Source organism: Astyanax mexicanus, chromosome 13 (genome assembly GCF_023375975.1).
Source record: "Astyanax mexicanus isolate ESR-SI-001 chromosome 13, AstMex3_surface, whole genome shotgun sequence".
In the NCBI taxonomy this organism is placed as follows: Eukaryota; Metazoa; Chordata; class Actinopteri; order Characiformes; family Acestrorhamphidae; genus Astyanax; species Astyanax mexicanus.
Genome location: NC_064420.1, coordinates 25,490,471 through 25,623,872, shown reverse-complemented (window position 1 = coordinate 25,623,872; position 133,402 = coordinate 25,490,471). Strand labels below are relative to the sequence as shown.

Genomic DNA, 133,402 nt, shown 5'->3' with positions numbered 1-133,402 from the left:
CAAGTAACAAAAAATTTAAAACATAGATTTTAAATACACACTTATTTCAGGGGTGCTGTTTTTATTTAAACATATCACATATACAAAATAAAACTAAACATCAAATATATCACTTTAAATGTTTTGGAAATCTATTATGAAAACGTTTATGTAAGTACAGCAATAAAACCATGAACAATTGTCTCTCATGTCTTCTCTAATCATCAAAAATATCTATTTAAAATCTTTTTTAAAAATATCTATTTGAAAAATAGGTCATTTTTAGGTCATATGTAGGTCATTAAATGCAGCTTATTATTATTACAATATAATGGGTCATATGATAGGATTATTACTGTCTAGTCAATATTACACCTGAATGTTATGTCAATTTAGAGACTCTATAACTCTATTAATATTCATAAGATTTGGCCTCACATTGTGTACCAATGTTCATATTTAGACTAAAATTTGATTAATATGATGCAGTCCAATAACTACTTTGTAATTAGTATTAAAAGTGCATTGTTTCATGTTTATTAGTTGTTTTAAAAATGCACTTTAATATTGTTTGAGAATATCAACATGTAAAGAATATAGTGACACATTCTGGCCTTCAGGGGGTGATAGAGTGCTGATGCTGAAACAACAGTTTCCTAAAAATAGTCCTTTTACAATCTTCTAAAGTGTACAGAAAATGCCACACTTAGCTCTAATGTAAACATCTGCCCTGGGATTTTTATAATTGGGGTTGTAGTAAAGATTATGAAGAATGCAATACTTATGTAACATAATCAAAGGTGGAAAAAGTACCTTTCCTTTGCTAAAATTCTACTCAAGTAAAAGTAAAAGTACCCATCTAAAATCATATAATAATTTGGACATTTCAGGCAGTATGTGTTCAGACAACCCCATAAAACATTTTCAAGAACAAGTGGCATACGTTTCTATGATCCATTTTTTTTTACTGTTAAAAAGCTATGGTCATATAGGTGACTATAAACTGTATTTTTACAGTTTTACAGGTCATTGTTATATTTTTACTTGCAATTGATATGCTTTAACTGATATTTACATGTTTTTTTTTTAATTCAAGTTGATTGTTTAATGATAAAAATATTTACCACAACATGCATTCTTAGGTTTGATGTGGAAGTTTTGAAAGCTGACAAATCTGTCCGGCGGGGCACATTTTGCATTGCATGAGGACGTTATTGCCTCGTTATTCCGCCGGCATATGCGCCGGCACATCCGTTTTTTTTCCCCAGCATTTTATTTTTTACTCAGTAACGGGGAGTTTTCAAATGTAGCAAAGTAGATTACATGTGTCAAAATGTACTTGAGTAAAAGTAAAATTACCTATTTTAAAAAATACTTCAAAAATTACGAATTACTCATAAAATCTACTCAATTACAGTAATTTGAGTAAATGTAATTCATTACTTTCCACCTCTGAACATAATACATAAAGATTCCTGCACCTAACATCTGGGTTTACACATAGGGCACATTGCCTTCCTCTACTCTTCTACTGACTAATTTTTAACTACACAAAACTATTAACCTCTTCTGCCGTTTATGATCTGATCAGCAACATTTAACCCAAACCTATGACCCAACACCTAACTTTTAGAGTGTTCTTGTCCTTGATCCTGCATATACGGATTTCAGGTCAGAAAGCTCTGTCTGAGGGATGTGCTTCGTCTATCTTTTCTATCTTTGTACTGTTCCCAAACCAGACTGTGATGGTCTCTGTGAGAATGCTTTCTATGGAGTGTAGAAGTGTAGAGGTTCTGCAGCAGTTCGGAAGACAATCTGAAATTCCTTAAGGATCCTTTGTAAAAGAAAAGTGCATTTAAGTATACACACATTCTTAAATACATACTAAATGTACTATTTTGGTTATGTATTTATATTTAAATACAACATAAAATCATTAGATTGTGCTTGTGAGTGATTTTTTTTTCTGCAAACTTTAAGAATGTGTTTTTTTTTAAACATCATAATACACTTGTAGTATAATCTAAATGTATTACTTTGCGTATTGATGCACATATCGTGTACACCCTAATGCTACCGGGAAAAAAAACTACACTAAAGTGCATTTTAAGCAGTATTTCATGCCAAGAGACCTGTAAAGCTAAGCTAAGTAAACAAAACCCATTCTTTAAAAAAAATATTCTTCTGGAAGATTCTCTCTTCTCTTCTCGCTTAAGTTTATTTACAGTAGCTTAGATTTCCAGATTTCCATTAAGGCTAGCCGAGGTTACATTGCTGCTTGTTTTAACACGGTAAACACGCAGACTACAGTCCTTTATACTCACCTCTGAAAGGTGAAAGGTCTAGCGCTTAGTGCGGTTAGCGGCTAATGCTAATAACGCTTCAGTCTATAGTCTTAGTGCAGGAAATTTAATTGAAACTCCTGTATAAAGCTGTACTTCAGCGAAGTGGCTCCTTACATACTGACTGGTAAAATTTGATACATAAGGCGTACTGGATTACAAGACGCACTGGCCATTTTTGGGAAAATTAAGGATTTTAAGAGAGCCTTATAGTTAGGATTTTTTTATTTTTTTATCAAAACATTTAATTTAAAGCATATTGCTGAAAAACACATGTTATGGACATACAAAGAGAGTATATTAAATTGAAAATGTACTTTTTGTATTCATTACCTAATTTGAACTGACAAGGTGGTACTTTAGTTTTTTTCTGCTTCTAGCTGCAGTCAATTTTGTCTTGCTAATGCCAGAAAGGAAAGTATTATCCTGACTCCAGCTTCATTTCCTCCAGGTAGGCTCTCACCTTGTTGTTAGAGATCGGGCCAGAAAAGCAAGTTTATCCTTCAGCCAAAGGAATATGACCATAATAGATTGAGGCCAGAGACTGTAAAAAAAAGATGGACGCTGTGTCGCCGTTCCCATTCATTCAGTGAAAATGAAGCCAAAATCTTCTGCCATGTTGGCGATCCTGATACCTGAGTCTGCGCAGTAGAGACCAGAGGAGGAAGAAAGACTGTGAAGAGACAGCCTACTCATTTAAATAACCCCGCCTCTAAGGGCTGCCTCATGGTCACAGACTGCAGAGCGGGGCGGAGCGGAGCTGACGGTCTGTTATTGGTCCCGCCCATAAGCAGCCCTTTTACAATAACCACACCTTTTTTCAATAGAGCTAAATAACGTTTTTTAAAACCGAATGTGGGGATATAAAAATTTGACAATATAAGCAGAGGTTACACTAGCTGTTGCAATTAAATAATGTAGGTAGAATTACAGTATATTAGACAAAAAAACGTGATTGAAAGTTGTCTGTTTTGCCATTGAAACCTATGGGGATGGGTGGGGTTACACAGCTTTCTGAGATTAGATTGCCTTCTCTTTAATGGACTCTTTGGTGCCATGGACAACAATTGTATGGTGCTTTGACTGGCCCTCCAAAAAATCTGTCTTATCTAAAAGTGTGATTATGCTTTTGCAGGCTGTGTCCAAAATCTACTCTGACTTCATCGCTGTTTTTAGACCAAGTTTTTATAAACTTGAAAGAATCATAAATTTGAAAGATCATCAATCCTTCTGTTTAAAGAATGAACTATGATCTGTACACAAGCTCTGAGCCTGTTTTCCTCTTATTCAAGCAAAGTCAGGTAGGAATCTTTCTGCTGGTCCAGTAATTTAGGCACTGGAGTCATTGTGACATATTCACATTTATTGTTAGAAGCTTTAGAAGGCATGTTTTGGTGCTCAGCCTATAGTAGCTCCTCTTGTCTAAACTAGAAACAAAAAAGAGAAGTTATTCGCAGGATTTCTTAGATTATCATTAGATTGAAGAAGTGGAACTGTAGCAGAGGTCCCCTGCAGCCAATAGAGATCAACAGAGCTAATATACCATATAGTCATTCTTAGCTGAATAGTTCAGACCTAGCACTGACACTGACAGACTAATCTGTCTGATACACTTCCCTTCCCAGTGTATCTCTCCGTGCACCCTGGGGACACAGGCTGGGTGTAATCGTAGTGTAATATCTGTGGTTCTGGTCAACGTTACTGCTCATGTCTGAGCCTGGCTGCAGAGACCAACTACAGTTATCTCCTCCTTCAGATCAGATGAGGTTGGGTATAATTGCCTGAGAAAACAGAATTAAGTGTGTTGAGTAAAGCAGCTTAAATGTTTTTTCGCTTACGAAAGAACGCCTTTAACTATTTTTATTGCTCCAGGCATTGTGAACACGCTTACAGTAAACCCTTTATTAAGCAAATGCATTTTAAAGGTATTTTTGTTTAGGTATCTTTTGCTTTTCTGCGCTAGAAATGCGAACTCTCTCCGCTTTTAGACTCCTTTGCCCCGTTTTTCTGTGCTAGAAATGCACACTCTCTCCGCTTTTAGACTCTTTTGCCCCATTTTTCTGCGCTAGAAATGCACACTATCTCCGCTTTCAGACTCTTTTGCCCCATTTTCTGCGCTAGAAATGCGCACCCTCTCCGACTCTTTGGCCCGTTTCTGACACCTAGCTTCAAACTTTGAATCTCACATTATAAAAACCTGCTTAACAGCGGGCCAACTTTCATTCTATTTCTAAAATACCTCGTGGGCCGCTCCAAAAAGGGAAACGGGCTGTAGTTTGGACACCCCTGGTTTAATGATTTATGGCCATTTTCTTTATAACAAGCATACAAAAATTGCTAATAAGTTATCTCAAAAGCTAGATTGCTAACTATCTTTCCCGTTCGACCTTAAATGTCTCATGCATTTTAAAATGTCTAGTTGTTATCTCTAGTGTGAACCATTTGTTCCTAAGCTCTAAATTACTGGGCAAAGCATAAAACACTGATGTGTTATTTGCACAAATAATACCGGAACAAACTCCCATGCTGTTCCAAATGCTGTTTGCGCCTATCTGACAAAACGATATTGTTGCGTGGCTTCAGTGCTGCCTGTGGGTGGTCGCGAGCCAAGGCGGGCGAGGCCATGAATATTTTTATGTCAGGTTGGCGTAGACGCGGGTGCTGATCGACTGGTTTTTCTGAACATTTTCTTTTAGTAGCTACTGCAGACAATGGAGTTTCATAAGCAGCAGATTTTGGCAGAAGAACCTTTAAATGGTGCAACAGATGGCAAAAGGCAGAAGCATTTAAGGTGGAATGGAAACATAAAAGCAAATAAAAGTTTATTAAAGCTAATTAACTGTTCCCCATCACAGATAAATAAAGGAATGGACAATAATATGTAATAGCTGCACCACTTGTCTTCTTTCTAAACACATATAATACTCTAAAATTAACTAGTTAACCACTAGCTAAGTTGCTAAACTTTAGCGCTCCAATGCTATATATCTGCTACATATCGGGTGCTTAAAAGGTTTTAACATTCTTACGGGGAGAATTTAATCCCTTCCCCCTGTAACAATTGTTGGTCATCCTCTTGTTGTTTATCAGTGCTCACAGGATATTTGCCAACTTGACACTGCCACAGGAGACTATTGGCTGTATATATTTTTGGTTGCTGGACTATTCTCAGTCCAGCAGAGACACTGAGGTGTTTAAAAACTCCAGCAGCACTGCTGTGTCTGATCGACTTATTCCAGCACAAAACTCACAAACAAAACACCACCCTGCCAGTGTCAGTGCAGCGCTGAGAATGACCCACCACCCAAGTAACAGCTGCTCTGTGGTGGTCCTGACCATTGAACAATAATATGGTAAAAGAAGGATAACAAAGTTATAGAAGTATTAAGCACTTCTACATGCTCAGTCAGTGGAGCGGAAACAAATGATTGTGAGTGTAGAAAGGGACAAGTAGCAGGTAATCATAATATTGTGACTTGCCTGTGTAAAGTTATATTATTTATAATACAAAAACTATTTTTAATAACCGTGATTATCTACAGCTTGGCTCATAAGCTTTTCTGTCATAAACTTCACAAACACAGGTTTCCCGCAGGTCCTTAAAAAGTCTTAAACTGTCTTAAATTAAAATCCAAGTTATTAAGGTCTTAAATTGTCTTCAATTTACTGTAAATTTGCTTTAGGTATTACATTTTTAGAAGGTGCACCGGTAGGAAAGCACATATTAACTAGCAGCGATTCAGGTAATATTACCATGGAGAGAACTAAGGTTAGCTAAGGAGAGCTAACTAACATTACCAGGGAAAAAAACAAGGGTTAGCGGCGAGCTAACTATCATTACTAGCTAACTTACTAATAATAATATACTAATAATAATATACACTAATAATTATTTATAGAAAAGATACTTCTATATTTATATTATTATTATTTTTAGTAGTAGTAGAAGTAGCAAAGATGTTAGTAGTAGTTGTAGTATTATAAACATTATCATTACAATTTAATTAATCATTTCCTCTTTTTTTGTAAAAGAAGCTACAAAAGAGCTCAGTCTCACGGACATGCTTTCACTGTGTTCTTTTGTAGTGTTCTTTTATTATTCTCTATGGTTCCTACATGCAATCAATTGTGTTGCTTAATGTAATGCAACTTACATATGTTATGTTGGCTCTGTTCTGCCTCACAATGGAACAAAAAATATATATAAAATGGGAAACGATAATTTTTCTATTAAAGAAATGATTACTTAATTTTTGGGTCGTAAATTATATTTATTGAGGTCTTAAAAAGCATTATTTTTGCCTTTTAAAATGACGCAAGAACCCTGAGACAAAGACAAAACACTGCAGATTTAATACAGTGCTTCTTAAACTTCAACACAGTCACAGTTCCTCTTGTTTAAAGCAGATTAAACTCACTTCTTTAACACACTAAATCACTCTAATGAGGAGAACCAGTCAGGACTTGTACAGAAACAACACATTACACACACACACACACAATCATCATCATTATACTCTGCTTCAGAGAGTTAGAAGTTGAGAAGATGGGCGCTCTCCGCATTTTGATTATTTTTTCATCTTTGTCTGTAAGTGAAACTCTTTTCTTTCCTTTTAACACAACTAATATTACTATGTTAAATAAATTGTGTCATTAACTTAGAAATTTAAGATGATTTTAAGATAACTGATGATTTTAGAGTTCTGAGATTTTATCAGTCTAATCATTTCTAGGTTTACGCAGATTGTATCTCCTGTAATTATCTCCACAAAAACACTCACAAACACACACAAAATACACATCACATCACTAACTAAACACTAAAATGACTGAGTACATTATTAAATAACTTTTCAAACATTGTAAAGCAGGCTGTGAACAATATATTTATTTATTCACAACATAATAGTGCAGATGTCTGTTTATATTTTGAAAGAAAGAAAATGAAAACATTTTAAATGTTTTCTTAAATATCAAAAATAATACATTAATTGGAAATTATTAACAATATAAGTATTTGAGACTGAAATTGAGCATAATGTCCTTTATTTTCCTCTTCTTTCTTTTCAGATGTTTTCAATGTCTTCATCATCAGAGGAGATTAAGGTCATAAAGTGTTTAATAATTTTAATGTGTGCTAAGTTAAAGCTGTGCTGAGATAAAGCTGTACTAAGTTAAGGCCGTGCTAAGTTAAAACTGTGTTAAGTTAAGGCTATGCTGAATAAAAGCTGTGCTGAGTTAAAGCTGTGCTGAATTAAAACTTTGCTCAGTCAAACCCTTACTCATTTAAGGCTGTCCTGCGTTACGGCCATGCTGAGTTAAAACTGTGCTGAGTTAAAGGTGTGCTATGTTAAATCTGTGCTCAGTTAAGTCCTTACTCATTTAAAGCTGTCCTGAGTTACAGCCATGCTGAGTTAAAGGTGTGCTACGTTAAAGCTGTGCTCAGTTAAGTCCTTACTCATTTAAAGCTGTCCTGAGTTAAAGCTATGTTGAATTAAAGCTATGCTAAATTAAAGCTGTGCTGAATTAAAACTGTGCTCAGTTAAACCCTTACTCATTTAAAGCTGTCCTGAGTTACGGCCATGCTGAGCTAAAGCTGTGCTAAGTTAAAGTGGTGCTACATTAAAGCTGTGCTCAGTTAATTTCTTACTCATTTAAGGCTGTGCTTAGTTAAAGTTGTGCTGAGTTAAAGCTGCGCTCAATTAAATCCTTACTCTTTAAAAGCTGTGCTACATTAAAGGTACTGTACAAAGCCAAATCAGTACAAAGTCAAATCTAAGTAAAAGCTGTGGTCAGTTAAAGCTGTGCTAAACTTTAACTCAACACAGAGGTTAAGCTTTGCTTCACTGGTTGCAAATATGAATATCATTCTATCTGTAAGCTAAATGTGGTTCCTTTTTTACATGTAAAACTGTTAAAAGTGGGTTAAATGGAGATCTACATTTATGTTCCTGAAAATCTTGCTTTCTCATAATTTAACCATTGAGCAGATGTTTTGGTTAGCTGTCTGATCTTGATTGTTATCCGTGTTTCAGTTGGTGCCGTACTGGACCAGAGTTCCTCCATATCCAGTATGAAAGTTTGTTATGTTTTGAAATGTTTAAGTTATAATATTTACAGGATTTGAGCTGATTAAGATGAGGAGTGTTTATTAATATTTGAAATTATTTCATTTCAGGTGTTTCCAAATCAGCAGAGATTTCCCCCAATCCAGGTGAGAAAGTGGCAGAAGTTGACAGGATTTACATTTTTACTGTTTAATAAGTACTAAGCCATCAAACCAAGCTGAAATGAATTTTTGCACCAGGAGTGAGTGGCATAAAGTTATCTAAAAGCAGTGTGTAAGACTGGTGGAGGAGAACCTGCCAAGATGCATTAAAACCGTGATTAAAAAACAGCAAATATTGATTTCTAAACTTTTAAAACTTTATGAATATGAACTTACAAAAATACACCCTTCTCAGATCATAAAGAATAATTGGTTAATAAGATTGTTAAGATTGTTATTGTAAGTTTGTTGTAAGTTTGTTATTCAGCTCATTTTGGTCATGCTGGTTAATCAGTATACTGGTCAAACAACATTAAACCATTAAATTAATTCAAAAGCAAAGCTGATCAACCAGCTTAACCAGCTTGACCATCAGATGAGTATCTATAAATGATTGTGAATGTTTTATTTCAGGAATTTCCATATCAGTGGATTCGCCTGATCCAAGTGAACATTTATGTTTCTAAAATCATGCTTACTCATAACTCAACCACTGAGCAGATCCTTTAGTTAGTTGGACATGTCAGGACTAGATTGTTGTTGCCAAGTTGACACTCAGTGGTGAGCAACATAGAGGCATACTCTGTAAGCTGATCAGTGAATGTATATGTTTGGAATAGTTTTTTTTATTGTTTGCACATTAGAAACTAACTCATATTGATTTTATATAACTTAACTTAGGTTAGCTTGGTTAGCAACCCTTACTGAAGCTCAGTGATTAGCTGTTTAGAAGAAATATAGCCAGCTTGCACGTTTGCTTCCGTAGCTGCAGCACACAGTTTGTGTTCAATTGTGTTCTGTACCTGCCAACCCGGGATGAGGAAATAAAACCCACAGACTAAAACCCACACAGATTACCATGACATACAACACAGTTCAAAGGACATGGTGCTGGTGCTAAAACTTAACATGTTTCCTTAATATCTAATAACACATGCTGAACATGTTATGAGTTACTACAAAAAATGTAATCAAAGTTTGTGATTTTTTCATTTCAGGTTTTTCCATATCAGCGGAGAGTTCCCCTACTCCTGGTGAGAAAACTGACAGACGTTGGCTGAATTCACACTTTTCGACACTGAATCTACACTGGAATGATAATGCTGTTAATAACTACTAAAGCAAGATCATAAAATATGTCAACATGCAGACTGATCATTATTTAGCATCTTTCACTCTAATTTAAACAGTGGAGAGTGACAGAGTAAGAAGTGTTAGCATGCTTAATAAAAAAATGTGTCAGACAATAACTCTGTAAAGAGCGCTGTGTGATTCAGTTTAGAAGAAATGAGGGCTGTAATGATGTGTTGGTGTTAAATGATAAAGTACAAAAATTGTCGTTCTAATGTGTGTATTTATAAATATCTATACTGTATTTCTTTTTATAAAAAGGTTTAAAAACTAAATTTAAGGATGTTGGGACTCAGTTTAAGGGACACCTAAGAAAAGGTTAATTAAGAGCGTCTGGTCCACTAACCTTTGAAATCTGTTAATTTTAGATGTTTCCATGGTGTCCATGTCCGCCAAGATATTTCATCTACCTCCCTCCCACAACTACAACCCCGCCTCCAACAACAACCCCAGCTCCACCTCCTCCACCACCAACAACTACAACTACAACCACATCTCCAACAACAACCCTAGCTCCACCTCCTCCACCAACAACCCCAGGTATACCACCAACAACCACAACTACGCCAACAACAACTACCACAACAACCCCACCTCCACCTCCTCCTCCAACAACCCCAGGTATACCCCTACCACCACCAACTACAACCACCACCACTAGGAGAGGAGATAACTGACCTACACTACAAGTCTAGGCCAAAAAAAACAAGAAGATTGATTTCATATGTTTCTATGGTATCCATGTCTGACAGGATAATTCCACCACATCCCTCCCATAACTACAACCTTCCTGATACAACTAAAACCACGCCTCCACCAACATCCCCAGGTGTACCTCCACCATCATTAACTACAATTACAACCTTACCTCCAACAACAACTCCAGCTCCACCTCCTCCACCAACAACCCCAGGTATATCCCCACCACCAACAACCACAACTACAACCACGCCTCCAACAACTATAACCACGCCAATAACAACAACCACCACAACAACACCAGCCCGCCTCCTCCTCCAACAACCCCAGGTATACCCCCACCACCAACAATTACAACCACCACCACTAGTAGAGGAGATAACTGACCTACACTACAAGTCTAGGCCAAAAACACGAGAAGATTGATTTCAGATGTTTCTATGGTGTCCATGTCTGCCAAGATAATTCCACCACCTCCCTCCCATAACTACAACCATGCCTCATATAACAACTACAACCATATCTCCAACAACAACCCCAGCTCCACCTCCTCCTCCAACAACCCCAGGTATACCCCCACCACCAACACCTACAACCACCACCACTAGTAGAGGAGATAACTGACCTACACTACAGGTATAGGCCAAAAAACACAAGAAGATTGATTTCAGATGTTTCTATAGTGTGCATGTCTGACAAGATAATTCCACCATCCCCTCCCACAACTACAACCTTCCTGATACAACTACAACCACGCCTCCACGAACAACCCCAGGTGTACCTCCACCACCATTAACTACAATTACAACCTTACCTCCAACAACAACTCCAGCTCCACCTCCTCCACCAACAACCCCAGGTATATCCCCACTACCAACAACCACAACTGCAACCACCAACAACTATAACCACGCCAATAACAACAACCAAAAACACGAGAAGATTGATTTCAGATGTTTCTATGGTGTCCATGTCTGCCAAGATAATTCCACCATGTTTCTCCCACAACTACAACCTTCCTGATACAACTACAACCATGCCATGGTGTACCTCCACCACCATTAACTACGATTACAACCTTTCCTCCAACAACAACTCCAGCTCTACCTTCTCCACCAACAACCCCAGGTGTACCCCCAACACCATTAACTACAACCTTGCCTCCAACAACTACAACCACGCCAATAACAACAACTACTACCACAACAACACCAGCTCTGCATCCTCCTCCAACAACTACCCCAGGTGTACCCCCATGATCAATGACTACAACCCCACTGTTAAAAGCGATAACTGACCTGCTGTAGGTATCTTCTACACTACAGGTCAAGGCCAAAAAAAAAACATGAGAAAATTTCTTTCAGATGTTTTAATGGTGTTCATGTCTGCCAAGACAGTTCCACCACTTCCCTCCTACAGCTACAACAGCAACCAAGCCTCCAATCACAACCCAAGCTCTACCTTCTCCATTGGTGGTGTAGCCCCAAGTAATTCAAGGTGTAGCCCCTCCACCAACAACCACAACTGCAACCTCATCTCCAACAACTACAACCTTGCCTCCAACATGAACCCCAGCTCAACCTCCTCCACCAACAAGCCCAGGTATACCGCCACCAACTACAACCATGTCTCCAACAACTATGACCATGCCTACAACAACTACCACAACAACCCCACCTCCACCTCCTCCTCCAACAACCCCAGGTATACCCCCACCAACAACAACTACAACCACCACCGTTAGTAGAGGAGATAACTGACTTTCTGTAGGTTTCTTCTACACTACAGATCTAGGCATGAAATTAATTTTCATGGTGTCCATGTTTGCCTGGATATTTCGTCTACTTCCCTCGCACAAATACAACCATGCCTCCAACAACAACCCCAGCTCCACCTCCTCCTCCACCACCAAAAACTACAACCACTCCCCCAACAACTACAACCACTAGGTTTCTTATGCAACACAGGTCTGGGCAAAAATACATGAGATTTATTTCAGGTGTTTACATTATGTCCATGTCTGGCAAGTTATTTCCTCCACCTCTCTTCCATGCCTACAACTACGCCTTCCAACAACCTCAGCACCGCCTCCTTCACAAACAACCCGAGGTGTATCCCCACCACCAATGACTACCACAATTCCATTAGAAGAGGAGATAACTGACCTGCTTTATGTTTCTTCTGCACCAGGCCAAAACACATAAGAAGATCATGAGGAAATGTTTCATGACTGTATGTGACTGATCTGGTGTTTGAAGAGGAGGCTTTTATTACCCATGAAAGACCTAAACCTTTTTCTAAAATGGTTCTGATTCTTTCCCAGCCTAAACTGTTAGAGATGTACTTGCTGTTTGCTCATTCCCTCATACAGACAAACGGCTGTTTTGAATATGTTCACATAATTGGCTATATACTAAAAGCAAGGACATATCATGCAGATGTATAACTTTCAGTCATTCTGATGCTGCTTGAGTGCCTGCACTGCCCTTAGCATTTCTAATTTTGCAGCACTTTGCACTTTGAATTTCTTAGGTTGCACACAACGGATGACACTTATGTAGCATAACACTTAAGGCACCAAATATGAACACATAAACATGTAGATGAAATAACAGCAAGTATATTGCTAGCCTAGCTTGTTTTTGTAACCTGACAACAGTCTGTTCACCTGTTATTTTACACTTTTTATTTGCATTTGCCTGTAGTTGCCCTTTGTCCCAAGTTTGGTCTTGTAATAAAACAATGTTCTGTAAAGGTTTCCAGCTTCAAATTACTCACAAACATATTTTACTGAGTGAATCTGTATTTACTTATTGTTCCCTAATAGGTTAGAGTGAAAAATCTAAAAGCCAGTTGTAGTGCCTTTATTTTTGAGATTATACAAAAAAGCATGAAGATTATAACATTTAATAAACTTGTTAACAGGAAGAATGAAGTTTACAAAGAAACATGAAGAAAGAACGTTAGTTTTCCTCAACGAGTCACCAACTGATACAGCCTCGGTTTTCAGGGAAAGAGATTCAGAAACACATTCAGAAATGTAACCATTCTTGGTAAATACATTATCGATTGATGGGATGCAACTTGAGCAGTGGAAGATGATGTCACACAAGACCACAGCCAAACACAGGTTTGTAATCTGACAAATATTTTATTTATATTTATACCTGTTTATACTTGTAAAAATGTAAATGGTATTGTGTTTATATCATATTACAACCTGCTACAAGCTTTTGTTCTGTTAATTCTGTCAATGTAACTCTGTCAACTCTGAACAACACACGCATAATAAGTAAAAGAACAAAAATAATTATGTCTCACTAATCAAAACTGTGCTTTAAATGAGCTCACACTTGAGCTCACTCTGGTGAAGAAAACAAAGCGTATCCAACAAGAACCAACGCCTCATCCATCTTGTAAACAGCAGTAAAGGGAAGGAGGCCTATTTTATGTACACATCACACAAAGTAGGCCTTAAAGTACAACTCATTTGACTGTCAGTTAGGACAAGACAATGGCAGTCAAACGTTTGGACACACGTTCTCGTTGACTTATTTCCCACATTGTAAATGAATGCTGAAGTTATTTAGCTTATGAAGAAACACATAAGAAATCATGTAGTAACTTAAAAGTGTTAAACAAACCAAAATGTGAAGCATTTAGGTGCTCTTATCTGGGGTTTTGTTAACTTGCAGTTTCTGGGGCTGGTAACTGTGATTAACCTATCCTGTGCAACAGGGGTAACTCTGTCTTCCTTTCCTGGGGTGGTCCTGATGAGAGCCAGTTTCATCGTATTCTTGTTGTTGATGGTGTTTTTGCACCTGTACTTGAGGAGACTTTCAAAGTTCTTGATTTTTGTTTCTTTACTTGAGTTTAATTTAGTTCAAATAGGGCTATTTACTGTATATCAACTCTTACTAAAAATGCCATTGTTTTTTTAATTCGTAGTTTGGATAACTTTAGAATTAACTTCAGTACTAATATACAAACTAAATTTTAGGGGTATGTCCAAATTTTTGAGTGGTACTGTATATGTGGAATTTAAAGTCTTTTGGTAGTTTTAATAAAGTTAACAGCGGTAATAATCTCACTCTCAGGTCTGCGTGTTTCTGTTGTGATTTATCTCCTTATCTTCAAACAATATGACGCCGTTTCCCCGCGACTTCCAAAGGGGACTTTTAAGTAACTTCCAGTGCGGCGCATCTTTATACGCCCCCCGGAAAAATCTGCACCCCGAAGGCCCCTGTGGTACACCTCGCATTGGCCGGATTTTATTTTTTCGTGCCTGTGAGCGAACAAGTACTAAACCGAGCTAAGAAAATATTTAAACTACTGCTTTTCACTTCTTTACTGAAACTGAACAAGTGTATACATGAAGGAGATTATCTGCAGATGCATCTTAATATTATTTATAAGATTAAAACGGATGATTTTTGTATGTACGCTTAGCTTGTTTAGCTATTCCTACAACTACAGCTACCAGCGAGTGACGTAACTAGCTCTTAGAGTGGATCCATTCAGATTATCATGGCACAGAAATAAAGTTTATAAGACTCTTTTCTTTTTATTTCGGATGAAATAAAGATGTCACGTAATGAAGATAAATCTTAAAAAACTGCAACATATTGGTGATTAAAATGGAACGAATTAAAAAGGACTGACCCACTAATATACTAGAATTGAATTAAATACATTAGTAATTTACAGGAATGCATGTTACTGAGTAACTGTGCTGTTGCATTTGCTTGACTATGCAAAATGATATGTGCCCCAACTGTGTTAGTTTTTGGCTATAATGTAGTATAGATAAAAGTATTAAAACTAGGTATACTGAAATATCAATAATACTTATTCATGGTGAATGGGTATATAATAATAATAATAATAATAATAATAATAATACGAAGAAGTAATTAATTAATAAACCTGACTGTAGTTATTTCTATTTAAATGTTCGCTTATCCTTTTTTTGACCACAAAGAGAGATTTAAAGTACATTTGGTTATAATTTTAGCTAAAATATTATATTTCACAAAATGAAATTTGCCAAAAAAAATACCATTTTGAAGCTTTTTAATTTTTTTTATTGAATCACACATTTCTTTTTTCCTGTTCGTTTGTTTTAGTTTTGTGTTTGTTTGTGTTTTTGATTTGATATATATGTGATATTGGTTGTATGCGCTGTGAATCTGCTCTAATATTGTGTCTATTTCATGTTGTTGGATTGTATTATATAGCAACAAAAAATAATAAAACAAAATAAAAGTTCGCGCTTAGTCGTTGATCGACAGCCCACGTTCCTTCATTCAGCCAACCAGATTGTTAGCGGAAGTTGAGGGGTGCAGGATTCGGCAGGGTGCGGATGATAACGCAGCACCGCCGGCTCGGCTGTGGGTTTCCCTGCGCGCGCTGCAGGGGGCGAGACGCCGGAGCGAGGAGAGCGACTCACTCACTCGCACACACACAACACACACACGGAGCACCGCACGCAGACCGAGCAGCGGCTCAACCAGGCGAGCGATCGGCGAGTCGGAGCACCGAGTGACTTCAGAACAAGAATCCGCGGATCTGCACCTCCTGTCCGGCCGCTGTTTCAGTTCGGTGAGCGGCGATGTCGCGGAGTTAGCTTTAGCGTTAGCCGCTTAGCACGGAGGCTAGCGCGGCTTTGTCTCTGCTCACATGCTGCCCGGTTCGGTTCTGCTCGCTTTTCGGTTCTGTTTATTATCTAATTTTGCTTCCACGAGCCGCTTTATAAAGAACATCCTCACCTCCGCTCCTCCGACTGTTTATTACCTGAATTTTAAGCGCGGCTTTAAAACCCTGCCGTCTCATTTCCAGCGTTAGCTTTAGCTTTAGCCCCCGGCTGTAACTGCGTTGTGTCTGTGAAAGCTGCCAGAGTCGCTATCGCTTTCACTTTTCCTCTCTTTTTATCGCTCGTAGAGATTGGAACCACGAGCTCAAATACGCCAGACCATAATATTTCAGTGTTTGGAAGCGATATGAGAGACTTATTCACGTTTTTGAACCAAAAGGATGAAGTTGGCTTCGAGTTCTCATTTCCACCTTAAAAGCCTCGCGAATTCTGATGGTTCATGTGTTCATATTGTATTAGTGCACGAGCGCCCGATTTAACTGATTTTAACTGCTGCGCGTTTTAAGGTGGAACGTGGAATTCGACAAAAACGACTTCAGCTTAACTGAAGTTCAGCTCAGTTGCTTTTATGAACTCACTGATGAGCCACTTTTATCCCCTGTGGACTGAAGTCGCTCCAGCCCGTAAGGAGATTATCTTGGTCAGCAGGTTAAGCCCACTTTCGTCCAATTGAGTGTAAGAGAGGTGTTTGGTAATGATGGGTGAAGGCCAGTCCTGCTTGCTTGCTTACTTACTTTCTTTATTGTGTAAAGGGAAGTGCGTCTGAGAGGCCCCAGAGCTCAGTGGAGTCTCTGCTGGTCGCGTATTGTCTCGCTCTGTATCTTTCTTTCTCTCTCTCTCTCTCTCTCTCTCTCTCTCTCTCTCTCTCTCTCTCTCTCTCTCTCTCTCTCTCTCTCTATGACCTGCTCTTGATGATGAAATCTACTCACCACCTTCTTCACGTGCTCCTCTTTTGTTCCTCCTGTGTTCCTCCAGCGTCCTAACCTGTTCACCTGAAAGAGATGGTGATGGAGAAACCCAGCCCCTTGCTCGTAGGGCGCGAGTTTGTGAGGCAGTACTACACACTCCTCAACAAAGCACCTGATTACCTGCACAGGTGAGTAAAATCAGGGTGGTGGTGTTTAATATGACTGTTTTGTCATATTGTATTAAGATCAGACAGACTGAACTCTTCGTTACAGTGTAATTAGTCCTGTTCAACTGAAAGAAGTATAGCATATTTAGAATAAAAATTACTGTAGTAAAAATATAGGAGAGCATTTCAGTTTAACAGTTTTTTGGTGGGGAACTCCAATGTAAAATTGACTTTGGGTGTAGTAAAACATGATGGAGTACCGACCTTTGTTAAATAGCCCACCTCTCCCAAGTCTCCCCAACTTTCAGTATTTTTGTGATTTTTGCCCAGTACTCTTTACAATGGGTGCTTCAGGGCATCCACTTTACCTCTGCAGATAAATTGCTTTTTACACCATTATCCAGGCTTAAAGTAGCCCCACACCTCATTGGTAGAATCCATAGAGCTTTTGTAAAAGTAACTTTAAACGTGCACAAAAAGCTTGTAAATAAAAAAAATTTTAAAAGGAATAGCACAGGCTAAATCTTATGGCACCCCATCTTAAAGTAAAGTCATGATTAGTACAGTGATGCCGGTGCCCAAAGATGTAGGCTATGCTACAAGTTGTATTGAGCCTGGATAAGGGTTTAAAAAACGATTTATCAAAGGCAAAATATGCCCCAAAGAGTTCTGGGCCAAAAGCACAAAATTACTGGATCTTGAAAAGCGGAGGTGGAGCGGAGGTGGGCGATTCAACAAAGGTTAGTACTCTATCATGTTTTACAACACCAAACATCAATTTTACACCAGAGTTCCCCTTTGAGGTCATTTTTTGGTCAGATTAAAATGGACTCAGATTTGTATCCTTTGTACCTTGATGTGGTTCATTGGAGCAGGTGTAAAAACAGTAATCATAATTTGAGTGCAGACTAATGATGTTTTCACACCCGTAGTTAATTTCTCTGGTTCGGATCAGTTGATATGTTCGTTTACTTGGAGCGGTTTCTTCTTCAGTTTGGTTTGTTTTTAAACAGGCACAAACCTTAATGCGCCCCAATAAACCACGCAAGCATGTTGTCTCCTCTGATTGGTCAATGCTGTCTGGTGCTGGACCAAGAAAGTAAATGTAGCTAGAAGCTTCTGTGTTCCAGACCAGCATGTATATTTGTGCAGTGTGAAGCTGCTACAACACTAAATGCAGAAAATGTACTGCTACCCTTTCAAACACTGTTGTAAATTGGATGTGGAGTGCAGTATGCAAAGGTGTGCGTGTGTGTTTGTTCATAGCTACGATACATATTTGGCTTATAAATCAAGTCAAACTGCACCATACTCATGTTGTTGAGGTAAAGTGGATAACACCACCCTCTCCCAGTGAGCTACCACATCATGTGGGGAACTGGGGCTCAATCCCCAGTCTGGGTGACTATGTTGTGCTACACCAATAAGAATTGTTGGGCAAGACTTCTAACACTGCATTGGTCCACTTCTGTAATAAGAATAACTTTTGTAAGTCATTTGAATGCAGTAAATGTAAAAGGAGTATATTTGATAGTTGGTTGCTGATCATGTTCTCAATAGAAACGAACCACTCTGTTTTTGTGTCACTCGCAATGCAACAAACAACTACCTCATTCCTCATTAAATTCAAAGTGATGGAATTGAGAGGTCCAAGAAGAGCGCCAAGGGTTTGTTACCGATGGTGACCTCATTTAACAAAGCAACCTATACAGAAACATTTGTTATGTATGGTCAGATAAATCCAATCTAGTCACTTGCTAAAAACAACAAAATGTGGACAGTGATCTCTCAGCAGATCTGATCAGCTTGCAGCTTAAAATGCATCACAAATGAGTGCCGACTTAATTTTAAAAGAGAACTCGGGTGTGAAATTTAGTTTGGTTGTAGTAAAACACGATAGAGTACTAACCTTTTTTGAACAGCCCTACCTCCCGCAGCTTTCCGAGATCCAGCAATTTTTGTTTTTGTTTTTCTTTGTCCAAACAGACTAGAATGAGTTTTAACGTGCCATTTTTTTTGCCCCTGAAGATAAATTGCTCTTTATACTGTAATTCAGGCTCAAAGTTGTGCAGCACCTCATTGGTAGAATCCGGAGAGCCCAGACGTTTAAAACGAGGCATTGAGAACTTTAAAAGTGCACACGAAGCTTATTAAAAATCAATGTTTACAACCTGTAACGTAACCTACATCTCTGGGTGCCACCGTCTTATAGTAAAGTAATAATCAGTAGAGTGACGAGCATGTCATGTTGCAGCCTAAAAAAGTACAAACACGAACCATTCTGTCTTTGTTTCCCTTCACCTTCTCCTGTGTTATGCCGGCTAAAGCTGGAGTCTGAGCACAGCACACATCCCAGCCACGTCTTAATGCATATAGCATGTTCCTCTGTTAACGTTACATGTAGGGCTGAAACTAATGATTATTTTGGTAGTCGACTAATCTGACGATTATTTTTTCCGATTAGTCTGTGATTATTTCTGCCAAAAAAAAACGATACACAGCAGAACATGAGTTTTAAATTGCATTTAAATATCTGAATGTTGTTTAAACATGGAAAATACTTATATTTAGTGATTTTAATATGTAATCTGTTGTGTTTGGGCACTTTTGGGGACACACACTAAGTCTCCCATTGTGCTTTTGTCCCCAGCACTTTGTGTAATGCAGTACTGTTTAAAATGAACGACTTTGTTGATTATATTGAATAATCGTTGCAGCCCTAATTACATGCTTGTCACTGGACTGATCATGACTTTACTTTAAAGCTCACCTTCCGCGAAAATCCGATTTTTCTTGTTTTTTGTGGAATACAGTAGGTCTCTCCGAGTTGAATGTGTACACCTGCACATTAAACTGTTTTGCAGCCCCCATTGTCTGCAGGAGCTAAGCAAAGAAATCCCCCCTCCCCCCTCCGAAAAACGGGTGAATTTTGAATTATCTTTCTGCCTACGTAGGCAGAAACTCACAGACCAGCCCACCTTGGCTCGAGAAACTCCCAGAGGCGGAGCTGAAGCGACGCAACATCACCGCTCATCAGTTAGGAGGTGGGAGGCAGTGAGCGGCAGAGCGGTGGAGGGGCGTCGCAGTGCTCCTAGCCAATCAGAGGAGAGATATTTGCATGCTGTTTGCATGTATGAATATTCATGAGCAAAGCTGGAATCCGGTCATTTTGGACACACCCCTAAAACAGTCCATTAAAAAAGAGCTATACAGAGACACCTGAGCACTTTTTTTTTACAAAAACGGCTCACATGTCATTCATTCATACTAGAGACCACAACTAGACATTTTAAAATCAAAGAAAAAACGACGGAAGGTGACCTTTAAGATGCGGGCATCCGCTATAAGTTGTTAAGTTTTTTTTTTATTATTATTATTTATAAACCAGTGAGGTGTGGAGATGCTTTATGCCTGAATAATGGTGTAAAATGTGCTTTAACTGCAGTGGCAAAATATGCCACATTAAAATCCATTCTAGCCTGTTTGGACAAACTGCACGATATTGCTGAATCTCGGAAAGCTGAGGTAGGGGGGAGGTGTGCTATTCAACAAAGGTAAGTACTCTTCATCATGTATTGCTACACTCAAAGTCAGTTTTACACCAGAGTTCTCCTTTAATTTCCTCTGCTCTTACGCTGAAGAACCTAGTGATGATGCACACTATGCTGAGGTAAAAGATATTTCAGTTATTTCACCTTTAAGTGTGGTGTGTGTGTGATGGCTTTTATAGACTAAAGTCAGTAAGACAATGTCCTACATGTGTACGTTTACCAAACTAATAAAGGTTTTGAGAGAAACTGTAAGAAAAAGTTCTTTAGATGTTCTTTAGGGTTCTGCTGTTAGAACTTTTTTTCTAGGATTATGTAGAACCCTTATAGCTCAGTCTAGAGCTGACGATTGCTTTGATGTTACTGAAAGCCCTCTGCTGCGTCTTGGGAGAGGATGCCCCAAATAAACCCCGACTGGTTGTACCAGACGACTGAACGACAGCAGAGTCAGACAGACTGATGAGGCTCCTTTTTGATGGTTTGGCTTTAATTAAGGTTTTATCTGACTTTTTGTGTTTGTTTTTCTCTCAGGTTCTATGGGAGAAACTCCTCATATGTTCACGGAGGTCTGGATGGCAGCGGTAAACCGGAGGAGGCTGTTTATGGCCAGGCTGTGAGTAAAACCGAAAGACTTTCCTCTGCCGTCTTATAAAAACATAATACAAAATAGTGACTAGGAATGATTCATTTAGTGCTACTTTTATTTATTAAGCAAATTTAGGGCCCTATAAAATCAGCTTTCCTAAAAAAAAAAAAAAAAAACATGGTCTTTTTGTGTTGTATCTTAAATTAGTTTTTAAACAGCAGTTCCATGATTTCATCATCGTTTTCTCATTGTCATTAAAATCATAGGGCCCTACGTTTTATAGTTGTGCAAAGTGTTCTATGTAAATAGACCAATTAAGTTGTCGTAATTTAGACATCTAGGGGAAAATATATAGTTAGCTTATCAAGTTTGATATGAAGCGTGTCAACCACCTTGGTAACACTAACAACTGAATTGCTGTGTACAAACATCTAATGTTTTGCTAATATATGTTCTAATACCACTCGACTACACTGGCAAAGCATTCTGGTTATGCTGTTGCGGTCCAGTAATGCTGATTTAGTGCACTGTACTATTAGATATCATGTAGGAATATTCTACATCTAAAACAATCACTTAAATCCGAGGATTCAGTGATGAGGCTTCTGTATCTATTTGTGTCCTATATTTACCATCATTATTACATATAGTTTCAGTGGTTATTGTTGTGTGACTGACAGCCAGACCTAACCCTGGTGATCAGGCAATAGACAACAATCTGACCCCCAATGCCAGCAAACTCAAATATTTACAGCTTGCCTGGCAAGGAATATTTACCTTCATTGCCAAATAGAGAAACTCAAGGCCTTATAAATACAAAAAAAATGCAAGTTGTGTTTGAGTGCAGGTCCTGCTTTTCATATTAAAAGCAGAAAATGCTGTCAGGGACATAATTTGCATTTTCATCTTCGTTTAAAATTAGGATCAAAAGCCTGAGCACTGAGTTTGAAATTCAAATGTTCCTGGATGGAGTTCAGAGGTGGGAGCATGTTCTGAAAGCTATTAACGTTTTGGGTGTTTAAAGGCTAGACCACATGTGTCAAACACAAGGCCCGCGGGCCAAATGTGGCCCGCCACGTCTTTTTATGTGGCCCGCGAGAGCTTGTAAAATCTTAGTGTCTATAATAAATAGGTCAGAAGCGTTCTTTGACCAAAAAATACATTTCCCACAATGCTTGTCGATTGTATTACCCGCAAAGTTACGGCTTACTGCCACTACACGGCAGTGTAGTCATTGATGTGGAAACCCTGCCGGAGGGAAGGTGTAACTTCGCGGGTGGAATTGAGACATGTTTATCCCATAATATCCAGAAAAAGAAAAGTTGATGCAGACGGACGGCTGTGCTTCAAGGCGAAAGACCGGTATGCATTTTGTGTTACTGACCAAAATAAACGCTTTTTAGAAGAGATATAAATTATGTGTAAATATTTATAAGACAATAGCTGATAAAATCTGTTTTAATGAGGTTAATAAACATCACTGTGACATCGCTAGTCGCAGTTTCACCTCAGCAAAGGACGAGGAGGTGAATCACTTATCTAACCAGCCTTTACTGATTTCTGCTCCAATAACCCTTTCAATAACCTCCAATAGCCATTAATAGTCTTCAGTATCCTTCAACAGTCTAACCTTGCAGCCGTGGTGTGTTCTAAACTCCGTAGTTATAAACATCCTGAGGTTAGCAGCGCGCTAACTGACCTGTTTATAATGTAATCCGAGCAGTGACTCCGGGATGGCTGCTCTAAACTGCTGCTGTTAGCTGCTTGGGCTGAAATATGAACTGTAGAGAGCTGTATTATCCGGTTAGTGGGGTTATTTTATTTCATACACAGAAGAACTTAAAATTTTAAAAACGCTCCAGACTGGCTCAGCTGAGTCCTGTAGCCCGTGGCTGGGCTGTAGCTCTGACTCAGTAAAGACTGTGGGCTTGTGCTGCTGCAGCTCCCACTAGTGGTTGGATGAGGAAATGCTAAATCTGTCACAGCTCACAATTTTTGATTTTATATTTGTTAAGCCTCTTTTCAGTATCAAACGTTTTGATCAAAGTTAATATAACTTGTATTTTATGTCATTTCTATTCACTTGTATAGTTTGGTTCTTGATTGATGGAGTTTTTGGATTTCATAACAGGATTTATGTTAATAGAGCAACAAGCAAACATTTTTTCCATGCAACTGTAATATTTGATTGAATAAATAATATATTGAGAGTTATTTAACATTAAGGAGTAATTACATTCATTTATATATATTACATTTGGTTACATTTTCTTATATTTATAAGTTACATCTGGCCCTCGGAGGACAGCCAATATGCCAATGTGGCCCTCGGCCAAAATGAGTTTGACACCCCTGGGCTAGACTGTAGAAAGGAGTCCCACCACTTTTCCCCACCAAAAATCTGTGTATATACAGAATATACACATACAAAATAGCCATGATTGCACAGGAAATTAAATGTATCCATTTGCATCACTGTTCAGACCATCTAGCAAACCTAAATAAGTCTTATGAGTTTATATGGAAAGTTGATTATGGTAAAATAATGAAGAAAAAAAAAAAAGTATATTTCTTGAGACTTTTTATTGTTTTATTGTTTTTTTGCTCCACTCACCATCCTGGATATGTCTGTCCAACAAATTAGGGTTTTTCAACCTTAAAATCATATTATAGACCCAAAATAATCTTAACTCTGTCAGTTTTTCAGGCAGGGCTTTTAAACTAGGGTTGCCTTTACAACTAACATTGTCGGGTATATGCTAGTTATCATATACCCTGAATCATGTACCCTGAAGGATGAATATTAATAGTTATCTTAATAAAATAAAATATAATGGGTCAAAAAAACTTGTGCACATTTGCAATTTAATGTTTAAAAGTTATTATTATTATTATTATTTTTTTTTTTCATAGTTGCTTTCATCAAAAAAGTAATACAGTAAATCTTTTGTTTAACCATAAATACAGTGAAGCTTAATTTTTTTCTAGACTGTTGTCATATTGTTGCCTGCCACAATCATTTTTGTGGACAATATATCGCCCGAGTAATTGTGATAAACTATATTATTGTCATTTTAGGACAATTTAAATTAGTAACAGAGCATTTATACCCATTTAAAGACAATAAATTGTAATTAATTTTCTATATTGTTTTGCTGAGTATGTTTATGTATGTGTATAACATAACTATAATTTTCTTCCATAAAGGAAAATGCATTTTATGATTTTTGACAGAGTTATATGTTCCAAATTTTATACAGCCACTTATCATTCAATGCCATATCCTGTATATTAAGGTAGCTTAGTAGTTTTGGTAACATTTTATATCAAATAAAAGGCAACTAAAATTACACTAATTTATAACCAAGGTACAAGGTACACACAAAAATAGTACTTTTGAAAAAAGTGCATCTAATGTACTGAAGAAAACTTAAATAAAAAGTAGTATTGAGCAGTGTAAGTTTTACTTATTTTTTTAAGTTTATTGCATATGCCCACTGTTAATTTTCAGATATGTAAGGTATAATACAGTGTCCGTTAGGGACATATAATAAGGTGTCTGAATCCTTGCTGTGGTAAAATGACCAACATTCACCAGAAGAGTTTCTATAGGGGCTGATTCTGATTAGAATAAGCTATTACAGTATATCAAGGCTTATGTATTCTGCCCGTATACAGCCAAATGAGTTTTTTTTATTTATGGTGGACCAAGGTTTTTGCAGCATGTCCGAAGACTGGAGTACGTTTTGAGTTTTCCCTAATCTGCTGTGTTTCTTTTGTTCTTTGTCTTTCAGGAGATCCATAAGAAGGTGATGTCTCTGCAGTTCAGCGAGTGTCACACTAAAATCCGCCATGTGGACGCTCACGCCACCCTGGGGGATGGAGTGGTGGTGCAGGTGATGGGGGAACTGTCCAACAGTGGCCGACCCATGAGGAGATTCATGCAGACCTTTGTCCTCGCTCCTGAGGTGAGCTTTTACACACATTTTTTGTATTAATTACTACAAACTGGTTTTCATGTTAGGAGTAGGTGCAAAGGTTAGGGGGCACAGATGGAGTTATTGATATTGAATATTGATAATGCCAAAATGTGTTTGGTTAAAAAAAAAAAGAAGTTTTTCAGATAACTGATGTATCAATATCGTAGATGTACCAAGAATCATCTAACAAGAATGTGATGTACCGACCCTACAAGTGATCGGTTAATAGTAGACTGATTATGATCGACTGCTTTTAAAATGCTGAACCCAAAGCTGAAAGATGGCTTTGCACTGCTCTGCCAGAACTGTCTAATGTGTTGTTTTATTCTTATACTTCTGGATGTTGTAGCTGGGCCAGAGATTTTATTTATTTATTTTTATTAGGTAGGCTGTTGATAATCCTGCCTGGCAAAAGCCTTAAAACATTACAACTTGGCTGTATAGACCATCCTTTATTTAATTAGATATTGATGTGACTGCTAATCATGGTAGCCTGTCATGTATAGATTCTTTACAAGGCTGTAGTGAAAAAACACTAGTGATTTTACTACGATTTTTGCAACTGTGAAATGCTTGGATGGAAAGTTTATTTCTCACTATATGCTATGTTTCTCTCTCTCTCTCTTTCTTTCAGGGCTCTGCTGTGAACAAGTTCTACGTGCACAATGATATCTTCCGCTATGAGGAGGAGGTGTTTGGAGACTCTGAGGCGGAGCTTGGAGGTAAATCTGCTTTGCACGCACTCATCTTTGCAGCACAGTTCAAATGCAGCACAGCTACAGGCTGGTTCTGGCTTCTCCCGGGTCCAGAGTTCAACATTAACGACTGCCCGGGGCCAGTAAAGTGCTGAGTCAGGATCACAGCACTAAGAATGACTTTTTTTAAAAGCATTATCCTGTATATTTAGAACAGGAGGAACTGTTTTTTAAAAACTGTTCTTGGTCAACGAGTGGCTTCTTCACACTGATGCACAACACAAGATGTAAAGAGCAAAGCTGTCCCCATGTCCACCCTGTTGGTGCCTATGAAAGAAAAACATGAAAGTTTTCCTGTAGTCTGATTAATTTCCTCCTTTGAAAAAGGGATGTATGCGTCACCCCACAAACGTCAAACGAGGCAGGAAAGCGTCTGACTGGATATAGATCTGACCAACAGTGCTGGCTAAGGGATATTGCATTACATTTAAATATACGCCGACTGGCTGCTTTGGTAAAAACGTGTTGTTTCTATACTTGTCCATTTAATGAGTATCACAGAACAAGGAGCAGTTAATTAGTTACATACTGTAGTTGTTTTGTTTGTCTGCATACATTTGATACTTTTAGTCTGTTATTGAATGGTCAGGACCACCACAGAGCACCTATTATTATTATTATTATTATTATTATTATTTATTATTATTATTATTATTGGTGTATTGGCTCATTGTCAGCCCTGCAGTAACACAGACATGGTGGTGGTGTTGGTGTTTGTTGCTCTGGTACGAGTGAATTAGGCACAGCAGTGCTGCTTGAGTTTTTAAACACTGTGACCGCACGCCCTCATTATAGCAATAAGGGGTAGGAAAAACATCCTGCAACATGGCAACAAAATAAGCGATTATATGCACAGATTAAAGACAGTTTGGCTCAGCATTAAAATTACCACAAAATCAATGCACAGTGGGTATCAATATATGGCCAGATTTATTCCAAATCCTTGTCCTGGACAGATTGTTTTATTTTCTTGCTGTAACACACCCGGTTCTCCATAATAAGGGCTTGTTAGTTGATTTATTAGTTGTATCAGGTGTGTTGTGATTACTATAGTATAAACTAGTCTAAAACCTTTCTTAGAGGGGCTCCAGAACCAGGTTAGAAAAAAAAACTGCACTGAGAGAAGGGTTTCAGTTGTTTCTGCAAACTGCAGCAATCAATTTGCTCCTCAGTTCTTTTTTTTTTTCTTTTTTTTTTTCCAGCATCATGTGAAAGGATAGCTCAGTATGTTTTCTGATTCACAAGGAGAACTCGTGTGAAATTGACTTTTGATGTAGTAAAACATAATTAAGCGTACTAACCTTTGTTGAGTAGGCCACCTCCATTCTCCCGCAGCTTTTTGAGATCCAGTAATTTTGTGCAGTTTGTCCAAACAGGCTAGAATTTTTTTCTCCCTTTTCTCTCTTCTCTGCTCACTTAGTTTGGTATAACAACCAAACTGTGGTTTTCGTGTGTATACCCTCTATTACACGCTTTTGCCTTGCGTCTTTATTTACTGTGAAGTCAGACATTCTGTTCTGGTGCTGCAGTGGTTAGCAGTGGCACTGAAGTGTTTTAAAAACTCCAGCAGCACTGCGGTCTGATCCACTTGTTCCAGCAAAACACACACTTATAACACACCACCTGCATGTCAGTGTTGCTAGAGTGCTGACGCTGAATGATCCAAAGAGTAAATTGAGGTTAGTTAGGTATTCAGAGAAACCAGAATACTTTTGGTGGTATTAGATATAATGTATTATTACTCCAGTTTATTTTAGTGATATGATTGTTAGGTGTGGTGTGTTGCAGCCACTCTTGGCTCTTTCAATAGTAATCTGCTGGTAGTTCCTAAAACTCTGCTGAGAATTAGGGAGGTTGCTTTTTGATATGTAATGAACAGTAAGTGTAGAAAAAAGAGAGTGACCTGTCACACCATCCAACTCAACATGCACAAAAACATAAAAATGGCTGTACTCAGCATTTGAGGGTTTTTTTTTCTTTCTTTTCTATAGAGTCCGAGGAAGAGGAGGCAGAGGAAGAACAAGTGGAAGCTCATGCCTCTCCTGAACCTTCTCAGGACTGTTCAGCTGGAGCAGCTTATTACGAGCCTCCCCCAGTCAGGTACAAACATATGTAACAACATATTAATATAAATAAAAGCAATAATTCACAACTACACACCCATGCTGATTTGACCAGTGCTTGCCCTCCCTTCAAATATGCAGTAATGGAGTTGAAGAACAGCAGGAGGAGGCAGTGCCAGAGGTGGAGCCTGAGCCACAGCCTGAACCAGAAGCCAATCAGGAGGCTGAGGCCGAGCTTAACCCAGAGGCAGAGTTGCAGGTGGAGGAGTCTGAGCCTGATGTGGAAGAGAAGCTTCCAGAAGAGCCAGAGGAGAAAGCTCCCACTCCTGTTCCTGCCCCAACTCCTCCCCCACAGACCCCAGAGCCACCCAAGGTCAGAAAACTACACTGTTTAAAGCTTCACAAATAACTGTATGTCTGATTGTCTGATTGATTGGGGTTGTAATTGTCAACAGAGCATTAACATCTACGATATATCATGGAGAAAATGTAATACATTTAAAGATTTCTACAGGGACACATGGTTCTAGCTTAAATAATGAATATGGTGTGTGTGATCGTATTTTTTTGGATTATAAAGCGCACTATCGGTGAACTTATTTTTTTTTTCACATTAAACAACACTAGTTAGGAAGCCTACATCGAAGTGAGAAATTCATACATGAGGTGCACATGTTTAAAAGGCACACTGCCTTCTGTGGGAAATTTAAGGATTTTCGGTGCGCCTTATATTCAAAATTACAGTATGTGGGTTCTTTGCGATTATACTGAAGTTCCTAACAGCCTGATACAAAGCTGGGTGCATTGATTGATGGATTGGTCTCGAGTATCATCTTAAAGGTTACTGATTGTGACTTTTCTTTCTGCAGACATTTTCCTGGGCTTCAGTGACCAGTAAAAATCTTCCACCCAGTGGAGCTCTGCCTGCATCTGGAATCCCACCGCATGTGGTTAAAGCCCCCAGCGTACAGGTGAGCGAGTGTCCTCTGGATGTTTTCATTAGACGTCCTGTTCAGCAATATCGTTCCAGGCTGTTCTTTTATCATAAATTATGCTTCAATGCACTTTCTCCGCAGTTTACAAAATTTGAAATGAAATGTAAACATGTTTTGCTGCTTAGCATCTCATTCTATAAAATGTGACGCCTTGGAGAACTTTCCATTTAAGCTTATATATATATATATATACGTATATATATATATATATATATATATATATATATATATATACATATATATATATATATATATATATATATATATATAGTTTGAGTAAAATGAACAATGTTGTTTTATTTTATAAACTACAGACAACATTACTCCCAAAATCCAAATAAAAATAGTCATTTAGAGCATTTATTTGCAGAAAATCAGAAATGGCTGAAATAATAAAAAAGATGCAGAGCTTTAAGACCTCAAATAATGCAAAGAAAACAAGTTTAAAGAGTTCAGAAATTAATATTTGGTGGAAAAACCCTGGCTTCTAATCAGTTTTCATGCACCTTGGCATGTTCTCCTCCACCAGTTTTACACACTGCTTTTGGATAACTTATGCCACTCCTGCTGTAAAAAATTAAGCAGTCCATTTTCCTCTTGATTATATTCCAGAGGTTTTTAATTTGGTAAAACCGAAGAGAATCTCATTTTAAGGTCTCTTATTTTTTTCCAGAGCTGTGTACTTGCATTTGTGTCTGCTGCATGGTGAATGGAACAGTTCGTAAACTTTGTTTTTTGCATTTTACTTGATGCTTCTGATATGTGGTTCAACTAGCCACAGCAGTAAAGATAGGTTATATAAATGTAGGTAGTTCTTCTTCAGTTTGGTGGCACGCACTCAAAAAACTATTGGAGACAGACGAACTCTCGTTTTACACTAAAGTACCTGATGAGATTTGATGTCTGTGTAATCTGCAGATAATAAACTTCTCTCTTGCTTTTTTCTCATACAGCCCCGGGTGGAGGTGAAGCAGGATACTCAGGCTCCTTTGCCAAGAGACCAAAGGCGGGAAAGGCCTTCAGGATTCACTCCACGAGGACCCAGACCAGGTAATATACACACTGTTTTATGCTTAACATTACTCTGCAGTCCAATTGAAATTGGAGAAATGTAATATGACCACAGGAAGTCTCCTCCAAAAATGTGCCAATATCCAGTCTTATATTATAATAAATTAAAAAAATTACATGCATGTACACTATAGACTACACTAGACAGTGACATACCTAAAGCTGTCAGAGGGGAACTATGCTTTTCTGTGTCATGAATGCCAAAACTATACAGCTTCTTTAACAGATCCACACTTCAGAAAAACTGCCAAAATGTCCTATTCCACAGGATTTGAGGACATGTTTACATGCATTGTGACTTACACTGAATTAAATTAATCCATGGCTATTTTAGGGCTAGTTTTACAGAAATGGACCTAGTCCATTTGATTAGACCTAAAATTTCCACATATATGTTTTAGAGGCCGACCGATCGATCGGCCAGCCGATTTAATCGGCCGATTTTTGTTATTTTTTTATCAATCGGCATCGGCCGATTTTCTTATTTGGCCGCGCCGATTTTAATCCGGCACATCTGCGGGCAGCTACTTGGAACGCAGCGCAAGGTTTCAAGAGTGAGCAAGACTTTCAACGGGTAAGGCATCCATTTTTACAATCCAGTGTCCCAAAGTCTATATTTTCTCTCATGATTAGTAATCTGTGATGTTGCTTCATTTACTGAAAAAGAATAGAATTTCAACTGCATCGGTGTTGTAGCATTTCTCTCCAAACGAAACTATGCTTAGCGTTGATGGCAGGAGTGCATTTGGAATGCGCCCTGACTATGCAAGGCAAGCCCTATCTATAAGCTCTAGTATAAAATAACTGACGTCTCTTCTTCAGAAACGAAAATCTAAGTAAATAAAATCAAATTAACACTTGATATTTTCAGTATTTAAATTATTTTTAGACGAAATGAAAAAGGGCAGGACTAAAACTGTTTAAGGATATTCGCAGCATCAGCTGCGCTGAAATAATAATTACTGGTTAGTCAGGATTATTAGAGGACTGTACTTCTCCTTATATATAAATAAGCTTTATTGTAAACGAATTAATAAAACAAATAGTTTCTAAAATAATGGAGTTAAAATAAAACATCTCTTTTTCCTTCACTACAAACAGACATTAAATCATGCCGCCTCCTGCTGTTCTGCTGTAAAACTCACCCGTTTAAAGCGGTTTGCGCTGTTAGATATTAAATGAAACGATGAGCAGAATTTTCTGTTTTGTCGGGTTCTACTTTAGAACCCCCTCCAGACTTTTCTGATAAAAGCTCATTTTATCCTGAACAGTGTTGGGCACGTTACTTTGAAAAAGTAATTAGTTATAGTTACTAGTTACTTCTCCAAAAAAGTAACTGAGTTACTAACGGAGTTACTCCACTATAAAAGTAACTAGTTACCAGTAAAAGTAACTATTGCGTTACTTCGCCCTGTAAAAATAAATAAAGAATAAATAAAGAAAATAAATGATGTAATTACTATTATTATTAGAAAAATAACAAACAAAAATAAACCCAAAATGTTGACAAAAATATAGTCTAACGAATAAAAAAAAATAAGAAACGAAAAACTCCACAGGACCAAAGAAAATTACTAAGACATGTAATACTGAAAAAAAAAAACGGAAAAAACAAATACACCTCTGGGGATAAAAATTAAACAAACCAAACCACACTCAAAGAAATAAATGTATATATAAACAAAACAAAAGAATGGACAAAAACAACAATCCATTAAAAAACTCATTTAAAACAATCACAGGCTTTTTGCGCAGAATAATAAAAGTTTCGGTTAGTTTCAGTTTCAAATCATGAAAACAGCTCACCAAAACCTCAACCTATCCTTTATATTTGACAATATTTGATTAACTTACAGGTCCTTACTTATTTTTATTTAACTGAACTGAGTTGTAAATTATTTATAGCCTCGCGCTGAATTCAGCTCCGCGCTGCGAAAGAGAGAGAGAGAGAGAGAGGCGCAGCGCATTTTGCCTGATTTCTCTTTATTAATTAACAGTACATTTGTTGGCTTTAGTAAGTTTAATAACATTAATTTTAGTATACTTGTCAGATCTTATTTATAAAAACTTTTTTTAGAAGACAGAGGTTATTCTGCGCGCAATGCCGCGCCGCTGCGCCAAGCACCACTTTGCGTGCCTGACATTTCAGAGCGCTGGACGAGATTTTAATTCATGAATTAATATATTTAATATTTTAATAAATTTGCCCTGGTGATAAGAAACGAATGCTAACATATAGCGTTATATTTCTGTGTATTTCAAATGTTTTAATTTTTATATAATTGACGGGCAGCACCACGCGCCAGATTGACAATGTGCTTTGTTTTTCAGATATAAAAGTGAAATTCAGTTAAATAATAGCAAAGTTAACTAAAATAAATTTATGTTCAGTCAAAGTTATTTTCTCTTTTAATTTTCCATTTCAAAACTCCAGCATTTGAGTGAGAATAAGCATCTGTTGAAATTTTTAAACAGCAGAATGCCTAGTTACAGTTATTTAGTCTGTGTACTAAACATAAATATAAATCCTTATAACTGACAGAAATAAATATAACTAATAATAATTTATAGTTACAGTGCAGATTTTTATGTATATATATTTTTCATAGTTGATTGCTGAAGGCTCTGGGTGTGGTTTATTTTTATGTGGTAAAGAAGGTATGGAGTATTTTGGAGCGCAGGGTGAGCAATCGCGCTAAGCTTTTTTCCGCCGCCAAGATAAAAACACGCCAGAAATTTACCTCAACACACATCATTTCCAGACCACCACGCCCATCGGTGTTAATATATTCCAAAGTCCAACGCTATTTTAAGGACGCGTGCAAGGCCTAAAAATAGACTGTTGACGGGTGGCAAAGCGCCACGCTACACGCCTTGTGCGGGGTGTATGATAGGGCTCTTGGTCTGTATGCGCAAAGTTAAAAAAAGTTCATTCAGCTGCTAAAGTAACGTGCAGTAACGGAGTGTCGAAAATGGTAACGGCGTTATAGTTACAGTCAGAGTAATTAGTTAGATTACTCGTTACTGAAAAAAGTAACGGCGTTAGTAACGCCGTTTATTTTAACGCCGTTACTCCCAACACTGATCCTGAACCTATAAAGTCCGCGCTCTTCAGCTTTCTCAACTCATTTTCCGCTCACGCACCGAACCTCCAGTACAGCTGATGAGACGCGTTTCTCTGGCTAAGGAGCTCATTTGAAGAAGAAAAAAAAACAGATAAAGCTATATTTAAATTACAGCACCTGTCTGTTTTTGCATTATTTATAATTTTATTCTTAATTTAAACGTCACCCATTTTTGTAAAATAATAGCTGCAGCCCTAATGTGAACATTTTATAACATTGTCCTCCCATGTCCATTCGTTTTCAACTGCATGGAGTTGAAGAAGAAATGAGCTTTGCCGTTTTGGAGTAACTATCTAAAGTTGTCACATTATGGAAGTCTTCTTGCACTCTGTTAAACATATTAAAATGAATAATTAATAGACTAACAGACTGCAACAAGTCATACATTTGTTAATTAGTAGGCCCCTACAGTAAATTTTATATAATAGCCAACATAATATTTCTACTATAAACATGAATATATAGTGTATATAGAACATATGTTATATAATGAATAAAATAAAATGTTATGGATAATACAATCTAAATAAAATTAATATTTTTTTTATTAACATATAGTGATATAGTAACATTAAAGTCACTATAAAATGCTAACCTTATTTTCAATAAATTGTGTGAAGTTTACAACTGTTGTGCCTCCTCTTACTAGTATGATTTTAAGCATGCCAAATAAGTATAATACGATAGCATATCGGCCCTAAAAATCGGCAGGTCACATCGGCCATCGGCTGACTCTGACCACTAATGATCGGTATCGGCATCGGCCTTAGAAAAACCCATATCGGTCGGTCTCTAATATGTTTAGCAATTTTTAATTTTTGTCCGACACCGTGGTGATTCACTATTTCATTCATGATTCATATTGTAAAAGCCCCTGTTCCAGTAATACTACGTGCAGTTTTTTTTTTTTTTTTTTGTGCATTTCAGTGCAGAAGCCTAGTTGCAGAACATCAGATTTCAGTGGGTACATTTACATGCAGCCTAATAATCAGTTAAAAATCGGATTAATAGCTCAATTGGAATAGAGCCCGTACATATAAATACGTCTCCCTCCTCTGCCGCACCAGTTCTGGCTCCAATTTGCCTCTACTGAGCAAGCGCACGCAAGATGGCAGCTTCCGTTTCAGCCATATTTTGGCTTCAAAACGCAGTAATAAGAATAAATGGGGCAGTCCTGTCCATACTTATATACAGTCTATGCTCCTGCGAGAAGCAGCTCTACAAACCCAATTGTAATAGCATTTCAAACTCATCTCTAAATGTGGTTTGGATGCTGTTTGGTTTCTGTTCCAAAAATTGGATTTGAGTTGGCAGTCTGAACAAAGTCTGTCCTTTATGTTGGTGGGGATGCTAAGCAGTACATCCACTAGAGGGAGTCAGAGTCAAAAGTGTCAGACAACAACAAACATGAAGGTGATGGAGGAAGTTGTGATGGTCTAATTAGTACAAAAAAGAATTTAAATTTAGTTTATTTTCTGCCGGTGTTGTATCTTCGTCCCATGACGGTGGCCATGTTTTGCTTGAACTAGGGGTGTGCCATATAATTTTGTAGGCAATAATATTGCCAAACTTTTTTTTTTTTCATGTTGTTAACTATATTATACCCTAAAATATTGTGCCACATCACTCACCCCTAATTATCACGTCAGGGTACTACTTTTTTTTAGCAAAAGAAAAATTCACACTGTTCTCATTTCCTATTATATATCTACTAGACAGATTCTCTCTGTCCAGTATCATTTATTTTACTTTAATCCTGGATATATAGAGATATATGGAGTGCGTTATTATGCACTCCATTATTATTATGACATTCTGAATCATTGACTTCCGTTACAAATCATCTGATAAAATTCTTGTATTTTTTTTAAATATCTCAGTTAGGGGTGTGCCATATCATATGCAATAATATTTATATAATTTTTATATTGTTTTTATACACTGTTTTGTCATTTGTTATGGAAATACCATAAAATATTAGAGGTGTGCCAAAAAATCGATTCACATAAGAATCTTGATTCTCATTTACTACGATTCAGAATCGATTTAAAATGTCCCAAAATCGATTCTGAGGGGCGGGTTTTAGACTGATTTTGGGCTGGGTATTTTTGTTGGACCTGGCAACCCTGGGGATAGCGCTTGTCCTTTCAAACGGAGATCTTCCAGACACACACAGAGCGTAGGTGTTTGAGAATCACCGGTAAGATGGCAGAACAAGCACTATATTACATTAGATTAACGTGTAGTTTCAATGTTTTATGGCAGAATGCTTCATAACAAGCATAAAAAAGATCGCTAGTAGTTAGTTTCAGTAACTGTTAGCTAGCTAACTAGCTAACTTTCCAGTTCCACCTTAAATAACGCTACAGGTGGCAGCGGGCTGCAGCATTTAAGGCGGAACGGAAAAATACAATAAGCTAATCAGAGCTAATTTCAGCTCCTCATCACAGAGGAATTAAGGAATGGACTATATGAATTAATTTCTCCACCTCCTGCCCCCTTTCTGAAGAAATACAACCACCTTAAATTAACTAGTTAATCAGCAGCTGCTCCTGAACTTTAGCGCTCCACTGCTATCATCACATCAGCCCAGCAGCGTCACCTACACACCACCGCTAGTAGCCTGGTAATAAAGCAGTGTTATTTATTATTTATTTATTGTTCATTAACGTCATTGTGATATCCCAGTGATTCCTCTGTCACTGAGGACCCACATTCCTGCACATTTTATTGTTTTTGTAACACATTACCTGCTCCAGGACCAGTGTATATTATGGAGGGTTTTTTTTCAATAAGATTCATAAGCCAGAAGCAGAAATTTTTATAATTCAAATCGTTTTGAATCAAAAATCGATTTTGAATCGAATCGTGGCCCCCAAAATCGGAATCGAATCGAATCGTGAGATAGTAAACGATTCCCACCCCTATAAAATATGTTGTTATTTTTGTAGCATATTGCCTACGCCTAGCTTAAACTGTAACTGTTGCTGTCACCCTTTCCCGTGGCACTGCTCTATTCTGTCCGAATTCGTAAACATTCAGAGAACTCGCACAAATACAGACGAATAAACGTAGAGTGCGAACAGAAGGCTTTGTTGGTACTAATGTGTGCATAAATATGCCTTTAGCAAACTGACATTTACAGTTGTAAATGTTTCTTTTTCTTTTAAAGATGGAGCTTCATCTGAAGCTCAGGGAGGAAAGCCCTACTTTGGGTTTAAAGGTGAGTCTCCACCTTCATCTCCAGCATTCTGTAATATCTGTAGTTGCATGTGAGGGAGAAGAGTTAAAATCATTTTATGTACATTTTTAATACATTTAATAAATAAAATGCATAATCTCTTTCCCAGGTCGAGGAGATTCTGAAGGCGGGGAGGTTGAAGGCCGTCGGGCGGTCCGTTATCCAGACAGTCACCAGCTGTTTGTGGGAAATCTTCCTCATGACATTGACGAGGGCGAGCTCAAGGACTTCTTCATGAGTGAGTGCTCTTTCACACTATCACACACACATTTTCCTCTGTAGCACCTCTGCATGCATCAGTTTTGAATCATGTCTTGGGGAAAAGTCTGCATGCAGACCCTGCCTGCAGTGTCGAGCTGAGGAGAGATAGTATGCAGAAACTGATGGCTGCTTTTTAGTGTTTTGATCTTGAAGCTGATTTGTTTGTCTTGATTGTTCCTCAGCGTTTGGGAATGTGGTGGAGATGCGCATCAACACAAAGGGAGTCGGAGGAAAGCTACCCAACTTTGGCTTTGTGGTGTTTGATGACTCCGAGCCAGTGCAGAGGATTCTGGGAGCCAAGGTGTGTGAGGACAAGCACAGTCTTGCATGTGTTAAGGTTTAGCTTTACACCCAATTTCTGGTTTTAGTGCACTGTTTTAAATCTAAGTGAATAATATATCTGAGGCCATGTTCACATTACAAGCCACATTGCTCAAATATGTTTTTTGCTCAGATCGGATTTGGCTACAAATGCAAGTGACCTGTATACGTTGTTGATACGTGTTTAAACGTCGCCTTCACCAACAGCAAAAAAACGTCATACTTGAGAGACGACACGTAGCTTTATAAAGGGAAATTAATGCGTTAGTAGCTCATATGTGGAGCATTTTTTGCTTGAGTGGAGAGTAAACAGCTGGTCTAATGTACATGCTCAGGTCGAGGAGGAGAAAAAAGCCAGGCGGTTTGCTTTTGCTGTTTTTACAGCTATAGCTGCACAGCTGCACCAAGAGATGTGTGGGTACGAGCCATGAAAAAATATCTGATATGAGCCACATTGAGCAAAAAATCAGATTTGAGTCAATTCAGCCTGGTAATGTGAACGTAGTCCAAATAATACATAGGACATTTTGATCTTTACATATGCGTATTCAGTATAGCCCAAAGGAAGCCATTGTGACACTTGTACCTTACAACACTTTTAAAGGAGAAATCCAGTGTGAAATGGACTTGAGGTGTAGTGAAACATAGTAATGAGACTGAATTTTAAGTAGTCCAGCCCTGTATTTTGTAATGCTGGTGTGAACGGAGATGGGCTATTCTAGAAAGGTTCCTAGTCATTATCATGTTTTACTACACCCATAGTCAATTTCACAGTTCTTTAACTTGTGTAGTCCCTAAGTGACGTACACTGAATATCCTGAGAGCATCACAGAACAGTGTGTGTGAATTGGTGTTTATTAATAAGACCTTATTTACAGTATGTAAAATTGAAATCGGTAACATAAAAAAAAAAATCGATCTGCTGTCTTGCGCTCTGGGACGTAAGTATTGGGACACGTGTGTATTCATAGTTTCTTCCAAAATTAAGACATTTACAAAAAAAGGGGGAAAAAAATTATATATATATATATATATATATATATATATATATATATATATATATTTTTTTCTCCCTGCTTTTGTGGATTGACTAAAAAAAGCTTTCTATCCTGTGGTCAGGATGATGTTGGGATACCTCACCCCTGCCTTGTCATTGTGTCCAAAATCATTCTAGAGAACACTGATTTAATGCTGGGAGGTGTTACACCCCTCTTGCTCCTACCTGGCATTAGGCACGGTTCCAATAAGTCCTTATAAGTCTATACGCTCCATAGAATCCTGCAACTTAAACTTAAATTTAGCTGAATGCGTTCGTTAAAGAAGTGTAAGTACAGTGCCGGTTGACTGGTAGCCATTTTACCTGTTTTCTGTTTTGTCTCCAGCCCATCATGTTCCGCGGTGAGGTGCGTCTGAACGTGGAGGAGAAGAAGACGAGAGCAGCTCGGGAGCGGGAGACCCGAGGCCCCGGAGACGGTCGTCGTGGAGACCGTGGCCCCGGTGGTCCACGAGGCCCTATGGGGAACGGGATGGGTCGGGACGGGCGCGGACCCCCCTCGACCCGCGGTGGCATGGGGTCTGGCCGAGGCGGTGGTCAGAGCGGAGAGAGCAGGTTCACTGGAGCACGCCGCTGAGGAGTGTTCGCCCCCTACCGGCCGGGTGGTGGAACTGCTCTCTGTAATCACATCAATGGGCGAAAAAATTTTCTTTCCTTTTTTTGGCTTTTGGAATGTGACCGGCCATCAAAACCATCTGATGTGAAAAGACTAAACAGAACTCACTCTCTCACACTGATAAAGGAGTCGTTTTTTCCAAAATCTTCATCGCTTTCTATTTTTGTTTGTTTTTTTTTCTTTTTTTTTTTGTTTTTCTTTTTTCTTGGCAAAGAGAAAAGGAAGGGGCGTGGTTTATTTTCTGTAGAACAAAAAAAGATGAATGTCACGAAAGGGGTTTCCTCATGGAACTGTCGACTCGCACATTTTTTAATGGACATGAACATCAAAGCTTCAAAAAAAAAAAATCAACGCTCACTGTACAACTTATTTATTTTGTTAGTTAATAAAAAAAACAGTGGTGGTGCCTTAAACTGTTCTCTCGCCCATTTTCTCTTACTCTTTTTTTCTATCTCTCATTATTCTCCCAGTTGCTGTCTCTCTCTTTCTCGTCCTGTGAAAGGCTAAAGGACTAAAGCAGTCGGAGTGGAGCTACCGCATTAATTAACTCATCGCAGAAGGCAGTCGTTTGATGGCAAGGCAGTGTTACCGGTACTGATTCTTGATGATCCAGATTAGTACTGTTTATGTGGAGTTTTTTTTATGTATAGATGTTCGTTTTTAGTCTGACTCTACGAATAGCTGGTGCAGCAGCTTGCTGAAGCAGAGCTTACATACCTGCAGTATTCCATACTCAGTTTCAGTTTGATTTTTTTATTTTTTTTTTTTCCTTCATTTTCTAATTTTTATTATTTTTATTTTTTTTGCCCTCTGATACCTGAAACCACTGTTTTGCACCGCCATTTACGGAACAGGAAGCTCTGTTTGATAGAGTTCTGAAGCTTGGTTGTCTTGCACTTTCTCCTCTACCCCTCCACTCAAGCTTTGGTTCCACTCCTCATTTATTTTTGGTATAATTTGTTTTTCTTTTTCCCATTCGTTGCGTGGGTTTGGATCTTACTTCCCGTTGGCTTCAGCAGGTTAAGTTTGAATGTGTTTTCAACTTTCAATAAACTACTGATATCTGCAAACATGTCTGATTTACCTCTTTTATTTTATCTCCTTTATTTGTTTTGGGGGAATGTGTATGTTATCACACAGCTGATTTGTAAAATAATCAAAACTTTGAATAATTTCAGTGATTTGTAATTTTTTTTATATATATACACTTAAAAGGTTCGTAGGCAACCCTCTTCCCACATATTTGAATGCAAAAGACCTTCAGGAAGATAAGGTGGAACCGTGTGATGGTGCACTGTTCTACTGTGCAGCTTTAATATTCAGGGAAAATTTATAAAAATGAGGTCACCTAAATGGCTATGTTAAATTTAAAGACTGATTAGAAAATGTTTAAAGAGTCTGTTATGTTGCGTTTGAGTTTATTTGGAAGTGTAAGAATGCTGTCTGAATGGTTGGAACTATGGCTAAAATAAGCACCATCACCCCAAACCAACTTCCGGAACTTCACATCTGATTCATTTGAGTGTTTTTTTGCAACAGCACTAAATATGCTGTACTTTGTTTGCAGTACGGAAATAAAGCTTTTCTGTCTTTGTAATGTGGTCTCCAATTTTGTGCAATTTGTGAAGTTCTCTAATAGCAAAGAACATTAAATGTTATTTTTGTTTTGAATTACATCAACAGCCATTATATAACATTGCCTAATGGACATGGGTTAGTGTTAAAATTTAAATCAGGTTATATAATTGTATTGAATGTTGCTTTAGTATCTGACATACCACTGTTGCTTATTAGGCAACTTTAAATAATGTTTAGCTGTTAGAGATGTTTTAAGATAAACGTTTAAATGCCCCTTTCTATCTTGCAAAACACAGTGCACGCTATAATACAATACTACTAAGATTTCATGAAGTTAAACACAAACTATATATATATACATACATGCATACAAATACATAATGTTAAATTAATTAAACCAACTTCAAATTGCTGTGTGCAAATCGATTATGGTTTTCAAGATCAATGATGTTTTAATGCATTAGAGATGGAGAATCATTTTTTTTCTTGTTAGTTATTGTTAATGTATATGTGTATTTTGAACCCAAAAACAAACTCCTTGAAATGTTGTATTTTCTATTAAATAAATCTTTTATATTTTTTTATAAATTGAAGGAGACTAGAGTGAAATTATGTAAAATCATAATTTTTTTTGCTGAGTTTCCTTTTAGAAATTTTAAAATGTTTTTAATTGTTAATAAATCAAAGAAAACTGGTATCCATTATCCAGTTCGTGTTAATCTGCTATATTGGTCTGATATTTGTGAATAAAACTTTTATATGGTAACTTGTATGGAATATTTGGTGTAGATTTCGCTCTGTTTCCCGACATTTCCTTTTACTAGTTTTATTTAATTGGCTATAAAACATTTGGGCAAAAAGCCGTTTTTAGCTCGAGGCCCACATCAGCAGCCCCAAAACCTCAAGAAGAGTTGGGTTTCTGTAGTAAACGTGTTTTTTTTTTTAGCTCTCTCCTAACCTTCTCTTCCACTCTCAACAGGGGGGCTTGTTCTTGTTCACTGTAAGATTGCAGTAGAGAACAGATTACCCATCAACCCCTGCGAAAACTTTAAATTCAACTGCCTAACCTAAACGTTTTTCTCGCTATTGACAGGTAAAAAAATTATACGCCTAGTTTTTACATGCTTTGCACTACTAGTCTGAATTGTTTTCTCGATTTTTTTTCCCTTAGTCACCACGATCAAAAACACTTCTCAGGTCGTTGACTATTAAAAGTGACGCCGACATTAGCCTCTGACCGATCACAGGCTGTCAACCTTGCGCCTTTTTCCATACATTTTTGCACACGCCTCCATTTCCAAACCTTGTTTATATGCCAAAATATTAACACACTTGGCCGTTTACAGCTGCCCGGAATGGCTCCAGCATTATCATGCCAACATACATCACTGCAACTTTTTGTGTTTATTTATTGTTATATTACAGTTCATATTACAGTACAATCAAAAGACACAATTATAGTAGTTATATAGTATAGTGGTTAAATATATATTTAATTATTTAATCATTTTTAATAATTTTATATGGTCCTCTTGTGTCCACATATATATTCCATTTATTAAAAATTGTTTGGTGAAATTAGGTAATATTATAAATAAATTACAAGCATAAAAAGTAGGTGTAAAACATATGCAGAAGCACGTTTTTACTTTATATATATATATATATATATATATATATATATATATATATATATATATATATATATATATATATATATATATTTCTTTTCCACAAGGTATTACACAGTCCAGTTGATCAATAAAGACTTTGAATTGTTTTAAATATAGTTTTTTGTTGCAATGTTTTTTTTATTTATTTAGCAAACTTTAAGATGTTTTATACTTTTAGTATATGTGTATATTTAGTAAATCTATACCAAATGCCTAATTTATTGAATTATTTATATCACTAGATATTAGAAACATCGTCAGAGCAGGTTTATGGAGCGTAGCCACTGCTAAATGCCAGCAGTGACTGTAAGGGAGCTGCTAATAGAGTCATTAATGAGTGTAGGGTGGATGAGTGGAGCTAAACAGCTAAAACTGAAATAATAGTATAATTATAAATATGGTAAAATATGAATGATCAACTTTTTTATGATGTTTCTTCAATTTAAAAAAGGATAATGATTTATTTTGATAATAAAGCAAAAGAAATATACCCGTATGTTTGCATTTTTCTACAGTAAATTGGTTATAGACAGTAAAAGCGCTATCTAGCACTGCTACTGTGAGCTAAGCGGTAGATGAGCATTTGATGTTTTGTGTTGAGGAAATAAGTACAATTTTCAGTATAAAAACCATGAAAAATATTCATTTTGGACTCTTAAATTTGTTGTTTCATGCTTCCATATACTTAGCTGGACTGTTTAAACCTATATGGCACAGTGTTGCAACAAAGCAATATTTTGGTTATTACACTATACCATAACTTATTTTTTTATGTATGTATTTGTTTGTTTAATATTTTAATATCATGTTACAAGGCATATCTACATACAATACAATACAATGTACAAGAAAAGATACAAGTAAAAAAAGATGTTTTAACTCACTAAAACAGTTTTTTTTGTATTCATTGCCTTTGGCCAACATTGTGCAGGTAGACCACTTTTAATCAGATTACTGATGATAAAAAGCAGTGGTCTTATTTCCTCCTAAAAATATAATTCATGCCACAGAGGGTTAAACAACAAAATCAGGGAATTACTGAGATAGATTATTATAATAACTATGTTTTTTGTGTGATATTAGATTAGAGGATCCAAAGGTGGACCTGTTGATCAGTGTTTTGCTTATTTTTGCAAAGTTTTTTATCCATAAATCCATAGATTTATAAAATGAAACACTGATATTTGCATACTATTGTAAAGAAATTCAACTTTATATACATTCCCTTAAATAAATGAAATCTAAAAGTGATAAAAACCTTTTTTAAATTACTAGAAAATGACCTCACAAATTATGATTTTTTTATTGCCAGTTTGTCATTGTCTGTTTGTTTTCAATATTTGTTTTATGCATTAGTTATTTTTTATTTATTCTGTTAAATATCGTTTTGTTAATTATTTGTGTTAATGTTCTCTCATAACTTAGCACTGCATTACAATCTTTTAAGTAAATAAAAAAACAAGTTCGTGTATTCAGGTGGGCGGGGCTTCTGGTTGCCTGGCGACGGCGCACTCTTGTTTACAGATCAGTTGCTGTTGGAGACCCTGAGCTCGGTTTCACTCACCAAGCGCCGCGTGACTGTGGTGTTCCCGCCGCGGCGAGAGAGCGTCTGTTTTTCTCCAGTTTTTGGTTTGTTTGTGGATTTAATTCCGAACCTGTGAAGTTTGGACCTGTTTCTCGCGGAAAATGAGCTCCGGTGAGTGACATGAAGCCCCTCGAGCGCCTGTAAACACGCGTTTACCTGCTCAGGTAAAGCGGGACTGATTTAATTACACTAGTAGAGCCGAAAACAGCGCAGTCAGATAACCGAGCTAACGCTAAACGTTAGCTAACTAACTAAATAATCCACTTACTTACTAACTAATGAACTAACTAACTAACTCACTAATAAACTAACTAGGTATTAACAAACTAACTAAGTAACTAACAATCTAACTCACTAACTAATATACTAACAAACTAACTCACTCACTAACTAATATACTAGCAAACTAACTAACCAACCAACTAATTTACTAATTAACTAACCAAATACTAACTAACTAACAAAATCACTAATGAACTAACTCACAAACTAATATACTAACAACCTAACTGACCAACTTACTCACAAACTAACCAACTAACTCACTAACTAACTCATTAACTAACTAATTAACTCACTAACTAATGAACTAACAAACTAACTCACTAACTAATATACTAACAAACTAACTCACAAACTAACTCACAAACTAATATACTCACAAACTAACTAACTCATTAACTAACTCCTCCTCTCTCTTTCTTCTCAGTGTCATGGAATCCACTTACTTACTAACTAATGAACTAACTAACTAACTCACTAATAAACTAACTAGGTATTAACAAACTAACTAAGTAACTAACAATCTAACTCACTAACTAATATACTAACAAACTAACTCACTCACTAACTAATATACTAGCAAACTAACTAACCAACCAACTAATTTACTAATTAACTAACCAAATACTAACTAACTAACAAACTAACTAATGAACTAACTCACAAACTAATATACTAACAACCTAACTGACCAACTTACTCACAAACTAACCAACTAACTCACTAACTAACTAACTCATTAACTAACTAATTAACTCACTTACTAATGAACTAACAAACTAACTCACTAATTAACTAACTAGGTACCAACAAACTAACCAAGTAACTGACAAACTAACTAACTCACTCACTATCTAATATACTAACTAACTAACTAACTCAATCACTAACTAATATACTAACAAACTAACTAACCAACCAACTAACTCACTAATTAACTAACCAAATACTAACTAACTCACAAACTAATATACTAACGACCTAACTTACCAACTAACTGACAAACTAACCAACTAACTCACTAACTCACTAATATACTAACAAGCTAACTAACCAACTAACTAACTCACTAACTCATTAACTAACTAATTAACTCACTAACTAATGAACTAACAAACTAACTCACTAACTAATATACTAACCAACTAACTAACCAACTAACTCACTAACTAATATACTAACAAACTAACTAACCAACTAAGTCACTAACTAACTTATTAACTAACTAATTAACTCACTAACCAATTAACTAACCAACTAACTCACTAATATACTAACAATCTAACTAACAACTAACTCACTAATTAACCAACTAACTCACTAACTAACTCATTAACTAACTAATTAACTCACTAACTTATGAACTAACAAACTAACTCACTAATTAACTAACTAGGTACCAACAAACTAACCAAGTAACTGACAAACTAATATACTAATATACTCACTAACTAATATACTAACAAACTAACTAACTCAATCACTAACTAATATACTAACAAACTAACTAACCAACCAACTAACTCACTGATTAACTAACCAAATACTAACTAACTAACTCACAAACTAATATACTAACAACCTAACTTACCAACTACACTGACCAACTAACTCACTAACTAGCTCATTAATTCACTAACTAATGAACTAACAAACTAACTAACCAACTAATTACTTTACTAATTACCTAACTAAATACTAATGAACTAACAAGCAACTCCCTAACTAATGAACTATCTAACCAACTAACCTTCAATTAACAACTAAATACTAACTAATGAACTAACTAATGAACTAACACACTAACTCACTAACTAATATACTAACGAACTAACTTACCAACTAACTTATGCACTAACTTATATACTAACAAACTAACTAACTCACCAACTAATATACTAACAAACTAACTCACTCACTAACTAATATACTAACAAACCAACTAACCAACCAACTAACTCACTAATATACTAACCAATACTTACAAACTAACTAATAAACTAACTCACAAACTAATATACTAACAACCTAACTGACCAACTATCTCACAAACTAACCAACTAACTCACTAACTAACTCATTAACTAACTAATTAACTCACTAACTAATGAACTAACAAACTAACTCACTAACTAATATACTAACAAACTAACTCACAAACTAATATACTCACAAACTAACTAACTCACTAACTAACTCATTAACTAACTCCTCCTCTCTCTTTCTTCTCAGTGTCATGGAGAGGTATGAGTGTTTAGGGCTGGTGGGTGAGGGAAGTTACGGCACGGTCACAAAGTGTCGCCATCGGGAGAGCGGCAGGATCGTGGCTGTTAAGAAATTTCTGGAAAGTGAGGATGATAAGAGTGTGAAGAAGATCGCACTGAGGGAGATCAAACTGCTGAAGGTGGAGCAAAACTCGCATTTATCCCTGTTCACCTCCATTTGTATCTGTTTATCTCTATTCATCTCTCTTCATCTTCATTATCTCTGTTTATCTCTATTCATCTTTGCTCATTTTCATTATCTGTGGTCCTGGCCATTACCTCTGTTCAACTCTATACACCTCCATTTTCCTCCATTCAGCTCAGTTATTTCTGTTTAACTAATTACTAATTTATCTCTATTCACCTTTATTTATCTTTATTCAACTCCATTCGTCTCTATTATCACTGTTCATCACCATTCACCTCCATTCACTTCCAGTGTCTGTTTACCTCATGTTATCTCTATTTAGCTTCATTTATCTCAATTCACTTCTATTCATCTGTTCATCTGCTTATACATCATTGATTTTCATCGATACATCTCTATTGACCTCAATTCACTTCCATTTACCTCCATTCATCTCCCTTATCTCTGTTCATTGCCATTCACCTCCATTCACTTTCATTCATTTGTTTATCTTCATATACCTCCATTTTCCTCCATTGATTTCTATTCACTTCCATTTATCTCCATGTCAATAAGTTCTCCGGATATTGTGTGTGTGTGCGTGCAGCAATTGAGGCATGAGAACCTTGTGAATCTGCTGGAGGTGTGGAAGAAGAAGCGGCGCTGGTATCTGGTGTTTGAGTTTGTGGAGCGGACGGTTCTGGACGAGCTTGAGCAGTTCCCTAATGGCCTGGATCCGAACCGCATCCGCAAATATCTGTACCAGATCCTCCGTGCCATCAGCTTCTGCCATCAGCACAACGTGAGTCCAGTCAATTTCAGGCCTTACAATGGCTGTAGGTGTTGAGATAGAAAGTTTTTATTACCTTCACCTGTCTTTTATTACCCCAACCCTAACTGTAACCCAGAACTGTGTTTCACCAGATAGTTCTATACATTTATATATATATATATATTTTTTTTTTATACGTGTTGTTACACATGACAATGTATATCCAGTTAAAGTGAAACTGTTCAACTATGGTGTGTATTTCAGTCAGTATTACCACAAACCACACAATCAGGTTTATTTGCAATTACTCAAAATAATCTCTAAGAAGAAATGATCTGTGACAGGGCTAATGTTTAAGCTGTATCCAATTAATCTCTCTGTCTTTTTCTCAGATCATCCACAGGGATATAAAGCCAGAGAACGTTCTGGTGTCCCAGCAGGGAGTGGTAAAGCTGTGTGATTTCGGATTTGCTCGTACCATGGCGGCTCCAGGGGAGGTTTATACAGATTACGTCGCCACACGCTGGTACAGAGCACCAGAGCTACTGGTCGGAGACTCTAAGTATGACAAGTGAGTCCCCGCCAACCACAGTCTCAGCCAACCAAAGTCTCAGCCAATCACAGACTCGAGCAGTCACATAGATTTATATCAAGCTACTGGGCCACTAGATATAGATACTTCTGTATATATCTGGATTGTAATGTAAAATATGAAAATACACTACGTGTTTGTGTTTTTTGTGTGTGTGTATGGCAGAGCAGTAGATGTTTGGGCTACAGGGTGTTTGTTCGTTGAGATGTTGACCGGTGTTCCATTGTTTCCTGGGGACTCTGACATAGATCAGCTCTACCACATTATCAGGTGCCTCGGTAAGCATAACACACATACACTGGTGAGGAACCCTGAGAACCTGCTAGAAGTTCACAGAAGGTCTAATGGTTTATAGCAAGGGTTCTTAACCTGGGGCTAGTGAGATGGGTGCTAATTAAGGGTGTTATATCCCAATATTATTCAGTTGTCCTTTCACTAAATCAGACCATCTCCTTTGAAGTTTTACTCAACTTTTTGATTCAATGTTATATGCGCATTGTGGGTTTGCACTTCCAGGTTTGCATAGAGTTAAGTTAAAGTTAACTAGAAGCAGGAATGCAGAAAAAAAACTCTAAATTTCTGTGCAAATCATGATTTCCTGCACTTACATATCTGAAGAAAAAAAGAATACTTAGCCACATGTGGAACATCTTTGTGTCTCGATGTAGGCCCAGGCATCATATTAAGTGAGGAAACATTTACAATTATTACTTCTGTATTTTCAGAAAGTAATAATTTGAAGGTGTTACACAGTGTCAAAGGTTAGGAACCCCTGAAGTTTGGTTTACGATTCAAAACTACAACTCTGTAACTTTAGTAGATTGTTATTCAGTATCTGCAGTATCACTGCTAGTATATTTCGAGAATTAAGTTCTGCTGTAAACTTAAAGGGTTGAATTTGTAAAACTAAACAGAAATTGTCCAATCAGGATTGTTCTCTCAGTGGTATCTGGGCAGATACAGTTAAACCTGCTATTCCATTGGTTGGGACTTCACTAGTAGAACTGAGGGCCATCAAATTAACCAACAATACAATTAGGAATTAAAAAGCTCACATTCTGATCTGAGTGTGTTTCTTATTTAGTTGTTACAAATAAAGTGCTGATGTCTCTGCAGGTAGCCTGACCCCACGCCAGCAAGAGATTTTCTACAGGAATCCGCTGTTCTCCGGAGTCCGTCTGCCGGAACCCCCAGACAGAGAACCACTAAACACACGCTTCCCTCAACTCACTGGAGCCACTGCTGACCTCACACAGGTACACACAAGCACATCCACACACTAGCACACACTTATCCTCTGGTGGACTGTCCCTCTAACGTGTGTAACTGTTGTTCTTCTATCAGAAATGTCTGCAGATGGATCCGGAGAAAAGAGCCCAGAGTTCTCAGCTCCTCCACCACGACTTCTTTACCAGAGATGGCTTCCACCTCCGGTGAGCACATTCAGCTTTAGTTAATTCAGCTTTAGTTTAATTGTGCAGCTTAAGCACTAAGTATCACAAAGGCTGCAACACAAGCACAGACATGGACTTGTGAACTTACAGTGGTCTTCTGAGTTTATATTTTACATTGATGATGGTAAAATGGCAAAACAATTAAATAAATCCAAATCCAAATATTTTTTATCTGTTCAAAACCATCTATTCCTCTATTCCTATTTCAGATCTGCAACAAATGCAATACAAAAAAATAGAGACAGGGACAATAGAGACAATTTTGGACTAAAAGAAACAGAAATAATTGTTATTTCAAACAGGTGATCCCAACAGATAATAGTAATCACAACTTGTTTCATATTATGTTATATCCACAAGTATCTGAGTAGCAAAGATGTTCAGAAAATCTCCAGTTGGTAACAAATGTGTGAGAAAATGTTTAAAACTGATTTATAAAAACTGAATACTGTGTAAACTGCACATTTGCACACTATGGAATTTGTACACCCCCCCCCCCTATAGTGTATCACAAATAAAAAAAACAGGGATCAGGAAAAAAATCAGTGCAAGCCAGCTTCATTTAAGGCTTCAGTCTGTCTTTCGTATCATAAGTATGGGAAAAGTAGGCCTTGCGTCGCTCCTACTTAATCATTGGTGTTTTTTTTTGGTGTTTACGTGAAATAAACCAATCAGCGGGTCATTTGCCACTCCCTTTAGGAGCCAGGGGTGCTCTGACTGTGGCGGATTAGTATTTTAACGGCGCAGCTCTTCTGTGCTTCTCAGCAGCGGAAACTGACCTTTATGTTCACGCTGTGAAGGTGTGTGAGCAGGTCATTCATGGGAACAGCAATGTTATTTTGTGTTGTATTCTGTTTATTGTTGATGTAAATGTTGGGTTTGTGCACAGCTGCGTGTCCGTGTGTGTGTGTAACAAGTGTGTGTGTGTAACAATGCTGAGTGTGCACAGTGCACCTGCATTGCCAAGATATCAATAAATGTCCATTGCAAAGTATATCTTTTATTTTATTACGGGTGCAAGGCGTGAAAATAGACTGTTCACTGTATAAGATGGCAATGAGCATTGCTACGTTCTGCATGGGGTGTAAGATAGGTCCCATGATCTCTGATCCCTCAGACATCACTGCATTAAGAATGTTTATTTAGCAATAGCTGATAGAACTTCATGGACAGGGGATTACTATAGTAAACCTTTGTCAAGAAGTATAATACCTAATAAAACCTATAAGCCTGATATTAATAATGTCCAGAAGTGGCATTAAGGCATCAGGGATGGACCATTACACAGTGGAAGTGGTCAGATGAATCAGTATTGGATGCTATGTGCTCCAGATCAAGACAAAAATGCCTATTCAAACTGTTATTGTTATATAGACCTTAGAGCAACATACAGTATGTTGCCTTCAAGGTGACATATTTTCCAGGAAAGATCATGCATTTTTTAACAAGACAGTACAAACCACATGCTGTACACATGACAAAAGCATGGCTACAGAACTAGCCTGACTGCAGATCTGACCTGCTATTAATAGATTTTAAGACGTGTTTGCAGGAAGAATGGGACAAAATAACACAAACCAGTTGATATCATCCCCTGGTGTCCTTGGTGGCAGAACCTTATTTGTGTTTCTTTAGTGAGTAACCTTTTTGGAAAGTATTGCAGGCCTGAAAAGCAGGACTGCATGTGTTTTAACAAATAAAAATAAATTGACCAGATTTAACATGAATACTGTAGAACAGAGCCCCCACTCTGTTACATTATACCTCGACACACACTCTCTGACACACCCTCAAATCCTTTTTAATGTAAGGCGTGTATTCACATGAATCATGCATAGGAACATTGTAATAAACCAGTGGTGTGTCTTCACAGCAGGGTGTGTCACTAATGACCCTGATCTCCCCTGACTGGGATTAGAACCATATTTACCATCCAGCACTCTCCACATGTCTGAGTTAAAACACCAAATAGCAATTTTAAAAATGGTGGTTAAAAATTCAGTTATTTGTTCTAATACACTGTGCTATATTCTCAAATAGCACTCTGTCAGTGTGTAGCCTAAGGCTTTCACATTACCAGGCTGAAGTGACTCAAATCTGATTTAGTGCTCAATGTGGCTCAGATCTGATTTTTTTCATGGTTGTGTGAACGTGCCAAATCCAATATTTTTTTAATCAGATTTGAGCCACTTTAATATGTGGTCCTAAATCGGATATGTATCCGATCCATGGACATGCGACATGAATGTGAACGGTCCAATCGGAATTTATGCATCTTTTTTTTCACGCTTGCGCTACGTGTTTCTCTCTCGTACCCACACTTCTCTTGGTGCAGCTGTGCAGCTGTAGCTGCAAAAACAGCAAAAGCAAACCACCTGGCCTTTTTTCTCCTCCTTGACCTGAGCATGTACTTCAGACCAGCTGTTTGCTCTCCCCTTCAGCAAAATATGCTCCACATATGAGCTGGTCACGCATCCGTTTCACCTTTATAAAGTCATCTCTTTATAGAGTCATCTCTCAAATATGACGTTTTTAGTTGGTGGTGAAGAAGGTGATGTTCATACAATGTGTGCATGTGAGGCGTTGCAGGGACAGATTCAATCACATTACACGCAGATACAGATCACTTACATTTGAGAATGCGAACCATCAGGATAGCCTAATACGATCTGAGCAAAAAAACTGATTTGAGCAGTGTGGCTTGTAATGTGAACGTAGTGTAAAAGGCTGCATTTAATCTTCTCCGGCACTTCAGCACACCACAACGATTCATATTCCTTTTCAATCCATCTGCCATTAATTGTTCATTCCATCAGATGCAGCTGCACAATACATGTTAAGCCTAGGACGTGAAGTCCATGGAATGCTGTACAGTGAAAAGTTAAGCTGAGACTAACTTAAGTATCTGGACAGCTCTATGCACCTGTCCAATCAGAAAAGATCAGCTAGTATATGCATGATAAGTGCCCACAACGCAATAATTATAATAAATAATAAGTATTTGTTTCATATTCAAATATTACAGTGGAGTGTGCTGGTTATCCCCACACAGACCAGCAGCATTGTATTAATTATATGTACACTGCCGGTCAAAAGTTTTAGAACACCTCTATTTTTTAGTTGTCCTGTAGCAGTGCTGTATGGCCAAATCAAGCTGATTTTTTAATTTTCTCATCTTAGAAATGACTTTCTTACTGCACTTCAGCTGTCAGACCTCTAAGTCGTCTCTTAAGCTGAGCTAAAGGTGTGGCCAGCCAGACCAGACTTTTCCTGTACCAGTTTTCTCCAGTCTTTTGATGGTGTAAAAGACAGTACTCTCTGCTCTCTGGTTTTATCTGTAATTTCTCTAAAGTTAAGACTTCTACTTTTAATAGATACAAAGTTCTCTGTGTTCTCTCTAGTTATTATGATAAAAATGTGAATGCACTGAGTTGTGTAAAGGCGGCTTTATTTCCATTGCTACTTTCCAGCTGTTAATTAATTAATAACACTTCCTTTTTTAAACAATAGATTATATTTTAGTTTTTTTTTTTTATTTTACAATATATATATATATATATATATATATATATATATATATATATATATATATATATATGTATTTATATATTTTTTTACAATACTAAAATTACTTTTCACATTTTTGTATTAATTTGTTTTCAAGGCCCTGGCAGTTTACTGCAAAATTTCATGTACACTGGATTTTGTACCATTGCCGCTACTGTCTGGACCTGAATAGCTTCAAAAAACAAAAGGGAAATATATGGGGGTGTTCTAAAACTTTTGACCGATAGTGTATGTCTGTAGGATATGTTTTGGATTATTTGAAAATAAATGCATTTGTTTATTATGAATTGACTTATCGTGATTTCAGAGAACACCTTTATTAATGTCCACATGTTTAACACCAGTTTCAGAGGAGTGTGTGTTTATATCTGTTGCCACACTTCGATGGTGGGAATGCCTATGTAAATGCATTTTTTTGTGACATAAAAAAACATTTATTTGAAACAGGCTGCTTTTGCAGCTTAGCTTCATTACATAGTATAATAGACATAGTACATAGACTCTGTTTAAACTGAGTGTGGAAAGGTATGTTTTGAAATTTGAACAGGTTTTATATATGATATCACAAGCAAGGAGCGTTTTACATGATACGAGCCTATAAATATTTCAGCGTGTGTTTGAAAGGTGTGTTTTATTCATGCTGCGCAGAAACTGTGAACTGTTACATGAAATAGGTTTAGTAACCCATCTAATTAAACCGCATTCATTATTGATTAGCCTGTTAGCTAACATCAAGGCAACAATGAGCTCTTTCACTGGAGACGGTGTGTGACCTTTCGCATGTGTGTTTTGTCCAGGTTCCACCTCGGCTCAGCTTCTAAGGCACCAAAGAACCTGAAGGAAAACCCCAGAGTGTTTAAAAGCACAAAGAGAGAGAAGGAGGACGTGGTAAAGAGAGAGAGGGACGAGCCAATGAAGAGAGTCAGTGATGACATTGCACAAAGAGAGAAACTGGACACGGAGGAGAAGAATGGAGTGGTGCTAAAGGTCAGAGAGATCACTGTCAAGGTCATTATTCAGACTTATACTCTAGGTTTAGGGTTGAATGATGAGGTTAAAAACTACTTTGCTCTTCTAATATTCTGTTATTCTGTATTCTACTAAAAGGACAAAATCATGAGCTTTATGTATATAATTAAAGTTTAACTACACAGCACTTTAGCCCTACCCACTCCGCCTACAGCAGATTAGCCCTGCTCATTCAGCCTACAGCAGTTTAGCCCCACCCATAAATATAGTGGTATATAAAATAATATTTTATGGTTGTTGTTTAATATAATACCTTGGTTTGGTTTTGAGGTTTCCCTCAGCTGTGTTCTCCTGCTGTTCTTTTGCAGGATGCTGGACTTAATGACCCAAACAACAGACCACCCAGAGTTGGACCTGAGGGAGGAGAGATCACACACACCTCTATCGGGAATAAACACAAGCTGGAAGATACACAAACTCTTTCTGAGAACTCAACAACAGCATCCAGACCTCCTGAACCGATCCCTAAAAACTGTCCCGCTCCTGCCCCTGCTCCCGTGATACCCCCTCTTCCCCACAGCCCCCTGACCATCATTACTAATGCAGCCAGCATGACCACGGGACCCTCACTGACAACCATCACCCTCAGGTAATAACAAATGTATGACAAAAAAATTGTATGTAATTTAACCATTTAGGCTGTATTCACTCAATATGCATTATATGTTTTTTTTCTTAGTTTATAGTTTAAAGCTGTATTTAGTGTATAAGAAATTGTGTATTAAAACATTTACTTAGTGATGTAAAAAGATAATTTTAGTTCTGTTTTCTGGTTTCCTTGTACAATAAAATTCTTTCATTGCTTCTCACTAAGTATGCCATATAAAGAAATACAATATACAAAAAGGCACGAAATAATAACTAACTAAATATATAGATATATACATTTAATTGGTGTTACATTTACATCAAGATTGCAGTACATACATGACAGTAACATAACACATACACAGTAATATATTATATGGATATCATTTAAAAACAAGAACATGATTATCTATAGCAATGAGATGCGACAAAAATTCAGTATATTCAAGCATTGTTACAGTAAAGTGAACATGTGCTACAGAGAAATGCCAGTGGCATGTAAACATGTAGACAGTAAAGTGCAGAGATTATTTTTTGAGATTGGTTCAAGAGTCAGTGATGGCAGTGGGGAAAAATAAGTCCTTTAACCTGGTGGTCTAGCATTTCACACTTCTGTACCTTCGGCCTAAAGGACAGTGAACAGTCCATGCTGTGAGTTAACATTAACATTAGCTAGCTCTGCTAGTTGAAAATAGCTTACATTTTCTGACTCTTATAACTATAATGATATCTTGAGTCTTCTAAAAAATGGCTAGACTAGACACTGTGGCATCAAGTGTACCGAAACTGCAGCTACTCACAGTTCAGATCTTTGATACTGTAAAATATGTCTTATTATCTGATGTTATTCTGGGTATGTGTTTAAGGATTAAGATCTTTCATAATACTTTTTCTTGTGTTTGTTTAAAGGTCTGTAGAGAAGTCCAAGAAAAACGTGAATATGTTCAATAGATTCTCACAGCAGTCTCTGTCCAATCACCTCTCAGGAGCTCCTACAGCACAGGTGAGCTCCCTACCTGCCTGTCCACACCTTTGTAATAATCAATAATTAAATGGAAATGGAATTAAATACAGTGCAGATAAATATAAAGCTTTAGGCTGCTGCTATAGAGGAGAATGTGTGATTATTGGGATCATGCTAACAGATGGGATTTACAATTCCTTAAGTGTATGGATGTTATTCTCACCACCCTCCAGGTGGGGCCAGAACGCAGTGTGGGGCCAGAGAGATCATTTCAGTTCAAAGGGAATGCAGCGGGGAATGCTGGGAGGAGAAAAGGAGAAATACGCTTTCCTGAACTACGCAACACACTCCTGCCAGAACGCAAAGCAGATGGTAAACAAGAGTGTGATTTTTTTGCTCTTTATCAACGAGCAAGTCTGTATTAAATACATGTTAGATTTATGAATAAAACTTATAGGGACATAGGTTTATGCCAGTTTATGCCATCCACCTCGAACTATTTGCTCACTTTCAAAAAATCAATACATCACAGTTTACAAGAGTTTTAATTAAGATTTTTCCAATTGCTTTCACTGCTGGAGTGGTTATTCACCTGAATATACTGGACCTATGTATAATGACTTTTTAGCATTCATAGTAGTGGCTGTACAAAATCAAACACAATTTTATATTGTATTTTATTGTTTTCTGTTTTTGTGTTCTCACAGGAAAACACAGCAAAAAGAAAGACACCAGAATACCCTCCATCACTACAGGAGAGCTACATCTGGATAGAAACATATAATACACCAATAACACACACACACACACATGCATTTTTCACTCATAAACTCATCATCAGATTATCATTAAATTTGATGCACTAAACTCGGACTGCTCATTATCATTGGTGATTTTCATAAGAGAGCGCTTAAACAATGGTTAAAAAAATTACCTCTCTGTCTGTTTGTACATCTTTTTACAAATTTCCAGCAGGATCTGGATAAGCCGATTACAAGTGCTACATTGATATTATTGTAATTATTTATTATTTATTATTTATACTTTAATAGCCAAATGCATATAATAACATATTGATCATGCTAACTACTGCATACTCATTTCCAATTATTATTAGCATCATTAGCATTTCTGGATGTCCGTAGTTTTTAATCTTTGTTGGACAACCTGCTTTTAATGTCACAAAATCTAGTTTAAAAGAGGACTCGTCTGTTTGCAGTTACAGGGTCCTATTTTAGTATTCTATAGGCGATCTGTCACCTGTGCACTATACAGTTTAATTTAGGGTGGGTCAGTCTGTTATTGCTATCGTAAAAACGGGAAGAGCATGCCTTGCATGGCCTGAAACGCACAAAAGGCATGTACTAATTTTCTTAATTAGTCATAAAAGTGTTTTGGGTGTAACGTGAAATAAACCAGTCAGCGTGCCTTTTGCTATTCTATTTAAGAAACAGGTGCACTCTGACTTTGGCAGATTACTATTTCAACGGCGCAGAGCTTCTGCATTTCACACTGTTAAGGTGCGCCTTCATGTAATTTATGGAAACAGCAATGTAATTTATTCTGTATTCTGTTTATTATTGATGTTAAAGTTGGGTTTGTGGCAGTGTGGTCACTGTAAGAAACCTATTTTTTTCTCATTTCTCAGATGTGGGACCAATTAAAGATGTATCATACAGCAGTTAATGTAAGAAGTGTAGTTTTACAGGAAAACTAGTTCTGGCTCTGCTACTATTGAAGTTTTGACCAGCCTTTTTATGCATCTTATGCACTTATTTGATGCTTATTTTTATTGGGTGAAAAAACACAAGTAAAATAGTCAGCATCACTTAGCATACAGTGGTTACTTCAGAACTCACTTAAGAAATGGCCCTGCACTTAAAAAAATCTGGCCTGTTTAATGTTTTGCAATTATTCATATCTTTGTTGTCCAATGAAAAACAAGTATCTCAAAATCAGCAACTTATCAGGAGAGATAAAACTTCTAAACTTTCAACAGAAGTCAATGTAAAAATAGTAAAAAAAATTTAATAGGTAATTTTTAAGTACTTCTATTGGTAGGTTTATAAGAAATTTTAGCACTGTTAAAATTATGTAGTAAACTAAAAATCACCAAAAATTTCATTGGACAGCGACAATATACATCAGTAAATTTACATTTTGAAGGAATATCTTTGTATGTCTCTGAAGGAGTTAAAGGATGTTTCACAGTCAGGGGGATTGCCCATTCTGCAGCTCACTATAAGCTTTTAAAACTGCACTGTTAGCCAAATCTGTTCAGCATTAATCACACTCAATAAAAGACTTCAGACTTTCTTTTTTTATTTGCATTTTATGTCATATCATCACACTGAAGCTCCAAACAACAGATACCAAAACTCCACCACCACCACATACACACATACACCAGCATCACAATAACACACTGTTAGATCCTGCTGTTCCTCTTTAGTTTTATATGTGGCATAGCAACAGCTTTGCCTGCATGTGGTGCTAAGTATAAAACCACAATAAACAGAATAAATTCCTACTAATTTTTATCTACATTTTTGAAAAAATATTTTTGTATGTGCATACTGAGTTTGTCCTGCTGTTAAACCTTTATTTTATTTTATTTTATTTAGCATGTTTTATCTGTTAGTGTGTGGTGTGTGTCCATGTAGTGTGTATTGCACTTTAAACAAACTCCACAGACACTATAAACTGTCTAAGACCACTTTAAATGCCTAAATGTCTAAATACTGTCTAAACCACATTACTCGCAGTACAACACACCCTACACTCTTTAAAAACACACCACACACTGTAAATCACACTCTACATACTTTAACACACTGTCTAAACATTGTTTAACACTGTTACAGTCTAAATATACACATACACACGTGTTAGGACTAAGCAGGGTGTTTAGATAATGTGCATAGTGTTTTAGGAGTGTGTAGAGTGTGTTTTACTAGTGGTAGACAACGTTTTAACATTGTGTAACATGTTCAGTCTGTATGTAGTTTGTTTGGAGTGTGTGTAGTGTGATCTGAAGTATGTGGAGTTTATTTTTTGAGTATACAGCCTGTGTCTAAAATTTAGTAGAGAGTGTTTTAAATGAGTTTAGACTATATATAATGTGTCTATAGTGTATTTGATGTGTTTGTACTGTGAGTAGTGTGTTTTTAACAGTCTGTAGAGTAGGGGTCTCAAGCTTGTTCTGAAACAAAAGACCACAGGTGAGCTCCTTTTTACAAGAACAGGGGAAGACATGCAGAGAAATGAAGAGGGATGGTGAGAGATGGTGAGGAGTTCATGCCCAAAAAAAAACTTTCAAATTAAATCAGAAGCACCTTAGTTGATCATGTCATCAACCACAGGCTGACAATGCTAGAGGCTGGACAGAAGGTGGAGCCCAACTTCAGCCATTACACTGTCACCTCTGTTATCTGGACATTTATACTGTAAATATATCTGCACATATGACAGCAGCATGTGTGTTTGTGTGTGTCTCTGCAAAGATTTATATTTACGAAGATGAGTATTTTTTATTATGCCCAACAGTGTGCAGTTGGTTAGACAAAAATTTTGTTAAAAAGTGTGAATGAAGCTATTTGGTGCACGTTTATGCAGTTTTTGTTACAGTGCTTCATTTTGCTCAATAAATGAGGTATTTTGCAGTTTGGGTGTGTGGTTTTGTAAATTGTGTCAATCAAAAAGTATTTTGATAAAACCAACCTAGTGTACAAATTTGTGTTTTAGCAATGGGAAAAAATGTAAAAAATCATTGAAGACTGATTAAAGTTTATTTTACTCTTTTTAGTGTTTTAGACAGTGTTAAGACTGTATAGTGTATTTAAACTATTTAGTGTGTTAACAGTTCAATATGAGTTTTGTAAAGAGGGTATGGAGTGTTTTGGAGTGTGTGGTGTTTGTTTACACTGTGTGCTCATAGTGTATGTAATATGTTTAGACTGGGAGTGATGCGTTTTAACCAGTGTTTAGAGTGTGTGGAGAGGTGTTTAGACTGTGTGGAGTATATTAAGACTGTGTGGAGTAGTGTTTAAAGTTTGTGGAGTGAAGTTTAGACTGTGGGGAGTAGTGTTTAGACTGTCTGGAGTTAAGTTTAGACTGTGTGGAGTAGTGTTTAGAGTGTGTGGAGCGAAGTTTAGACTGTGTGGAGAGTGTGGACTGTGTTGTCAGCCCTAGTTTTAGTGCTCTTCAGATGAATCCGACTGAAATCGGGGTCGACGGAAGAAAGGCCCTCCATGGGGGGGTCGTGGTGGGAATGGACGTGGGTGTGGATGTGGATGTGGATGATGAGGCACAGCATTGGCAAATTGGGTCAGCAGCAGTCGGTACATGAACTGGACATAATTGGGGCGGTTTGGAACCACTGGTCTCACTGTGGTGGTCGTTGTTGTGGTGGTTGGGGTCGTTGTTGTGGTAGTTGGGGTCGTTGTTGTGGTGGTTGGGGTCGTTGTTGTTGTGTTTGGGGTCGTTGTTGTTGTGGTTGAGGTCGTTGTTGTGGTGCTCACACTGGTTGAGGCAGTGGTCAAGACCGTGGTTGTGGGGGTCGTGCTGGTCGAGATTGTGGTTGCAGTGGTCGTGCTGGCCAGTGTTGGCACAGCCGCTGTGAGGTTTAGGCCATCTAGTCGTCCATCGCTTTGTTGTTTGTCTGTCAGTGGGACGATCTCACACGGTGGAGTGACAGGGCTTCCATCAATAAAGTCTGGCTCTAATTCAGTTAGCCCCAGCGCAGAGTTAGGCAGCTGCAGGGGTCCTAAGGGATAAAGAGAAGACTTTAGTTCAACTAATAAGACCAAACAAGCTGGAATCAATAGTAGTTGCAACCAGTAACAGGTCAACCCTACATGCTAACATAGCTAACAGCAAACATAAACAAGATACCTTTTTCACAGTTACTGTTTCATTACATCGGACTCTAAATCGCTGTGCTATCAAAATTCCCCCTGCACTATTTGTTTAACAGGGCACTTCCCCAGGGCACACCCTCAATAATCTTTACTGGGGTTCAGCACAGCCAACTGGAGCACAGTTAACATTGTTAGACATATTTTCAGCACATGCCAAAGGCTAGCTTTTTTTTGGAATACTGTGTCGTCCAAAAGTTTAAAACTTTAGACCCGTGATCATGCACGCCTCCTGCAGCAGCTGCATTCAGGAGGTGGGCAAGTTTTAACAAAGCAGAGCATTTCTTTATAATCATAACGCTTACCGAATTTAACTCTGGAGGTGAAAAAAGGCAACAGGTTCTACACTCTTTCAGACTTTGTGTAATTTCTAGATTAAACTACTTTCGCTACACACGCTGTTCACAGTCCTCAATTATGGTAATCTAAATAAATGCTGGATCAATTAATGCTGATGTTGAGTGTAGAATTTTGAATCACAATTTTATTTTTTATTTAATTTTAAACTGAACCAGAGTGTGTGCTGGGCTTAACAGTGGATCATTCTGATTTAGTATCATTCTTGCTTTATTTATTTCTTCATAACGAACAGAGCTGTTCAGATGGAGTTGAACAGTTTAATCCTGATTGAGCATAAACTCTGGTAAGTGTGTTATTATTGATAAGTATTGGTGTATTTAGCGTCAGCCGTTAATTAGAACACGTCTAGAAACCGCTTTTATTTACGCTTTCACATTAACAAAAACAAAACCGTGAAAAAGGTATATTAGCCACCAATTATCCTGACTACATTTTTTAATGATGCTAACGTTTATCTACTGTTATCACCTTTAGGATTTGTAACGAAATGTTCCTTTAATCAGTCAAACGGGTGTTTAGAGCAGCTGTGTGCTGTGTGTGTTTGTGTACGTGTGTGAGAAAGAGACAAAAGCCCTATCCGGACGGGATTAGTTTCTCAGGTGGACGTCCGAGATGTGGATCCGGACTGGACCAAAATTATCGGAGAATCACGGAGTTAACAGTAGATAATTCAGCCTGTAATTTTCTCAGAGGACGTATGAGAAAAACACATTCATGGTCGTTCCGGACAGGAATAAAATCACAGAGCACCCCCATAAAAGATTAAAATTACCCCAGGACTCCCTGAGAAACTAATCCCGTCCGGATAGGACTAAAGAGAGAGAGAGGACCAACCTGAAGATGATGAAGGTATCTGAGCAGCCAAACAGTGCAGGAGAGACAGCAGGGCACACACGCTGATCAGCTTCATGGTCTTCAGCTTTCAGAAACAAGTCGCATCAACAACAGCAGACACACTGCTTATATACTGTACAGTGTGTGTGTACGTTGTGAAAGTGTAGAGATGTGTCATTCATAGACAGACTGGAAATCAGACAGGCTTTATGAGTTTAGAATAATGAGTTTAGTAATTAGGTAATTAGGCAATGAGTGGAAATTATTCTGAAATGTGGATTATCTTAATGACTGGAGAAACATATTGCAGCTATGTGTTTAAATGTCATACACACATTTTTAAAGATTTACTTCTAATGAACAAATGATTACAAATTACCATGGACATTATGTAGTTTCTTTTGTTGTCCATGAGAATAGATCATAAAACAGTAGCTTAGCCCTGCACTGCACCGGAAAACAAAAATCAGACATTAGGGCTTGTCAGCTCTACAGAACAAATAAGGCAAAGTATAAGCTATTTTTTACAAATTCTTTGTGATTTAAAACACTTTTATCATGTTAAGGAAGAAAAAGTTTTGGTTAATTAGATTTATTTTTTAAATATAGATTTTATATTAGGACAGTAGTGTCTTATTTTGTGTGCATTACAGACAGAAAAGATTATTCTTATATTTTTCCATCACTGGAACATAATTTAGGTCTGAAAGAGTTAAATTAGTGTAATATCTCAAAATATCACATTTCTTTTTTATGTATAAAAACAGGCAAGTATAAAAATAGGACAACAGGCAACATTATGCAACTAGACCATTTTGTATTTTCTGTCCAAAAAAATAATAAAATCTCAGGAATAAAATATTTTTTTGAAACAGAAACGGACACACTCAAGAAAATATAAAGCGATTAGTTTCGGAAAATGTATTTCTGTGTTGAAGTTTTAAAACCGTGATAAATTGTAAAGAAATAAAATAAATTGATGTCAGTATTTTGATAATGCAAACAGCTAACATAATAATATGGCTTCTAAGCACACACACACAGTTGAGAGTTGAGAGTTTTTATTTGACTGTTTTCTGTGCGCATTAAGCTGTAGCTTTTCTACAGGTCAGAACATTACAAGCACTTATAAAACTTTATATATAACCATAATATATAATATATTTCATTTAAAGAACAGTTCTCTGAAAAAAAATAATTCTCATGATTGATTAATGACCCCTGATTCAGTTAGTAATTCACAACCATGTTTGGTAACCATTTGGTGCTTCTTTAACTTAGAACAGGAAATGCTAGGCTAATTTAGCTAACAAGCACTGAACACAGTGCTACATTTTATTTACCTCTGTATAGTTGCTCACTGGAACTTGAGAAAAATAGTACCTCTGTTCAAAGGTGAAGGGTTACACTCGAAAACAAGGGTTAAGTGTACAAAAGAGTAATGGGAATCGCCCTTAGAGATTTTAGCACTGTTAGCATTTCCTGTTCTAAACTAGAAGCACATGTCAAATACCCAACATGCATCTAGAGTCAGGGATCAAATTAGATTTTTTTTAAAACTGCTTCTTAACAAAACTCTTTCTGCTCTAGTTTACATTAAATGATGGCAGTAATTTCAACATATAAATGAATCAGTCATTACTACAGAGTACAAAGGGCAGTGTAAAAACAGCTCATAAACAAACAAATCAAACAAACAGAAAAAGTAATGTAGGTTATAATCGTAAGTTTACTGAGTTAGCGACTCTAGTAAAGTAGGTAACTTTCTTGTGTAGATAGGTATGTATTTTTAATATAATAAAAACTTTGCTTTGTTGCACATAAGATTCAATAGAAAAAAATACATGTTAGCTTCCATAAGTAATAATAACAATAATACTCTGTAACTATGTCCTAAAGCATGCACAGTATTTTTAACAAGTTTTTAAACAATTTTTAACAATTATTGTGTAATAGTGTACTAACATTAATGTAATAATGTTTTTACCAACAAGCAGATAGACAAACTGAGCTAGATGGTGTTAGCTAGAAGCAAAACAGTGAAAAAAAATATGTCTGTAAAGTTTTCCATGGAAGCCCATTTCTGCCATATGGAAAAAAGAAAGGTTATGAGATGAAATACCAAGTCATTATTATTATAAGGTACTAAGTAATAATAATGAGATAATAGCCCCAGACTTACCATTTTATAATTATGACCTAGCATCTTATAATTATAATATACTATCACATAATTATGACTTACTATCTCGTAATTATGAAGCATATCTTAATTATGACTGCTACATGTTTGTGCAGTATGTGTTATATTTAATTATTTATATTAGGCCATCAAATGAGCTCTGTATGAGCCCTAATGACATATATAGGAATTGGGTTTCTTTACTTATTAAGAAAATGTGAAAAATTATAATTGTTTAGGAATTCTGAAAGTTTAGTAGCTAGGTTTCCTTCTAATTAGCCATAGCTTCATTAGCTCATCTGAAGGGGAAGCCTGTGTTACTCAAGCACAGTAGCCAGTTAGCTAGTTGCTACATGTTTGTGTGTGTGTTTTATTTCCGGCTAGCTGGCTCCAGTGAACTTTTAAGAGATGTGTTAATATTAATAAATGCATCAATAAGCCCTGTTCTTTGTGAAATATCTGTGTATAAATATTTAATGAGAAATATGACAAAATATAAAGCCTAGTCAGACTTATTAAACCACTGTATTAATGTTGTGTAATAAAGGGCTGTGGTTTATTGCTGGTTGATGTGTAAGAACAGTTGTGCAATTAAATCTCCATGTGAGTGTGAGTGTGTGTGTGTGTGTGTGTGTGTGAGAGAGAGAGCAATATCATTTTCTTTATGGTGTGTTTCATGAAGGAGCATATGTTAAGATGTACTAAAATAAATAAGATAAATAATAAATAATTCGTTTAAATAAAAGAAAAAGATCAGTTTCCCAGAATAAATTCATCATGTTATGAGCTGTAAGTTTGGAGAAAGACTTGGCAGGACAGCTACAAGAAAACAAAACACTGCAAAATAAGGTGGGGTCCAGTATCTCCCAAAACTTTCAAATCTAAATGTATGGGGGTCAGTAAAAATAGACCTTAAGAATGTGTTATGCCATTAAATCTACCCTTAAATGTGAATTTAATAAACAGGACATTGTTACTATGGTTTTTTTTTTTAGCTTGTTTTACCCTCAAAACATCCCAATCCTATATTTATCCCTTGTCCACATGTATCTGGATTTTTTGAAAACGGATATTTCAATGTCTCAGGTTTTCCAGGTTTTTCCCGACCACACACGGATGATAATCACAGAAAATTACAGATTCTAAATCTAGAAAAAGGTCACATACTCCAATATTTCATTGGACTGCCTCGTCTAGCTTTGATTACGACACACATTCGCTGTGGTAAATCTTCTCCAGCACAATCCAAAGATTCTCAATGGGATTCAGATCTGATTGCCAATCCAATTGTGAAAACAATGATCTCATGCTCCCTAAATCCAGCACTCTTTCACAACCTGAGCCCCATAAATCCTAACATCGTCCTCTTGGACTGTTCCTGTGTCATCGGGGAAGAAAAAAATCTATTGATGGAATAACCTGGTCTATATTCAGTATATTCGGGTAGTCAGCTGACCTCATTCTTTAGACACATAACTTTGCTGAACCCAGACCTGACTAACTGCAGCAAAACCAGATCATAGCTTCACCCTTACAAGCTTTTACAGTAGGCTCTAGACATGATGTTTGCATCACTTTAGCCATCTTCCTTCCTCTTACTCTGATGCTCCATCATTTTTGATAAATTACTTATTAGACCATCAAATAAGCTTTGTATTTGTCCTAATGATATTTATATAAATTGACAGAAAATTATGAAAAATTATTGTTTAGTAGGTACAATAGGCAACAATGCAAGAGCAATTATTTTGATTTGTTGTAATTTTTAAAAGAGCTAAAATGCTACAATCGTTTGTGGCCCATTTAGCTGACTCCACCCTATTTGACAATCTGCCAGAAACATGCATATGTTGTTTTTTCTCATAAAGCTCTGTTTTCAAAAGGTGTTCAAAACTCCCAGCTTTTTAAACAGTGTTTTCATGTGGATGGGAGGCCATAATGCAGACAAAAACTAGGTATGTGTGGATGGACCCTCAGTCTAACCGTATTTGTAGCACTGGACTGTAATAGGATGGCGCTGCTTTGAACTTATGTGTGAACTGACTTATCTTGTTAAAAACCTGCTTCCAACTGTAGCATGAATTGTAAGACCATGTCACAGTCCAATATTCCAAACTATTTGTCCCAGTTAGCTGCTAGCTAACTGCTAACAAAGTCACTCTTTGTTCTTGTAACTGTTTAGATTTTGAAAGTTTGGAGTCTAGTTAGCTTTTCGAGGAGTGTAAGTGTTTTATCAGACCCATTATAAACACACCACATTATCAATAAACAGAAGATAATCACACAAACAGCTACACTACTGCTTCTTAGTTCTGTCTGATACTGATACTGGACCCCCTAACCCCTTTTGTTAATGTCACTGTGTTTATAATGGAGTGATACAGTCATAAGACACTGTGTGTGTTTGTGAGTGTATGTGTGTGTGTGTGTGGGTGTGTGTTTCTTTTCAGAGTTTGCTCTCCAGAGCCACATTTGGTTCCGTATTTGGATTACTTTCAGTCTTTTCTGCAGAGACATGGAGAAAAAAAATATTACGACAATATAAGAAGACATGTTTTATGTCAGTGTATTTCTGTGTGTGTGTGTTCTCACCCTCTGTGTGTGTGTCGTTTATCTCAGTGTACTTCTGCAGTAGTCTGGGTCCAGCCAGGCCGATGGCGATTGCTCCAATAGGTGCCGTCACCAGAATGGACAGAACAGCCACGGTCAGAACAATCATCCCATAATCCTCCATCTGCTCGTCTCCTACACTGCGTGCCATGTCCAAGGCAGTGGAGCCTATAGCAGCCTTCAGGCACACACACACACACACACACCATGCAATAAACACATTTCAATTCACATTACTTCTATTTTTCAAACAATTACTTTTAACCACACACAAACACACACCTGCACTGTTGCTTTGGGCAACCAGGCCAAAGAAATGAAGATTTTCTCTTTCAGGTTAAAACCAGCAAACAGAACTGCAGCAAACGTCACCAACACACGGATCACGACTCCAACACACAGAGCGGCCAGCCCCAAACCTACAAAGAGAGAGAGAGAGAGAGAGAGAGAGAGAGAGAGAGAATGCATACGTACAGAATCATAGTATGCTTGAAACCAATTGTAGTATACTAGTGGAGTACTGGCTAAAAAAAGGAAATTGAAATGTAAATGTATATGTAAAATGAAAATTGTAATTCAGTACTGGGTGAGAGTAGAGTGTATTAAACTAGTAGAGTACTGGCTCAAAATGCACTGTATTATTGTAGCACCTTACTAGGTGAGAAAAAAGTATAGTATACTAGTAGATTACTGGCTAAAAGATGCACTGCAGTATTGTAGTACAGTGCTGGGTGAGAATAAAATCTATTATACTAGTAGAGTACTGGCTAAAAATGCACTGTAGTATTGTAGTACAGTACCAAGTGAGAGTAGACTGTAGTATAGTAGTAAAGAAGTGACCCACTGTGTTATAGCTAAGAGTGTAGTGTAGGATAGTAGTACTTTACTGGCCCATAGTGTAAGGGATGAGAGTAGAGTGTAGTAAAGAGTAGTATAGTAGTGCAGTAGTACAGTAGTATAGTAGTGCGGTACTGACCCACAGTGTTAGGGCTGAGAGTAGAAATAGTAATTTCAGCTCCAATCAGACCGAACAGCATAGGCTGGAACACGTCCCAAAACCTTCCAACTACTGCAGCTACTGGGGCCTGTTACACACACACACACACACTTACAATTTGTTTAGGTTTAGGTTAGAGTTGGGATTAAGTTGCTAGAATAATATAATGCTAGGCATAAATACATTTTAGGGTGTAACAGGAAACACAGCTCTGGAAACAAATAAGACACCACCTAAAATTAAGAGTTTCTTTGATTTTTACCAAATTGAATATTTCTAGAATATAAACAAAAGGAAGATGGTTTAATCACAAGCCATCAAACCAAGCTGAACTGTTTGAATTTTTGCACCAGGAGTAGCAAAACGTTCTCCAAAAGCAGCGTGTCAGACTGGTGGAGGAGAACATGCCAAGATGCTTGAAAACTGTGATTAAAAACAGGGTTATTCCACCAAATATTAATTTCTGAACTCTTAAAACTTTATGAATATAAACTTGTTTTCTTTGCATTATTTAAGGTCTAAAAGCTCTGCATCTTTTTTGTTATTTCAGCCATTTCTCATTCTCCCATTTATTCTGCAAATAAATGCTCTAAGTGAAAATATTTTTGTTTGGAATTTGGGAGAAATATTGTCTGTAGTTTATAGAATAAAACAACAATGTTCATTTTACTCAAACATTTACCTATAAATAACAAAATCAGAGAAACTGATTCAGAAACTGAAGTGGTGTTTTAATTTTTTCCAGAGCTGTATATTCAGACCGGATCATCATGGTACATGGATCATCTTAAGCTGTTAGTTATATAGATAGATTTGCATGTACTGTTGGAACTGTAGTGGATTTGGAGTGTTGCAATAGGAACTGTAGTCTTGTTTGACCACCACCATTGAGACTTTTGTATAGGCCCCCATATATATGAATTATTTAAAGTAATCATTACTGGTTTGTGTATTCTCTTTAGCCACTGCTTTTTACCTTCTTAGTGTCCCAGCTGAGTCCAGCAATAAAGGACAGGACGAGAGTACAAAGCCCCCCTGCTCCACCCAGTCCAGCAGTGTGACTAGCAAACACTGAAAACACAGATAGACCCAGCAGCAAACTGGACCGCCTCAGAACCAGATCCTCCTGTACACAGAATAGAATTAACCAGCCAGAAAAATATGACTCATCAAACATGACATTGAAATGATTAACATAGTACTACACATTAAACATAACTCCCTGTGTTTACAGTAATAAAACTGCTGACCACTAGAGGGCAACAGAGCGCTGGAAAAAAAGGATTAGTTCACTTTTATACAATCAGACCATCAACATGTTAAAACAAGGTTTCAAACGTGTGTGTGTGTGGGGGGGGGGGGAGTTACCTGGTCGTCACTGGGGAAGAAGTGTAGTAGGATGCCCAGCACTCCTCCTGCTACAATCCCCACTACTACCTCCAACACACCCTTACCCAGACTCAGCCATGTGGAGCCTGCACACACACACACACATACGTTTTATACAGGAATAACAAGGATTATTTTTGATTATTATCAAGCTACTTAATGTTCAGTATAATTTTTCAATATTTTTTTTTGTTAAACAAAATATTGTTCAGTAAAATGACTCAATGTTAAGTAAAATGACTCAGTGTTCAGTAAAACAATTTAGTGTTCATTAAAACGACTCATTGTAAATGAGAACGACTCAGTGTTCAGTAAAACAAATCATTGCTCAGAAAAACAATTCAATGTTTAGTAAAACGACTCATTGTTAATTAAAACGACTCAGTGTTCAGTAAAGCAATTCAGTGTTCAGTAAAACAACTTAGTGTTCAGTAAAATTACTGTTCAGTAATTTTACTGAACAGTAAAATTCAGTGTTCAGTAAAACAATTCAGTGTTCAGTAAAACAATTCAGTGTTCAGTAAAACAACTCAGTGTACAGTAAAATGACTTAGTGTTCAGTAAAATGACTCGGTGTTCAGGAAAATGACTCATTGTTCAGTAAAATGACTGTGTTCAGTAAAACAATTCAGTGTTCAGTAAAACAACTCAGTGTACAGTAAAATGACTTAGTGTTCAGTAAAATGACTCAGTGTTCTGGAAAACAACTAATTGTTCAGTAAAACAACTCAGTGTACAGTAAAATGACTTAGTGTTCAGTAAAATGACTCAGTGTTCTGGAAAACAACTAATTGTTCAGTAAACTGACTCAGTGTTTCATTAAAATGACTCATTGTTCAGTAAAATGACTTAGTGTTGAGTAAAATGACTCAGTGTTCAGGAAAACAACTAATTGTTCAGTAAACTGACTCAGTGTTTCATTAAAATGACTCAGTGTACAGTAAAATGACTTAGTGTTCAGTAAAATGACTCAGTGTTCAGGAAAACAACTAATTGTTCAGTAAACTGACTCAGTGTTTCATTAAAATGACTCATTGTTCAGTAAAAACAACTCAGTGTTCAGTGATAGAAATCATTGTTCAGTAAATCAACTCATTGTTTTGAAAAACAATGCATTGTTCAGTAAAATGACTCTAATGAGTATTTAATAAAAAGATTGAATGTCTTACGATGATTCATGATTAATGATTAAATGTTTTGGAAAATTAATACAAATGTTCAGTGTTCAGATACGTGATTTAACATTTCATAAAATTACTTACTACAAATTCATATTATTAATTGACCTAAGTGTTAGGTAAAATAACTTCTGTTTTCTGTAAATTTATTTAGATTTTTATAAAGCAACTCAATGTTCTAGTAATTATAAATGTGTGTGTGTGTGTTACCTGTGCCAAATGCCATGCCGAGGCACGTGGTAAATCCAGTAATGGCAAGAATGTCGTCAAAGCTTCCTGCGGCCATCAGGAGTGTTGGGATCCCCTTCTGGACCCCATACCCGGACTGCTGCAGGAGCAGCATCGAGGGGACCACCACTGCAGGAGAGACCGCTGCTAATACAAACCTGACACACACACACCAGTACAAAAGACCCCGTAAGACAAGTGGAAGGATTTGTGCAGAAGTGAAAAATGGTTGTTTAGTGATGAATCTGTCTGTTCAACTCTGTTTCTGTAGATTATGTGACTTTTTTCATTACAGCTTCAACTATATGTAACTATACATGCTGTGTGTGTGTTTATGTGAGTGTGTGTTTACCCAAGAATGAAGCCCCATATCCATGGCAGCCCCATGAGGAAGTGAGAGATCACCGCTACAGTGCAGGCTTCAGTAGTGCAGGGTCCCACAGCCACCCTCACACACACTGCCTTTAGCCTTCTCAGAGCCTACTCACACACACAAAACACACCACCTTCAGCCTCCTGAGAGCTTACAAGACAAACAAACACACACACAGAGTCTGTACGTACTGCAGGGTTGAGGCCGAGGCCGGCTCTGGTGAGGATGATGGCGAGGGCGACGCTGCGCAGTGCTGAAGACCACTTCTGATCAATATACACCGCCTCACTCACATAGGGAACATTCCTCAGAACCAGACCCATCAGCAGCATGCCTAACACACACACGCCACACACAGACAGAGGTGTTATGTACAGTGTATGAACTGGAGAGCACAGCTGTCACATTAACATCCATCCTGCAGGTGGACCAAATCAACGACAGAGATAAGAAATCTCTGATACACACTGGCATTGATTTTTTGTAGGCTTTTCTGAAATATTTGCCCTGCTAGAGCTGCCCCAGACAAACCTAAGTGCTATTATTGTGAATTGGATGCAGAAACAGTTTAACACAAAGTGGCAAATAACTAAAATACACAAAGATTAGGGGTTTGATGAAACACTAATATCACGAGACGAGACGAGACACGATACTGGGTTCACGACAACGAGACGAGAAGAGATTTAAAAATAAAATTTTAAAGAAAACATCAAAAATGAAAAATGGCTTGAAAACTAGAGTTTTATTTGACAAAATCATATAACGCAAACTTAACAGACTGGTTTCTCTCACACATTGATTTTATAAGAAATAGAAATAAAAAAAAAAAATAAACATAAAACTTTTCTAGGTCTTGTATAGTGCAAACAATAAGTGCAAACCACAACCAGTCATATTAAGTCTATGGTTTGTGTTTTTTCTCCTAAATCTCTTGTAATTTAACTATGCATAACCACAACCAGTCATATTAAGACTATGCTTGAAGTGCAAACAGAGACAGAACATTTTTTTAAATACAGTACAGAGCTAAGGGATTAGAACAACTGCCTATGAAACAGTCACGTGTAGGATTTACTTACAGTATTTACATATGTTTTGTGTCTTGTTGGTCACTCTGTTACCGTTTCCACTGGAGCCAAAATGCAGCCAGATAAACAACTTAAAAGTAGCAGGACCACCTTCTATGCAAATGCCCAAATTTTCCTCTTCTGCTCAGAGCTGCGCTCACTGCTCAGCCAGCACACTCACTGCTATCACTACTGTGTTGCCAGATCCCTCTTAAAAAGTCCACACTAAACTGTTTTTTTTCCCCGCGAGACAGGTTTAAGCTTGATGGGAAATATTGTCACGTTTCAAGCTTGCGAGCAACGAGATCTTGTCACACCCCTAACAAAGAGGCTTGCAGAAGAGGGGAACTACACTATATACACAGTGTAAAAATATCGATTTGATACACTGACAATATTGCAAATTATTACAGATACAAAGAATAGAGAGGTCTGTATTTTTTATCGTAGGTACAACTATGAGAGACTCAATATATATAAAAAAAGAGATTTTGGCAAAGAACCTGATGTGTCATGGTTGGGTCTTCCAGAAGTCACCCAAACAGCACATAGAAGCATATGATTATGTTTTTTTTTGTTCATGCCTGTTTTTATAGGGGCAGTCGAGAGCCCAAGTGTAAATACATGCAAAAAGTTAGTTTTGCATAATTCCTTGTAAAGAAGAAGGTTCAACACTGTCAAGTCAATATATTTATTTAAGGTCTAAAAAACGGAGGTTGCACAATTTGTGAAACCCATTCTCAGAACTTTTGGCCATGACTGTACAGTCTGGAGGAGGAGGGGTTTAGGATTGTTTTCTAGGATCTGGGTTGGATCTCCACTGGCACAGAGTCTAGTCTTAACCCCACTGAACACCTGTTGAGTGAACTGGAACACTGGTTGGTCATCCCATTCCTTATCAGAGCCTGACCTCACAGACTGACAGAGCTCAAATTCCCACAGACTCGCCAACACCCTGAGGAGCTTCTTCTTATTTTGGAAATAAATTCAGACATAAACATCAATCGGGCTGTTTCTATTTAACATGAAAATGAATAAAAACAATCATTTATATCTAAGTGTGTGTCCGTGTGTTTGTATGTGTGTGTTACAGTACCCAGTAGTGGTGGAAGTGGAGGGAGGGTGGGCAGTTGGATCATTCCCACCAGTTTCCCTCCACACACAGCGCTGAGGAACAGGACCACCAGCCCAAACAGATTCTGACCCGGAACACAAAGTGGACCCACGATCGCCCAGACCACTCCAAACAGCAGCACTCCCAGCAGCCCTACACACACACAGTAATAATGCTTAAATTATTAATTATTGTGTCATTTACACTGTGTTACTGACTGATTGGTATTGGTCAGTTTCATTTGTTATTAACACTGCTTTACTGATTGATAAGTGTGAATCAGTGTCATTTACACTGCTTTACCAACTGATTAGTGTGGATCAGTGTTACTGAAACTGGTTTATTAATTCATATTTATTGTCACAGTTATGCAAAAATATGGTGTAAAACTGTCTATTAGAGATCAAGTGTGTTTCTGAGTGTTTAACCACACTGATGTAAACTAATAACAGTCTGTAAACATTGGTAAAGCATGTGCACACACACACACACACACACACACACACACACACACCTTTAGTGATGACGGCAGCGATGAAGCCATGCGGTTTGTAGCAGGAGCCCAATCTGCTGCAGCAACTGTCTGAAGAGGACATTTTAAGTCTGACACACACACACACACACACACACACAGAAAGGGACAGAAAATCAGATCTGTAATTTGTAATTTTAATTGTTATATGCAACAACTTTGTTTAGTGTGTGCTCTCTCTCTCTCTCTCTCTCTCTCTCTCTCTCTCTCTCTCTTTCTTTCTCTCTCTGGCTCTTCCTCCACAGAAAATGCTACTGACTCCACCACCTGCTGACCAATGGGAGACCTGGCTGGAGTACTGGGGGAGGAGCCAATCTTTTATATGCAGAGCCCAAGGTATGTGCTGGAGAGAGAGGACTGTTGTCACACTCGGTTCGGTTCGGTTTTAAATATCTTGTTTAAGTTCCTCAGTTTTGGTTCCTTTAGTTTGTTTTAATAAGTTTTTACGATTTGTTAAAGCGATGTTAGTGATGGGCAGATGAAACCTCATTGGGTGTATGGCACATTTCCCAAACTGTATCGACACTGTGTTGAAACTGTGTTGCTGTATCACTTAATGGCGACATCTGCTGGACTAAGAAAGTCATTGCAAGCAACTGCGCGAGGAAATGCATCGGTCACGTGGTTTTCCTTAAAAGGATACGCGGTCTGACACAGGGGATCGCCTTGTTTGCTCAGTGCATGCGCTGAGGTTCCAGTGTCGTCGCTACCAAACGATACAGGAAGTGTATCGGTCACGTGGTTTTCCTTAACTTGATACGCGCACCGACACGGGGTTTCGCCTTGACAGCTCGGCGCATGTGTCGAGGTTTCAGGGTCATTAGACCCATCACTAAGCGATGTGTTTTGGATTTAAGTTATTATTGCTAAAAAAAATAGAGTTTAAGACCACCTGGCCATCCAAAGTAAACATACCATTTGCTGGGAGGCTAGCTTGTTTAGCTAGCTCTTGACTAGCATAGGGACTGTTTCTGAATGACAAGCTGGTCTTAATTTAGCAGAGATTTTACATGTAACTCACTCTTTAAAGAGCTTGTTTATACCCCCTGGGGTTTCAGGCAGGTAAGAAAGGTACATCTTTACATTTCACACCATGCAGGTCTCTACTGTTAGGTTCTCTATTTAAGAGTATATTGGTATATTGGTTATTAGCTGAGGAAGTTAAGTGTATTTAGCTTTTGTTTGGTTTGTTCTAGCTAGAGCTTTTGTAACTCAGAGTAGTGTGTGAATGTGTGAATGTTTAATAGTTCTCTTGTAAATAAAGCTTTTTTACCAGATTTTACTGGTTTCATTAAAATATTCTAAAAGTTATTGATCTCACTAAGTAGCTAGATAACTAAATTATCTGTGGCTAGCTCACTTCTGTAGCAACCCAGCTAAGCTAGCTAGCTAACAGCTTGGTAGGCACTCTCAAAATGTATGTGATTTTAGCTAATTAGTCAAATGAAAGCCTGGGAAATTGTACATTATCAATTTTACATTTTAACAGCCTGTTAAGAGCTTTCCTAAACTTTAGCTACTAGTTTCACTGTTAAAGTTAGCTTGCCTGCTAGCAAGCTAACTTAACCAATGTTAATACCTACTGGTATATGTAGCTAAGCTAGATTGCTAGTGTTTGCTACATTAGACCTACAATATAAAGTAATATTAAAATATGTAGCTATGTTTAGGCTAATTTTACCACAAATGTTTTTTTTTTTTTTTGTTTTGTTTTTTTTTTTTTTTAAAGATTACATATAGCAAGAATACAGGACAATATATATATATATATGATTTACCCTTACTGACTGAAAAAAAGAGACCATGCTAATCATTTCCGAACTTTGACAACATGGGTATTTTTAAGCCAGCAGAAAGACCAGTCACACAAAAAAAAATGGCACAATAAACCACATAGCTATTACCTTGCTTTGCTGAACAAAAAGTGCGTCAATGTACAGCTAAATGCTTTTAGACCAATCATAAATCTTCTAGAGAATAATATGCTGTGATCAGTTAGCAGTAGTTCATTTAGTTCTTCATGCTAAAGGAAATAGTTTGGGTGTGTGATTCTAAAGATCACGGTGTGAAGTATGGTGGTGGAAGCATCCCATACTATACCATACTTACTTAAGCATCATCAAAAAAAAACATTGTCACTCATTTAAAATATGACTTATGGGATTTATCTAATAAATAAATGGAAAATGCATTGAGTGGAAAACACTGAAAGTACTGAAAAAACATTCCCCTTTCACACAAAGTACTGAAAAAACACACCCCTTTCTTCTCATGAATGCATACAGCTGCTTTACATTTGATACAGATGTGCAAATGTACACAAACACACGCGTTGTCTAGTGCCTGTAGAGAAACATCAGCAATAGAATAGGACTAATGACAGGTGTAGGTTAGTGGCACATAAAGACCTCCAATACTGAGCTGTGGAGCAGGATGGCACTTCATCCTGGACGTTTTTGTCACAGATTCATCAAATCCTCACAGCAATGCTTCTAAAGCTAGTAGAAAATCATGAGAGCAAAAGGCAGAATTGGAGCAGTGTGGCCTTATTAAATCACCTAATCGCTTGATTCACTCAATGATGAAGAGCTTCATCAAACCCAGTGACAATGCAGAGCCTCTACCACTCTGGCAGCGATAATGTGGGTTTGGAGTCATTCATAACATATTTATAATTGTAATAATTAACAATGCAGCACATAAAACATTCATTGGAGTAAATAAATTTATTAAAATATGTAGTGAAGTAAAAGTAGAAGTAGGAAAAAAATATATACTCCAGTAAATACAGTCGCAGCTATTTAGTGCTTAAGTACAGTAGTGTATTTCTATTCTGTTACTATACAGGTGCATCACTCCCTAAACTTTCTCTGAAAACACCTAAACTTAATGGAAACACACTAAACACACTCCAAACACTACCTGACCTCTATGAACACTCTCTAAACACACACAAAAACATATACTGTAAACAGCATATAAACATTCAAAAATCACTCTGCAAATCACTGCAGGGTATAAATTGATTGACAGTACTCACAGGTGTCAAGTCCCTTATCTTCTGGCAACTCTTCCAAAACTCTCCCCCTGATCACTCCAGTCACTCCACAACTTCACTCTAATACACTTCCAGCACCTGCGGAGTGTGGAGTCCAAGTCACAGAAAACTGGACCTTGAACTTTAAAGCTAAATGTAAAAGACTGGGAGAGAAAGAGAGAGAGAGAGAGAGAGATGGTGTGTTAATCACTGCTTGTACTTTTGTTGCTTCCTCATTAAAGCAGATCTAAAGTTTTCCTGGACACACACACACTCTCATGCTTTGTCATAAGGAGAAATGACAGGTGTGTGTGAGAGCGGTGTTTTTGTGTTTTAACTAATCACAGGTCAGTAATGAACAGGTCAGTCTTTCAACCTTTTATTACTGAATACATATAATTACACACCTGACAACTGTCAGACAACACACACACGCACACACACTTTTGTTTTCATACATCTCACAATATGAAGTTGGAAAACTTTATTGCTTGGTAAACTCTGATTCAGATGTTGTAAAATGGTAAATGCTTTACTTTGAAATAAGCTTCAGGTCTGGAATGCAGGAATGCATTTATTATATTATATAATCCCAAATCAGAATGTTAAATGCAGGTAAAAAAAAAACAAAAAAAAAACAACAGTGTTTATTTTACGTGTTTTACACACCCTTTGGCGTTTATTTAATATATTTACTTGCAGACAGTTTGAACCCAATATATTTCATGATATGACTGGTCAACTTTAATAGATGTATTAATATTCAGCTAAAGAAAAGTGATCAGTTTCTCCAATTGAACTATTGAAACATCTAACTAGGTAGATGTTTGAGTAAAATTAACATTGTTGTTTTATTCTATTAACTACCAACAACACTTCTCATTTCTCCAAAATTCCAAATAAATTTAGAGCATTTATTTGCATAAAAAAAAAGAAATGGTCAACAAAAAAAAAAGATGCAGAGCTTTCAAACCTCAAATAATGCAAAGAAAAAAAGTTCATATGTTTTTAGACTTTAGACATCAATATTTGGTGTAATAACCCTGATTTTGAGTGACTTTATGCAACTCCTGGTGCAAAAATTTAAGCAGTTCAGATTTGTTTGATGGTTTCTGGCCATCCATCTTCCTCTTAATTACATTTTAGAGGTTTTGGGGTTCAGGGCTGGAGATTGTCCTGGCCATGACAGGGTCTTGATTCGGTGGTCGTTCATCCACACCCTGATTCACCTAGCTGTGTGACATAGAGCATTGTCCTGCTTGGGGACAAACAGTTTTTAGAATTGAGGAACATTGCCAGAGCAGAAGGAAGCAAGTTTTGTCCTGGATAGCCTTGTATGCAGCTTGTGCTTGCAGAAATGGCTTCTTTCGCATCACTCTCCCATACAGCTTCTCTTTGTGCAAAGTGCGCTGTATTGTTGAACGATGCACAGAGACACCATCTGCAGCAAGATGATGCTGCAGCTCTTTGGAGGTGGTCTGTGGATTGTCCTTGACTGTTCTCACCATTCTTCTTCTCTGCCTTTCTGATATTTTTCTTGGCCTGCCACTTCTGGGCTTAACAAGAACTGTCCCTGTGGTCTTCCATTTCCTTACTATGTTCCTCACAGTGGAAACTGACAGGTTAAATCTCTGAGACAACTTCTTGTATCCTTCCCCTGAACAACTATGTTGAACAATCTTTGTTTTTAGATCATTTGAGAGTTGTTTTGATGAGCCCATGATGCCACTCTTCAGAGGAGATTCAAATAGGAGAACAATTGCAATTGGCCACCTTAAATACCTTTTCTCATGATTGGATACACCTGGCTATGAAGTTCAAAGCTCAATGAGGTTACCAAACCAATTTTGTGCTTCAGTAAGTCAGTAAAAATGAGTTAGGAGTATTAAAATCAATAAAATGATAAGGGTGCCCATACTTTTGCACCGGTCAAATTTTGGTTTAATGCATATTGCACATTTTCTGTTAGTACAATAAACCTCATTTCAATCCTGAAATACTACTGTGTCCATCAGTTATTAGATTATATATTATTAGATTATATATTATTATTATTATTATTATTATTATTAGATTATATATTATTATATAGCTTCTCCAATCTAGCAACAGTAGCTATAGAAGAATATGTTAGCAGACAAAGCCTGGAGTGGTTGATTGATGCTGGCACTCAGACTGCAACAATCTTACTCACACACTGCTGACCATAACGCTAACACACACACACACACACACACCAATGCACATATCGTCTATTCCTGCGAGGTTCACTGAAGTTCATCTACTCCTGAGAAAAGCAGAAGTGTGATGATGAATTTCCGTCAGGATTCACAGACTGAGCCTGTTTTTGCCACACACCCCCCCACACACACACAGCATGTGTACAAACCTACTGTGACGGTGTGATGCAGACAGTTTCAATCTAGTAAAACAGTTTGCAGCGCTGTTTTATATACTGCATCTTTATGTACCAGATTTTACTAACAAAACATTATTATTTAGAATTATGTTGATGGAATACAGACTGTAATAAAGAGAATGACTTAGATACAACTGGAATGTGAGAACTCCCAATCTTTATTAATGACTGTTAAAATCCTAAAGAGTAGAAAGATTTAAAAGATGAAGAAAGAAAGAAAGAAAGAAAGAAAGAAAGAAATTAAAAAAAGAAAGGAAAAGCCAGGTGAGGGGGTGAGAGTACATTTGGGTATCTCCTCCCCTACCTTAACACATTGAAGTCTTCATTAAAGAGGTTATACATACCTTTATGCCAATAATGCCGTATGTAAACAAATAGGATCGTATAAAATAGGATAGAATCTATTAGTATGACTACGCCAACAGTTTCCAGTTATCAGCTTGTTATCAGCTCAGATGACGCGATCAACTCTGACCTGTCTGGGCATTAACATTTTCTTATCATGGTGTTCTTTAGCTCTGTGTCCTTGATAAACACAAACAACTTCCAAGGCCTTGTGTCACTGCAGCACAGTTAAAAAGAGTATAAAGATATATATATATATATATATATATATATATATATATATATATATATATATATATATATATATATAGTTTTGTTGGAAACAGGAGAGTTGAGGTGCACATTGAATTCTGCCGTAATTTGGGCAGCCGAGGTTTTATGTTTTTTGGATACAATCCAAACATCCCTTTCAGACAGCTTCCTCTTGCGTCCACAGTTAATCCTGTTGGATGTGGTTGGTCCTTCTTGGTGGTATGCTGACATTACCCTGGATACCGTGGCTCTTGATACATCACAAAGACTTGCTGTCTTGGTCACAGATGCGCCAACAAGACGTGCACCAACAATTTGTTCTCTTTTGAACTCTGGTATGTCACCCATAATGTTGTGTGCATTGCAATATTTTGAGCAAAACTGTGCTCGTACCCTGCTAATTGAAGCTTCACACTCTGCTCTTACTGGTGCAATGTTGAATTGATGAAGATTGGCCACCAGACTGCTCCAATTTAGCCATGAAACCTCCCACACTAAAATGACAGGTGTTTCAGTTTTATTGTCCAACCCCTGTATATACGTGCACACATTTCAGTTTTTATTTCAAGTTACACAGTTCAGAAAATAGCATTTGCAGAGGAGGGTGAGCCTGACCCCGCCCCCAAACTGTCAAAACCACCCCTTTCAACACTCCAGGAAAAAGCGACGCTGCAGGCAATTCACATATAGCACGAAGACAACAGTGAATTCCAGAGAAAAAAAAACACCAGAGAGAAGAAAAATGAAGTTCGGGAGCACAATTTTTTTCAGTGTGAACACGATTCTCTTTTTTTTTGTGCTCGCAAGCAGTACATTTACACCCGCAAAATGTTAAAAATCTCACATTATAAAAACCTGCTTAACAGCGGGCCAACTTTCATTCTATTTCTAAAATACATCGCGGGCCACTCCAAAAAAGGAAACAGGCCGCAAATGTTTGGACACCCCTGGCTTAAAGGGTTCTATCCTTTATAAGTTGTATATGGAGCCACTGCTTTTTTAAAAGGAAACATAACATTTTAAGAATATACAGTAAAGTGAGTGTATGTGTTTGTGTGTGTGTTATCATGGTCAGTAAGTAACAGAAGGTAATATATTGATTATCACACTCATTTCCTGCAGGAACAGAGTGCTGTATGCGTGTAAATCAGTGTGTGAGGGGTGATACAGAGTGATAGAGAGTGCTCTGACTGACCCGGTGGTCAGACTGCACTGATTGGACCGGTCACACATGAGGAATGGTCACACACAGATGACCCGACCGGAATAGACACCGCAAATCAAATTTTCCCACCAAGGAAATCTGAAAACATTAGAACTGATTAGCTCAGATGCAGCAGAAGATCTGAAGAAGATTAATTTGTGTCCATCTCTCTGTATGTATGTGTGTGTGTGTGTGTGTGTGTGTGTGAGTGTGTTATTCACCAATATTTTACTTATGTGGTTTTATACTATACTTTAAAACAAGAGAGAAAAGATACCAAGAGAAATTAGAAAAAATAGTGAACAAGGAAGAAATAGAGAGAGTGAAAGAGATAGAGAGACAAATAAAGAGAGAGGGTGAAATGTAAAAGAGAGAGATGAGAGAGAGGAAAGAAGGAATAGACAGAAAAGAAGAGAAAGACAAGAGTGAGACAAAAGATGGAAAGAGAAAACAAGAATGAGCAAAAAAGAAATACAGAGAGAGCAGAAGAGGCAGAGAGAGAGAGAGAAAGAAAATGAGAGGGAATTAAAAAATGTGAAAATGACTGAGGGAGAGCGAAATAGAGGAACAGAGACTGCGTACATGCAACAGAGAGAGAGAGAGTAAACTAGATTAACCTAGAAAGAAAGCGTAAAGTGAAAAAGAGAGACATGGAGTGATGAAAGTGAAAGAGTGAGGAGACAGAAACAAGAGAAGAAAGTAGAGACAGACAGTGAGAGAAAGAACAAATAACAGTGTGCAAGAAAGGAATAGAAAGAGTGGAAGAGACAGAGAGATAAAGAAAGAGAGGAGAGTTAGAGGAAAGAAGAAAAAGACATAAAAGACAAGCAAGGCAGAGTGAGACAAAAGAGAGAGAGAAAACAAAAATGAGCAAGAAAAAAATACAGAGAGAGTAGAAGAGGCAGAGAGAGACAAATAAAAAGAGAGGACCAGAGACTGTGCACATGCAACAGAGTAATAGATAAACAAAGAGAAAGAGAGGTAAACGGAGAGAGAGAGAGAGAGAGAGAGAGAGAGAGAGAGAGCTAAAGATGTTAGTGGATGTGTTTGATGGACAGATGTTCAGCACTGTTTTTCTCTGTTCTGGAAAACTGGAAATGGTTACTGGAATAAGAGAAAAGGAAAGCAGATCAGTAACTGCAGCGGAAAAGAATAAAGCTGCTAATCTTCCGCTCTCTGTCCAACTCTTTATTAGCCACAAGTGTGAGAAACACACACACACACACACACACACACATACACACACAGCAAACATGGTCAGCTCAGACCTCAGGTCACTTATATGGTTTCAAATGAGAACCTTACCTATAATTTATAACATACCAACTAGAAATAAACTAGAGAGAAAGAGAGAGAGAGAAGGAAAGAGAGAAACAGGGAGAGAGAAATAGAGAGAAACAGAAAGAGAGAGAGAAAGAGAGGGAGAAAGAGAGAGAGAGTTAAACATTAATTTGAAAGTTAAAACATTTATTTGAAGAATTTTCAAATATTTATCTTCGGAACACTTTTCAAGAACAGCCCTTGATCTGTTTTCTTGACCCCAGGCTGAAGATGACAGAGGCACTTGAGAAGAACCTACATATCAGGAAGCGATGGTGCGTCTGGCCCGCGGCCCCTCGGCCCCCCGGCCCCCCGGCCGCAGTGCGTTCTGTTCTGGTAGGTGCTGTTATTAATGGATAGAGTTTGTGGCTCCCAGCAGCTGCGCTGTTTCAAGTCAGCATAATATTTGATTTTACAGCTCGTATTATAAACGGCTGTTTGTGTACGGGAGCCAGTCAGCTGGGAATCCTAAAGCTTTGGGACGTCCTTAATCTTCTGATGATAAATTGTCCAGGGAGGAATCATTTCTCTGAGGTTTCACTTGGACAACTTCATAAATTCTGGACAAAAGATCACGATTAGGAGTACATAGACTTACTTATACAAGCACTTCTACAAGTACAGTCCCTTAAAGGAGTGCATGGACTAATGGAGGAATGTCCAGCAAGGGAACACTTGTTATAAGAATTTAAAGCATGTCCTGTAAAGATACTTATCCACAGGAGCACATTTTTTTCCCCGAGAGTAAATACACTCATCATCAAAATACCATTCTGAGTTGCACCCAGAAGGAAGTGTTGAATTGCAATATTCAATTTAGAGAGAAAACAAAGGTTACAAGGAACACAATATGCCAAACATCCTGCCGTGGAGTTGTAGAGGTTCCTAATGGCGTCCAGCGATAATCAAACATCCCATGCAGTTTAACTCCTCTCACTCCAGCAGATATTGCATTGGTGTGGATTGTTGATAAACCAGACTAACAGCATCCCACACATTTGCTTTCAAAAAGCCCAATAGCTAACACTAGATATAAATGTAAGCTGTTAAAATAGAGAATTTGCATTAAATAGACTTTGCATTAAATATACAGTACTGTGCAAACATTTTAGGCACTATAGCAAAGTACACTAATCCATTTATCTCAGCAATATGAGTGTTTTACCTAAAAAAGCACCACATACGATTTGAACAGATGCAATTAAACATACATACAGTAAAACGTAACAAAGAATTCTCATTTTTAACTAAGTATGTGACATACTGTGAACCAAGCTGAAGAATAAAGTGTAGTTCCAGATTTCTCCTGGATGCTCCTCAGCCAACATGTGTATATAATGTTCAATTCCGTCAGCAGCTCACCTGATTTACCAAATTCACAAATTTACCAAACCAGGTGATAATTATTATGATGATATGGTTTCTCTGAGCTAATAAACACTTACTTCACAGATAAGAAGCTTTTTCTTTACTGAAATTCCCACAGGTACCTAAAACATTTGCACAATACTGTATATATTTCTCTTTATCTTGCCAATAGTAAAGCTGCCTTGCAGTCAGATTCACAGAATAAGAAAGAGAAATAAAAATAGACACAAGAGTCACAAGAAATAATAATAGTGGAAATGTTATACACACATTGTAGCCTATAGAATGATAAAACATCTGGTAGTGAGGTGATTAAATATATGGGGCCCTATAAAGGCTTGGGCCAGCCTTGAGGATCTCCTACAGAGATCCATCAATATTTGTTCTTATACTTACTTATATTGCATTTTCTATATAGATAGAGTTTTAATAGAGGTAAAACATTAAAACGTTCTGTCTGTTCAGCTTCACTTACTGTCTTTACTAATTAATCCAACTCATCATTAGACATTAAAGTTCTAAACACATTCAGCTCCGTCAGACAGAGTGACCGCTCCTCCTGCGCTCACCACTGAGAGATCCATACTGATGTCTGAGAGTTCACCTTAAGTTTGATAATTTTAAACAAACTATATCTAGCGGCTAACGCTTCTGAAGGCCGTGTGCAGGCTTGGCTAATGTAAAGGGCAGTGTGGTGTTTGTTATGGGCGACAGTGTGGTCACGGCAGTGTTTACATGAGTGTATAATGTGTTTAGTCCCGATTGGGAATGTTTGAGGATGTTTCTGCTGGGGCTCGAAGTGTGATGAATGGCACCATAAATACTGCCAGCCTCAACTTTTACTGCCCGTGTGTGTGTGTGTGTGTGTGTGTGCGCGTGTTTTATAAGGCAGTGTGTGGTGTGAACACATGCTTTCCTTTTCTGGGTAATGCTTGACTTGTGTGAAAAAAGGTCCAGCTCTTGATAGGACAGAGCTCTCCACAGTTCTAGAACTCAGCACAGTGTTCATCTAGAGGTCAATCATACCTTCAAACATTCATAAGAATAAATTTGAACCATCTGAGATGGTCTAAGATGTTTAACTTTTGGTCTTCCGCATTTTAAACTGATTAACACATTAACTAGTAAAAACCTGTAAAACACCTGACATCAGATATGTGTTGCATATGTTTTAGGTCAGGATCAGAAAAAAGGGTCAGTGTTGGAATTGGTTTTAGGTCAAGGTTGGGTCAGGGTCAGAATGGGGACAGAGCTGGGTCAGTATATATTCAGCTCTGGGTCAGATTGGAGTTGGCAGAATAGGGACAGAGTTGGATCAGGGTTTAAATTGGGGACTATGGTGGGTCAGTGTTCGGTTGAGAAAAGGTAAGCTGGGTCAGGATGGAGTCAGCAGTTGGGTCAATGTTGGGTCAGGTTCAGAATGGGGGTAGTGTAGAATCAGAATGTGGTCAGCTTTGAGTCAGAAAAGATTCAGCTTTGGTACAGGATGGAGTTGGCTCTAGGTTAATGTTGGGTCAAGGTGGGAATGGGAGCAGTGTTAGGTCAGAATGGGGTTAGGTTAGGATGCTGGCAGCAGTTGGGTCAATGTTGGGTCAGGGTCAGAATGGGTTTAGCTTTGGTTCAAGAGTTGGCAGTATCTCAATGTTTGGTCAAGGTCAAAAGGGGGACAGTGTTGGGTCAGTATAAGTTCAGTTTTGTGTCAGGATAGAGTTGGCGGAATGGGGACAGTTTTGGGTTAGGGTCAAAATGGGGAGAGTGTTGGGTCAGAATGGGATCATTATTGGCTCAACATTGGCTCAATGTTGGATCAAAATAAGAAGAGGGTCAGTGTTGGTCAGTATAAATTCAGCTTTGGGTCAGAATGGAGTTAACAGTTGGGTAAATCTTGGGTCAAAATCAGGTCAGTATTGGGTCAGAATGGGGTGGGGTAAGGTCAATGTTGGCATAAGGATGTAGTCAACAGTAGGTCAATGTTGGGTCAAAATGAGACTGGTTACAGTGCTAGATCAAGGTCAAACTGGGTAAGTATTGGATCAAAATAGGGTTACTATTGGGTCAGGGTAGAAATAGGTTCAGTATAGGGTTACTATTGGGTCAGGGGAAAATGGGGTCAGTATAGGGTTACTATTGGATCAGTGTTGGGTCAGGGGAAAAATGGGGTCAGTATAGGGTTAATATTGGGTCAGTGTTGGGTCAGGGTAATAATAGGGTCAGTATAGGGTTAATATTAGGTAATGGTAAAATTGGGGTCAGTATTGGGTTTCTTTTGGATCAGTGTTGGGTCAGGGTAATAATGGGGTAAGTACAGGGTTACTATTGGGTCAGGGTAAAATTGGGTTCAGTATTGGGTCAGTACAGGGTTACTATTGGGTCAGTGTTAGGTCAGGGTAAAACTAGGTTCAGTATTGGATCAGAATATGATCACTATTGGGACACTATTTTGTCAGGGTCAAAATGAGACCAGGGCTGACTTAGTATTGGTTTAATATGTTCATGTGTGAAAATGCCATTGGTCTCTTTGTTTCATGGTAAGGACTGCACTGGTGAGCTCTTTGTGAAGCACACACCCTTGTATTTGTGTGTTTCTTTATACACACACAGTCTGGCAGCTGGTGGCTGTCGGGCGCTGGTTCTATAATGGGCTGATTTTAAGGCTGTCTCTGCTCTGGGCGTTGATTCTAATCTCTCCTCATTTATTTCCTCTGGCACTTTGGTGTGTTTTTCCATTGCGTGAAGAAACAAGAGTTACGAGTTTATCGGCTCGGTGGTGTGAGGGGTGCTGGGGGTCTGCGGTCCCGAACTGGGTCACTCCAGAGTGCACTGCAAACACTTTAACAAACACACCCCAAATCAATCACTCAGATACACAGATAACTTTTACAGTGCTGTCTCTCTCTCTCTCTCTCTCTTTGTCTCTTACACAAACACACACACACACAAAGTGTTTAACCAGTATGTATTTTCATGTGTTTTTTCTCCTCCTCTAAAGAGCACACATCAGAATTGCAGCTGAATATCAGATCCACTTTATTAACAGAGGTAAAAATACATACAAACAATTTTAATGTAAACACAGAAGACTGGGGTCAGGCTAAGGTCATGATCAAACTGGGGTCAGGGTTAGGGTTAGGCTCAGCACAGGGTTAGTGCTGGGTCAGAGTAAAGCTAGGATTATGGGTTAAGAGTAGGGTTGGGAGTCAGCACTGGGTCAGAGTAGTTTTAGGGTTAGGTCAGTGTTTGGAAAGTTTGGAGTCAGTGTTAGGTCAATGTTTGGTAAGGTTGGGGTCAGGGTTAGAAATGAGAGTCAGCACTAGGTCAATGTTTGGTCAGAGTAGAGCTGGAGTCAGGGTTAGGTCAGTGTTTGGTAAGGTTGGGGTCAGGGTTAGGATTGAGAGTCAGCACTAGGTCAATATTGGGTCAGAGTAAAGCTGGAGTCAGGGTTAGGTCAGTGTTTGGTAGGGGTGGGGTCAGGGTTAGGATTGAGAGTCAGCACTAGGTCAATGTTTGGTCAGAGTAGAGCTGGAGTCAGGGTTAGGTCAGTGTTTGGTAAGGTAAGAGTCAGGGTTAGGACTGAGAGTCAGCACTAGGTCAATGTTTGGTCAGAGTAGAGCTGGAGTCAGGGTTAGGTCAGTGTTTGGTAAGGTAAGAGTCAGGGTTAGGACTGAGAGTCAGCACTAGGTCAATGTTTGGTCAGAGTAGAGCTGGAGTCAGGGTTAGGTCAGGGTTAGAAATGAGAGTCAGCACTAGGTCAATGTTGGGTCAGGAAGAGCTGGAATCAGGGTTAGGTCAGTGTTTGGTAAGGTTGGGGTCAGGGTTAGGATTGAGAGTCAGCACTAGGTCAATGTTGGGTCTGGAAGAGCTGGAGTCAGGGTTAGGTCAGAGTTAGGACAGTGTTGGCTAAGGTCAGAATGGGGTCAGAGTTAGGACAGTGTTGGGTGAAGGTCAGAATGGGGTCAGAGTTAGGACAGTGTTGGGTAAGGGTCAGAATAGGGTCAGAGTTAGGACAGTGTTGGGTACGGGGCCGGAATGGGGTCAGAGTTAGGATAGTGTTGGGTAAGGGTCAGAATGGGGTCTGGGTTATATTTTATCTCATATATTTGTACTTTCAGCCAGTAGACTTAATATTAAACGTAATATTTTGCAGACACGATGCTTTGCTTTATCAATAATACACATAGACAGTTTAACAAGTATATGTTTAAATATACAATATCCACTCACTAAAATAAGAAAAAAATCACTGGCATAAAAAATAATGGTTGCTATAAAAACTCAACATGGTAGGTGTGGACCTATAGACAGGCTCTCAGAGGATACTTTCTGGGTAGTGCTCCTCTTGGTGAAAGACTGTTGACTTCTAAACATGTCTCTACTACATAAACACGTTTTGTCCAGTAGACATACTCTGAGAGGGGGGCACATCACTTGCAAAATATTCATACCCCTTGAACTTGAACGCATTTTGTCTCCTTCCAGCCACAAACTTAAATGCATTGTATTGAGATTTGAAGCAATAGCCCAACACAAAGTAGCACATAATTGTGAAGTGAAATAAAAATAATACAGTTTTAAAAAATGTAATTTAAAAAAAATCAGAAAAGAGTCTCAAAAAAAGAGTCTCTCTCTCTCCTGTATTTGTCTCTTTTCCGTGGGCATTTCGAATTTTCTGCATTAAGACAACCTGCATGTGAATAATTCAAATAGTGCTTTATGTCCGTCATTCATCTTGCTTTATAAAATGAAATGTTATCAGCTGCATGTAACTTAGTTTGGTTAGCCTACCACAAAACAACCTGAGTCATGTACAACGTCGGCTAACATTGGTAAAAGCTAGCTGGCTGTCGGGGTTTTTTTGCTACCTAAACGTGGCACAGTAGGTGGCTGTCAGATCACTAAATGTCGCTCTACTCCCACGCCATCTTCAATCTTTTCTTGGGTCTCTGCTAGTTGGCTGAAGCGCAGCCCAGTCGTGTGCTGCGTTTTTTTTTTTTCTAGTGAACCAAGCCTCCCTTTTGCCTATCTCTCGTGGTGTCTGAATCTGAATGATTGACTCTGAAAAGTTTTTATCAACACTTCATAGAGCCACCTTTCACTGCAAATAACAGCTGCAGGTCTTTTAGGGTATATCTCTACCAGATGATTTTTGCTCATTCTTCTTTGCAAAACAGATTGATTTCTGCAGCTCCTCCAGAGTGACCATGGGCCTCCTGGACACTTCTCTGACCAGTGCTGTCCTTGCTCGATCTGTCAGTTTGGGTGGATAGCCATGTCTTGGTAGGTTTGCAGTTGTAGAATTATTTTTCTAATTTTGGTTGATGGATTGAACAGAACTCTTTGGGAAGCTGAAAGCTTGGGATATGTTCTTATAACCTAACCCTGCTTTAAATGTCTCCACAACATTATCTCTGACCTGATGCTGTTTGTTCACTAGTGTTCTCTAAAAAACACAAACCACTGAGGCCTTCACAGAACATGTGTTTTATGTTTATACTGAGACAAAATTTTGCACAGCCAGACTCTATTAACTAATTCAGTGACTTCTAAAGGCAATTATGTGCTAATTTGTGTTGGTCTATTGCTTAAAATCTCAATATAATAAAGTTTGTGGTTGCAAGGTGACAAAATGTGTTCAAGGGGTATGACTACTTTTGTAAGCCACTGCACATATGTAATCATTACATTCACACATTAGTTTTATTCGATTTCAATGAATGTATCTCTAATAATAATAATCTGTAATAATCTTACATACAAATGTATACACATTTACATAGAGCGACACTGAAGGCACAGTTCAGTCGTCGGTGTGTGTGTGTGTGTGTGTGTGTGTGTGCACCCGGGCACAATTTAATAACAGGACCATAAACAACCACCGGATGCTGAGAGGAATCTAAACACGGTGAGATTGACCAGGGCACGCTGTGGACACAGCACAGGCGATTAAATCATAAAAGAGAGCGTTCACCGAGCGCCCTGCTTCTTCTCACGCTGAACGCTTCACTTAGCCTGAGAAAGAGTGACAAACGGGTTCAAGAAGAGAGCTTATTTATGGTCAATTTCCATTAAAAGCAAACATATTCAGTCATAAAGCTCCATAAAAGATCCCTTCTCATTGAAATTTTGATGGCCGAAGGGGTCGTAGCTCTTGTGTGTGTATGAAACTCGGCTGATACACTCGGAACAGATTTAGGAGCTAAGTGTTGGTGGCTGTAATTTATGCGACATTCTTAAAACACTGGACTGTCTAACTGTCTACACACACGGCTGTGTTTGGGCCAGCTTAACTACTAAGCCTTTATAGAGAATTACTTTATTTAGAATAAAATAGGGAATAAAAATAAGAAAAATATGACTAATTGTAATTCGCACAGACAAGGAATGTTCCTATTGCAGCAGAAGTTCCACAACTCCAAAAATAGAAACAGGATGGAATAAGTCCATCAAGATCACCTTCATAAACCACACAGTTACAATGCAAATATAAACTCAACTCAATGGCCTCTCTATTAAAACACCCTAACTTGTACTTTACTAACTTGTACTGGCCACTTTATCAGAAACACTAACCTTGTGCTTCCATGCACTGCCCACATTAATAGCAACACCATTATTGGTGTCCCTAACTTGTACCTGAACTTTTACTGGCCAATTTATCAGAAACACTAAACTTGTGCATCCATCCACTGGCCACTTTATTAGAAACACTATAGCTTGTAACTGAACTTGAGCTGGCCACTTTATTAGAAACACTAACTTTGTGCTTCTATGCACTGGCCACTTTATTAGAAACACTCTAACTTGTAAATGGACTCAAAGTGGCCACTTTATCAGAAACACTAACCTAGTGCTTCCATGCACTGGCCACTTTAATAGACACATGCTAACTTGTACTTTCCTAACTTGTACCTGAACTTTTACTGGCCAATTTATCAGAAACACTAAACTTGTGCATCCATCCACTGGCCACTTTATTAGAAACACCATAGCTTGTAACTGAACTTGAGCTGGCCACTTTATTAGAAACACTAACTTTGTGCTTCCATGCACTGGCCACTTTAATAGAAACACCCTAACTTGTACTTTCTTAGCTTGTAACTGAACTTGAGGTGGCCACTTTATCAAAAACACTAACCTTGTGCTTCCATGCGCCGGGCACTTTATTAGAAACACTAACCATGTCCTTTTATGCATTGGCCACTTTATTAGAAACACCCTAACTTGTACGTTCCTAGTTTCAAACTGAAATTGAAATTGGTCAATTTATCAGAAGCACTAACCTAATGCTTCCATGCATTGGCCACTTTATTAGAAACACCCTAACTTGTATTTCCTTAGCTTGTAGCTCAATTTGAGTTGGCCACTTTATCAGAAACATGAAATGTGTGCTTTCATGCACTGGCCACTTTTTTTGTACTTTCCTAGCTTGTAACTAAACTTGAGCTGGCCACTTTTTAAGAAACACTAAGCTTGTGCTTCTATGTACTGGCCACTTTTTTAGAAACACCCTAACTTGTACAGGCCACTTTATCAGAAACACTAAACTAGTGCTTTTAGCACTGGCCACATTATTAGAAACACCCTATCTTGTACTTCCCTAGCTTGTACCCAAACTTGAGCTGGCCACTTTATCAGAAATCCTAAACTTGTGCTTCCACTCACAGTGCATTATATTATAAGCTCCTACTTTTGATAAGTTTACAGTTTCAAGTTCAAGAGTGTAGAACATCATCTACTGCTGTAGATCAGTGTTATATGAATGGCTGTTGCTTTGTTCTTAGTACAGAAAGAGCTCTGTATTGGTGTTGATGGTAGTGTGTGTATTGGCGCGAGTGCGAGTGTATTTGAGCTGAGGTTGAGAGAAGGTCCACCATTTAAACCTAACCAGAACTCAGCACAGTTAAACACAGGGTTCCTCAGCAGGTGGAGTATGTACAGAGGCTGGAGCAGGGCGGATCTCCAGGCTAGTGTATGGTGGTGTTTACAGAGCCGTTTTGAGTGCTGTTCAGGGACAGTCGGGGAACGTGTCGTATCTGACCACTTAGGCTGCCGTGGCGGCTGGTGGAGGAGCTCTTGCGGCGGGAGGGCAGTGTGTGGGAGTCGGCGCTGGACTCCAGCCGGGTGAGGGTGAACACGCTGCTCTGGCGGGTCGTGTGGAACCGGGTGGGCCTCAGCTCCATCTCATCAGACTCAGACATGTGGATGAAGGGGCACCAGCGGAACGCTTGCTTGAAGCCGGCACGGAACCTGGAATACACAAACATCAGAAATTTGGAAATAGATACATTTGGAAATGTGGAAATAGGGGCATATGTAAACATATAGGAAGATATAGGAAGATATAAAAATACAGGAATTCAGAAATTTAAATATGGCCAAGTAGAAACAAAAGAAATGGAATACTTTTAGAAACACAGAAACATGGAACTTATAGACAATAGACTATAGACTTATAGACATACAGAAAGCACTGAAATATGAAAACAGAAATATCTGACCACAGAAACATGACAAATACAAAAGCACTGAAAAAAGGAACACATAAATACATAAAAACATAAGCACTAAAAATGTTTCAGAAGAATTTACCACAAAAACAAAAAAAATGGAATTCAGAAAGGAAACATGGAAATATGGAAACATACAACATATAACATGAAAATACAGAAACACAGACAACAGAAAAATACAAATATAGACACAGAAAAAGAGAAATGTAGAAATCTGCAAATATGGAAACAAAAAAAGCAAACAAAACAAAATTATCAGAATTCATAAATGACAGCTTGACTTGAAATAGGAAAACATGCAAAAATATGGGAATGCAAATGGAAACTGGAAAATAGAACAGATACTACAGGTACAGATACACGAAAACAAGGAAAGATGGACAAGATGGACAAAAACACAAAAGCAGGGGACACAACGAGAACATGTTCATGAAGTTCTTGCACAAAATCACTCTGACATAAACAGATCTCACCAGCTCTGATCCAGTCCGTTTTCTGACAGTTTCAGTCCCTTTCAGAATGATCCGTTTAAGGGTTCTGTCACTTTTACGCTAATAAGCTGTTGCTGCCCATGTCATGTATTCCCTGATCGTGTACCACAGGTTCGTGCTAGCTTGTGCTAAACGGCAAAACATGCTTAACTGTGATAGAGACACAAAACTCATTATTGAAAAGAACTTACATCTCCCTTATCTGCTGACTTGCCACAGATCCCTACATCAGATGAAGTCTGCTGGCTAATCCTGCTGTGTACTGTCTGAGGTTCTCAGCTGAAATTACTAAAATGGCTGATCTTTTACTGATCTAGTTGGTGGGTGTTGGCGGGTGAGGGGTGGTGTCAGGGTGGTTCTATGCAGGTTTCATTATTGTGACGTCACAATAAGGGAGCATTCGAACAGCTCATAAATGTATATGATTTCTGTACACGTATGATATTAGCTGATTCAGAGAAAAGGAAAGGATTGATTTTTTTTTCTTCACATTTTTTCTAGCTTACAGGGGCAGTAGAGACTCTTGTGTGATGATACAAAAGCATGCAAAAAGTTTTGACACTTTTAATATATTAAATAAAATTTTGACATATCGAAACATTGAAATATAAAACCAGAGGAACGTGAAATTATGAAGTTTGACAATTTTTTTAAAGATTCGGAAATAAGAATATTTGTAGGTCAGTGTTGAGCTGTTTCTTCTGTTCCAGCTCTGAAGCAAGAGGAGCTGAGTCTGTCATTTACATAAGAGAAACAAACAAGTATTTCAGCCACCGCCGGACAGTAACTGACCCTAGCGTCAGAAACTCACAGCACAATGATGTACGACGTACACTGCAGCTTAGTGTCACACTGTGACATGTTTCAAAGCTCCTCAGTCACTCGGGTCACACCACAGCCTGGTCCAGCACTTTGTGTTCCTTCAACAACTTCATTATTTTGATATTCATGGAAGTAATCTTCTGAAAAAAACATCGAATCTAATTTAATCAAAGCTGAAGGCCCAAAGCTGCTGTTCTAATAATAACTCGCTGATTGTTCTAATGAGAAAAGAGAGAATGAAAAAAATGTTTTTCTGTTCTGCTCCACACACACACACACACACACACAGCTGCTGCATGCTTATATTACAGCATTAACACAGAAACCTCAGTGCCCTCATCTGTCTGCTGCACTAATTATACCCCCGCACACACCAATTACACCTCAGACATGGCTAAGTGGCGTTTAAAAACAATAAAAACACGCTGTGAGGACCAGCACCTGTGTTTCTAAGGGTTACAGCAATTAGTCAACAATCTGATAAACTGTAATTCACTACAAGAAGCATAGAGGGCGCTCTACGATGCTCTACAATGTTCACATTATCCATATACTCTTTCTCACAGACTGTAAAACACTACAGGGAGTGTGGGGCTGCTTTGGTAGCTATGTTTCCTCGAAACAGCTGACAAAATGAAGTGTTTTTTGATATCCTAACTGATTATTCTAACTAGTCAAAAAGCATCAGGTTTTCATACAGTATCTCACAAAAGTGAGTACACCCCTCACATTGTTGTAAATATTGTATTATATCTTTTCAAGGGACAACACTGAAGATATGAAACGTTAATACAATGTAAAGTAGTCTGTGTACAGCGTGTATAACAGTGTACATTTGTTGTGCCCTCAAAATAACTCAACACCCAGCCATTAATGCCATTAACTAACAACAATAGTGAGTACACCCCTAAGTAAAAATAGCCTGATTCTGCCCAATAAGCCATTTTCCCTCCCCGGTGTCTTGTGACTTGTTAGTATAACAAGGTATCAGGTGTGAATGGGGAGCAGGCATGTAAAAATTTGGCTTTATCGCTCTCACATTTTCTCATATTGGTCACTGGAAGTTCAACATGGCGCCTCATGGCAAAGAGCTCTCTGAGGATCTGAAATAAAGAACTGTTGCTCTACAGAAAAATGGCCTAGGTTAAAAGAAGATTGCAAGCACCCTGAAACTGAGCTAACAGGACAGGTTTCACTCACCAAAGGGGCTCCAATTGGTCCAGTGGACTAAGACCCTGCCACTATGATCGGGAGATCGCTGGTTCGAATCCCGTTCATGTAGCTTGCCATCAGATGTCGGAGCTCTAAGAGAGCACAACTGGCTTTGTTCTCTCTGGGTGGGTAGATCACTCTCTTTCCCCACATTACTCCAAAGTATGATATCGCTCAGCACAAGGCGCCTGTGAGCTGATGTATCAGAACTTGGCATTAGCAGCTATACATGTAAAGTTAGGTGGCTGAGTATTGGAGGAGGCATGTGCTAGTCTGTACCCTCCTGGTGTTGGGGCATTACTATTGATTTGGAGAGTCCTAATGAGTGGGTTGGGTAGTTGGCCTTGTAAATTGTGGAGAAAATGGGGAAAAAAAGCTTGCCATTGTCAACCAAAGAAGTTCAGTGGAGGTGCTTGGCGTCATATCCAGAAAATAGACGTATGAGTGCTACCATCATTGCAACGTGTAGGGGGTGCTGTTTAATACTCTATAATGGTTATATGACCCACAGACTCTTTCTGACAGACTGTAATAAACTACAGGAAGTGTAGGGGATGCTGTTTAATACTCTATAATGGTTATTAGACCCACCGACTCTTTCTGACAGATTGTAAAAAACTACAGGAAGTGTAGGGGATGCTGTTTAATACACTATAATGGTTATATGACCTTCATACAGGTGTTTAGGTGTGTGTGTGTGTGTGTATGTGTGTGTGTGTTTTTGTTTCACCTGCTGTTGAGGCAGCAGTAGATGATGGGGTTGTACATGGTGGAGCTCATGGCGAGCCACAGTATGGCGAGGTAGACCTGCTGGATGTACTTCCACTTTGTGAGTCTTCTGTTCAGTCCAGTTACGATGAAGTAAACATGATAGGGCAGCCAGCAGATCGCAAAGGTCACTACAACCACCAGCATCATCTTCACCACCTACGCACACACACACACACACACACACACACACACACACACACACACACACATACACACACAGGCAGCAGAGTGGGTCATGCACAGGCCTGCTGGGATCACAGCAGTCTTGCTCTACCACTACAGTGTAGAGTAAGCAGAGTGAACAGGAAGTGAACAAAGAGTGAAGGGTTATCTATGGGAGTATAAATTCATGAAAGCACACACACAAACACACACACACCTTGCGCTTGGCCTGTAGCTGGTCCACATAGTTCTCTGAGGTATGTCCCGGTAGGCTGCTGCCCCAAAGAGTGACCCCCACTAGACTGTAGGTGATGCCCATCACTACCAACGGCAGCAGATACACCAGCACTGCCACAATAATGTGGTACCTAAACACACATATACACACAAACACAAACACACATATAAATTGACCAAATATAAAGCTATACCAAATACAAAATATACAAAATTTAAAGCAGTATTACTATTATTTATACAGATGTTCAGCCATAAATTATGTTTATTATAAATTATCAGAAAATACCATTATGGTAAAAAAAAAAATTATGATTTTTATGAATACCTATACTTATTGCTATTATTAGATACATGTGTTAATTAGTTAAAGAAGAAAGAATCTGATTGGATAAGTGTGTTAATTAGTGAGAGTAAACTAAATTTGATTGGCTATGCGTGTTAGTGAAAGGAGACTAAATTTGATTAAATAGGTGTGTTAATTAGGTAAAGGATTTGATTTCGATTAGATGAGTTTGTTAGTGAAAGTAAACAGAACACAATTGGATAAGGGTTAATTAGTAAAAGAAGACTGAATATGATTGTAAAATTTTCATTTGTAAATGAAGACTGATTGGATAAATGTGTTAATAAGAATTCCGTACATGAAGGTGTCGTCAGGGAGGCGTGGCCAGGCTACGTAACACAGCGTCCTCTGTCTGACGGTTTTGGTCGCTGAGTAGAAACAGAGTGGAAACGCCAGGACCACCGCTGCCCCCCACACACACGCGATCACTACCTTGGTCACGGTGGCCGAGAATCGAGGCTTCAGAGGGTGGATGATTGCCATGTACCTGCACAGACAGGAAGTGACAATAGCAGAGGGGGGTGATACTCTGGCAATTCATTACTGATCTCAGCTCAGTTTAATGATTAAAAGGTCAACCTCTTGACCTGAAAGGGCCAGTATGTGCACACACTTTAATTCTTCAGTTTTACATTATTTCTTAATAGTTATTTACCTCATTTGTAGTCATTAATAATTAGTCAATTTCCATTACAATTAGAAGCTGAATTATAATGTGATAATTTAAATAATCCTAATTTGAGTCACCTGAAGATCTAAAACTCAGTGGTATAAACTGTATTTAAAAGTATTGTATGTGTAAATCATTCTAAGTAGTATTATCAAAGTTTGCATTAAAAAAAAACACTAACACTTTCTCCTATTTGTTTACTAATTTAAGTTATTTTAATAAATAATAAGTATACACCTAAATAAAGCACATTTTAGATTTTGTATGTAAAAAATAGATTTCTCAAAAATGGGAGAAAAGGTTGATATATGGTTAATCCTTTAAGGTGCTCACTGACTGAATGAGTGAATAATATAGTATTGATTTTATTTGATTTTTTATTGATTGATTATTATTGTAGCTTTTAGTTCAGTTTAAATGGTCAAACAGGGCCCACCTGTACCACAACACTAATTTGTGCTAGATGCTCTATGAGCCTCTAAATATGTTAACTAGTTATGTTGGTGGTGAATCTCATGGCCTTCAGTTCTACCACTGAAGTCCCGACCAATAGGAGACATAGTTTAGATGTATAGTTTAGATCTATTTACCCAGCTACAACTGACAGAACAATCCTGATTGGACAGTTTTCTGTATAATGTTTTACAAATGTAATTCTTTGGTTTCAGCAGAACTGAGAACTGTAATTAGACTAGTGGTGTAATACTGCTTCTGAGAGTTTAAACACCAGATGCATTCTGCTAAATAAAAGAAGACTCTCAGGATTCCTCGCTGGCTGTGTAGGCGTTATTATCGGGGTGGTAAATGTGAAGTTTGAGAGGTCAGGGATCAGGACACTGGGGTGGATATAACCGTGGAGGCAGAGACGGGTGTGTGTGTGTAATCCTCCCTGCTCCACAACACTCTCCAGGCCCTCGTGTTCCAGCACCTCGCCTGCCAAAAAAACCTCTCGCAGAACATCGTCCATTCGTCCAGCTGCATCAGCTCAGCTCAGTCCAGGAGGAGCCTGCACTCAAACGCTCAATAAAGACGTCTGTAAGTCAAGTACATTTACTACAACCTGAGTGTGTGTGAGTGAGAAAGTGTATCCATCCACGTCCAGTCAAAAATCAGTTACATCAGAGTTATACAGTCTGTCAGGTCTTTATATGTGTGTGTCTTTCCCCTGACTCACCTGCCAATCATTTTTAGATATCATTGTTCATGTATTGATTCTATTATTTGTGTATTGTTGTATTTATATAACAGCATGTCTGCAACTTTTTATTAGAATCGGTGGTACTATGATGATGATAAAGATACACTTCTATAGCATCTTCTATAGCTTCGGTTCTAGACTGCTTTGCTTGGGGGGGTCGGTATAACATAACGGGTGGGCATGTAGATAGTCATATTTTAAAGCCAGAGCTAATTACACTGGCTTAGTTGATGTATGAAGTAAAGAAATACAAATGTTCATTGTGTCTTTAACAGAAAACGATGCATTATAGGGTTTCTTACAGTGTATATTTTTTTAATGAAACACAAAATACTTGCAGAGGGGTATCAAGTTAAGTCTGTGTAGCTGATATAAAAAACAAGTTAGTAGCTTGATTAACAGCTAGCTGCTTGTACTTCAAGTTCAGCAGCTAACCCTGAGCAACAAATCACCACAGTTTGCAAACATTTCCTTGTGGAAGTCAGTTTTTTAACTGGAAAAAGTGTTTAGTTTGCCCTTATATATCCCTGCCTCTCATGCTCACACTGACAGGACCTGTCATACTGAACCAGAATGTCTCTTAATGAACTTCTCCAAACAGTCTGCCGCTTTTGTATGAGCCAATCAGACATAAGCAAGGAAATATTTTTATGTTGCACCAAAAAATGGCTTTTCGTGATTGGTTCAGATTTTTTCAGAGATAATTTTAAAAATAGTCGTTGCTTGCATTGCGCTTGCAGGGGCAAAAACAAAACTTGGGGTGGGCAACGCCCCCTTAAGACACACCCCCACCTCCCCATAACCGGCTTTTATCTTCTATAACCCCACATTCAATTCACTGTGTTTTTGAACTGTGGGGAGGAACCCAGAGCCAGTGGAGAACACGAAATTTCTACACAAATAAGTTCTTGAACTTAAGACCCCAGAGACTGAATTTGCTAAAACCACCTATATTAACTCTATAACCGTTGGTGTTGGTACATGCAGCACATGGCATAGATGTAAGCTAAACATTTGTGCCAGAATCTGCTGTATTTGCACTGAAGCTGGGCTGATGCAACATAGCAGACTTAGCATGTGGTATCAAGTGATTGTTGCTATATGGGGAGGGGCTTCTGAGAGGAGCAACGGTCTAAGGCCCAATCTCCTTTCACCACTTGGTGCTACCACTTAGCTCTACCCCACTGATTCTTGTTAGGCTACATAGACCTTCCAACAGAGACTTTTAAGAGGCACACTCAAAATAGATGGCTTTGAGAATCACAGGCAAGATGGCGGCACAAGTGACCAAAGAAAACCAACAGATAAAGTATTTTTTTAAGTATTTTCCCTATTAACAAAAATTATAATTACCATTTGTGTAGTTTCAATGATTTATGAGCGTTTTCTACATAACAGGCATAAGTAGTTTGTCTAGTTAGGTTTATACCTAACTAATGAGCTAACTTTCCTGTTCCACCTTAAACTATGCAACAGAAGCAGAGGCTGCAGCATTTAAGGTGGAACGAAAAAATAACATAAAATAAAACCTGAGCAAAGCTAATTTCAGCTCCCATCACAGAGGAATTAAGGAATAGACAATAATAATTAATTGCTGCACCACCTGCCCTATTTCTGAAGATGTACAATAAAGCCCTAAGGTTAACTAGCTAACCAGTAGCTATATATATGGTTCCTGTATATGGTTCCTCTTGTTTCTCATCACTTAAAATGGGAAAAGCTGGCCAGCATAGGTGTCTGTAACAGAACCATAACAGTTAGTGTTCTCCTCCAAGCATGTTAAGATGTGATGGACATGTGATTCTTTACATGTCTTAGAGGAAGATCATGCTAACCTTCATTCTCTCAGCACTGGTAGCATCATATGACATGGGGAGGTCTGGGTGGTGGGAGATAGTGGGGTTCTCTTTATATCTCTTTGAGACTGAAGTTCCAGTGCATCTATTTTTATCTGGAACTGATCTGTCTTCATTCCAGCCTTACAGGTTTACTACCGTCCATACTGCTAATGTGTGTGTGTGTGATAGCTTCAAAAATATACTCAGCTCTGACCGACACAAATACACTACTCACACACACACACACACACACACACACACACCAAAACAGCCGCTGACATGTTCTCTGGCTAACATCGCAATGGAGGTGAGACGCATCCTGGGGGAATACACACACACACACAGTCAAACAGATGTGTGGGTGACAGAAGAATACACACACACACCCACACAGACACACACACACACACACACACACACACACACACACACACACACATACACACACACACACACAGCGTGACTGAGTCCAGGCAACTTGTTGTTAGATTGTTGTTCCCACTGTTGTGTGTGTGTGTGTGTGTGTGTGTGTGTGTGTGTGTTAGTTTGATGAATGCCAGCCGAAGGTTGGCATGCAGGGGTAGAATCAGATGGAGGCAGGAGCCAGATCGTCTTCAGATCTACACACACTGAGCTTCTGTGGGATTAACTAAAGAACAACACAGTATCAGAGCTCACCATAACTTACAAGAGCTGACTGCTGCTCACTACAACTCACTATTAATCATTCCTACCCACTACAAAAACCTACACCTCACTATAACCCACAACAGCTCAATCCAACTCACTACTGCTCTGTAATATTCAGCCAATATTCATCAGCTTAAAAGGTCATCAATCAAAATACTGTGCTTATGGCCCTGAAAATTTTATGATTATACAGAAATCATATTTTCCAAGATTATTAACAAATTGTGGCTTATTTTAATAGCTTGATCTTGGGCTGCCACTATGATCAAAAGATCGCTGTTTCGAATCCTAGTCATGTAGCTTGCCATCAGCTGCCGGAGCCCTGAGAGAGCACAATTGGCCTTTCTCTCTCTGGTTGGGTAGATGGAACTCTCTCCCCTCATCACTCCTAGGGTTATTTGGATCAGCACATGGGGTCTGTGAGCTGATGCATTGGAACCAAGTCGCTGCACTTTCCTCCGAGCGCGCTGTGATGCTACTCGGCAATGCTGCATCAGCAGCAGTTCAAAAAGAGGCGGTGGCTGACTTCACATGTATCGGAGGAGACATGTGCTTGTCTTCACCCTCCTGTGATAGTAGGGAGTAAACCCTTTAGTGATAGATTGAGTCCAAATGAGTGGGTTGGGTAATTGGCCATGTAAATTGGGGAAAAAAAGGGATGAAAATCTTGATATTAATCAACAATTTAATACATTACTAAAATAACATGACAACTCCCTACAACAATTCATAATCACTAAATACAACTCACCATACCTCACTCTTACTACCACAGCTTAATACAATTCTCTATTATTTACCTCAATTCATTCCCCCAACTCACTACACCTCATAATTTCCTTCCAAAACTCACTACATCCTACCACAGATCACTATTACCCACTACAACTCTCTACAATTCACTATTAATCATTATTTTAACCACAGCCAGGGTTGTGAGGGTTAAATTAAAAATAGATCACTGATTATGTGATACTAAATGTAATTGCAGCATAATCCAAAGGATTACTTTATTTTAATAAAAAATCAAATTATTTCAAATTACTTTTAGATTCATTAGATTCACTTTTTAAAGCCAAATATTTAAATAAAGACAAAAAAAAACATAAATTCACCTGAACTTACCCTGTGTGTCTACACATATACCAAATCCTGTATCATGTATATATAAATAATTTAATGTGTATTTTTTAAATATAATTTCCCATTATAAAAAAATATATACAATCCCTTGTCTACTACATGACATATCAAAAATAGGAACTCCACAGGGAAAGAAGAAATAGTAATTATTTTTAACATTAATGTTAAAGGATTTTAAAAAGTAAGAGGATTTTTTTACTGGACATATTCTGCAAGGTTTATATTAATATTGGCTCAGTAATCATGACATGTTCAATGAACCAGCTAACACAAATAGCCTATATCAGTATGAATTCCATCTTTATCTAAAAGTGTCTAAACTGGTTTATGCTGGTCTAGTGCCAGTCTCGGTTGCTTGTGTTTGCTGGTCTTATTAGATTATGTAAGAAAGAAAAAAAATGTTGAAATAGCGTATATAAGAAGTATAAGAAGTTTTATTATGAGACCATACCAAGTTACTGTGATAAATAGTATCAGTATATTAGACAGAAACAAACCTGCACACTTGCTTAGCAAAAGGAAGAAAGAAAGGGATGTGTGGATAACACAGCACCCAGCCATCAGCTAATCAAACAGCTGTCTGAACAGTCTTATCTTATCTATATGGATTTAATGCTGATTTTATTACACTGTGAAAAGTAATTCAGATGGCCTGTTGCCAATACTTTAATGTATGTGTTGTAAGATATGTCTTTTTTATTATTTGCAGCTTTTATTAATAAAACGAATGATGAAACAAAAAATATAAAAATTTATAAACCCACAATTTTTGATTAATTAATAAAGAAAAATCAGTTTCTGACAACTCTGACAAATTCATTTAGATGGCTTTATTTATCTAATTAATTTGAATTCTCCTGCCCACTTGGACAAGTTGAAATTCACCAAACAGCTTCTCAAGGCAAGGTAAATGTTAAATTCATTAATTTCAATACACATTTTTTTGTGGTGCACACATGTGTTTTGCGTTTAAAATAAAATCAACTTGCAAAATATAATCAATTGTAAGGCATACATCTTTCAGAGACTATGATTAAGACATTTTTATGACCTACAAAGGTGTTTTGTTTTATACTATGGGTCAGTTCTGCCTGTATTTTTCGTCATGTTAAAGGTCCAAAGGAACAAACTAATTGTTACTTAGCTAGTTATGTTGATTGAATACAACATGCCAGGAATCCCAGTCAAACGTTTCTACAGCCAGTCCAGACAGAAACATGGGATATGTTTGAAACCAGTTTATTTACTTACTGTAGAAAGCAAAAACATGTTTTTGGAATAATAATTATCCCAAATGGCAGGGATAATTGAGACTATTGAAAACATGTTTTTTTTTCTTTGTCTTCCTGTACAAAGACAAAGGTTAGTTTTTATACTTGTTAGGTCTTATTAATCCAAAATAGAGAGGAATAGTTGTAGCTGTAATCATATTCATTGCTTTTTTCATAGTAGCTGTACTGGATAACAGTTGCTGCTTTTTTGTATCCTGATTACATAGCTTTGCAGACCCCAACAGTGCCACCAGCATCCATCATCCACTGTTTCCTTATCCACTGCAGGGGGATCCCAATAGCAGTCATGATAATCGCACCAGTATCACCATCACGATATTCCAAAACAAGAACATACAAATTTGACTTTTCCGTAGTTTCGATAGTTGATGTGGTTGTGATGGTTCTTACCTGTCCACTGCGATGGCGGTCATGGTGTAGATGCTGGCGAACACTGCGGCCACAGGGTAGAAGTTGTGGAAGCGGCAGTACGCCAGGCCGAAGTACCACTGTCCCCGGGCGGCGTAGATGAAGTTCACGGGCGTATTCAGAGCTGCTAGGCTGGCGTCCGCCACCGCCAGGTTCAGCAGGAAGTAGTTGGTGACAGTGCGCATGCGGCGGTGGGCGAGGATGACCCAGGCGGTCAGCACGTTTCCGGTCAGTGCCACCAGCAGCACTGCTGTGTACGCCAGCGCCCACAGTGCCACGCGCCACGGAGCCTGCACGAACTGGTGAACTGGTGAGGACGAGTTCGAGGAGCTGTTACTGGGAGACATGGTACTGCGAAACAAACACACAAACAAATATACAAACAAACAAAAACACAAACAATCGAGAGACTCCAGTCAGAGCGCAAGGAGACAGTGGCTGGTCCAAGACTCTGAACAGAGAGAGAGAGAAGCAGAGGAAGACACATCCCACTGAGAGAGAGAGAGAGAGAGAGAGAAAGAGAGAGAAAGAGAGAGAGAGGGAGGATGAGGTATGAGGTGAGAGAGTGTGGCTGGGGGGGTGAATGTGTGTTGGAGAGAAAAGAGTACAGTATGACAAGAGTGTGTGACTGTAACAGAAACATACATATTGTATATGTATCATTGTGTGGGGGTGGTATACAGAGGTTCAAAAGGAAGGTTCCTCTTAATGTTTTTTCCTAATTATTTTCTGGAGGTTCTCTCTTTTTTGAGTCTCAATTCCTTTCCTGTAAACATGTAAAAATTGCAGAGGGCAATTATTGACCAGAACAAATCTGTGTCTTTGTGATGGTGGATAGAGGTTTGAGAACAAGATACACTAGGTACCAAAAAGTGAGTGGAGTTAAGTCTATAAAATGAGTAACCTAAACTCCAGACGATATATTGTAAGGAAGACTCTGCTTTTGGATACTGGTTCCTCTGAAAGATTCTTCATGGTATTCTAAGGAAGGTTCCATTTTTTGCTTTAGTTCCTCTCAATGGTCTTTCTTCATGCTCTTTCAGAGGTTCTACTTTTAAAAAAGAACTGGTATAAACCTGACTTTTGGTGTAGTAAAACATGATAAAGAGTACTAATCTTTGTTCAATAGCCCAGAATAGCTTTCCGAGACTGGGTGATTCGGGCGCATATTTTGGAACGGCACGGTGGCGGCATGGTAGCTTAGCCGTTAGCACGTTTGTCTCCCAGCACTGGGGTCCTGGGTTCAAGTCCCTATCTGGGTGAAGTTTCCATGTTCTCCCTTGTCTTGTTTTTTTTTTCCGGGGACACCGGTGTTGTCCTACAGTCCAAAAACATGGAGATCAGGTAAATTGGATACTCTAAATTGCCCCAAAAAATTAAATACTCTAAATTGATCTGGTGTGTGTGTGTGCTATGTATGTAAGTTTGTGTGTGTGTAAAATGTATGTATGACTGTGCCCAGGGATTAATTGGCACTCTGTTCTTGGTAAATGCTGTAGTGCCTGATGCAGTCCTCCAGGTAGATGTCGTTTCCGGTTGAGAGTACGCTGTGCACTATTGGCTGCCGCTTCTCACTGGTGTGTGGATGAGTGCTGAGGTTGAATCATTGTGTCCTTGGGTTTCTAGAAAGGTGATATATAAGTTAAACTTATCCAGGCTAATTGGTACCTCATTGGTAGAATCCGGAGACCCCTGACATGTTTAATATAAGGCATCAATAACTTTAAAAATGCACAAGAAGCTTATTAAATACTATCGTTTACAACCCGTAGCATAACCTTTACATTTACCTTAAGATTGTGGCGCCCTGAGATTAGGTTACGCTACGGATTGTAAACGGTGATTTTTAATAAGGTTTGTGTGCACTTTTAAAGTTGTTAATGCTTCGTTTTAAATGCATATATATATATATATCATGTTTTTCTACACCAAAAGTCAATTTTCATACCGGAGTTCTACTTTAACAGTTTTAACATTTACAGTGCTCTGTCACCTTAATGGACTTTATTACACTCCCCTCTCAAACTTGTCACACAGTGGTGTTGATTGAATTGTCCAACTAGTCATCTAGTGAGCAGCATATCATATCACTGATCATAAAGAACAGTGGACCAGAAACCAGTAATTCTTGCTTTATGCTTCACAATAATGTTTCACTATAGAATACATGTTTCATAGTTTCATACACTGCACTAAGGACATATATCAGGCAAACAAACGCTCTCTTCTGACTGGATAGATGCATTGCTTTGGATGAATTCATTTACATAAGGGTCGCCTCGGTTCGACTTTTTGTTGCACCACATCCCCTCGGACTTGATGCACCAGACCCATGATGCACCATGCGGCTGCATCTGACGGAACTGACACTTCCCAGTAAAAAAGAATGGAATTCATTGGGTTCCGTCAGACTGTTTTTCTCATGTGGTCTTTCTCAAAAAGAGGTTCTCCTTTTGAGTCTTGGTTTCTCTTGGTCCTCTCAGTCTAGAGCAATTAGACCCCACCCGTTCAGCCTACAGCAGTTCACCCTCAAACAATTCAACCTACAGCAATCGAGACCAACCCATTCAGTCTGAAACTTTAAGGTTCCAGCTAATCATCTTAAACAGTTTGCCTCTACCTGCAGCAGTTTAGCCTCACAAATTGAATCTACAGCAGTTTGGCTTCAACTATTCAATCTACTGCAGATTAGCCCCACCCATTTAGCCAAAAGCAATTAAGCTCCAGCCTTCAGAACATAGATACCTCCCATATAACACTCTTAAAAGCTCAGTAACAAAAACAGTGTGTTTAAATCTAAAGCTGGAATTTGAACTGTGCTCAAATAAATTATGAGATGAAATGAAACATAGAAATGTACATTTGGGCTCTTTAAAAAGCAGAGAGGTTAAAGTTGAAGTGAATATGAGGGTCAGTGTGGTCAGGGACAGAGGAGCAATGTGTCCTAAAAGATGACCATCAGACCATCTTCTTCTTTAACCATTTAGTTCCATCTCATAGCAACAGTGTCACCTTCATCATCGTCATCCTTATTATCACTGTCGTTGTCGTAGTCGTTTTTACTGCCTGGGGGACTCTCTCCCCTTCCCTCTGTCATTTCATCCCCCTATTTCTTTATATATTTGTTTCTCTCCCCCACTCCCCACAGGTTATACACTCCTCTCTCTTTCTCTCTCTCTCTCTCTCTCTCTCTCTCGCTCTCTCTCTCTCTGGTCAGAGGTCAGTGGTGAGTGGATGTGACGTTAAGGTCACTGACAATTCGTTCTGTTCTGCTGTTCTCTGTTTAGAACACATTTACCTCAGCAAAGCAGTTCAGTTTCAGCTGTTCTGATTCAGATACAACAACATTAACCGCTTCATAAACAACATCTCAGCACTGACTCAACACTGAGCTAAAACCAGTGAGTAAAAGCCCAAGATAAGTGTTTCTAACTAATTGGCCAGTGAGTGAAAGTGTAACCCACCCTTAAAAGAGTTATTTATTTAATTTTATACATATTTTTTTACTTATTTTGTTTTAATGTGAAATTTTCAGGACTTTCAATGTGTTTTTCAGACACTGTTTTGTAATTGCCATAAGTGAGCTGATGCGCCCTTTGTAGGTCAGACTTATTGTGCTCTATTTCAGTTTAGAGGGAGGAAGGTAGTTTGGCTGCCCGTAAACTTACTGAAAAGCCCACTCAGTGTGTCTGAATTATATTACTTTTCATATAAGGTAAGAAAATTGAAGTTATCCTGTACATTTTACCCTTTATTTTTACACTTAACTTCTGAGCACATGTACCAGCCACCGTGTGCTTCTTGCTAACTATAGGAGATTAGCCAGCTATTTGGAAGCATATACTTTGTTCAGTTTCTGTTTGAAAAAAAAAAATATATTAAAGTGAGAGTTAACTGTTTACGTGCTCATTGTTTGTGTTGAAAGTTTATATTGTGCTGTTATACATTTATCTGGTTCTAAGAAATGTATGTAATGGTCATTTTCAGACTTATTGTGCAGTATTTCAGTTTACAGGGAGGACAGTAGTTCGGCTGCTCGTAAATTTACAGCTTCTGTGAATATTATATTCGCTGTTTAATTCTGAAAAGCCCACTCGGTGTGTCTGAATTATATTATATTTCATATTACCGAGGTTGTCGTGTGAGGGAGAGCACGAGGGAGAGAGAGATTCGTCGGGAGAGCGAGGAGAGAGAGAGAGAGAGAGAGAGAGAGAGAGAGAGAGAGAGAGAGAGAGAGAGACACTCCGTGAACACTGTTCACCACCCAAAGCACCACTGGAGTCGTATTGCCTTGCATCAAAAAAAAAAAAAGAAAGTGGATGCTACATATTCTACAGCTCTACCGTAAGACTGTTCCACAAACCGCAGATTCACAGTGGTCCATTTCAGACTGAACGAGACTTAGCTGCAGCTATTTTATTTTATTTTATTTTATTTTATTTTGATGAAAGGCCATTCATATACATAATTGTGATTTTTGGAAATGCTTGAATTAAATACAAAATACGTGACATTTTAAAGATGCACAAAGTCATACAATTTCTAAATAATAATAAAAATAATAAAAATAAAAAATAATGTTTTCAAAAGTAAATGTTGTGGTGTGTGCTTACTGTGCAAATTAATATATTTTTAAGTTAATAACTAAACAAAGTAAACTATATTTGTATTTTTTCTATTAGTTCCTTTCTACACTTACAAACCCGGGACGCTATCCAATTGACTGGTGGTGATCAGTCTCTCTTCCAGTGACCAGAGCCTTATTTAGAACTGGATTACAAAAGCACAAGGTGTTTCGTGGCTAGTGAGTGAAAGAATAAGGTAGGGATTCTTAATAAAGTGGCCAGGGAGTGGAAGCATAAGGTATGTTTGTGTTTCAAGTAAAGTGGACAGTGAGTTTAAAGCACAAATTAGCCGGTGAGAGCACCTGTTATACCGACCCACGTTTTGGACAGTCGGTTTTGGACAATGCTGTCCCCATCTGGACTGACTGTGTTACTGCAGGTTGCACTTGGTGAATGGCTCAGACTGTCTGAAGCATTTTAATGCTGAAGCTGTAATTTAATGAAATATCAGGTTACACTTTTCTACAATAAGGGCAATTTAATGAACAGCACGTAGGTGAGAATGTATCAACTAATTATTAATTTACACTAGTTATTAATAATGGTAATTTCCTGTATTTTTGGGAGGGAGACTGGCAGATAGAATCAATTTAAAAAAAAAAAAAAAATAAAATTGAATTGAATTGAATAAGAATAAGAGAGAATAAGAAAGTCAAATAGAGAGAGAGACAGTGAAAGAGAGTGAAAAACAGAGCGTGGCTGTGACCGAAATGGCTATTCCCTCATTAGTGTTGCGCTATGTAGGGAGACACTAATAAGTTCACTAATTAGTGGTAAAACTGGAGTGAATTCGGACACTAACTCATCATTATTATGCGCCAGCACCGGTCGCATAAACACACACAGGTGAGAGAGGGGTTGGGCCGTGTTCAAAACTCCATAAACAAACTGAGCTGAGCTCTGAATTAAAGTTAGTGAAGATCTGATCTGATCATGACGTTATTTATCTGTTTGTTATATTTACGCTGTTTAAAAGATGATCCTCACATTACTGAACTACATGAAGAAAACCTTAAAAATAGCAGCGTACACCGGCTCGCACTGTTGCCAGATTGGGTGGTTTCATGCCAAATGTCGAGTTGTATCTGAAATTGTCTGGAGGAAACGCTGTGATTTGACGGGTGAACAAAACTACCAAGTGTAAAGAGTTTGGAAATTTAACTCGGCGGTGTTATAGTTAGATATCTAACCTGGCAGAGACAGAGGTTTTAGTCCTGCTGATGGAAAATTGAAGCTGTGTTTATGTTCGTTATTATATGTGAGTAAGTTATTTCTTTCTTTCATTGCGTGCAAGCTCGTTTTTATGAACTGTTTTTACGTTCGTGTGTCCAATGATACAAGGCACAAAACACATAATACAAATATGCAGATAAACTCATTTAAATATCATTTTTTGTAATCAGAGATATTTAAGATATTTATGGTATTTTAGTTAAGATCATGTTGGAATAAACCCTGTAATATTGTTAATATGTCGAACATCAGCTGTTTGGGTGGTTTTCTCAGTAATTTTGTGGATTTTAAACACGTTTTACCCTATGAATTGGTTTTATCTGAATCCCACTGTAACAATCTGGCAACCCTGGTGGCTCGCTGTCCGCTCCGTTTCTTTGGCTGTCTGTTGCTTAGTAGCGAAACCCGCAAAGCATTGTGGGACACATTCAGCTCGCTTAGTAAGCAGCGATTTTTACTATAAATCATGATGCATTATGGGAGTTTTTAGTGCCCTCAAAATCACGTTTGAATCCCCCCTTATGATTCGGACACTCAAAGAAAAATGGCTGATATACTCAATAGTGCCCTAACTAGTAAATAGGGAGCCATTTCGAAATGAAGTGCAGGTAGCTCGATGGACAAACTGCTGGATTAGCTTGTTTGCTAACCTGTCAGCGCGAGAGCGCAAGCGGCCGCGAAAACACTCACCTGGCGAAATGCGAGATCACACCATAGAACATGAAACCGTACAAGTGTACTAGGAGGTCAAAATGCGTACGTGTTTGCAGGGCTTAGTTTGTTTTGCACAGTGCTGGTTTAGTAAAAACTTGTTTTGCAGAGGGTAAAATAATATGATTTCAAAACTGCGTATCACTTACATGGTGTAAGGATACAAGCAGGATGTGAGGTGGCAAAAAGTAGTCCAGGATGTACAGGATTTTAAAGCTCTGCTGTTAATGTGTTAATACTAGAGGTGTGCGATACTGGGAATTTTGGTATCGATCCAATACCAAGTAAATGCAGGGCCAGTATTGCCGATATCGATACCGATACTTTGTGCGTGCGAGAGAGAGAAATAAAGCTTGAGTATCAATCTTTTTACACGAGTATTGCTCAATACCATTACCAGCGTTGGTATCGATATTATTGATATTTGGATCGATCCGCTCACCTCTAGTTGGTACCAAATACCACAGAACACATTCAGAGGTATTGTGGTGTCTGTGCCTCAAAAGTTGAGATATGTTGTACTGGAATAAGAGGGATCTACTCAGCATTAGGCAGGTGGTCCTAATGTTATGGCTGTTATCAGTATGTATTACACTATATTTTGTTTGGTAGTTGGTGGTCTTGAAGCATGATCAACCTGACCAAGCCAGACAAGTATGATTAAGTTATGGTCGACCAGCATTGAAAAAAAAAAAATCAAATGCATCAAATAGTGAAAACCTTTACCATCAAACACCAGCTTAAACAATCCAAGATCAAACCACTCTTTAACTGGATTTTTAAGCAGTGTTTTTAGTGATATTAACAGCTCTGAAAGTGATGAATACTGACAGGGCTAGGGGTTCAGGTTTCAGAATTTGGCTACAAATATTTAGTCAGTAAGACAAAAGCACAATGTTAATTTTGACGTATTTCTTTATTTTTTTTATACATAAACATCACCTGTCTCTAGTCTAAACAGCGCCGACAGCAGAAACAGAACATCGTAAAAATACAGGAACTCATGTTTCAGACGTTAAGGGACGTTAACACGAGCACACATAGAAAAGCTGTAGAAAAATACTCTTAAAAAAATTACAGGAGAGCGTCAGAGACGGAATGTTGCATCAAAATCTTGAAGCACTGAGCTAGAAGTGTACACAACACACACATATACACACCCCTGCAGTGGTTTTACTGTACTTGAGCTGAATCTTATGTTTAATGGATAGGTTATTTTTAATAGAGCTAACAGTGCTGTTTGAGGATGTGGATGACGCAGCTTATGAAAGGAAAAAGGTTGAGTGTTTGGTGGTTGAGGTAAGATTGAGAGCTTGGTTGGCAGGCACATGATAGATCAGTGGAGATAGATGTTAGGGGTGGTGTAGCAAAGTCTGCTACGTCTTTGCTGGTTGAGTTTGGATTTAGAGTTTGTGTGCTGAGGGCAGCTATAAAGGAACTGTTAGAAGTAGCCTGACTGATGACCCCTGTGAAGAGTTTGTGATGTAGGGGCGGACTGGAATATAGGGTGAAGGGAATAGACTTGGCCCCATGTGTAATCTCAATAGATGTATTATTGAATTATTTCACATTAAATATAACGTGTAAATATAACGTGTACATGTAGGCGTGAACTATCAAGAGTTTGAACAACGACTAATAATGGGTGCCAAACAAGATTCCCAAAGGTGTACAGGCATTGTCATGTGTGAAACAAGAAAAAGTCATTGAAGACATTCCCACCCACAGTGGACAGTGCAGTGAGGTGATAATGATCATGACTGACTGTCTTGCTAAATTTGTCCACACCTATATTTAATGCAGGCAGCCCAACACACATATCCCACAGGCCAGTGCAGCATTTTCTTTCGCCTTCACTGGATCAGATTGATGCTTAAACCCCATCAATCCATGTCGTTAGATCCCACTGTTACAACTGCATAAAAAGATTACCAAAATTATTTTTCTTTTTCTTAAATTTGATTCAAGCAATTGCTAATATATCAACTTGCTTAAAGTATGGCAATATATTGAATCATAAGCCTTGTATCGTGATACATATGGGTGTGCCATATCAGAATGTACGCAATAATATCGCCAACCTTTTGAATATTGTGAGCGATATTATACCCTGAAATATCGTACCCTATCACCCACCCCTAATTATCACATCAGGTATTACTTTTTACTGTTTTTAACAAAAGTAAAATCCACACTGTTCTTATTTCTCATTATATATCTACTAGAGAAAAATTACATCTGTCTAGTATTATTCATTTTACTTCAATTCTGGATATATGGAGATTTATTAGGAGTGTATTATTAGTATTATGACATTCTGGATCATTGACTTCTGTTAAAAATCTGATAAATGATGTATTTTTTAATATCTCTTTTAGGGGTGTGCCATATCATATTGTATGCAACAATAAAATGAAAATAATATATTTTTAATTTTGTCGCAGAAGTTTATTCTTGATTTTTTATTTATTTAGTGTTTTGTCATATCGCCAAGAGTATTGTTATTGTGAATATACCATTAAATATTGTGATGATATATTAGGGCCATATCAGCCACCGCTAGTGATACGTACTGTACTGCCAAGTTTTTGTCAATAGTTCTTGCCCTAGTAGTTACTGTGTTATATATGCTTTTATATGTGTGGCAATATTGGTACAAAACGAGTAACACTTGAGTTATCTGTTTAAACACACACACACAGAGGCAGACGGAGTGTGTGCAGTGTGCCGCTGCAGTGTGTGTTTGGTCAGGATGCTCAGCTGCAGCAGATCAGCAAAGAGTAGCAAAGATAGCAGCAGCAGTTCACACTTAACAGTCAATAACACTCCTACTGGTATTCTCCCATTATAACACACACTCACACACATACACAAACACGCACACACTCACTCAAACACACACACACACACACACACACTAGTGTATGTGTATATACTGCAGACACTAGCATTCAAAAGTTTGGAATCACTGTGTTAAATAATAATATTATTAAATTTGTTTGAATTAAATGCACTGGAATAAACAAATGTACATAAAATTTATTAAAAACGTTCAACAGTGAAGTATGATGAACAGAGCATCAGTGTAACATTTATCAGTTCAACTTTCTGACTGTTTGAAGCTATATTAGAAAATAAAACTTAAATAAAGGGTTCTCATACATTTTAACATTTTGAATCTTTTCTCATATTTCTGATATTAATTTTCATGTTTCCTGAAATTTAGTTTGTAAGAGGCAGACATAAAAAAATTAAAATGTGCAAAATGTATGATATGATTTTTTCTTCACTTAACTAAATATAAAAAAAGTTTTACACCCAATTATATATTTTCCAATTTACACAGAAACACTCAGAAAATTGAACTGATCAACATTACACTGACCAACAGAGCTTTACAGGATCCTAAAATTCCTCAAACGTCTTGTGCAAACATATGTGCACTCTCCTTTAAACCAGATTATCGACACAACTGTTGTCTATTTACTGAATATAACAAAACATTTAGTAAATAAACAGTAGTGGTGTATTAAAATGTACAAATGTGTCTCTTTAGAGTTTGTGACTTATTTACAACATTACAACAACTTCAATATTTATAGAGTTTAAGCAGGGGAGAATGACTTGTATGTCAAAAGTAGTGATAATATTTTAATATATATTTACATTCTAGTATTTTATTTCTGTTTATTGTTCCCCAAACACTAATACCGGTAATATAATATAAGTTCTTTGGCCACCTCAGAGTTCTTAGCCAGGAACACAAGCGTTCTCTTCTGACTGAGAGAGGAGGCAGGCGCTGGGGTGCTGCGCGCGCACAGTGCTCCCTTGTGGCACTCTTTGGAAATACCGCTCTTATTTTAAAACACGCTCATTTGTTTAGCACCGGTGTTCTGTCGAATTGTCCTACCCATCGATACATGCTTCCCAAAGGTACTGCGCATGCGCTGACCTACATCATGGTGGGGGGGGGGGCTATATTTATGCCATAACTTTGCCATAATACAAAGATTTATGCAATCCAAATCTAATAACGTACATGTACTGGAATTTCACTGGGTACATGCTCTAAAATAGTGCTTCTCTTGTATTTTACAGTTAAATATACATTAGGGCAGCACGGTTTGACAAGGTAGGACAATTCGACAGAACACCGGTACAAAATAAATTAGGTTTGTACCGCTTTTAACGACAAAGTATCGAGATACTTTTTTAGTATCGGTTTATTGTGCAACACTAATTCACAATAGGATGTAGAACGCATATCAAAAGTTTAAATTGAAGCATTTTACCATATTTTGAGAAACATTAACTTATTTACTTATTCCTAAATCAACATGTGTGAGAAACAAGGCAAAAAATCAGTACTGAATGCTGGTGATCTTTGGGGCCTCAGGTGCACTGCTTTAAAAACATGCATAATTCTAAACTCGAATTTACTAAATGGGCTCAGGAACACTTCAAAGTGTTAAAGAGCAGTTAGAATCCTACCTTAGACAAGAATGGGACAATAGTCCTCTCCCAAATCTCTAGCAACTGAGATTAAATGGTAAAATGTCTCACTTTAAATATCTAATATGTGTTCTATGTTCTATTGTAATAATATGAGTACAAGATTTGCAAATCATAGAATTCTGTTCTTAATAACATGTATATATATATATATATATATATATATATATATATATATATATATATATATATATATATATATATATATATAGTGGGTAATAATATAATATAATATAATATAATATAATAATTAAAAACAGCAGTTATTAATAAGGCAGGTGATTCTAAACTTTTAAATTGTATTGTATGTACAAATGATGCACGCACGCTCACCCAAACATTCACACATTCACACTCACACATACAGTATAACAGCCATAACAGCCCTGTGTGTTTTTGTGATGCGTACTCTACAAAGAACAAAAAAAAACTACTAAGACCAAACAGTCACAATAATATATACACACACACCTCCGTTTGGAATGATCAGATACACACACTCATCTTTCCCCTCTTCTGTCCCTGTTTTTCCTCCGTCAGGAATATTTCATCCTTCATTTTCATTCCACACACACACAGCCCAGTACCTGTATGTATGTGTGTGTGCATGTATATCCTAGACCAGGTGAAAGGTGTGTAAATATATCTGTCTCTGGATCCACTCAGTGAAGTGCGTAACATTGGCGTAGACTCCGGGTCCGAGGACTTTAGAGAAACACACGGACCCCCAGGACGTCAAACCGTACAGAGTCCACCGGCCGTCAGGGTCCTCACACACCAACGGACCTCCACTGTCACCCTGAAACACACACACAGCAGCACAAAACACAACTCAGCTTCAGCTGCTCTGTTCTAGAGAAACTTACCTAGAAAGAACTGTTCACAGTGGTGGTGAACAAAACCAATAAAAGCTCCTTACAGAAAGTTTTTACACCGAATGGTAAGAATACACTGCCTGACACCGTGGACATTGTTTTACCCTCATTTTAAACATATAGTACCAGTCGAAGGTTTGAACACACATGCTCATTAATATTAGTAATTTATTGATATTATTTTCTATGTTGTAGACTTATATTTAAAACTCAAATTCAAAAAATAAATATTAAGGAATATGTGTGCAGTTAGGTAGCAGCCACAAAAAGGGTTTGGTCTTCACAAACACCTGATATACAAACCCAACCCAGGTGGTTTAGGACAAATTAGAGTGCAGCGTGAAGGAAAAGCAGTTAACAAGAGTTCAGCAACTCTACTACTCCTTTAAGACAAAGAAAAAGATAGGCTGAAGTGCTACTAGGAGTATTAGAATTGTGAATCTTTCCAAAAGGTGCTCTTTTGAATATAAGTTAAAGGCACTCTGTTAGGAAAAATGACTACAATTCTTTAATGTGTAATGGCAAGTAGATCTAAAATCAATGAGGCCTCATTGGCATCAAAGCAAAGGGTGCTATTTGGAAGGATCTAAAGTAAAAAACATATTATGGTTTGTTAAAATGTTTTTGTTTAATTCAGAATTGCATGTGTTTCATCCTATTTTGAAGCTTTCCATGTCAATCTACAATGTAGAACATAATAGAAATAAAGAAAAACACATGAAATAGTAGTGTGTTCAAACTATATTTATTTTTGGGGAACCATAGTTATTAAATAGATACATTTTCTGCTATTTTACCATGTAAACATTGCATTTCTTTTCATTTTTTTACTTTTATTAACATAAACAAAAATTCAATAATTCACATTCTTTGCTTCATATTTTTTCCTCAAATCACATGACATATATTTTATTCTATGCTTGTTATTTCATGGAGATTTTCCAGAGAAGAAAATCTGAGGGAAAATAACTTTGCAATTCCTTTTTTTAGTAAAATCAGCAGCTGTAACAAAAAGAACTGTAAAATTGCTTTTTTTAGCACAGCCCTATCAATAAACATCTATTTTCTGATCTAATTTTATACATAAGGTAGTAGAAGGTAGCTAACTATGTTAAGTAAAGCTAAGCTAATTAAACAACACTGTAATAGAAAAAGACTTTCAAACAAACGCTGGATGTTAATCTACACAGATTTCTCTCCTGAAAATTGTTTATTTGGGTGAGTAAAGTGCTTCCATTTGTTTTGAGCAAGCTTAGATTCCTGAATTTCTCCAGCACAAAAGGTGGAGCATTAGCATTAGCTGCTCCAGCAGTGCTAGCCGGGGTTAGCCTCAGGCTAATACTCCCCTCTGAATGGGGAAATAGCGGTTAGTGGCTAACACTAATACTGCAGGAGAACTAAACTGAAATTCCTTCATAACGCTGCACTTCAGTGAAGTGGATTTACTGCTACTTACAACCTGACTGATAAAATTCATACATAAGACACACTGAATTAAAAGGCGTACTAATGATTTTTGGGAACATTAAAAGGATTTTAAGTTTGCCTTATAGTGCAAAAAACGTAGTACTTAATCACTAAGCACACAGCGTTAAACTGGTTGTGTAGACACACACACACACACACACACACAGCTTACCATGCATGAATCGATGGTTCCTGCCTCATATCCCGCACAGAGCATGCGGGAGGTGATGGTCTTCATATCAAAGTAAGACTGACATTGAGAGAGAGAGATAATCCTCACTTCACCCTCCTGCAGCTTAAATGGCACTGAGAAAGAGAGGAAGAGAAACACAGAGATTGTTAATACACTTCAAAAACAAGTATATTATCTTATTATTATTATTTTAAACTCTCACATGATGCAGGTTTACAGTGGAAGTGTGGAGTCTGTTTTAGCCACTAGATGGTGCTGTTTGGTTAATAATACAAGCACTCACTCTGGAAGGTACTGAGAGTGTGTGTACTGTATTCAGCTCAGCTTCTCTGTATTTGCTATTTATAGGTAAATGTTTGAGTAAAATGAACATTGTTGTTTTATTCTATAAACTATGGACAATATTTCTCCCAAATTCCAAATAAAAATATTGTCATTTAGAGCATTTATTTGCAGAAAATGAGAAAGGGCTAAAAAAAAAAAGATGCAGAGCTTTCAGACCTTAAATAACGCAAAGAAAACAAGATCATATTCATAAGATTTCATAAGAGTTCAAAAGATTTAAGAAATCAATATTTGGTGAAATAACCCTGTTTTTTAATTACAGTTTTCATGCATCTTGGCATGTTACACACTGCCTTTGGATAACTTCATGCAAAAATCTGGTTTGATGAGTTGTGACCATTTATCTTTCTCTTGATTATATTCCAGAGGTTTTCAATTTGGTAAAATCAAAGACACTCATCATTTTTAAGTGGTCTCTTATTTTTTTTCAGAGCTGTATATATTGGTGTGTGTGTGTGTTTTATACTCACTCCGGTTACCCATGTGTCCCCAGCCAGTGATGTAGCAGTAGGTGTCGGGTGTGGGCAGACGCCCAGGCTGAGGCAGACAGGCGGGCCGAACGAAGCTGCTGATGTCCACGTCTGCGTCTAGCTGGATGATGCTGATGTCGTAGTCGACCACAGCGCGATTGTAGCGCGAGTGTACGATCACTCGCTCCACACGTCGCGTCTGCATGTGCTCCGACGGGTGGTCCAGGTTATTAATGCCCAAGACCACCTTCCACACATCTGCACTCTCACGCCTACATAGACACATTACATTACATTATATTATATTATATTGCATTTAGCATGCGTTTTTATTCAAAGTGACTTACAAATAATGAGGAACATAAGCAATAAAGGACAAATGCCCCCAAAAAATAACAGACCTGTTTGTGTGTGAGACCTTACCCCTCAAAGCAGTGAGCTACAGTGAGTGCCCACCTCCTCCCGATCAGCACACACCCACAGATGTGCCCGCTGGGGTCACTCTGTAACGAGCACTGCCACGGCCATCGCCCGGGGCGACTCGTACGACCTCCCAGAATCCTCTTCACCATCCTCACTGCTGGCCTACGGCCACACTCTAACACACACATATACACACAATTCTATATATGTAGCAATAAATACCCTGTATAGATACAGTGGACTGAAAAAGTATTTGCCACTTTGATTTTTTTCATACTTACATTTTTTTAGATTATTAAACAAACTTTAAAATCAGACAAATAAAATCTAAGTAAATATAAAAAGCACAGTTTAAAATAATGATATCATTTACTAAGGGAAAAAAACTATCCAAACTGATTTTGCACTTTGTGAAATGGTGTTTGCCAACCCAATATATTAACTGTAATTAATCACACTTTTTGGAAAGCTGAGTTAAATTTTACTAGATACCACAACTAGGCCTGATTACTGCCAGACCTGTAGAATCAAAAAATCACTTAAATAGAACCTGTCTGAGAACATGAAGCAGATAAAAGATCTCAAAAATCAAATCATTATGCTACGATCTGAAGAAATTCAAAAACAGATGAGAACACAAAGTCACTGACATCTGTTAGTCTGGAAAAGGTTACAAAGTCATTTTAAGGATTTGGCACTCTATCGAACCACAATAAGAGCTATTTTTCACAAATGGAGAAAACACGGAACACTGGTGAACCTTCCCAGGAGTGGCCGGCAGACCAAAATTATTCCAAAAGGGCATGGACAACTCGGATGAAGATCACAGAAAAAACACAGAAATTTAAAGAACTGCAGGTCTTCTTTTTTCCTCAGTGAAGTTCATTGTTAATGATTCAATAATAAGAAAGAGACTGGTCAAAAAAGGTCTTCATGGGAGTTCCGAGATAAAAAACACTGCTGACCAACAAGAAAACAACGGCCCATTTCACATTTGCCAAAAAACATCTTGATTATCCCCAGGACCTGATTAACACACAGCCTGTCTAGTGCCTGTAGAGAAGCACTGCCAATACAATGGGGCTCTCTAGAGCAAGTAAACATGAATCTATTGGCATGCCTAATGCCAGACAAAGATTAGAGGGGTATAAAGTTCTCCAGTACTGAGCTGTAGAGCAGTGAGACTGTGTTCTCTGGAAAGAGGTGAGGTAACGCTGACTAAAACTCTTCTTGGAATTTAATGCCAGTATTTACAAAAACCTTTTCTGAACAGTACAGACAGTTTCTTTAAAAAAAAACAGGATTTTTTAAAAATATCCTTGATATTAGAAAAAGCTATGAATAAGCAGCTGTCCCAATACTTTTGTTCATACAGTGTACATGTGTATTATATACGTATGCATTACAGTATAAAAAGTATTATAAGTGTGTGTATGTATGTGTATAGTTGTTTCCTACCATCTTTGCTGCATGTGAGAGCGATCCTTTTTCGAGAGTGGCAGGAGTGTCTATGAATAAGGAACACACACACACACACACAAACTTTTAGGGGAATTAAGTGTGACCAAGAAATAGTAGACAAATAACCCTCTATGGCATGGTGGTGCCCTCAAGCAACAAAACAACTTTTTTGATTATTACTTTTTTCATAGTTTCATTTTAATCTTAATTATTATTGTACATATATGTGGCCATTTAGCCTTTATTTACTCACTAAAACAGGGTTTTTTAAATAATATTTCAACAGGGACACATAAGCTCTCAAACATGAGGCAATTTGTTTTTCTCAACAAATATATAAACCATGCCATAGAAAGGCAAAAAGACTCTCTCTCTCTCTCTGGCTGCATCCAGAAACCTTTGCTACTCCTCCTCTTTTTCCCACCCAGCCAATCACAGCTGCTAGAAGCAGTCAGCGCATATATGGTCACCTTTTTTCTTGTGTTAATTATGGATGTTTAAACTCTAGATTAAAAAAAGCAATTTTACTAATCAAACTATTTACTAATCTGCTAAAAGCAGAAGCCTTGTGATCTCTTTTTCATTTGTTCATAAAAGTTGATGATATACAGCTCTGGAAAAAATACACCACTTTAGTTTCTGAATCAGTTTCTCTGATTTTGCTATTTATAGGTATATGTTTGAGTAAAATGAACATTGTTGTTTTATTCTATACACTATGGCAACATTTCTCCCAATTTCCAAATAATAATATAGTAATTTAGAGCATTTATTTGCAGAAAATGAGAAATGGCTGTAATAACAACAAAGATGCAGAGCTTTCAGACCTCAAATAATGCAAAGAAAACCAGTTCATATTCATAAAGTTCAGAAATCAATATTTGGTGGAATAAGCTTCTCATCACAGTTTTAATGCAGCTTGGCATGTTCTCCTCCACCAGTCTTACACCCTGCTTTTGGATAACTCTATGTCACTCCTGGTGCAAACATTCAAGCAGTTCAGCTTGGTTTCAAGGCTTGTGATCATCCATCTTCTTCTTGATTACATTTTAGAGGTTTTAATTAGGTAAGATCAAAGAAACTTATCATTTTTAAGTAGTCTCTTATTTTTTCCAGAACTGTATGTTCTACAGTCATGCAAGTTTTGGAATTTATTGATAAAGAATTAATTAAGAAAAAAGTGGACTTGTGTGCTTTGTGGGCGTGGCCGAAATGATGTCAGTCCAAAATCCTTTAAAGACTTCCTGGGTAGGATACTCTATACACTAGGTGTATCCTTCACTGACAGTTTCTTCAGGGAGGAATTTTATGCGGCTTCTTTCATCTCCTCCGGTATTCGGACAGTTTACGGGTCCCAGAGGAGACGGGAAGGATCAGTTGGAAAAGGCAGTAACTTTTCGAGTTTCTGGATGCAGCCTCTGTCTCTCTCTTACACACACACACACACACACACACACACGCAAAATGTGTTACCCCCTCTTCTCCAGGAGCCCCTGCAGGGCGGTGGTGTTGCGAAGGCTCCAGTCAGGATGGACGTGCAGCCAGCGTCTCCGTCCTGCTCCAGAGACATCATCTACTGCTTCTGCTGACATAGGAGCACTGCTCACACACCAACACACACACACACACACAGACACACACACACACACTGTTTTATTAAATGTTACACACATGGCTAAAAGGTTGAACACCAGCATAAACACACACCTGAGAGTCTGATAATGTTTGGTCTAGGAGCTACTTAGCATACCATAAACTCACCTGTCTGCCTGTGTGTGTGGTTGTGTGTATGTGTGTGTGTGTATGCTGTGCAGGCTGCTGATTCTAACCTAAACCAGATTCTTTATGTGTGTGTGAGTGTGTGTGTGTACTCTATAAGCTACTGACCTTACCCTAAACCCAGCTGTGTGCATGCGACGGTGCTCAGGTGGGGGTTCCATTCGTCCGCACACACCTGATATTCCGCAGCCGTCTTACTGACCACCAGCACGGCCGGGGACGAGCCAGACAGAGAGACTACAGAGGAAGAGGGACAAAGAGAGAGACTGAGATTATTAGAGAAAGTACAACATTAAATTATTCCATAAGAGATATAAAGATACACAGGAGACAGCAGGGGGCAGAGGAGGACAACAGCAGACAGGAGTGACAGGAAATCAGGAAAATTGGAATAGGAAAACAAAGAACTATTTGATTGCAGATGGTATGAACCCAAGATATTTCATGTTTCGTGTAATAAACGTAATTTAATTTAATTTTACTTAATATTGTCACAGTCCAATATGTGTGTGCCACATCATATCATAGGCAATAATATCACCAACATTTTTAAATGTCGTGAACAATATTATACCCTGAAATATCGTGCTATATCACCCACCCCTAATTATCACATCAGGGTAATTAGGGTTTTTTTTAGCAAAAGAAAAATTCACACTGATCTTATTTCCCATTCTCATTTAAATATCTACTAAAGACAGATTAATCTGTCCAGTATCATTTATTTTACTTTAATCGTGGATATATGGAGATATTTGGAGTGCATTATTAGGATTATGACATTCTGGATCATTGACTTCTGTTACAAATTTGATACAATTCTTTGATAAAAAATCTTATGCAATAATACAATTTAATTTAATTTTTTTTGCAGTAGTGCATTCTTGAAATATTTTTTTAAATTCATTGTTTTGTCATATCGCCAAGAGTATCATTATTCCGGAGAGTTTGTCATTTTGGAGAATTTGATTGTTACATTTATCAAGAAATGTTCACACAGTGTAAGGGACAGTTTTTGTTTCCAAATTATGTAAGAAACTAAAAATCAACAAAAATGGAGATGCTTGTTTTTCATTGGACAGTGACGTTATGCACCAGTTCCTAATTACTCTTACCCATTCTTTCTTGGGGGCAAGTCAATGCTGTATGCCTTTGTAATGTGTCCATCACATTACAAAGGCATATCATTTTGAAAAAAAGCATTGACTTCACAGAAAAAGATGTTCTATAAAAGGCAACATATGTTGCTCATAAATCTCAATGTAATTTCATTTAAAGTTTTAATGTTCAGCTTAGGTCTGTGTCCTTGACCTTTACTTAGTGAAACTCCTCCTGATTCCTTGGCTTATTTAATGATATTTTATGCAGTATAGCGGGAGAAATATGCAAATCCCTTTTAGTGTTTCTTAAAGAAACATTGTTTGCAAACATTTTATTAATTTCATCAAATATTTGTTAGAAACTAGACCATTTACTCATATTTGTTTCTCAAAGATTACCAAAGCCTTTTGTGAATACTGCTTTTGAACCAAACCATAATTGTAATTATCTTATAATTCTTTTGTTGTTTTTACTTCAGTACCAGCCCTAAACTGCCCTTGTCCTAAATTGTCCTTGTCCTAACAGGTTTTTAAACAGAGGGAGACAGAAACAGACAGATGGAGACAGAAGGGAATTTTTGGATGGATAGACAGATAAGAAGATGGACAGATGTATGAGGGTCTTACCACAGTTCCACTCGTCTGAGCTGTCTGAGCAGTGTTTCCTCCCATCACACCACAGAGTGCGATGCACACACTCGTGATTATTACACTCCAGCTCATTATCACTGCACACCGCTGGAACACACAAACGCACACACACAATTTATGTGTACACTCCTGAAAAACAATGTGCCTCAGTTTAACTCTCTCTCTCTCGTTCTCAGTCTTACAGCAGTTGCGTTCGTCCTCCAGTTGGCTGCAGTCCGGAAACCCGTCGCAGATTCTGGAGTATTGGACGCAGGTTCTATCAGAAGGACATTCCCACAGACCCCGCTCCTTACAACCTGGACACACACACACACACAGAGGCAGAGTCAGTGTGTCTATGTGCGTGTATGTGTGTGTGCACGCATGTGTGTGTGTGTGTTTTAACTCACCACAGTTGTCCTCATCACTGTCATCGTCGCAGTCCATGTGTCCATCACAGCGCTTGGAGGACAGAACACACCGCCCTGACCGGCACTTAAAGTGACTAGGAGAACACTCTGTCACCATGGAAACCACACACACACACACACACACATTAACAAAGAGCTAAGACAGCAATGTCACTTAGGAACACATGAACATCCCTCTCTCTCTATTTAAGAGTCACACACACACCGTCTACATCCGGGTCTGGAAGAAGGCAGGTAGTGTTTGCTTGTCCTTCCTCAGGAAACTGAGCGCAGTCTGTGTCCTCTGGCCACTGCAATCCCACAATGCTCAGCACTGACTCACAGCGGTCCTTTGAGCTCCTACAAAGAGACCTACACAAACACATACAGTATATTGGTCAGAGCAGTGATAGAAACTGTCGGTCCTATAGTACAGAACTGCTGGCCTGGGCACTACAGTAATTCAATACAAAACTCATAGTCCTGCAATATGCTGGAATATCCTGCTGGTACTGTCATATATATTGGTGCTATTTTATTTTATTTATTTATTTTCTCAGAGGAAAGTGCAGCGACTTGGTTCTGATATATCAGCTCAGAGATAACTTGTGCTGAAGACATCACCCTTTGGAGTGATGTGGAAAAAGAGCGTCATCTACCTCCCCAGAGAGAGCAAGGCCTGTGCTTTCTCAGGGCTCTGGCAGCTGAACAAGATCCAACTGTACAGAACTCTTTGTTCTTTACAGAATTCCACCATACCATATGGGTACCCAATACTATATTGTATATTGGCACTATAGTACAGAACACTTTGTCTTACAGTACATTACAATACAGAATTCTTGTTTTTATAATAAAAAACTCTTGGCTCTTTAATTAGTTGTTTCTATAATACCAAACCCAACTCTTGAACTCTTGCTATATTACAGAAATCCCAGCCCTGTTGTGCAGAACTCTTGGTTCTATCATGTAGAACTATTGATACAAGAGTACAGAACTTGACCCGACAGTAAAGACCAGATCCAACTGTACAGAACTTCTCATCCTACCCTTGAATCTAGATTACAAAACTTGAACCGATAGATATTGCAGTATATAGTATATTGATACTATAGTGTAAAACGCTGGGTTCTAAAGTTAGTACAGAACTGTTGGCAACATAGTTTACTTGAACCTGAAGAACTGTTCTACTGGAATTGTGTGCAGATGTAAACACCCACCCACCTGCAGGGCGGCACTCTGAGGTGAGTGACGGGGTCACACTTTGGTACCAGTACAGTGCAGGCGAAGAACATGAGGTATTTGTAGCAGTTGGTTTGGACGAGTGCAGGAAACAGCGAGGACTCCCAGCTGACCGAGCTCTCCTTCTGAGACTGGTGACCCAGGAAGTTGGGGAAGCGCGTGGTGTTATAGGGTAGATTCATACACAGCTCCAATGAGATCGGCTCACACACACCTCGCACACAAACACACACGTTACATAGTTAGTGACAATAATTTAATAAACATTCAAATAAATGATCTAATTATACATACATATATACAGCTGTGAAATAATAATAACACACCACTTGAAAATGATGAGATGAGTTTCTTTGATTTTACCAAATTGAAAACCTCTGGAATACCTCTTGCCAGTTTCATTTGCATTTAGAATGAGCCGTTTAAGGGCTCTGTCACTTTTATGAAAATAAGCTGATGATGACGCTTAGTGTGTACCACATGTTAGTGTTAACTTGTTCTAAATGGCAAAATATGAACAAGCTAGTTCATGCTCATCTCCCTCATCTGCTGACCTGTTACAGATCCCTCATTCAGACAAAGTCTTCTGGCTGACACTGGCTAATCCTGCCGTGTACTGTCTGAAGTTCTCAGCCAAAATGAATAAAATGACGTTTCTTCAGCAGATCTAGTGGGTGGGGCACTTGTTGGGGTTGATGGGTTAAAGGGGTGATGCCAGGGTGTCACAATAAGGGAGCCATCCAAACGGCTTATTGAAGAATATGATTCCTGACACCAAACTCTTTCAACTAAATCACAGAAAATTATGGATGTATTCATTTTAGTACTTTTTCCGCATTTGTAGGAGCACACAAAGAGTTAGTTTAGCATAATACATCCTTTTCTTTGTATCCATCTCCTAAAACCCTGTTACGGTAGATATGAGTGGTTGTGTAAGTGAGTGAGTGAGAGAGTGAATGAATGAGTGAGTGAGTGAGTGTTAAGACTCACTGCAGTTGGTGGTGACGTTGCGTGCCTCACAGGGTGCACTCCCACTACAGCCAGGTGAACAGGAATTGGAAATACAGCTTGGTTGACCTGGAGGACACGACCCCTGGTCTACAGAGAGAGAAAGAAAAGTGTAAAAAAGGGAAAGAGAGCATTTAGAACCTTTACCATCACATGATGATACCCGAGGGTAAATGCTAGCTTCTCCGTCTGACACTATCCCAGCAACGTTGGAGCTCAACACTGTTGTTACATTAGCTAACAAATGCTAGCACTTAGGCAGCTGCTCCACCCAGGAGCCACTCAGTGTTAACACTACAGTCCTGCTGAGGATCTCAGTGAGTGTTCAGAATTGAGAGATATCGTTTACTGGTGTACTGTCTCCAGACTCTCCAGACACCTGAGAAATCGAGTGTTATTGTATATATGGACAATAGAAGCAGATCTGAGTCTATTAAACACGCTGATGACAACAGGACTGTGCACTACACTGTCAGACAGCATGTGAGGCATGTGTGTGTGTAAGTGTGTGTCTGTGTGTGTATTTTCAGCTGTTGTGGAATGTGATGGTTAGACATGTTAGACAGTGCAGTTGCTGCAACAGTTCAAAGAATTTCAGAGATGTGCCCAAAAAGCAGCTGTGTGTGTATATATATTTATGTGTGTTTGTGTGTGTGAGTGTGTGTGTGTGTATGTATATATATATATTTATGTGTGTTTGTGTATGGCAAGCCAAACAGGAAATATATAATAAAAGCTGATATATATATAATGAAAGCCGATATATATATAATGAAAGCGATATATATATAATGAAAGCCGATATATATATATAATGTAAGCGATATATATATAATGAAAGCCGATAAATATATAATGAACTCTGATATATATATATATATTGAAAGCTGATATATATATAATGAACTCTGATATATATATATATATATATATATATATATATATATATAATGAACTCTGATATATATATATATATAATGAACTCTGATATATATATAATGAAAGCGATATATATATAATGAAAGTGATATATATATATAATGAAAGCGATATATATATAATAAAAGCGATATATATATATATATATATATAATGAACTCTGATATATATATAATGAACTCTGATATATATAATGAACTCTGATATATATATAATAAAAGCGATATATATATATAATGAACTCTGATATATATATATAATGAAAGCTGATATATATATAATAAAAGCTGATATATATATAATGAAAGCTGTTAAGACCCTTTAAGAGGTAAACGGGTGATCCGCACAGTCAGCCTGAGAGACTGAAGGTGGCGTTGTGGTTCAGCCGGCCGCAGCTCCTCGCGCAGGGGAGGCCGACCACCGGCAGGCAGCGCGGCGCATTCTCTCCACGGAGGTGCGGCGCGACCGGCCTCGGACTGGCTTTAAAGTGTCAGGGGGCGAAGGTGGCAAAAAAGCTCCCGCCCGCGAGCTGCTTTCCCCGAGCCGGGGACGGTCTACCAGCGTTCATTATATATATATATCAGCTTTCATTATATATATATATATATCAGCTTTCATTATATATATATATATATATATATATATATATATATCAGCTTTTATTATATATATATATCAGAGTTCATTATATATATATATCAGAGTTCATTATATATATATATCACTTTCATTATATATATATCACTTTCATTATATAAATATATTAGAGTTTATTATATATATTTCAGAGTTTATTCTATATATATCAGAGTTCATTATATATATATATATATATCAGCTTTCATTATATATATATCAGAGTTTATTATATATATATATATCAGAGTTCATTATATATATATATATATATATATATATATATATATATATATCTCAGAGTTTATTATATATATATCACTTTCATTATATATATATCAGCTTTCATTATATATATATATATATATATATATATATATATATATATATCAGAGTTTATTATATATATATATATATATATCAGAGTTCATTATATATATATATATATATATATATATATATATATCAGCTTTCATTATATATATATCAGAGTTCATTATATATATATCAGTGTTATTCTTACTTCCTTTTCCTGATGATTTAATTTCCTGTTCCTATTTTTCCCCCCAAGCTAGCTGCTGTTGTTAAAAAAACTTATGGAGTGTTATTTGTAACAATATCATATAAATAAATGAATAAAGAAATAATTGCTTAAAATGTTAAATAAATATTTAAAATGAGATTTAATTAATTAAAAAATAATTAATAATTAGTTTCCCAAAACCCTATATTTTCCCTATATATATACGGAAAAAAATAATTAATAATTAGTTTCCCAAATCCCTATGTTTCCCTATATATATATATATATATATATATATATATATATATATATATATATATATATATATATATATATATATATATATACAGAAAAAAATAATTAATAATTAATTTCCCAAATCCCTATATTTCCCTATATATGTATACGAAAACAATAATTAATAATTAGTTTCCCAAATCCCTATATTTCCCTATATATATACGGAAAAAATTATTAATAATTAGTTTCCCAAATCCCTATGTTTCCCTATATATATATATATATATATACAGAAAAAAATAATTAATAATTAATTTCCCAAATCCCTATATTTCCCTATATATGTATACGGAAAAAATAATTAATAATTAGTTTCTCAAATCCCTATATTTCCCTATATATATATATATATATATATATATATATATATATATATATATATATATATATATATACGGAAAAAATATTTAATAATTAGTTTCCCAAATCCCTAATTAATAATTATTTTTTAATTAATTAAATCTCATTTTACATATTTATTTAACATTTTAAGCAATTATTTCTTTATTCATTTATTTATATGATATTGTTACAAATAACACTCCATAAGTTTTTTTAACAACAGCAGCTAGCTTGGGGGAAAAATAGGAACAGGAAATTAAATCATCAGGAAAAGGAAGTAAGGATAACACTGATATATATATAATGAACTCTGATATATATATAATGAAAGCTGATATATATATATATATATATAATGAACTCTGATATATATATAATACACTCTGATATATATATATATAATGAAATCTGATATATATATAATAAACTCTGATATATATATAATGAAAGTGATATATATATAATGAAAGTGATATATATATATATAATTAAAGCGATATATATATAATGAACTCTGATATATATATATATAATAAAAGCTGATATATATATATATATATATATATATATATATATATATATATATATATATATATATATATATATATATATATATAATGAAAGCTGATATATATATATATATAATGAAAGCTGATATATATATATATAATGAACGCTGGTAGACCGTCCCCGGCTCGGGGAAAGCAGCTCGCGGGCCGGAGCTTTTTTGCCACCTTCGCCCCCTGACACTTTAAAGCCAGTCCGAGGCCGGTCGCGCCGCACCTCCGTGGAGAGAATGCGCCGCGCTGCCTGCCGGTGGTCGGCCTCCCCTGCGCGAGGAGCTGCGGCCGGCTGAACCACAACGCCACCTTCAGTCTCTCAGGCTGACTGTGCGGATCACCCGTTTACCTCTTAAAGGGTCTTAACAGCTTTCATTATATATATATCAGCTTTTATTATATATATATCAGCTTTCATTATATATATATATCAGAGTTCATTATATATATCGCTTTCATTTTATATATATATCACTTTCATTATATATATATATCACTTTCATTATATATATATCACTTTCATTATATATATATATATATATCACTTTCATTATATATATATCAGAGTTCATTATATATATCGCTTTTATTATATATATATCAGTGTTCATTATATATATATCACTTTCATTATATATAAATCGCTTTCATTATATATATATATATATATATATATCACTTTCATTATATATGTATCGGCTTTCATTATATATATATCGCTTTCATTATATATATATCGGCTTTCATTATATATATATATCAGAGTTCATTATATATATATCGGCTTTTATTATATATATATCGGCTTTCATTACATATATATCGCTTTCATTATATATATATCGGCTTTCATTATATATATATATATCAGAGTTCATTATATATATATCGGCTTTCATTATATATATATCGCTTTCATTATATATATATCGGCTTTCATTATATATATATATATCAGAGTTCATTATATATATCAGAGTTCACTATATATATATCGGCTTTTATTATATATATATCGGCTTTCATTATATATATATCGCTTTCAGTATATATATATCGGCTTTCATTATATATATATATCGGCTTTCATTATATATATATATATCAGAGTTTATTATATATATATCGACTTTCATTACATATATATATATATCAGCTTTTATTATATATTTCCTGTTTGGCTTGCCATATTTGTGTGTGTGAGTGTGTGTGTGTGTGTGTATATATATATATATATATATGTGTGTGTGTTTGTGTGTGTGAGTGTGTAACTCACTCAGTTGCTTTGTGCAGTTTTCTTCGTCGCTGCCATCCTTGCAGTCATCCTCACCATCACAGTGAAAGGCACTGGGAATACACTGTCCATTCTTACACTCCAACAAGCCCTGTGCTTTACATGCTAAACACACACACACACACACACACACACACAGAGTATATAGTAACAGGGTGAGTTAGGGCTGCATGATTTTAAACTGTGATTACTTTTAATCAATTAAACTCTAAACCTGTATTAGTGGCTAACATATCTATCAAACATAGTTGTAAACTTCTTTCCAAATAAAATATTCCCAGGGTATTCAAATTCTATTAATCTTTATTTTCTCTCTCTGTAAACCACATGTATCAAAGTGTCACAGCTTTTATTTATTATTGGACAGAACTAAATGATTAGACCTAAACATTAAGACAATGTCACGCCGGTTACGACTCATTCTGCGCCTCCTGTCATTCCCGCTGAGCATGGGACGGACTATAAGCCCAAAGACTATGATCCCCAGCACTCTCTATGGACTACAAACGCATCATTGTGCTGTGTCTTCACTAGGGTTGCAGCGGTAACCGGTTTCACGGTATACCGTGGTATTAAAATGCACGGTTATCATACCGTGTGTGTTTGCTTATTACCGGTAAAACGCAAGCCAGCGGAGAAATAAATAACGAAAACTGAAAGTGAAACTTAACTAACCTATCTATAAGCGCTGTTTTCACTTCCGCAGTTGTACAGCGGAGGGTGTTGTGCCGATTCTGTCCGCGAAGCGGGAGTCGGATTGAGCAGGGAGTCTGATTCGGCATAACAGCGGCAGCGCGGCAGCACCTCGCGGCCCGCGGTGTTAGTTGTAAGCGCTCGCGCTGGCCGCAAAATACGACAGAAAACACTGAGAAACTGCAGAATTATGTATTGGACTAAAATGAGCACGAGGAGATAAAAGATAACCTTTACCTGTGAGTAGCTCACATCAGAACAAGCAAATCTCTCTCTCTGTCTCTCTGTCTCTCTCTCTCTCTCTCTCTCTGTCTCTCTCTCGCACGTGAACTTCTCCGCACTGTGTTTAGCTGTTCTTAAAAATCATTTTAATTAAATAATAGTTATATGCTTCTATGTTAGTGTTAATTAACATAATTCTGATCATATTTCGCTCATTCAAACAGCCTGAAAACATACTTGTAATCTTGTAATCAACAAGCTTGTAATTAATGTGGCCGTAAAGTCACAGCTAAAGGAGGAAATACATCAAACCTGTTCTCCATCTCCGAGAACACCACCCTGCTGTGCAGCGCAAAGTATGTGTTTAGTTTATAATTTTAATCTGAACCTAAATAAAACCTCTTTGTAGTCGTGCACAACCCATGCGGTAAGCGCCCGCAAAAGCGCTGAGTTATCCGAAATTTGGGCACGCAGGTACAGGCGTGAAGTGCGTGCTACGATGGATTCACGTGTCCGTGTAAAGGTCCTGGCCGGACTGGATGTGAAAGACGCCATTCATTTACATGCGTTCATTTTCAAATTCTGACGTGCCTGTTTTTCATATGTTGAAGGTTTTAAGGTGTGAAAGCCTTAAAATAGAAATATCTAATGTGAGGATCATGTCAGATATAAATCCCCTCTTTCTGCAGTATCTGGTTATATACCAACTTTTTTTTATATATATATACACTCTTAATGCCCTTAAGAGTAGTGGAAAAACATGGTTCCCTTCACCTGATGGTGTAGTTTCTACAATAAATAGTTAATTGAACAACAAACCTTTGTTGTAATTTTTTTAAGGGTCAGTTTAATAATATATGTAACAAACTGTGATACCGTGATAACCGTGATACCGCGGTATTTTCCGAGACGGTTATCATACCGTGAAAATCTCATACCGTTGCAACCCTAGTCTTCACACACACACGCAGGCTATTTGCTCATTCAAATTGCAGCTCCTGCAATTAAAAATTGCATTCATTTAAATTGAGATTTCAATTAAAAAACTATAAATCATTTAGCCCTAGGGTGAGTCACCCTCTACTGAGGAGTTACTAACAGTAACATAAGTATGCCATGCTCAGTACTGACCAGAATGTAATGGTGTTCCCCAAGGATGTCCAATGAAAGTCCCTTATAGAGGGTTGTGAGATTTGTAATTACTAAAAATGAAATTATACACTCAGGGCATTATGTGAGAAAAAACATATATCATCTAACCTGTATTTTTCCAAGTTTTTCAGATATTTAGTTTTTCAGACACTATTTACCATAATCAGAATTCATATACATTTCATAAGGCAAATATAAGTTTTCTGGTGGGTGGTGGATTTGAATAGCAGGTAGGGGTTGTGCTATTTTGTACTGCAAACTTTAATACCAGATTTATTTTTGCTACAATAAAAACCCTTGCAATGATATCACAATATTCTTAAAAGCATATTTTGTATTTGTTTTGTCATTTACTGCACTAACTTTTAATTTTTGTTTGCAGTTTACATATAAGCACTAAATATACTGTAAGCTCTTTAGTTCTGTGGCAGATGTTTGTGATTACTTTATTTTTGTTACATTTTACATTTTGTTAAACTACAATGGTTTTATACAAAAAGTATTTTTTTTTACAAAATAAAACAATCTTAGTAAGCTATAATGTTTAATTTTTTTGTTTCTAAATGTATAAAACTGTAATATGTATAATAAATAAAACATTTATATTTATTTTGTTGCAGTAGTCTACTCTTGAAATTTATTTAAAGCACCTTAAAATTTTGTGATATTACTTTAGTGTCATATCGCCCAGTCCTAATAGTAAGTCAAATACAACACCAAATTATGCAACACAAAAATGGCAAAATTCCATTTTAGTAAACCATTATTACTGTTATTATTATAATAATTATTATTCTGTTATTATTCTAAATATTATTATGTTATTTTTAACTTACAGCAGTTCAGCTCATCAGTCTTGTCCAGACAGTCATGATCTCCATCACAAAGCCATTCTTTGGGAATACAGCGCCCCTCTCCACACCGGTGCTCCTTGGCCAGGTCACACTCTACCAAAAAGTCAAAGGTCATGTATAAGTAACCAGTAATATAGTTTATAGAGAGATTTACACTAGTGGTGTTGTTGATAGTAAGTGTGACACCAGTAGTATTATGTATATGGGGGAATTGCACCAGTAGTCTTGTTTTTATGTTTATGTTTGTTATGGCAGTAGTATTGATTATAGAGCATGTTACACCAGAAGTATTGGTTATAGATTGTGTTATACCCAGTGTTAATTTTGACAGCAAATTTTTATTTGGTTTTAGTCATAGTCTTGTGACAAAAACGGCATTTAAAGAGTGTAAATGTAAATGTTTTTACATCAGTTCCCTTGAATTATTAACTAGACACTTGTATGACATAAAACATTTATTAACCAATTGTGTAATATTATTAATCTTTGAATGTGAAACAAATTTATATGTATATATGATTTAAAGTAGATTATTATTGTAGGTATGTGACTGTAAATATTTTAAATTTAAATTTTTACTTAGATGCATGGAATGAAAAACCCTTAATTAAAGCATCTGAATGGTTAAATATGTTAAACAGAGCTATAGA

General features: G+C 37.5%; 7 protein-coding genes and 1 long non-coding RNA gene across 10 annotated transcripts in view; 4 read left to right on the top strand and 4 right to left on the bottom strand.

The window, feature by feature from the left end:
* Positions 1-6,843: 6,843 nt before the first annotated feature.
* LOC103039671 (uncharacterized) lies at positions 6,844-11,416 on the top strand. Of its 2 annotated transcripts, none has more exons than XM_022677494.2 (7): positions 6,844-6,909; positions 7,392-7,427; positions 8,357-8,392; positions 8,500-8,535; positions 9,588-9,619; positions 10,088-10,341; positions 10,988-11,416. In XM_022677494.2, the coding sequence occupies exons 1-7, from the start codon at positions 6,868-6,870 to the stop codon at positions 11,041-11,043; spliced, it is 492 nt and encodes a 163-aa protein (XP_022533215.2). In that variant the 5' UTR covers positions 6,844-6,867; the 3' UTR covers positions 11,044-11,416. The 2 variants fall into 2 exon arrangements, 1 of the variants encoding a protein (XP_022533215.2); XR_007423934.1 differs by having other exon boundaries at positions 6,846-6,909; positions 10,088-10,633; positions 11,195-11,416.
* A 4,395-nt stretch (positions 11,417-15,811) lies between these two features.
* On the top strand, positions 15,812-40,360 carry g3bp2b (G3BP stress granule assembly factor 2b). The gene is made up of 13 exons (XM_007239133.4): positions 15,812-16,020; positions 17,048-17,168; positions 21,227-21,308; positions 25,076-25,249; positions 25,896-25,983; positions 28,008-28,116; positions 28,221-28,452; positions 28,949-29,050; positions 30,028-30,124; positions 36,443-36,493; positions 36,621-36,749; positions 36,955-37,073; positions 38,476-40,360. The coding sequence occupies exons 2-13, from the start codon at positions 17,074-17,076 to the stop codon at positions 38,722-38,724; spliced, it is 1,527 nt and encodes a 508-aa protein (XP_007239195.3). The 5' UTR covers positions 15,812-16,020; positions 17,048-17,073; the 3' UTR covers positions 38,725-40,360.
* A 3,176-nt stretch (positions 40,361-43,536) lies between these two features.
* On the top strand, positions 43,537-57,553 carry LOC103039054 (cyclin-dependent kinase-like 4). 2 transcript variants are annotated; one of them, XM_022677485.2, is made up of 12 exons: positions 43,537-43,710; positions 46,114-46,285; positions 46,880-47,074; positions 47,437-47,615; positions 47,802-47,914; positions 48,753-48,892; positions 48,981-49,069; positions 53,455-53,665; positions 53,995-54,275; positions 55,184-55,277; positions 55,472-55,610; positions 55,946-57,553. In XM_022677485.2, the coding sequence occupies exons 2-12, from the start codon at positions 46,118-46,120 to the stop codon at positions 56,020-56,022; spliced, it is 1,686 nt and encodes a 561-aa protein (XP_022533206.2). In that variant the 5' UTR covers positions 43,537-43,710; positions 46,114-46,117; the 3' UTR covers positions 56,023-57,553. The 2 variants fall into 2 exon arrangements, with proteins under 2 accessions (XP_022533206.2, XP_022533209.2); XM_022677488.2 differs by having other exon boundaries at positions 43,538-43,710; positions 53,455-53,644.
* A 621-nt stretch (positions 57,554-58,174) lies between these two features.
* On the bottom strand, positions 58,175-61,458 carry LOC111194045 (salivary glue protein Sgs-3). Its single transcript, XM_022676765.2, has 2 exons — positions 61,349-61,458; positions 58,175-60,003 (listed from the first exon to the last, which is right to left on the bottom strand). The coding sequence occupies exons 1-2, from the start codon at positions 61,422-61,424 to the stop codon at positions 59,432-59,434; spliced, it is 648 nt and encodes a 215-aa protein (XP_022532486.2). The 5' UTR covers positions 61,425-61,458; the 3' UTR covers positions 58,175-59,431.
* A 934-nt stretch (positions 61,459-62,392) lies between these two features.
* LOC103038743 (sodium/hydrogen exchanger 9B2) lies at positions 62,393-76,255 on the bottom strand. The gene is made up of 12 exons (XM_007239131.4): positions 76,062-76,255; positions 73,004-73,092; positions 72,472-72,642; positions 70,497-70,639; positions 70,285-70,412; positions 69,915-70,090; positions 68,506-68,612; positions 68,114-68,263; positions 67,117-67,225; positions 66,423-66,559; positions 66,123-66,318; positions 62,393-66,035 (listed from the first exon to the last, which is right to left on the bottom strand). The coding sequence occupies exons 2-12, from the start codon at positions 73,083-73,085 to the stop codon at positions 65,977-65,979; spliced, it is 1,458 nt and encodes a 485-aa protein (XP_007239193.1). The 5' UTR covers positions 73,086-73,092; positions 76,062-76,255; the 3' UTR covers positions 62,393-65,976.
* Positions 76,256-86,308: 10,053 nt separating this feature from the next.
* On the top strand, positions 86,309-87,372 carry LOC125780669 (uncharacterized). Its single transcript, XR_007423941.1, has 3 exons — positions 86,309-86,371; positions 86,554-86,683; positions 86,752-87,372. It is a non-coding gene; the product is annotated as an uncharacterized LOC125780669 (long non-coding RNA).
* Positions 87,373-90,722: 3,350 nt separating this feature from the next.
* LOC103040187 (neuromedin-K receptor) lies at positions 90,723-103,226 on the bottom strand. Its single transcript, XM_022677493.2, has 5 exons — positions 102,736-103,226; positions 95,813-96,001; positions 95,149-95,299; positions 94,729-94,925; positions 90,723-91,210 (listed from the first exon to the last, which is right to left on the bottom strand). Exons 1-5 carry the CDS (start codon positions 103,098-103,100, stop codon positions 90,928-90,930), a joined length of 1,185 nt encoding a protein of 394 aa, XP_022533214.2. The 5' UTR covers positions 103,101-103,226; the 3' UTR covers positions 90,723-90,927.
* An 11,022-nt stretch (positions 103,227-114,248) lies between these two features.
* Positions 114,249-133,402, bottom strand: part of corin (corin, serine peptidase) — a 49,302-nt gene continuing 30,148 nt past the window's right edge. The window contains exons 8-22 of the mRNA XM_022677478.2: positions 132,735-132,845; positions 129,814-129,936; positions 125,220-125,327; positions 124,212-124,443; positions 123,214-123,359; positions 122,988-123,095; positions 122,781-122,894; positions 122,575-122,685; positions 120,961-121,084; positions 120,542-120,667; positions 119,066-119,115; positions 117,608-117,782; positions 117,185-117,456; positions 116,349-116,482; positions 114,249-114,633 (exon numbers count right to left, since the gene is read on the bottom strand). Coding sequence (XP_022533199.2) covers positions 114,451-114,633; positions 116,349-116,482; positions 117,185-117,456; positions 117,608-117,782; positions 119,066-119,115; positions 120,542-120,667; positions 120,961-121,084; positions 122,575-122,685; positions 122,781-122,894; positions 122,988-123,095; positions 123,214-123,359; positions 124,212-124,443; positions 125,220-125,327; positions 129,814-129,936; positions 132,735-132,845 — 2,117 coding nt within the window. The 3' untranslated portion in view covers positions 114,249-114,450. The remainder of the gene's footprint in view (positions 114,634-116,348; positions 116,483-117,184; positions 117,457-117,607; positions 117,783-119,065; positions 119,116-120,541; positions 120,668-120,960; positions 121,085-122,574; positions 122,686-122,780; positions 122,895-122,987; positions 123,096-123,213; positions 123,360-124,211; positions 124,444-125,219; positions 125,328-129,813; positions 129,937-132,734; positions 132,846-133,402) is intronic.

Coding starts and splice junctions, on each gene's coding strand:
- LOC103039671 (XM_022677494.2), top strand. CDS start 6,868: ATGGGCGCTCTCCGCATTTTGATTATTTTTTCATCTTTGTCT. Junction 9,620..10,087: donor CAGCGGAGAGTTCCCCTACT/CCTGGTGAGAAA, acceptor CTGTTAATTTTA/GATGTTTCCATGGTGTCCAT. Junction 10,342..10,987: donor TCCTCCTCCAACAACCCCAG/GTATACCCCTAC, acceptor CAACAACCCCAG/GTATACCCCCACCACCAACA.
- LOC103040187 (XM_022677493.2), bottom strand. CDS start 103,100: ATGTCTCCCAGTAACAGCTCCTCGAACTCGTCCTCACCAGTTCACCAG. Junction 94,926..95,148: donor AGCTACAGGCCAAGCGCAAG/GTGTGTGTGTGT, acceptor GTGTGTGCGTAG/GTGGTGAAGATGATGCTGGT. Junction 91,211..94,728: donor TACTGCTGCCTCAACAGCAG/GTGAAACAAAAA, acceptor TGTGTATTCCAG/GTTCCGTGCCGGCTTCAAGC.
- LOC103038743 (XM_007239131.4), bottom strand. CDS start 73,085: ATGTCCTCTTCAGACAGTTGCTGCAGCAGATTGGGCTCCTGCTACAAA. Junction 70,091..70,284: donor ATATGGGGCTTCATTCTTGG/GTAAACACACAC, acceptor TGTGTGTGTCAG/GTTTGTATTAGCAGCGGTCT. Junction 68,613..69,914: donor CGGCATGGCATTTGGCACAG/GTAACACACACA, acceptor GTGTGTGTGCAG/GCTCCACATGGCTGAGTCTG.
- LOC103039054 (XM_022677485.2), top strand. CDS start 46,118: ATGGAGAGGTATGAGTGTTTAGGGCTGGTGGGTGAGGGAAGTTACGGC. Junction 47,616..47,801: donor GGAGACTCTAAGTATGACAA/GTGAGTCCCCGC, acceptor TGTGTATGGCAG/AGCAGTAGATGTTTGGGCTA. Junction 54,276..55,183: donor CTGACAACCATCACCCTCAG/GTAATAACAAAT, acceptor GTTTGTTTAAAG/GTCTGTAGAGAAGTCCAAGA.
- g3bp2b (XM_007239133.4), top strand. CDS start 17,074: ATGGTGATGGAGAAACCCAGCCCCTTGCTCGTAGGGCGCGAGTTTGTG. Junction 28,453..28,948: donor AGACCCCAGAGCCACCCAAG/GTCAGAAAACTA, acceptor TTCTTTCTGCAG/ACATTTTCCTGGGCTTCAGT. Junction 30,125..36,442: donor TCCACGAGGACCCAGACCAG/GTAATATACACA, acceptor TTTCTTTTAAAG/ATGGAGCTTCATCTGAAGCT.
- LOC111194045 (XM_022676765.2), bottom strand. CDS start 61,424: ATGAAGCTGATCAGCGTGTGTGCCCTGCTGTCTCTCCTGCACTGTTTG. Junction 60,004..61,348: donor GATACCTTCATCATCTTCAG/GTTGGTCCTCTC, acceptor TTTATCCCTTAG/GACCCCTGCAGCTGCCTAAC.